At 35.8% G+C, this 124,578-nt stretch overlaps 1 protein-coding gene and 1 pseudogene across 1 annotated transcript; both read left to right on the top strand.

The window, feature by feature from the left end:
* Positions 1 to 6,962: 6,962 nt before the first annotated feature.
* CAAP1 (caspase activity and apoptosis inhibitor 1) lies at positions 6,963 to 105,808 on the top strand. The gene is made up of 7 exons (XM_063081095.1): positions 6,963 to 7,334; positions 11,894 to 12,094; positions 14,174 to 14,258; positions 15,276 to 15,351; positions 48,756 to 48,829; positions 75,220 to 75,566; positions 105,777 to 105,808. The coding sequence occupies exons 1-6, from the start codon at positions 7,029 to 7,031 to the stop codon at positions 75,564 to 75,566; spliced, it is 1,089 nt and encodes a 362-aa protein (XP_062937165.1). The 5' UTR covers positions 6,963 to 7,028; the 3' UTR covers positions 105,777 to 105,808.
* On the top strand, positions 27,001 to 27,789 carry LOC134365259 (deoxycytidine kinase-like; annotated as a pseudogene).
* Positions 105,809 to 124,578: the final 18,770 nt, after the last annotated feature.

The following is a 124,578-nucleotide window of genomic DNA, read 5'->3' as shown; positions in this document are numbered from 1 at the left end:
CCAAATTGCTGTCTAAAAAGAACAATTGTTCCCCAATAGGGGAAGAAAAGGTTCTGATTGTCTACATTAATTCAAGGAAAAAGTTTCAGAATATTAAAAGAGAATGGGTAAAATGTAAATGTAGGTGATGTGTACTTTGCTAGTATTAAATTGCAAACTTCCTGGTGTGTACCTGGACTTGAGATATTCTGTTTGCTGGTTCAGTTAGGTACCTGTGTTTTACTTTTTGTTGAATTGGGATTTAGGTGGTTACATCAAAGTTAAATGGCAAAACTTAGAGTTTAACAGGGGTCAGCCTGGGTCCATTACAGTATACGTCTTTATTGTTAATATGTCCAGTCTAGCATGCAGTTTATCCTCAATATTTTGAAAAACTAGGTAATTTTGAATAATGGTAGGACATAATCTTGGTTAAAAATGCGTTCACTCAGGGGCCAGCCCGTGGCTCACTCGGGAGAGTGCGGTGCTGATAACACCAAGGCCACGGGTTCGGATCCCATATAGGGATGGCCGGTTAGCTTACTGGGTGAGCGTGGTGCTGACAACACCAAGTCAAGGGTTAAGATCCCCTTACCGGTCATCTTTAAAAGAAAAAAAAATGCGTTCACTCTTTAAAATATAAGGGATGGAAAATTTAAACAGTTTGCTTCCTATTACTGTACAAGTCTTTTGATAATAGCTTTTATTATACCATTTCATGCTTTTTGAAGAAAAATTACAAAATACAAAGAAAAATATAATCCCACTTGAAGGATGTTTGTTAAATAGTGGTTTAATACTTTGAAAGATTTTCTTTTTTAGTTAAGCATTTCTATGATTTTTTTGGTATAGTTTGATTTTTAAAAATTATTTTATTATAGTGGTAAAATATGCATAACAAATTTTACCATTTTAACCATTTTTAAGTGTACAGTTCAGTGGCATTAAGTACATTTAAATTGTTATGCTACCATCACCATCTACCATTCTCTTAATACGCTTTTTTCTGACTATGAAAGTAATATTCATTGAGTAAAACACACATACACACCCCACATAAAAACAGCTCATTGCTGGCCAGTTGACTCAGTTGGTTAGAGCTCTGTATTGTAACACCAAGGTCAAAAGTTTGGATCCCTGCACCTGCCAGCTGCCAAAAAAAAAAAAAAAAACAACTTCCCATAATACCACCATCTAGAAGAACCATTCTTCACATCTTGTGGCATATAGATATGTATGTAAACATGTGTTTTACTTTTTTTTAAAAAGGATTATATGATACATACTGTTGGATAACCTGACTTTTAGACTTAGTATATATACTTCTCATCCACCTTAATAAATATAATAGTGTATAGATATACCCATTTCCTATTATCTGACACTGTTTTCAATTTTTGGTTATTAAGCAATGCTATGACAAATCTCACAAGAGTCTTACCAGTTTCCTAGGAATATCTTTTATACATGGAATTGATGGTTCAAGTTAATGCACAGTACTTAAACTGATACACACTTCCCCATCACCTTCAGTGGTACACCTCCTGGAATTAATGTACTTCATATTGTAGTTGAAACCCCATTGCCTGCAAAAGAGCTAAGTTATCGTTGTCTCCATTTCATAACTATTGTCTTCCCTCTGGCATTACATTTTCTAGATGAGTATGTAACTATTGTGATCTTTTAATATGACTAGCTGAGTTTATAAACAGCAATGCAATGAAATTTTTTTATCTACCTCAAAATAGTCTTAAATGATGGAAGAAGTATAACTAAAAACATTCTTTATAAAATAAAATTCTGAGAATGTGTTGATTTAACATCATTTTTCCATGAGTTTCCCTTCAACTTCTTGATGAAAATGTTCACACATAAAGAAAAGTTGAAATAGAAGTACAGTGAACATTCATGGATTTGCCAACTACATGCTACAGTTTTTAACATTTTGCCATATTTGCTTTATCTGTCCCTCTGGTTTATACTTCCTTTTGAAATTATTTAAAAATAAGTTGAAGATATCACATTTAACAAATAGATACTTCAATATACATTTTCTAAGAATAAAGGCATTTTTAAGAATATTCTTTATAACCACAATATCATTTATCACACTAAAGAAAATCAATAATTTCATACTATCTAATATCTGGTTCATATTTCAAATTTCCTCATTGCCCGAAGAATGCTTTTTTTATAGCTTTTGTTTTAAAAGGATCTACTCTAAATCAAGGTTTATGTATTCTATTTAGTTATTTGGTTGTATATCTCTTTGGTCTCTTAATCTAGAACAGTCCATCTTTTTAAAATATCATTGATGTTTTAAAGTGTCTAGGCCACTCCAGAATATGAAACACCACACATTTTGAGTTTTTTTGTTTTCTTTTTTAAAGATGACTGTTAAGGGGATCTTCACCCTTGACTTGGTGTTGTCAGCACCACGTTCTCTCAAGTGAGCTAACTGGCCATCCCTATATAGGGATCCAAACCCGTGGCCTTGGTGTTATCAGCACCACAGTCTCCCAAGTGAGCCACGGGCCAGCCCCACATTTTGTATTTCTAAGACATATTCTTATAACCCTACTGTATTATCTATTGCTGATTAATAAATTACCCCAAAACTTAGTGGCTTAAAACAACACACATTTATCATCTCAAATTTTCCGTGGGTCAGGAATCCTGGCACCACTTAGCTGGGTTCTCCTCTTCTTTGTTTCATGTGAGGCTGCAATCAAAATATCAGCCAAGGCTGGCGTCTCAACCAAAGACTCCACTGGGAAAGTATCTATTTTCAAATTCACGTAGTTGGTGTTCGGTTCTTTGGGGTTGTTGGACTAACTAGCTAGCTATTGGCCAGAGGCTGCCCTAGCTTTTGGCCGTATGGGCCTCCCCAATCTGTCAACTTGCTTCATCAAAGCCAGGAAGGGAAAGAGTATGCTAGCAGGACCAAAGTTGGTATCTTTATCGTCTAATCACAGAAATGACAACTCCTCAACATGAAGTCATTCTATTGGTTAGAAGCAAGTTACTTCAGGGGAGTGGATTACACAAGGCTGTGAATACCAGGAGGAGGGATCATCTGGGGCCATCTTAGAGCGTGCCTATGAACTTCTATTTCCTATAAACTGAAAGCTAGGTCCAGAGGCCTTGTTAGGTTGAGATTAAACTATTTGGCAAGAATACTTTACAGGTCGTGTGTGCTTATTATTTTGACTTGATTATATCATATCTGAGCTTACTTGAGTAAAATAGTCTTCAGAGTAAGGTGGGTAGTGGAAGGTTTAAAGAAGAAAAAACTAAGGCCATTATGTAAAATCAACAACCTGATACTGGTCCTAGTCCTAAAAGGAGGTGTTGGGGCTTAAAACTTGACCTTGGGATTCCTAGATATATTGTTATAAATGAAAAAGAAAATGTTCAAATGGGAACGATCACCAGATTTAAAGGTATATAGCAATGTTTACCACAATGGTTTGCAACTTCATTTAAATCAAACCAAGTAAGTAACAATGCAAAGAACAGATTTAAATTTAGGTAAACTAGCGAGCATGTATTAAGCAATTACTTTATACTAGCTATATATGCATACTTTTGTCTGTCCTCATTTTTCCCTAAGAGGTATTTGTAATCTTTTAAGAAGATGAAGAAATTGAAAAAGATCAAGTAAATCTTTAGATTTTACTCAAGTCAATAGAGACTAAACCGTGAAGAGAACAATATTTAATAAATGATGTTGTCAAAACTAAGTATCAATATGGAGAAAAATATCAATTTGTGGTAGCCACTTTACTTTATCATAATAGCTGCTATGGTGGTTGGTAGTGCCATATAAGACTGAGAAACAGGAAGTGGCCTTAGTCATTAAGCCACATTTTTTCCTGTGTCCATAGAAGAACTAATAAATTCAAAAAATGTTCACTTATTTCTATATCATTAAATATTTCAGTAGTAAAAGCAACCAAGCAGTATAATATATCAAAAGAGTACTGGCTTTGGAGTTATAAAGGCATATTTTTCAATAATATTTCCACAACTTACTAATGAATTAAGGCAAGTTGCTTATCTTTAGCCTCAGTTTAATCATCTGTACAGTGGGACTTCATAAGATAGTCATGTAAAAGCCTAGCAAAATGACTACCACGTTACAGGTGCTTAGCAAGCATTCCTTCCAAAGACAATACAAGGCTACTATCTTCTTTAATAATGAGTTTCTGCTGTGTACAGAAAAAACATCCAAAAGGAAAAAAGTAACGAGGTTTTATTTCTACTGGGTAAAAAATGACCATGGGGATGTAATCCTGATGAATTTTTTTTTTTTTTTTTAAGACGACCGGTAAGGTGATCTCAACCCTTGGCTTGGTGTTGTCAGCACCACGCTCAGCCAGTGAGCCAACTGGCCATCCCTATACAAGATCAGAACCTGTGGCCTTGGTGTTATCAGCACTGCACTCTCCTGAGTGAGCCACAGGCTGGCCCATCCTCATGAATTTTTATAAAATTCCTTGGAAGTCTAAACACAACATCCATAGTGAGTATTGACGGAACTTCCTATGCCGTGTTTTCTTATTGTTTCCCCTCACTAGAATATAAGCCTACAAAGGCATGGATTTTGGCTATTTTGCCCCCTTCTCTATCACTAATGGTAGTGATGTTTGAGGAAAGGTCCGGGGGGAAGCGCAATAGCTGGTCTTAACTCACCTTGCCCTCTTAGCAGGTTCTTGACTCCATCGGCCACAGGAAAGAATTCAACAGCAGAGTCACAATAGAAATTGAGAACAAGTTTAATATAATGAATGAGATACAGATTCCACAGAGAGTGTGGCATAGCTCCAGAGGCTGGGCAGGGCCCACACCAACTTTAATACAGTAGTAAGAAATACACACTTAAAATTTAGTACACAGTGCAGACTGGCTCAAGTGAGCAGCTGCTTGCTGAAAGTAAGTTTGGTAGGAAAAGAACGAAATACACAGTCCACAGGCAGAGTGCCAGTGGGCTTCAAGAGAATGAGCAACAACCCTGCCTTCTGCTGGCATTTGCCTTTTACAGTTTCACTATCTAATGCATATTTTATTAAGAGGGTGTTTCCCAGTTATGTAACGTAGTCTTGCTCATGCTCAGTTGGTCTCTTGGAGCATGTTCATTGGTCAAATCCTATCACAAGCACCAGGCATATCCAAGAATATTCTGTGCTCTCTAGCATCTCTAGTGCAAGGTCATTCAGAGGATAAACTCCATTTTACTGAGCATGCCTGGCTACCAGTGTTATGTAACCCTTCTCCAATGATCCTGCCCCTTATGGTCTCATTTTCCCCTTGCTGCTGAAAATAGGTCTAACTAGCAACAGTAACTTTCCTCTGCGGGACGACACAGCAGAGGGGCTTGAGACTTTAGAGAATGGCTTGTAACCCAGAGGTGGTCCTGAAACCGAAGCCCAGGAAAACTGAGCACCTGCTATGTGAGTAGAAGAATGCCTTTGTGTCCTCCCTCACACATTGCTGCTTTTCTTTTGCATTTTTTACCTCAAACCTTTCTAAAATGGACTTTCGTCTCCTTATCAGTCTCAGTCACTCTCAAACTCTAAAAAATCATGAACAGTTTTTGAGGGAGGAAGGCAGAGTAAAAAGATAGGAATACTAACATGCCAAGAACCTTTTATTTCCTGCCCCCCCATCCCACCAACGTGAAGAATTAATGCACATTTATGAGGGTAAGACACTGATTTCAGTAGATAAATGGTTAAACTTATTACCAGACCATTTGATGATGAGGAAATAGTGTTTGTAAGAAAATAAGCTAAGTGATTCATTTTCAGAAATGACTTAACTGAGGGTGTTTAACTGGTTCAGAGAGGTATTTAGCAGGCCCAACCCCAAAACTGACTGGTTCAGATAGAGCTCTCCTTGAGATAGTAATTAGTTACTAGCCCCTTTTGTTTTCTTCATTCCCTGGTGTTTCTCCCTTCACAGGGCTTTAGCGGATCTTTTTTGATGGATTGTCCTGAGCCCTCAGACAAAGGAATTCCTTTCCAAGGGGTAATAAATTTCAGGTGACATTCGGGAAGATTGTCCATCCAGGAATACTCAACCAATGAGGAACGGGGGGGGGGGGGGGGGGAGGACTTGCGCACTAGGGAATAAATTGCTGGCTGTGACTGTTTCAGGCATGCCTGTTCCTATTTACAGACACTCGAACTTGCAAGGTTATTATTAAAGTCTCACTTCAATGTGCCTTGTATTTCTGTGTCCATCATTTGCCATTGGATGGGTGAGGGAATTTCTCACAGTGTTCTAATCAGTGGAAAAGTATTCAACACTGTAAATAGAGAATGCAAGTTAAGCCTAATATTATCATATATTGGAACAAATTTTAAACAAAGATTTCAGTGTATGAGTGACATTTTAAATTGACCCAGCCCTTCTTTTTCAAAGGAATACAATAAAACAGGACAAGAAAAAGAAGATTCTGATGTCATTTGATCATTTGGGGGGGTGGGGGTGGCACAAAATACCATGAGGGAAATGATGTAACTTATTTAACATGCCTAGAAATTAGTGGGGAAAAACAAGGAAGCATAAAAACCGCATTCCTGTACAATTCCCTAAAACACATTTTTTAAAAATAATTTTCCCACTTGACGATGATAATGAAATGAAACTACTCCCCCCTAAAATCTTTGTTGTTGTAACATTACCATAAATACAATTTGGAGATAAAAGGAAATGCAGAGTCGGGAAGTATACGTTTGTATATTGACAAAGATTGAAAAGAAGTGTCAGTAAGTCAAAGATCTGCTGTAAAGCTCCACCTTTCGTCCTTTCCAGACATTAAAACAACCGAAAAAACCCTCCATTAGACTACCTACCCACCTGCGCACAAACGCAAGACGACCTTCGGACTCACAAAAGCTCCGCCTCCAGAAAAACCTCCCACGTTCTGTTCCCAGGCCGGAAATGACGCAAAGCCTGCGCCGCCCGTGTCGCCGCACGCTGCCGGAGGAGCCGGGATTAAGACGCACGGCGGACTTTCCCCGGATGGTTGCCGCAGAGGGATCATGACGGGGAAGAAATCTTCCCGAGAGAAGCGGCGCAAACGCAGCAGTCAGGAGGCGGCCGCGGTACTCGCGGCTCCGGATCTCGTGCCGACCCTCGCCAGCTGCGGCAGTGGAAGCACCAGCGGCTGCGGGAGCACCGGCGGCTGCGGGAGCGTCAGCTGCTGTGGGAATACCAGCTTCAGTGGAAGTGTCACGGGCGGTGGGAGCGGCGGGAGCTGCTGGGGCGGGAGCCTCGTGGAGCGCAGCGAGCGCCGGAAGCGGAGAAGCACCGACTCATCCTCCAGCGTCTCGGGGTCTCTGCAGCAGGTGCGTGTGCGCCTGTCTCGCCGCTTCCCGCCTTCGGAAGGCGGGCTACGAACGGAATGTGGCGGCGGATGGGGCGCCGGCTGGGGCTCACTGTTAGTACGGCCACCCCAAGAGTTCACCTGTGCTTGAGGCTCGTGTTCCTAAGTCCCGGCGAACGCCACACTCCATGTCTTGAACTTCGAGTTTCTGGATTTATTGATCAGCTCACCTTTTTTTTTTTTTTTTTTTTAACTTTTGACCTCTTCCGCTCCTCTGGTCTCCTCAGTCTCCCTGAAGAGTATGGGTCGGGAGCTAGACTTTAGTGCACTTGCAAGCCAGACGCTTTACTTCTCTCTTCGTTTTCACTTTTTATTAGATTATGATTAACTCCATGTAACTTTAGAAAGTTGAGTCCCACAGTGGTTAAGGAACTTTACCCATGGTCACAGAGTTTGGTAGCTTCTACGTTTGAATTCAAATTTGACCGTATAAAAGCCATGTTCTTTATGCGCCATCAACCTGCCAAGGTACCTCCGTTTAAAAAAAAAGTTTATAACTCGGGCTGGCCGCTTAGCTTAGTTGAATAGAGCACAGCCTTATAACAACGAGGTCACGGGTTCGGATCCCCGTACCCGCCAGCTGCCAAAAATAAATAAATAAGAAGTTTGTAAGTTGTTATAAAACAGATTAATGAATACGTACTTAAATTTCATTCAACACAGAAATAAAGAGAAAAGCGTGGAAGTTCCTCTTCATGTCTGCCCATTAAGTTTATAAGCAGCCGCTTTTCATTACCCCTTGTCAGATATGTGTTTAAGTTCCTATACGTGGGCTGTATTGTGATATTTTTCCCTATCGAATCGGATAATATCCTTATATTGTTGGGGTAGATTCCTTTCTATTTGTGGTGCCTTATTTTTTTAGTGATTACCCGGTATTCCATTATAGCTTTATTGATGAATATTACGGTTTCCAGTTTTTCGTTATTACGGAAAATACGAAAACGAACACTCTTTTACATATATCTTGTGCAGGATTTACGTTAGGTTACTCTAAAAAGTGAAGTGGGTGGGTCAAACTTTATGCATTTAAAAAAACTTGATAAGTACCACCAAATGTTTTGCAAGTAAGACTACTGATTTATAGTCCAAACAGTATATGAGAATACCCATTTCTGCAAATATTCAGTAACGTTTGATATCCGTTTTAAAAAGTTTGTCTAATGGGTCATATTAATATTGTGTTTGTTTTAATTTACATTTTCCTGATTAGTAGTGAGATTGAACTTTTATATTTTTGTTTGCTGTTTGATTCCTTCTTATGTAATTGTACATATCCTCTGCCAATTTCTCTCTTTGATTGTTTTCAACTTTTCACTAAGTTCCAAATATCTTTATATAAAGTCTTGGATTCTTACCCTTTTTGTAGATATATTGCAAATGTTATAACTTTGTAAAGGTTGTACGGAGGCCTTTGGGTTTTTTGTATTTTCCTCTGCCTTCTGGATTTTTAGAAAGGTCTTTCCTAATCCAAGAATATAAAACTATTCTGTGTTTTCTTCTAATACTTTTAAACATTACATCCTTAAATTGGAAATTGTGAAAGCATGGAAGTCTATTTTTAATTATCTTGTGCCTAGTCACACTATTTATTATTAGTTTAAAATTGATTCTCAGAAAAACTTTGGTAACAGTTTTTGTGTCTTCTTTTTCAGCATAAATATTTCTTATTTTTAGTTCTTTTTGCATTATCAAGGACTTCCAGTGTAGTGTTGAACAGTAGCTTTGGTAATAGGCATTCTTTTCCCAGTCCTTCTTTAGTGGGAACATTTGTAATATTCCACAAATAAGTATATTTGTCATGGGTTTTGAAAGATATCTTTGATCAGATTAGGGAAATTTTTCTTCAGTTTTTCTTCACTGCGGGTTGTAGAGTTTTATTGATGGTTTTCTGTCATTCTGTTTATGATCAGTTTTTCACCTTTAATCAGATATTATTGATAAGTTAGTTGCTGTTGAACTGTCCTTGCAGTCTTGGGATAAGTCCTGTTTGGTTTGTTGGGTTGGTTTGTTGTACTCGGCTGGAATTCAGTATTTTTACTTTTGTGTAAATGTTTCTAAGTTAAATCAACCAATGATTTTTATTTTTGTTATGGATTGAGTTGGAAAACTTTGCATTTTTTTGGTGTCTTCAAGAATAGTTTACATCCTTTTCTCAAATATTTGTTAGGACTTGACCATTGGACAATACAGCTCTCTGGATCTGGTGGGGTTTTTTAGGTATAGTTTTTTGGGCTTTTTTTTTAACTCTTTAAAAAAATTATTTAATAGTTATAGATTTATTCAGTTTTTCTACCCCTTCCAGATTCAATTATGAATCTGATATCACCATTCTTATCTTAAATAGTTTCTATATGTCTAGTACTCCTTATGGTTGAGAGACCAATAATGTTAAGTATTGTAAACATTTGCATACAAAACTAAACTCAATTTCGAATGAGAAATAAGTGTATTTGAGAAGAAGAAAAAGTCGTTGCATGTAGATACATTTTATCTGTTGTATATTGAATTCCCTATTTTGGGGGATGAGCTTTATTGAAATATAGTTGACACACCATATAATTCTCTCATTTCAAGTGTACAGTTTAGTGCTTTTGAGTATATTCAGAGTTGTGCAGACATCACTACAGTCAATTTAAAAATATTCTCATTACTCCAAAAAGAAACTTTCTTTGTACTATATTGTACCCTAATACCCCCACCCTGACCATCCCTAGGTAACCACTAATTTACTTCCCTTCTCCATAGATTTAGAGATTTCTCTGTTCTTGACACATCATGTGAAGAATGGAATCATATAATATGTGGTATATTGTGCCTGGCTTTCACTTAGCATAATGCTTTCAATGTTCATTTGTGTTGTAGCACATAGGTTCATTCCTTTGCAGCACAAAATTTCATTCCTTTTTTGTGGCTGAATAATATTTCATTGTATCGCTATACCACATTTTTTTTTTTTCATTTATCTCTTAATGGACATTTGTTTTTTTTTTCTGTCTTTTGGCCATGATGAATAATGCTGCTAAGAACATTTGTGTACAAATTTTTGTGTGGACATTCGGTTACATTTCTCTTGGATATGTATCTAGGAATGGAAATTCTGGATAATGTAACTTTTTGAGGAACCACTGAGCTGTTTTCCTTTCCAAAGCCAGTGCACCATTTTATATTCCTTTTAGCAGTGTAGGAGGATTTCAGTTTCTCTACATTATTACATTGTGAGCCATTAGAACAATACCTGACCTTCATTTTTTCTGTTTAATTATATAGTATTCTTTAAAATTTGCCTGATTTAAAACTGCTTTTTAAACAATTCCATTAGAAGATATAACCGAGAAACATACCTGACTTATGTGGTCAGGGAAGATTTTCCTGAGGAATGACTTTTGAATTGATATCTGAAGTATTGGATTTTGTTAATCTTGTGAGTATAGTATGGTAAAGAAAGTGGGGAGGAAAGGGTGTTGCAGTGAGAAGAACAATATGTACAAAAACTGCAGTATGAGGAAGGGAGGACAACAGGTTATATCTGAGTAATTCAAAGAAGGTTGTTCTGTTCAGAACACAAAGAATGAGCATGAGAGGTATAAGAACAATGGGAAATCATTGACAGGTTTTAAACAAGAAGCTTTGAGTACATGCACATTTTATTTTTTTATTTATTTATTTTATTTTTTTTAAAAGATGACCAGTAAGGGGATCTTAACCCTTGACTTGGTGTTGTCAGCACCACGCTCAGCCAGTGAGCGAACCGGCCATCCCTATACAGGATCCGAACCCGGGGCCTTGGTGTTATCAGCACCGCACTCTCCTGAGTGAGCCACGGGCTGCCCTACATGCACATTTTATATGCATTCAGGTAACAGTATACAAAACAGACCTCAGATTAGAATGCAGGGAGTCTACTTAAATGGCTATTAATGTAATCTAAGCAAAATATCACAGTAGTTTGGACCAGGCAGATTTGGAGATAGTAGGTAAAATGGACAGAAATGCCTTAAATTACTGAAATTACTTGGTTACTTTGAATATGATTAAATTATATAACAGTTTTTAAAATGATTATAGCTTCGGGTAAGCATAGTACTTTACTGTATGATGTTTGTGGTTTGTAACATTTTTGCTGCTATTCCATTTCTTTATATGAATTTAAATAGAATGTCAATGCATATATAAAACTTTTAGGTGAATGGCCACCTGGAGGAATATCTTAATTCTTCAGAAGTCTAAAATTGTAGGAAATTATTCAGTATTGAGTATATTGTCATTTGTATGTCCTAAGTGTTATGTCTTCCCTCTGTATTAACTCCTTGAGTTAACTGCGGTATGGAGAGTAAAATCAAAGAATACCGAACAATTAAATATTCTTTCCTATGGTTTTAGATAAATAATTGTGCAAATAAAGAATTTGGAAATGTTTAATGAAGTAGAATTTATTAAATGAAAATGTATGATGTCATATACATATTCTGTATATTTTAAGTAGTAGTATTTAATGGTTCTTTATTTTTTTAATTTTAGGAAACCAAGTATCTTTTGCCAACTTTGGAAAAAGAGTTATTCTTAGCAGAGCACAGTGACCTTGAAGAAGGTGGACTGGACCTGACTGTATCATTAAAACCAGTTAGTTTCTATATATCAGACAAAAAGGAAATGCTTCAGCAGTGCTTCTGTATTATAGGAGAGAAAAAGTTACAGAAGATGCTTCCTGATGTGTTAAAGGTACTTGATTACAAACATTATCAGACTTTTCACATATATAGAAACAGAACCTTCTCTGTACCAATGATTTTACTTAATGCAGTTTATCATTGGATGTTTTCATGTAAAACAAGCTACTTGAAAGGGGGTTTTGGAAAACCATAAATGGCTGCATATATTTTAAAATTTGCCAGGAAAAAATGTTTAGGCAAGAAATTTATTGACTCTGTTAAAATAATTATATTAATTACAGGCATGGTAGTAACAAAATTGAAGGTATAATGAATCTTCCGGCTGCTTTAAGAAATAATAATATACTGCTGTGTAACAGTATGCAACAATGGTTGGCAATAGCTTATACAAAGAGACTTCAAAAAGTTCGTGGAAAATGGAATTAAAAGAAAAAAATAAAAAATATAAACTTTATTTCTCAACATAAGCTCCATCAAGCTCAAGAAACTTTTGTAAGTGATGATACCAGCCATTTAGTTCATCCGTAGAGAACAGCAGGTCCTGGGAATTTAACCATGTCCATGCAATCTTTTTTACATTATTAGCTGAAGGAAAATGGCTGCCCTTTAAAGATTTTTTTTAAGATTAGGAAACATGGCAGAAGGATCCAAATCGGGACTGTAAGGTGGATGTCTAATGATTTCCTATCCAAACTCTCACAAAATTGCCCTTGCTTGATGAGAGGAATGAGCAGGAGCATTGTTGTGGTGGAGAAGACTCTCTGGTCAAGCTTTTCCGGGCATTTTTCTGCTGAAGCTTTGGCTAACTTTCTTTTCTTTTTTTCTGCAGCTGGCTGTTAGGGGGATGTGATCCCTTACCTGGGTGTTACAACACCATATTCTAATCAACTGGGCTAACCGGCCAGCCCCCTCTGGCTAACTTTATCAAAACACTCACATAATGAGCAGATGTTATTTTTCTTTGGCCCTCCAGAAAGTCAACAAGCAGAATTCCCTGAGCATCCCAAACAACTGTTGCCATGACCTTTGCTTTTGTCCGGTCTGCTTTTGCTTTGACTGGACCACTTCCACCTCTTGGTAGCCATTGCTTTGATTGTGCTTAGTCTTCAAGAGCATACTGGTAGAGCCATGTTTCATTTCCTGTTAAGTTCTTCAAAGAAATGTTTTAGGATCTCAATCCCACTTGTTTAAATTTCTGTTGAAAGCTCTGCTTTTGTCTGCAGCTGATCTGGGCGTCTGCAGTCTTGGTACCAATAGGGCATGAAGAAGATTAATTTTTTCCTCACAAATTGATGTGAATGGTCTGCCCTTGCAGGTCTCATCTTCAGTATCATCTAGTCCCTTCTTAAAATGAGTTATACATTTGCAAATTGCTGATTTCTTTGGGGCATATTCCTCATAAACTTTTTGTAAACTGTCAGTGTTTTCAACATTCTTCCATTGATCTTCACCATCAATTTGATGTTCTTGTTTCCATTTTTGCAGAATTCATGTTGCTCTGATAAGGGCTCTTTTCAAACTGTCTTATCCTTAGTGCCTCAAACTAGATCCTGTGTAGACATGTTATATATAACAAGTTAGTATGAGTTTATTTTGGTGCAAAAAATTTTTGCAACTCATACATAATTTTTTAATAATACACATTTTCCATGAACTTTTTGAAGACCCCTCATATTTCATTAAATTCATGAGTGTTTTCATATATTTATTTCTGAAAATTATTTAGGGAAATATATGTTATTCTAATTTTATAGTTGCGGAAATAGGCCTTGGACAAGTTAAGCCCAAAATCATATATCTAAAATGTATAGAGCCAGGACTTGAATATTTAAACCTTTAGGTATAAATAGGCTGCTATTAAGGATATCTGAGAAACTGACTTACTCTTTAGTTTGTTCTTTCATAATAAACATGACATTATGTATTCCCATCAAATCTCAAATTGTTCGCATATTAACTGGCAGTTTTTCAGATATCCTCCCATGAAAAGATTTATGTGAATCTACTTGAGGCTTTAATTTGTTTTATTGTAAGATTTTGCTAACCAGAGTTTTGTTTGTGATTGCAGTTTTCCCGTTTATGAGCTATATTACATAAATGCATTTTTTTAAAATGTCATTTCCTTTAGAACTGTTCAGTAGAAGAAATTAAAAAACTATGCCAGGAACAGTTAGAGCTCCTGTCTGAAAAAAAAATCTTGAAGATTCTTGAGGGTAAGAATCCATATTTGTACGTTCTGGTAACTTATTAGTTAATACTATAATAATACTCTAATCAGTGTAAATCTGAGGTGTTCTTTCTCCTACTTGGATGCTACTTTAATTTTATTATTGTGTAATCATTGAAGAGTATTTTTACTTCTGTTTGTACAGAGAAATATAGTTTATGTGTTAGAATAACATCTCAAGAATAGACCTGATGTATAGTTTTTCCAAATCAAATGTATTAGGTGACAACATAAGTTTATACACCATAATAAAATGAAATAAAAAATATTTACCAAAAATGCTGAAAAAATTAATTATTCAAAAGGCAAAGATTTTTCTTAACATATTTTTTAAAAATTTTCTGCTTTATATTCTTTCTAGCTTTTAGTTACCTGTTGCACACTGTTTCTGCTCTATTAAGACCCAGTCGCAGAGTTAGAAGGATTTTTGCAATTTGTCAACATTTATAAGTCCACCTGAGGTATACACTGCTCATGTGATACTGATACCTTTAGAATTTTGGATTTGCAAAGCACTTTTTTTCTTTTGGAACTTTGCAAGGATTTTAGCATCACAGAAGAAGAAACAAACAATGGAAACTTTCAGTTTCCAGAAATAACTTTTCTTTTAAATGTAAAATGGTTTAATGTAATTTTGTAACTCTGGAAATAGATGTATATGTATTTGTGTAGTCTGTAAGTATATACTTACATATTCTTGTTTTTCAATGCCTTATTAGTAGTGGATAAAGGAAAGGCAATGATAGATACTTAATAAGGCATTGAACAACTCATTATTTTAAATACAAGCAATTAAAGATTTAATCTTTTAACAGTTTTAAAGTCCTTTGATTTTTTGATTTTATTTTGTGCAGCTGACTGGTTCGGGGATCTGAACCCTTGATCTTGGTGTTTATAAAGTTCTTTAATGTGCATTGCTTTTAAAGATGACACTTTTTATGTAATGATTGGATCATTTCAACATTTTATAAGGATGCTTTCAATAGTTTATTTCATTTATAAGGTGACAATGGTATGGACTCTGATATGGAAGAGGAGGCAGATGATGGCTCTAAGATGGGATCTGATTTAGTCAGTCAGTAAGTTAAAAATTTTTCATTTTCATTTAAAAATTTCTTCCTTATTCCTTTTGTGATTTCTTATGTCAAGGATGTGATTGTTTTTCTGTGTTTTATTTATATAAAATAATTCAACAGTGTAGAAGGATTTATTTGTTTACTTATAATAATTGGTTTTTTGGGTACATGAGAGGATGGAGTTAATTGCTTTCAGGGTCAAGATGATTTTCTTAAACTACTACACATAGATACAGAACAACAGCAATGCCAAACTGAAGCACAATCACATCTCTCATTTGGATTTTGAATATACTCATTGTGATACCCGCTGTTTATTAAGTACTTACTCTACCAGGTATTATGTTAGTACCTTAGAATATTTTATCTCATTGAATTCTTCTACATATCTATTAATGTTAGATGATAATAGCCTCATTTCATAGATGAGATTGTAAAGTTTGTTTTATATAGGCATATATATTTTACATATAGGTATATATAATTTGATTATTGAGGTGATAAAAATGCCTAAAGTTTTGGGATGCTGACTAATCAAGAAGCAAGATGCTAATAATTTTTTTCTAGATTATTCTGCGCTAGCACTGCATGCCAAACTTTTCATCTAGTAATTTTAGCATCTGTTGATGATTTTTGCCTAAAAGACTTATATTTTTTGATAGTTGCCAAAGACCGACTTACATCTCTTTTTGCAAAGCTTGGCATTTTCCCCAAAGGATAAGGAAAGATTTGTGCTACAGGCAGTAGAATGTATAAGAAGGGATTACTGGAAGCAGTAGCATAAATAAGTAATATATAAATAAATAGTACATTTGTTTTCATTTCCAGTAGAATGCTATTGGATAAGTATCACTAAAAAAGGCTAATTTTATTTTATAACTATAGAGAACATCAAATTATCTACTTCTACTGAAGCATTGAAAAGCTAGCACCATATTGCTTGGCTGCCTCATTGTCATCAGACTTTTGGTTATCACATACATCTTGCTTAGGAGTGTCATATAGTGATTTATACTTAACCTGAGTAGAAAATCTACACTTTCCTTTTTTTTTGGCTAGCTGGTATGGGGATCCAAATCCTTGACCTTGGTATTATAACACTACTCTCAAACCAACTGAGCTAACTGGCCAGCCTTGAAAATGTACACATTTTTAATAAGTCTTACTATTGGCTTTCCTTCAGAATACTTAGCTTTAAATCATTTATACAGAGTAGTAATCTAGTCCAGATAGTTGAAGCATTTACAAAGCAAAAAAAGGTGAATAGATTCAAAGTGATAGTTGTGAAGAACTGACTTTTACAATGTGGGTTCTAACTAACTCTTAAATGCAGCAGTGAGCAAGTTGAACAGTCACAAATATTACCAGAAATTATCATAACAGCCACTTGTGGAACTGGTAAGTGCCAGATCATTAGATTCTTTGAATTACTTGAGAATAAAAGCTCCTTTTTTTTTTTTTTAAGTTAAATTTCTAAGCTACAAGATGCCAAATAAGCAATAATACTAATAGTTAACACTTACTGAGCATTTTTGTGCCAGACACTGTTCTGATCACTTTTCTATACATTCATTGGGTTTCTATAATACTTTTATGAGGTAGGTATTAACATCATTATTTTATAAATGGAAAAATGAAGCCCAGGAAGATTTGTATGCTTGAGGTCACACAAATGCTTACGAAAGTTGGAGGCAGTGATTGTTATGAAGAGATAATAGGCTCTCATGCAAATGGATCTGGCTTTCAAACCTTTAAAATACTTCATCTTCCCTAACATCATTTTATTCATTTGCAAAATGAAGATAATCCTTGCTTTATAGGATTATAGGGATTAAATGAGCTAACATGACTAGTTTGTTATTATTAATAATAATGTTAATTATGAATGGGGGAGATATACTGCAATGTGAAGTAATGAAGATGGGAAAAGGGAGATAATGTGGGAATATATTGGCTTTACCCATGTTTCTGTCTTTTCTTCCCCCTGCTTTTTGGAGCAATAAAATAACCTCTTTGAGCAAACTGGTGGAGCCAAGATAGAGGATCTGGGGTAAAACTGAAAACTGCATTCCCATAGAGAATGCAGGTAGGGAACTTCATGCTCAGGTTTTGAGCAAAGTCTGAGTGATCTGCCTTTTCTCAAAGTCTTAGGAGGCTGTTTCAGATGGCTTAGCTGGCAGAATCCTTTGAATCCTATTGGAATATGTGACATCTTTCTTCTTAATTTGTGCTTGGAGGGACAATTCAGTTCTGATAATCTGTATAGAGGGGAACTGAACTAGTGGGTAGGTTCTTAGAAAGCTCCTTCCTATGATTTAGCAGAGGAGTAAGTTTGGTAACATGTTTGGTGCTTGGTGCTGAAAATTCCCATGTTTTTCATAATCTGCTGGTATTTCACTCTCTAGTATAAGCCAATAGTCTTACCTATCTGGATGCTGAAGGAACAGTCTGTCATGAATATGCAAAGAAATTCAATAACTTGAGAGTAGAAAACGAAGCTGAGTAACTGGAACAGGCAGATTCTCTTGAGCACAGAATTAATAGAATATAGCAAGAAAGTTTAACAAAGTAATGAAAAATCTCAAGGAAATACAATTAGAGTACAAATATAATTTCAGGAACTGAAAAAATTTGAAATTTTCTAAATTCAACAGACAGACTGATAAAGAAATTAGCTGTGACTGGGAACTGAATCTTTGTCCTGAAAAATCAAGTTGGGTAAATAAATATAGAGCAATATGGAGAAAAACCTTACATTTATAGATGTAAATCCTTATATATAACTCATGGGAGCTTGGGAGACAGTTTTAGGAGACTTATCTTGCACATCCTGGGAATTCTAGAAAGAGAATCAAATAGCTAGAAAAGTGGTAAAGAAATGATAGAAGTAAGTTTTTTGAGTTAAAAGATTATCTTAAAACTATAAGGTCAGGAATAATGAGAAAAGATGTTATGGGTAGAATTGTGTCCTTCAGAGATATATGTTGAAGTTGACCTTATTTGGAGATAAGGTCTTTAAGGAAATAATGAAATGAAAATGAGATCTTTGGTGTGGGTCTTAATTCAGTCTGTTTGGTGTCCTTATAAAAGAAAATTTGAAAACACTAAGAGACACTGGGAACTAATACATATAGACCTATATTTATCTGTCTCCTATCTGTCTATTTAAATTTTTTGGTGGAATTTTCTCTCCAAACTTTTTATTTTGAAAAACTTCAAACTTAATGTAAAAGTTGAAAGAGAGATGTAATCCTCTACCCAGGCTCAGCAATGTTAACATTTTGTCGTATTTGCTTTCTCTCTCTATTGGTATTTATCCTTTTTTCTCCAGAGCCATTTGTGGTAGTTTGCTGGGGCTGCCATAACAAAGTATCACAAACTAGGTGGCTTAAACAACAGAAATTTATTCTCTCACAGTTTTGGAGGCTGAACGTCCAATGTCAAGGTTCTTGCAGAGTTAGTTTCCTCTGAGGCCTTTGTCTTTGACTTGCAGATGGCCACCCTCTTGCTCCCTTTTCACAAGATCATCCCTCTGTGTCCCACCCCATGGTATCTCTGTGTCCTAATCTCCTTTAATGAAAACACCAGTCAGATTGGATTAGGGCCCACTCTAATGACCTCATTGTAACTTAATTAACTCTTTAAAGGCCCTGTCCTAGAATATAGTCACATTCTGAAGTACTAGGGGTTAGGGATTCAACATACAGATTTTGAGGGGGACACAATTCATCTAACAACACCACTTAAAAATAAATTGTTGATGCCGTTTCATGCTTAAACAATTCATTATGAAACTCTCCCAAATTAGGGCAGAATCCCACACAGTCAGATTATCATCACCACTTTTAAGAAAGTAAACAGTAATTCAAATAATGGTATCTAATATATCACCCACAGCAAGTTTCCACAGTTAGTCAAATATCTTTTATAGTATATTTATATTTATTTATTTTAATTAATTAACTGATTGATTCCCATCCAGGATCCAGTCAAAGTTCATGTGTTCTGTTTGTTATGTTTCCTTAGACTCTTATCAATCTAAAACACTTCTCTCTGCTTTTTTTGTTTATTATGACCTTGACTTTTTTGAAAAGTTTAGACCAGTTTTGGGAATGTTTCATATTTGGGATATGGCTCATTGATTCCTCCTGGTATTATTTAACTGATTTATTATCTCCTATATTTCCTATAAACTGGAAGTTTGGTCTAGAGCTAGATTAGGTTCAGTTTAAACATTTCTTGGCAAGAATACTTAATAGATTGGGTGACCATATAATTTGTTTTTCCAAATCAAAAGCAAGGATAATAGACATAAACTGTGTGATCAGTCTGTTCATAACTGATACATGATACAATTGACGTCAAGTTTTTCACTATTTATACTGCAAAATTTGAGTACTTGGTTAAGGTGTTCTAAAATTTTGGATTCTTAAGGATAAAGAGAAAATGTAACAGGCCATTTGACTAAAAAACATGTTATAAAGGAGTTGCATTTAATGTTGGGTTTGTTTCTAAAGTAATGGAGTAGGACTTAACAGTTTAAAAATGATAGAGAATAAACAGCATTTTTGCTCTTTTCTCAGAATCCAATGCAAGCAACAAGGAGAACAAGAAACAAACAAATTATCTTGGATGAAATTAGGAGGTGTTCTTAACCTCAAATCACAGTATTTGATGAGAGGCTGTTAAATGTAGAGATTATATTAAATAATGTGGGAAAGTACCTGTGGAAGACTTCTTTATGTACAAATTTCGAAGATGCAGTGTACATTTTTCCAAAGTCAGAGGAAGGGATTCAGGGTAGATGGAAACTTGAATGTTGTTCCTTTTTTCCCTTCACTGCTAACTACAGTATATCTGTTTCTCCCAAGTCACATGGGTGTGGGTATCGTATGTCAAGTAAGATTTGGGGTTTTCGGAAATCCTGGCAAAGATAACGTGTACAAGGTGTTTGCCTCATGGCTGAACAGGTACCTGTTGATCTGCATTGGAGAGGCTGATGGGATGATCATAAGGTGATAGATCTTGAGGAAAACTTGGTCTACAAAAATCTGGGAACTCGCCTGGGGGAGAGGAGAAAGCTGAGGAATGGGAAGGGGGAAGTCAATATAGATCTTTGTGAATATATATAGTCTCTTTCACTGTTAAGAATTGAAGATAGAACTGAATGGGCCTAGTATTTCCTATCTCTGAACCTGGGAGAGCCTGAAAAAATTGGGGAGTAGATGTCTCAAAAAATAGTGGTCTTTTTTTTTACACTGTGGACCTATGGAGGGAGACACTCCTTTGCTTTATGCCAGTTTGGGGACAGTTACTAAACCTGAGCCCCAAGCATGTGACCATAAATGTATACATATACACATTCATGCATACATATATAACATCTCTAAAGGACCCTAACATCTAGGGAGAGGAATACTTGAAACAAAGCACAGGCCAAGGTAAATTAAGCTACTGGAGGAATAAGATGAACTCTTCCAGAAAAAAAAAAAAAAGAAATGAGTTTTTATGGAAAACCCAGTGTTGCACAAAAAAAGACATTCGTGGACTAAAAACCATGATTTTCTAACTAAATTCTGTAGTTTAGTCAGAGTAAAGGGATTGTCACCATTGAGATCCAAATTAGTTGCCTGTAGGAACAAGTGCAAAAACCAAAAATTTTAAAAGGTGGAAATCATAAGAGAAAACAATCAGATAAGCTAGATAGCTTCACCATCCTTATGTATGATAAGTAGTAAACCTAGAAAGAGAAAAACATGGAAGAGAGGTAATGATTAGATAAATATAGGAAAATTTTCCTGACCTGAAAAAAAGATTTGAGTCTTAAAAGTGAAAGTGCTCACTGAGTTCTAGACAGGTTGTAGGGAAAAATAGATTGAAGCAAATCTTTTTTATAAAAAGAAAATCTAACAACCTTCCAGACTGAATACCTCATGTAAGAAGGAAAAAGTGTCAGAGTTTTCAACTGCAACATCAAAAACTATCAAACAGTAGAGTAACATCTTTACATAACTGAAATTGCAACCCAAGGATTCTGTACTTGGTCAAGATACCATTCATCTGTTGGGTGAGTGAAAAAAAGATGCAAACAGGTGAGAATCCAGAGATTATATTACTGAGGAAAAAATACTCTTGCAGGACTCAAGTCAGCAACAAATGAACCATAATAGAAATCCTAAGATGGAAGGAGATGTAGAATATAGGAACATTTATATTATATTTGTTATGTATTATAATAAATTTCTTACATAAATAAGTAATATGTAAATGGATATGTCAGACCAGTGCTGTACAATAGAACTTTTTCAATGATGGAAATCTTCTATGTTTATGCTGACTAATAAGGTAGCCACTGACCACATGTGGCTATTGAACATGTGAAATGTGGCTAGCAAGCAAGGAACTGAATTTTTAATTTAAATCTAAATAGCCACATGTGACTAGTAGCTTCTATGTTGTACATTATAATGTTAGACTATCTGAAATGTGTAGCATAAGTGTTAAAACAAACATACTGAAAGGGAAATGCTAATACTAGTCAAATTTTATATTAAACTGTATTCACAGAATTTAGGGGGTGGAGAAGGTTGTGGGTGAGAGGAAGACGGAAAACACTCCAAAAGCTTCATCCTTGGTGGGAATCACAATGGTAGAACAGGTGGAAGGAGAGGAAGCAGAGGGGAAAAAGAATGCCTTTATTAAAGAAATAGTATGTCTCATTAAGGGAAATAGTGCTGTCTTATTTTCAAATTATGCTATAAAAATACATGTCTGAATATAAATTTCAAGAAAGGAAAGATGATTATAGGTGGAGTGTAAAACTGTTCTAAAAAAACAGATTTATAGAAATAGTGGCCAAAGCTATAAAAGCAAAGAAAAGGATAAAGGAGGAAACAACAAAGTAAAATCAGTAGGAGATATGAAAAGATGAGAGGAAGAAAATAAAATTTAACAATGATTTCACTACATAGTATTGGGGGAAATCTAAAAAACAGACCATCAGTTAGGAGTCTTGTTTTATGCTGTTAGGAATACAGCAAGCGAGCAATACAAGAACGTAGGATTATAGGAATATAGCAAAGAAAACTGAAAATAAACAAAGAGGTAATAAACTTTACAACCTGTAAAATAGGGAGTGTATAAAAGAAATTTAAACAAGTTATAATAAAAAGGAGAGCTCTTTAATCTGAAATACGTGAGACAAAAAGGACGTAGGAAAACAAAATTTGTAACCTTAAATGCCTTCATTGTTAAAGAAGAAAGATCAAAGATAAGGAACTGTATCAGTCACGGTATAATCAAGGGAACAAACCACAGTAAGTGTAACAGAACTTAGTTATCAAAATCTAGAAGTTTGGAGGAGGCTTCCCACAGAACTGGGACTCAGCTCTCAGGATGAGATTGCTGCCAGTATCTCAGGAGCTCTGAATAGGGAGAACTGCCTGGCTGGTGCCGGGACCTCTGAGAGGGCGTGATGAAACTGGGAGTGCCCCCAAAAAGCTGGAGACAACCAGCTATTGCTGCCAGGCTAAGTGGGTGTAGCTGAGACAGTGCTGACAAGAATAGTAAGCAAACAGAAAGGAGAAAGTCTCTTTTGCTTCGTAATCTTCCTCTAGTGCCTCCGAGTTGAAGAATTTAACAGCAAACAAGCTTGAAAGTAGTAATATATGCAGACTTCCATTCCTAGCATCACAGAGCTTAGTTTAAAGGGAAGATTTAGATATGAGAGATAAAAGCTTAATGACTAGTCCAGGAATTTAGTTCGTATCTTAAAGGAATTAGAAAAATAACAAATAAACCAGAAGAAAGTTGGAAAAACGAAATAACAAAGGTAAAAGTTAAAACTAAAGGATAGAAAACACAACAAAAATAAAAAGGATAAACAAATCCATATACTTTGTCTTTATAAAGACCAGAATATAGAGAAACTTCTCTTGTCTGATTAAGGAAATAAGAGCAATTATGATTAAGATTAGGTGGAAAGAAGGAGACATACCATAGATATGTGTGAGTTTAAAAGAATGAGGATCCACATGCGGCACTGTGTAAACAAACTTGAAAATAGCAAATGGATGACTTTGTAGCGTAATACAAATTAACCAAATTGACTCCTCCAAGAGGTGGAAAACTTGACGAGATTAACAAAGAAGAAATTAGAAATTTGAGTAAGGACCTACTGTTGAAAAAAACACCAAGGCAAGATGGATTCACAACTGAATTATGGATACGAGTCAATCTATGTAATGTATTTACAGCTGATAAAATGTTCATTAAAGGCCAGCTGTTATTATTTGTGAACAGATTACACCTATGTTATTTAAAATAGCCCAGGCCCTAGGTAAAGATCAATAGGTCTTCCATTTACTTATGGTTTCTGCATAGCTTTAATACCAAAATGGTGCCCCCCAAAAGTGTATGGGTGATTATAGACCATCTCACTGGTGAATAAGATTTATAGATGAAAAAGTTGTATGTGTAATATTAGCATATAAAATCCAGCAATGTGTCAAGTGAATAATTATACTACTGACCAAGTAGAATTTACTCCAGGAATTTACAAGGAGACTTAACTAGAAAAATCTATTAGCATAATTCATATCAGTAAATTAAAGAAAAACATACAAGTTTATAAGTAGATGCTAAAGAGGCCTCTGATAATATTCAGCATTTATTTATTTATTTATTTATTTATTATTATTTTTTTAAAGATGACCGGTAAGGGGATCTTAACCCTTGATTTGGTGTTGTGAGCACCACGCTCAGCCAGTGAGCGAACCGGCCATCCGTATATGGGATCCGAACCCGGGGACTTGGTGTTATCAGCACCACACTCTCCCGAGTGAGCCGCGGGCCGGCCCAGCATTAATTTTTTTTTTAATTGTATGTAAGCTATATAACATGGTGTTTTGATATACATAGTAAAATGATTGCTATAGTCAAACCAATTAACCTATCATCACCTCACATAGTTACCTTTTCTGTCTGTGTGTGTATGCATGGTAAGAACACCTAAAATCTACTGTTTTAGTAAATTTCTTGTATACAGTATCATTAATTATAGTGCTCATGATGTACATTAGATCTCTAGACTTATTCATCCTATGTAACTACAATTTTGTACCCTTTGACCTCCATCTCCCCACTGCCCTCCCCCACCACTACCATTCTACTCTCTTTCTATGTATTTGACTTTTAAATTCCACATATAATTGAGATCATGCAGTATTTTTTTTTCTGTCTGTCTGACTTATTTCAGTTTAGCATAATGCTCTCCAGATACATCTGTGTAGTTGCAAATGGCAGAATCTTCTTTTTAAAAGCTGAATAATATTCGTGTGTGTGTGTGTGTGTGTGTGTGTGTGTATGTGTGTGTCTATGAAAACATCCTATTTCTTTATCCATTCGTTGTGAATGATGCTGCGATGAACATGAGAGTGCAAGTATTTCTATAAGATTCTGATTTCATTTCCATTGGGTCTGTACCTAGAAGAGACATTGCTGAGTCATATGGTAGTTCTATTTTTAATTTTTTGAGGAACTTCCATACTGTTTTTCATAATGGCTGTACTAATTTACATTCCCATGAACAGTGTACAAGGGTTTCCTTTTCTCTGTATTCTCACCAACGCTTATTTCTTATCTTTTTGATAATAGCCATCCTAACAGGTATCACGTGATATCTCATTGCGGTTTTGGTTTGCATTTCCTTGGTGATTAATGATTTTGAGCACCTTTTCATATACCTGTTGGCCATTTTTACGTCTTCTTTGGAAAAGTGTCTGTTTAGGTCCTTTGCTGATTTTTCAATCAGATGGTATTTTTGCTACTGAGTTCTGTGAGTTTCTTATATATTTTTGATATTAACCCCTTATCAGATATATGGTTGCAAATATTTTCTCCCAATCTGTAGGCTACCTTTTTATTTGTTTATTGTTTCCTTTACTGTGTAGAAACCTGTTTGTTTGATGCAGTTTCACTTTAGTTTTCAGCAATTGTTTCTAATCAAACCTGTAGGTAGAAAAGATATAGTAGAAAACCACTTAGAAATGATAAAGACCGTGTGACCAAAACTTAACGACTCACGTGGTAAATTAAAATGAAGAACTAAACAGGAAGCCTGTTATGATCATTAATTTTCAACAGTTTCTTGGAGGTTCTAGCAAATGCAGTTAGACTGATATGATAAACTATGGAAAAGAAGAGATAAAAGTATCTCCAATTTATGAGATTATAACCCTTGGGCTGGCCGGTTAGCTGAGTTGGTTAGAGTGCGGCCTTGTAACACTTAGGTCATGGGTTTGGATCCGCATACCGGCCAGCTCCCTGCCCACCCCCAAAAGGTTATAACGCTAGAACACCTGAGAGACTCTAGTTTAAAAAGAAACTAGAATTTGATAGTATCAACTATACAAGATGTGCATTAAAAAAAATCAACTTTTCTATCTTCAAGCAGAAACATTTAGGGAATTGGGAAAAAAAATTCAATCCAAAATAGCTATAAAAACTATGATATACTTTCAAATGCATCTAACAGGTAACTTAAAAGAAAACTATAAACTTTACTAACAGACAAAAAACAGTGATCTGAAAAAATATACTTTATGATATAATCTATTGGGAGGGAAAGGATTCTTAAATAAGATTAAAAACCCAGAAATCACTAGTAAAAAGATATATTTATGTGAAAATTTTTTAAAAATTTGAATGCCAAAATATGTCATAAAGTCAGTAACCAAACAAAAGATCTGGAACAACTTGCAAGCAAGAGATAATCTGAACAATAAGATTATAAGATTGAGGTTGAATTCAAGGCAAAAAGCTTTATAAGAGACAAGGGCAATTTATAATAAAAAAATGTGAAATCCACCAAGATGATCTAATAGTTATGAATATATGCCTCAAATATACTTTATATATACATACATACACACACATATGTACATACACATGTGTACAAACTGTATATGTAGTGATATTTTGTTTTTTGGATTTTTTTTTTGCCAAAACCTTGACTTTGGGGTTATCAGCACCACATTCTAACTAACTGAACTAACCAGACATCTTTTATACAAACATATATATATATATATATATATATATATATAGTTTTTATAAGGCAAAAACTACAGGGATCTTGATGCGAAATGAAGAAATGCATTAGTAGTAGGAACTCAATTTCATCTCATTTGACTCATGACAGGTCAACTGGATAAAAAGTAAGTATATTGAAAATCTAAATGAATTAAGTGATATAGACTGTGCTGTATATTCTGAAAACAAAACATACCTTCTGTAGAATATGAGGGTACTTCAAAAAGTTCATGGAAAAATGAAACTGAAAGATAATACCAATATTTCCATCAACTTTTTGAAAGCCCCTCATATTCACACAAATTGATAATTTCGTTCGTAAAATGTCAACAAATTGACCTCCAGCTCCCGCGTGATCCAGCTTGCCGGAGGCGGCTGAGGGCCATGCGGCTTAGGAGGGATCACTGGTAGGCGGGGCCACACACCAGAGGGCCACCCCCATCAGTGGTTGTGCCAAAATCAAAACCGGCCCGCTGCCCACGGGTCAGGTTAAGTTCAGCAGCACTAACACCTGTGGCCACCTCCAGCCCTCCCTGCCTGATGCGCCATCACAAGGCTAGGATGGCCACCGAGCCCAAGAGAAGCTGCCAGTATCCAGCGACCAGCACTAATGGGACCAGCATCAAGAAAATCTTCAAAGGGAACATCAGGGAACATCGCTGCAGGGAAGTCAACATTTGTATATATCCTTAAAAAGTCTGTGAGGATTAGAAAGTAGTTCCTGAAACTGTTGCCAGGTGGTGCAGTGTTCAAAGTACTCAAGGTGAATTTGAGGAACTGACGATATCTCAGAAAAGTGGTGGGAAATGTTCTTCAGATGATGTCTGAGAAACCTGAATGATGGTCTTTTACCTTCCAGTCATATGCCTGTCTCAGCCAAATAGAGCTCAGCTTGCCTCTCTAAGCCGCAAGCTCAAAGATGCAGAGAAACCTGTATTATGTTTTGAACGATCTGTGTATAGTGACAGGTATATTTTTGCACCTGCTTTGTATGAATCTGACTGCATGAATGAAATAGAGGTGACAATTTATTAAGACTGGCATGACTGGATGAATAGCCAGTTTGGCCAAAGCCTTGAATTGGATGGAATCATTTATCTTTAAGCCAATCCACAGAAATGCTTAAATAGAATATATTTACGGGGAAGAAATGAAGAGAACGGCATTCCTCTTGAATATTTAGAGAAGCTTCACTACAGATATGAAAGCTGGCTCCTACACAGAACACTGAAAACCAACTTTGATTATCTACAAGAAGTGCCTGTCTTCATATTGGATGTTAATGGAGACTTTAAAGACAAATATGAAAGTCTAGTTGAAAAGGTCAAATAATTTTTGAGTACTCTGTGATCTTGTTGAAGACTGCAGGCAGCCAGATAGTTCCAGATACTTCAGCTTTGTGTATCTTCATAGTTCCATATTCGTACAAGTCTCTAGAAAACCCGTTTTTAACTGTTTTTGTTCCAAGAAATATTTTTTTTAAATGAATTCTATGTAAAACTTTATGATCAGTTTCTCTTTTCTGTTCTGTTCTTTTCCTTTCTTTTCTTTTTTCTTTTCTCTCTTTCTTATTTAAAAAACAAAGACATTTAATTATCTCTTACTATGGGAAGTCTGGAGATAGATGGTTCAAGAATCAGTATAGTGGCTAAACATTATACAAGACCCAGCCTCTTTCTATCTTTCCCCTCTGTTGTCTTCCTCGGCAAGTTGGCTTTTTTCCCTGGTACTTCTCACCTCACTGGTGACCAGTTTCTTAACTGGAATCTTTAATGTTACCTAGTAAATTGTAGTATGCCTGTGTAAGTTAGTGTTCTAATTGAAAGTTGAAAAGCAGAATTTAAAGAATCCCTAGAATAAGAATTCTGAAATTTTATTTTAAATGTTTTATCAAGTGCCTTCCCTTCCACCTTAATTTATGTTGAAGAGAAGACCAGGTTTAGTGTTGAATCACTTGACTGATATTTATTAATGTGTCTAGAACACATTTGTAGAGGAGCAGATTAGGCTTTGTTCCCACCTTGGCAATGGCTTAACCTATCTTTATAAATCATTTAGTATTTTCCCTACCTTTGTTTCTTCATTTGCAGTATGGGTGATGCTTCTTTCATCCTTTTACATGGGATTTTGGAAGATTAAAGAGGAAACAGCTGAAAGTTATTACATGAGTATAAAGATTTAGTTTACATGGAGCTTAAAATAGCTACCTGCTTTCTCCTCAGGCCATTCTTTTGGAATGGAAAATTATTATTACAGTTAAAAAGGTTTGTTTAAACTATGATTGTCCTTAAATTATTTGAGGTGGAAGTACAGTTTTCCGTAAATTTCTTCCCATTTTTATAGGTAATGTTAGTGGAGCAAAAGGAGGGATGTTTTTCTATTTTATCCTTTATTGTTCCTGCACTGAGAATGAGCAGTCTTTCTTCCCCTTTATACTAAGTGAGAAGTCAAAAGAGAAACAAGGCTAAGGTGGATTATCTTAGTTAAGTTGTCTAGTTCTACCTCTTGTTTCTTGCATCATTCTGCTTTTCCTATTGCCTGGATTAATTAGGTAGCTTGCTATTTTAAAGTTTAAATAAAAGTCCCACATTTCTACTTTGAAAAGAAAAAAAAAAGGTCAATAAATTCCTCAAAGAAAAGGTTCAGGAATCATTCTGATTTTACAGCAGTAAGCTAAAATGAACAATGAAAAAGGTTGGGGAACCTCACTACATATTTTAAAACTCAACAGCTTTTGGATTAAACAGGAATTATAAACTCTAAAAACTAACAATAAAACACTGTAGAACCGCTTTGAAGGGATACAGCTAAAGTGGTGCTAAGAGGGAAAATTTAGCTTTAAATACAAATTACTAATCCACAAATAATTAAAATAAGTGAACTGAGTACCTAATTCAAGAAGTTAGAGGGAAAAAACAATAAAATAAATTTTAAAAAATAAAAGCATACAGATAATGTCATACTTACTTGTAAGTTAAGGTTTTTTTTTTTTTTTTGTCTTTTTTGTGACTGGTAAGGGGATTGCAACCCTTGGCTTGGTGTTGCCCGCACCACGCTCAGCCAGTGAGTGCACCAGCCATCCCTATATAGGATCCGAACCCACGGCGGGAGAGCTGCTGCGCTCCCAGCGCTGCACTCTCCCGAGTGCGCCATGGGGCCAGCCCGTAAATTAAGGATTTTGAGATGGGAAGATTACCCTGGAGTATCAAGGTAGAACCAGAATAATCATGAGGATCCTTAAAGAGGGAGGTAAGAAGGTCAAAGGCAGCAGAAAGAGGTGGGATGATGGAAGCAGAAGTTGGAGTGATGTACTTTGAAGGTGGAGGAAGGAGCCACAAGCCAAGAAATGTAGGCTGCTTTTAGAAGTTGGAAAAGACAAGGAAATAGATTTTCCCTGGAACTTCCAGAAGGAATGCAGCACTACCTACACCTTGATTCTGGTTCTCTAAGACTTGTTTCAGGCCTATGACCTCCACAATTGTGTGAGAATAAATTTATGTTGTTTTTAGCTACTAAATTTTGTGGTAATTCATTATAGTGGCCATAGAAAACTAATACAATGTACTTGAATAAAACCTGGACAATAAGCCAGAGTTACAGATTGGTTGTCTAGAGCAATGTAGGTGTTTTGTTTGAACTAAAGAACATTACAGTTTTTTTTGAAATGGTTTCCAGCATGTAATAACCAACCAGTATCACACCAAAATCTGGTTTTCTAAGTTGCTTGAAAAATCAAATCAAGCAACTTTTCCTGGGAGGGCAAGAGATTAGTTGAAGCTGGGTGCTGTTAGTCTTTGTATGACATGTATATTTCAGTGTGCTGCATAGTACTTCACTTACCCAAATGTTTAATGTATAAAATGTTTATAAAATGAGACAATGGTTGAAGGGAAAATATACAAAGGTCAAAGGCTGGCCTTGGAAACAATTATTATCAGTTTGTCTTCTTATCAGTTGAGACATACTCTTTTAATTTTTTTATCCTAATTTTCATGAACAAAAATAACTTCAAATATGTTTAGATAAAATAATCAGTGTTATTAGAAGTACTCAAAAAATTTAATTTTTTTGAGTGGATGATCTGCTTTATTATAGTTTTAATTGGATAGGACATATATATTAATAGGATTGTCTAGGAAGCTGTAAAGTGACATCTTTCAATACATATATGTATACATGTGTATATGTGTATGGTATTTAATATACCCTGTATATATTAGTTTTCTTTGGACTCATCAGAGATTTTAAGATTCAGAAGAATGTGTTTGTGTACAAGTTTAAAAAAATTATAAAATTATGTTTATAGTTCTTCTTTATCTCCTTACATTGCCAGCTTTATATGTTCAAATTATATTTCTTCTCTAAGGTCAGCTTTCAAATTCATGTTTTTCTTCGCAAACTTCTCTGATCTCTACTGCTGTTTAAAAGATTATTTGCCTACTCTTATCTTTTTTCATTTTTTACTACCAAAAATAACAAGAAAGCAGTAGTTATAAGAAATTTTTGACTGTGTGCAACTTTGAAACATGAAATTAATATATTAATCTATAACAATTTTAATGGGAATGAGATTTAGAAACAAGATATAACATAACATCCATAGTTTCTAAATGTCTTCATTTAAAAAAAGTGGGATTGTTACCATAAGGAAGTAAATTTACTTGTATATTGTATAGCAGATAGTCTAAAAACTTTAATATCTGTAATTTTGCAGTGTTTAAAAACTATTAGGAATTGTGACAAGTTTGTAGAAGTTACAGATGAAAACAAATTGTTTAACAAGAATAACAATTTTAAGTGAGTAAGGTAATATGGGGCCCTGGAATTAGAGTGCTATTTCCATTTGGAGATGGGTTGAGAAGAAGCTTTATTGTTGTTAAAATAGCATTGAAAATGAGAACAGGTATTAGTTTGGCCTATAGTGTTAGATGATTATATTTTAAAGGATGTCATTATAATGAACTTTAAATCTTGAATAGTACAATAAAATAATCAGGATTGAGGTTCTCTAAATAAAAACTAAAAGTAGAAAAACATTAGGGAAATCTTAGCAATGTTTTAGAATTGTTCTCTCTAAATATCTTTTTATGACATTTAAAAGAATGTGCTTTTATTGAGTGATATTGAGAGATGTCAGTGGAAATGAAACTCTTATTTCCCTATAGATAGTAGGCAGTGTTGAGATGTCACAGTTCTAGAAGATAAAGAAATTCAAAAGTCCAGGTTCTCAAAATAAGTTATAATACAAAGTAAGATCTATATGAAAGTGTTGGAACTATTTTTCCTAGCCACACCTACTTACCTAGTAGAGGATGGGCATGTTCTCAATTAGTTATTGAATTCTGATTTTGAATGATTAACTTAAAAGAAAAGGATACTTCTATAAGGCCTTAGATTTAGGCAGTATGTAAATTGAACAATCTTATTTTCAGAATATTTAAATATCTAATAAAATTTACAAGGAATTTTTTTGTAAAGTGAATAATTCTTTGATAAGAATCATTTTTAAATCTCCATTTACCGTTGTCTCTTTTGTAAATCTGAAATGTGAATGCTTTTGTTTAAAAAAGAAGATATGGTTGTTCTTAAAATACAAAATGGTTAAAAACAGCAAGCTGGTGTTATCTACTGATTAATTACTGCTTACTGTGTGTTGGTTACTAGTTACACTGGGTTTTAGTACATTGTAATAGTTAGGTTTTTAAAGTAGTCCACAAGTTATTCCACCCTTCAAAACAGGAGTACTTTCCTGTATACTACTATTTATGGTCAGAGTAGGCACTTTAGAGAAGATAGGAAGAAGAACATAGTGCATAAATGTAGGGGTTTTAGATGTTATTCTTGAAAATTACTGCACTGTTACTCTGGTTTGATCAATTATCTTAATGAGAGCAGCAAATAGAAGTGTATGTGTGATCACTCTTCTATTGCTGAACCCTAGCAATTATATGTTGCTGTTTGTTAGTTTAATAAACTTTCATATATAGCATTACATAGCCTATCTAGTTATATTGCCCAATTGAAAGCCAGAGATTAATGGCTGTATTAGTTTTCCTATTTAGCTATCATAACACAGCTCCTCACCAGCTTTTGTTTTTAAGGGAAAAACAAGTGCATCCTTTTTGATGAGTTGGAGCTGTCCAGTGGGTTCAGTTCAGCTGTCATTAGAATACTAAGAGTTGGTGTCAATTCAAGTAACATTTATTCCTTGGGTATGTATGTATAAGTAACTTTCAGAGGGGCAGTGGTATTCAGAGAAATGCTAAACTTTCTTAATAAGTGTCAACAGAACTGAACCTTGTTGTAACACTGAGGTCAAGGGTTTGCATCCCCATACCGGCCAGCCACAAAATACCGCCACTGCCACTGCCACCCCCCCACCCCTGTTGGAAATAAGAGTCCTCCATAAACTGCTGTTATTATACTTGAATGGAATAAATTATTTGTGTAAAATTTACAGTACTCTGGAGAACTTGACTAATGGGCAGCATAAATCAACAGTACATGCCTAAGTAAATATTGTTATCTATGGATAAAGAAACAGGCCTCTGATAGACTTGAGACCTGGATTTATTGAAAATTATATACTTGGGAAACTGACCTGTGATTCAGCTAACTCATATAACCACCCTGGAATATATGGGGTTCTTATGTGCCAGTTACTTATTTGTTTAACTCTGTTATGGAGAAATTTTAATGTACAAAAAGACAGAAATACAACGAACCCTTGTGTATCTATCACCTATTATGTCCCCTTCTATATTAATTTAAAACCTCTCCTACCAATTTTTCCCAATCTGATTATTTTGAAGCAAATCTTGACTTAGTTACTTTTAAATAGGAAGCAGATAGGCACACTTTCCCAGAATCTCTAGAACATTCCTTAGAATGGGAAGGGAGTGAGCTTCTCAGAGGCCCCAGAAGGGATCTTTATTTCTTTTTTTGCTTTAATTTTTTTTTTATTTATTGAAACATAATGGATTGTACATATCAGTGGGGTACAGAGTTGAATATCAGTACCTGTGTGCAGTATGTGATGCTCAAACCAGGATAATTAGTATATTCAACATTATACAATATAATCGTTTTTTTGTGGCCCTTTATCAGTTCCTCACTAATCCCCTCATCTCCTCCTTTCTTACCTCTGGTAACCTCAGTTCTGTTCTTTCCTTTTGAAAGTTGAATGTATTATGGAATCTTCATTTCAATCAAACTATATGATCAGCAACTGTTTCCCCATGGAGAACTTTGAGGGATTTGAGAAGCATTGTTTTCTGTTTTTGTAGCTGTCTCTACACAAAAAATTTTGTATTTTTATTTCAGAAACATTTAAGTATATTTTAGAAATTTTTAGTAAATATCATTCTCCTATTGATTTACTGCTTCATCCTGTTGTTCAAGCACTGAGTTATATGATTAGCAGACATTTTTCCTTTTTTCTACTCTTTCCCTATGACTTTTTAAAAAAATTATTTATCTATTTATTTATCTATTTATTTATTTATTTTTTAATTTTTAATTTTTATTTATTCTTAATTTTATTTTGTCAATATACAATGTGGTTGATTATTGTGGCCCATTACTGAAACCTCCCTCCCTCCTCCCTCTCCCCCCTCCCTCCCAACAATGTCCTTTCTGTTTGCTTGTCGTCTCAACTTCAAGGCATTATAGTTGTTATGTCCCCCCCCCCGGTTTGTGTGTGTGTGTGTGTGTGTGTGTGTGTGTGTGTGTGTGTGTGAATTTATTTATTTATTATTAGCTCCCACCAATAAGTGAGAACATGTAGTATTTCTCTTTCTGTGCCTGACTTGTTTCACTTAATATAATTCTCTCAAGGTCCATCCATGTTGTTGCAAATGGCAGTATTTCATTCGTTTTTATAGCTGAGTAGTATTCCATTGTGTAGATGTACCACATTTTCAGGATCCACTCATCTGATGATGGACATTTGGGCTGGTTCCAACTCTTGGCTATTGTAAAGAGTGCTGCGATGATCATTGAGGAACAGGTATTCCTTCGACTTGATGATTTCCATTCCTCTGGGTATATTCCCAGTAGTGGGATAGCTGGGTCATATGGTAGATCTATCTGCAATTGTTTGAGGAACCTCCATACCATTTTCCATAGAGGCTACACCATTTTGCAGTCCCACCAACAATGTATGAGAGTTCCTTTTTCTCTGCAACCTCGCCAGCATTTATCGTTCAGAGTCTTTTGGATTTTAGCCATCCTAACTGGGGTTAGATGGTATCTCAGTGTGGTTTTGATTTGCATTTCCCGGATGCTGAGTGATGTTGAGCATTTTTTCATATGTTTGTTGGCCATTTGTATATCTTCCTTAGAGAAATGCCTACTTAGCTCTTTTGCCCATTTTTTAATTGGGTTGCTTGTTTTTTTCTTGTAAAGTTGTTTGAGTTCCTTGTATATTCTGGATATTAATCCTTTGTCAGATGTATATTTTGCAAATATTTTCTCCCACTCTGTTGGTTGTCTTTTAACTCTGTTGTTTCTTTTGCTGTGCAGAAGCTTTTTAGTTTGATATAATCCCATTTGTTTATTTTTCCTTTGGTTGCCCGTGCTTTTGGGGTCGTATTCATGAAGTCTGTGTCCAGTCCTATTTCCTGAAGTGTTTCTCCTATGTTTTCTTTAAGAAGTTTTATTGTTTCAGGGTGTATATTTAAATCCTTAATCCATTTTGAGTTGGTTTTAGTGTATGGTGAAAGGTGTGGGTCTAGTTTCATTCTCCTGCATATTGATATCCAGTTATCCCAGCACCATTTGCTAAACAGGCAGTCTCTTCCCCAGTGTATAGGCTTGGTGCCTTTGTCAAAGATCAGATGGCTGTAGGTGTGTGGGTTGATTTCTGGATTCTCTATCCTATTCCATTGATCAGTGTGTCTGTTTTTATGCCAGTACCACACTGTTTTGGTTATTATAGCTTTGTAGTATAGTTTAAAGTCAGGTAGTGTTATGCCTCCAGCTTTATTTTTTTTGCTCAGCGTTGCTTTGGCTATGCGTGGTCTTTTATTATTCCATATAAATGTCTGGATAGTTCTTTCCATTTCTTAGAAAAATGTCATTGGAATTTTGATAGGGATTGCATTAAATTTGTATATCACTTTGGGTAGTATGGACATTTTCACTATGTTGATTCTTCCAATCCAAGAGCATGGGATATCTTTCCATCTTCTTGTATCCTCTCTAATTTCTCTCAGCAGTGGTTTGTAGTTCTCATTATAGATATTTTTCACCTCCTTGGTTAACTCAATTCCTAAGTATTTTATTTTTTTGGTGGCTGTTGTAAATGGGCAGGCTTTCTTGATTTCTCTTTCTGCATGTTCACTATTGGAGAATAGAAATGCTACTGATTTTTGTGTGTTGATTTTGTATCCTGCTACTGTGCTGAAGTCATTTATCACCTCCAAGAGGTTTTTGTAGAGGTTTTAGGCTGTTCGATATATAGGATCATGTTATCTGCAAACAGGGACAGTTTGACTTCATCTTTTCCAATCTGGATGCCCTTTATTTCCTTCTCTTCTCTGACTGCTCTGGCTAGTACTTCCAACACTATGTTGAATAGGAGTGGTGAGAGTGGGCATCCTTGCCTATGAGTTTTTTTAAAATGGAAGTTTCTCCTAACCACTTAGCTGATTCATTGTATTAATTGTCCTTTCTTTTTCATTTGGAAAATAAATTCACTGATATTCACAGTTTGCTAAATTGGTTGTTAATGATTATTCTCTAATATGCCTGTGCACTTCTCCCACCATTTGAACTGTTTGCTTACCAAGAGTCATTCATGTTTGTTTCCAATGCAATTTTTGTAATTGTGTAAATTAGTTAAGTATATAAACAGATGAAATGTTAATATGAAAAACGTAGTTTATTAAGTTGAATGCTTTGGAAAAATTCAAAGTTAAGTTTCTGAAAAGTTGAGGTCAGTTAGCTGTGGGGAAACAATACAAGATCGGGGGACATTGTATAAATATAAATGGGGTTTTTGTTTGCACACAGATTTTTTCATTTTAAATAACCCAAAGTTAGAAATGTGGACCATGGTTTATGTGAATAGGAGAAATCCATCAATTTATAGTAAAGGTAAGGCCATGGCTCCATATTCAAAGATTGGTGAGTTGAAGGTGTATTTATATGTTTTATGTTATCCTAAAATGCTTAAAATTTATATGTGGAACTTTTCAAGTGTTTTCCTATGTTTTTTTTGTTTGTTTTCCTATGTTAATAAAAATTTTTTTTTTCAGGTAAATGGCACTTGTCTAAGTTAGATAAAAGGGATTTTACTGGAATAATTGCTTTAAAAATTTTTTTATTGTGAAAAGTATCAAGCATATAGAAAAGTAGAAAGACTAGTATAATGAACTCCCATGTACTTGTTGCCTAGATCTAACAATTATTATAATTTTTCATATTTGCTTTATCTATTTTCTTGTAATATTTTCAATACCTTACAGATATCTTGATTCTAAATTTTTTTTGAGGTTTTAGAGAATAAGGACATTTTTCTGCATAACCATAGTATCTCTGTAGCACTTAACAAAATTAGCAGTAGTTGTCTAATATTGTGTGATATCCATTTCTTATTCAGATTTTCCCAGATGTCCCCAAAAGCTCTTTTACATGTGGATTCTCCAAAGCAGAGTACAGGCAACGTCTACATATTACATTGGGTTGTTTTGTCTCTTAAGTTTCTTTTAATCTAGAACTGCTGCCCCACCTTCCTCGTTTTTTTTTTTTTTTTTTTTAATGTCTACTAATAATTTAACTTGTTGAGGAAGCTAGGTATGTTGTCCTGTAGACTGTCTCACCTGTTGGCTTTATATGATTGCTTCTCTCTTGTAGTGTTTGCCTTGTTCCTGTATCACCTGAATTTTCCTATAAGCTGGAAATTATTTATTAACGTTATTTTAAAATTAATAATTATTAGTTTTCTATTGCTGCTGGACCAAATTACCAGAAACTAAGGGCCTTAAAAAACCTCGAACTTATTGTCTTTTAGTTCTGGAAGTGAGACATTAAAATCAGTTTTACTGGGCTAAAGTCAAGGCGTCAGCATGGCTGGTTACTATCAGAAGCTCTAAGGGGAGTATCCATTTCTTTGTCTTTTTTAGCTTCTAGTTGCCGCTTATATTCTTTGGCCTGTGGCCCCTTAAAGCAGATCACTCCAGTCTCTGCTTCCAGTATGACACAGCCTTCTCTGACTCTCTTGTGTCCCTCTTATAATGACTGCTGTCATCACAGTGGGCTCACCAGGATAATGCAAAATAATCTCTCCATCTCATGATTTTTAACTTAATCACACCCACAAAGTCACTTTTGCCATATAACTAATGTTCACAGGTTCTGGGAATTAGAATGTGGGCATATTTGGGGGGTTATTATTCAAACTAGCACAATAAAGAAGAGAATGAAGTTGAAGATAACATCTTTGTTGACCATAAATGAATGAATAAGTGAAGCAAAGATGTGTATATTTATGTATATATAAATGTGTGTGTGTGTGTGTGTGTGTGTGTGTGTGTGTGTGTGTGTGTGTGTGTATAAAGGTACTTCAAAAAGTTTGCGGAAAAATTGAATAAAAGATTATATAAATCCATGAACTGTTTGAAGACCCATTGTACGTAAAATATATTCAAACATTACACAAAGATTTAAAGTGGAAAATAAAAACCTTTCTTCTTCACCTCTTTATCTTACCTCCTCTTCCTCCTATTCTTGTCCTTTCTCCAAAACAGTACTTCTAACCTTTTCTGTGCCACCAACCCTTTTTGGAAGCCGATGGATCCTTTCACAAAATAAAAGATAAAATAAAAAATGATGAATTAAAATAGAATCACAAAGAAAATCAGTTGTATTGGGATGGTTAATAATGTTAAAATATTTTGCTACGTAGTAATATATATTCATGTATTAAAAAGGTCTTCTTATTCATGTATTAAAAAGGTCTAGCAGCAGTTTTAGTAACTTCCATATATATGCATATTATATATATATATTTTTTTGGCAGCTGTCCAGCGTAATTTTAAAATAGAGATAAGGGACTGTCTGGTTAGCTCAGTTTCTTAGAGCACAGCCTGATAACAGCGAGTTCATGCGTTCGGGTGTCCGTACCTGCGAGCTGCCAAAAAAAATAAAGATTAAAGAATAAAATAGAAATAAGTATAAATATTTTGGATGTCTGCAACAACTATATTGTCTCTGGGTGACAGAATCACAGATATTTCCAATACCTATAGAAAATGCTTAATTTCAGTTAGATTTTAGTGAAAATATGTTTGTAATTTTTCCCCATCTGGGATAGGCTGAATAAGGTCCCCAAAAGATATTCACATCCTAGTCCCTGCAATCCATGAATGTTAGTTTATATGGGAAAAGGGACTTTGCAGATGTGATTAAGTGGGAGGTTGAGATGGGGAGATTTTCCTGGATTATTTGGGTGAGCCTTAAAAGCAATCACATGTATCCTTATATGAGGGAGGCAGAAAGAGATTTGACACAGAAGAGAAGACTGTATGATAAAAGCATAGGGAAGCAAAATCAGAGAGAGATGTTATACTGTTGGCTTTATAGATGGAAAAGGGGTCATGAGCTTGGGAAGAAAAGGAATATAGCTGTAAGTGTTGGAAAAGGCAAGGAAATGGAGTCTTCCCTAGAGCATCTGGAGGGAGTGTGACCCTGTTGATTTATTGATTTTGGCACTTTGATACTGGTTTTGGACTTCTGGTCTCTAGTTGGGAGAGAATAAATTTTTGTTCTTTTAAGCCACCACATTTATGGTCATTTGTTACAGCAGCCATAGGAACAAATATATGGTGCAAGTTCACAGACCACTTAACTTCAGTCCACTGCTGGGTTAGGAGTGAGGGGTGGGGGGGTGGTCCATGGACACCTGCTTCAAAGATAACACTGTTAAGATTTTCTTGTGTATCCTTTCATTCACAAATGTTACACCTGTACCGTGGTAAGTGCTTGTCTTCATGTATCTACTGTCTGTTGCTTAATAGCTTATTTGTTTGAATTGCAAATATATAAACATACTACAAAATTTTTAAAAGGATGTGGTGAGAATAAGTCCCTCTTTTTGCCATTCCCTATTCTCTCTTCCTGTAGGTACCCAGTTTTTGTGTATCCTCCCAGAAATATCTGATACATTTACAAATATGTATGTATGTATTCTTACATTTTCTTTTTACACTAATGATAGCATACTGTGCAAACTGTTTCATACATTTATCCACATAATGATATGCTTTTTTCTTAGATTTTGTCCTTCACAATACCTTTGAGGCTTCCTGTGTACTATTTCTTCCTGTATTACTCTATTTTTTATTAGATTTTGTTCTGTCCAGTACCTGTATGCCTGTATACTATTCCATTGTTTGATGCAGCAGAGTAAGCAATGTATCAATGGACTTTTAAGCTATTTACTCTCTTTTGTTTCTATAAATGATATGAATATCTTTGTATGTAAGTAATCGTGTTCTTCTGTGATTAAATGGTAGGGTGAATACCTAGAAGTTAATTGTTGGATCAGATATTTCGGGCGTTTGTAATTTTGATAGATACCACCATAAATGACAGAGTTTAAAACAATTTGCCCCCACCCCCACCCCTCAGCCGTGTGGACTGTTTTCGTATACTTTAGTCAATATAGTGTTATCTAACATTTTGATCTTTGTTTATCATGAAAAAAAAAGATATCTCATTGTAATTTTAATTTTTATTCTCTTATAATGAGTGAAATTGACCCTGTTTCTGATCACAGAGCTATTTGAATTTTCTTTTCTGTGATTCTTTGTTATTTATTTGTCCTTTGTGTGTGTGTAGGTGGAGGACTTTAGTCTTTTTAATTCACTGTTGGTGATATAGATTGCAATTTTTTTTTGTTCCTTGCTTGTTTTGACTTTGCTTGTGGCTTTTTTTATGCATAAATATTTCCTGTATACATAGTCTAATTTTATCAATCTTTTATGGTTTATGGGTTTTATGTTTAGAAAAGATCTTCTCCGTCCTGAAATTATAAAAAAATATTGTGCATACTTTCTTTTATTTTTTATAGGTTTTTTAAATGTTTAATTCTTTCATCCATTTGTAATTTATTTTAGTTTAAGTTTTAAGATAGGACTCTAAGGTCCCCTTTTAATTTTCATTCTGCCATATCTCCCTTTATAGTATCAAGGGTAACTTAGAATATTATTTTTTACAGTTCTTGATTAGACTGCTATTATTCAGTAAATTGGTTCTGTATATTTATCTTCTATCAACTACTTTTATCTTTTATTCCCTTCTTTGTTTTCTGTTTTTAATTTGTATTAACCTGTACTTTCATTAACTATTTTTTTAAAGTGAAAAGGCAAATACATGGACCTAGTTAAAAATATTCCCACAGTACAAAATAGAACAAAAAGGTATACAGTTAGAAAAAGGTCTTTTCCACCTTTTCATCCCTCAGCTCTCTCGTCAGGATTGTTGGCCTTTTATTGTTTTTGATCATGTCTGTCTTTTTACTGAAATTTTCCACTTATAAAATAATAATTCTCTTTTGATGATTTTGTAGCACATATAAGCTTTTTTAGTAAGAAAGAAGTATTTTCCTCTGGGTCCTTAGTTCAAATTCTGAATGAAAACTAACTTTGAGATATATATAGCTCTGTATGTATAGCTACACATAATTTTTAGGTATTACGACTTAGAGGACTATTTCTGCAAGTAGAAGAAAGTCTACATAAACGTAAGTAGTCAAGATTCCAGAGTTAAATTGCCTGTCTTTTTAACAGAATACTGAAGCTTACTATCTGACCTTTGGTAAGTTATTTAATCTTCTTCCTGGGCCTCAATTTCTCATCTGGAGAATAGAATTCTACCTCAAAGGATTGATATGGTGATTAAATGAGAAAATGATTAAGAGTGCTTAGAATTAGTTTTTGCCAAATGTTAGCATTGAAAAAAATGTTATTGTATTTGCTTTGGAATTTTTACTCTGAATCTGTAACTATGACTATTCTTAAAATTCGACTTTACACTGGTAAGTATTGGGGATTTTCTTCTCATTCCTTTTATGGTACAAAAACCTAAAGAAAGCAGTGAAATAATTTGTTGTGATTTTTAATGATTTTTTACTATTGCTTTTTTAAAAAAGAATTCATTCATGTGTCTAATTTTTTCATTTATTATAAACTACAAAAAATAGTTTAAGTTAAAACTGTTATATATACATTTTAATGCATAAATGGAGTTTTTTTCCTCACAAAAGAGACCAGTTTGTTACATTGACATTATTCTATGTAAGCTCAATTCCCTCAGACATTTATGTATTATAAAAAGCTTACTGTGTGCTTTTAGGCTAATAAAGGGTAATAAATTGGTTATCTGGACACCACATATTCTTGTTTCCTTTATAAATTACTTTTAGGCTATAATAGGTAGAATATTCTACATAAGAGTCTAAATTTATCCAGAATAACAGCGTAAGTTTTTGAGAAAACCTTCACAGAAAGTATTACTGATCATTGACAACATCATGACATATAATGCTTAGACATTTCACATTTAAAGTAGTAGAACCTGCATTTTTGCACCTTTAAATGCCCTTACAAAGTGATCTTATGCTAATTTTTGAAACTGGAAAAGATCTGAGACATAGGAATATAGAGAGAGAGAGCAAAGAGGAGACATTCATCTCTTTGATTCCCATTAGTCACTTTTAAATAGAACAGAGCTCTCTATTAAGGGAATTGCCTATTCAGAAAAAGTTGGAGTTGCAGTGGGACAGTTTGTAGAGTGAATCCCAAGAGAATCATGGATCAAAGAAAGAACTGGGATGTGGTAACTGTGATTTTTGAATTATATTGTTTGGGAGAATGAAATGGAGGTAAGGTTTGCTTCAGCAGGGTAGGGTTAAATTTTGCTATCTTTTGCAGAAGGGGGTTGATGAAGGACACAGTAGAAAATTGAATTGGTTTATTTGCCATTTGGAAAGTCCCTTTGAGAAAAATCGAGATTGTTTTGCTTCATAATGTTTGAAGGTTACAATTTACTCCTCTATATATTTTGTTCTGCACCTTTTCTCAGGCTTTTGTGGTACTCCAATAAAAAATTTTTTTAAAAAAATGTGTAATATACGTATAGTAAAAGTCATGTTTTTTTACTCTGCAGTTCTGCAAGTTTGGACAAATGGATGGTCTTGTATCTACCACCACACTCACAGTATAGAGTACCAGAATTTTCTCCCATGACTCTTTGTAGTTAATTCCTTTTTCCATCCCCAATCCCTGACAACCACTGATCTGATTTCTGTCCCTATGCTTTTTCTTTTTCCAGAATGTCATATGGATGGAATAATACAGTATATAGTCTTTTGGGTCTGGTTTCTTTCATGTAGCATAATGTATCTGGGATTCATTCACCTTGTATGTATCAGTAGTTTCTTCCTTTTTATTACTGAGTAGTTAGTATTCCATTGTGTGGATATACTATAGTTTATTTATCCATTCCCCAGTTAAGGTACTCTCTAGGCAGAATAATGGCACCTCAAAGATATCTCCAGAACCTGAGAATATCTTACTTTACATGACAGAAGGGATTTTGCAGATTTGATTGAGGTTAAGGACCTTAAAATGGGGAGATTATACTGGATTATCCTGTTTGGGCCAATCTAATCACATGAGTTCTTAAAAGTGGAAGAGCGAAAGAGAAAAGTGGATCAGAGATCTGTGACATGTGAAGGACTTGACTAGAAGCTAGGAACAGTTCTCAGCTTACAGCCAACAATAAAATAGGGACCTTGGTCCTATAAATAGCAAGGAACTGAATTCTGCCAAAAACCCCAAAAAAGCAGGAAATAAATTTTCCCCTAGAGCCTCCAGAAAGGAGTGTAGTCTGTGTATGCTTTGATTTTTAGTCTGGTGAGAACTGTACTAGATTTCTGACTGTAATATAATAAGTTTAAACCCCCAAGTTTGTGGTAATTTGTTACAGCAGCAATAGAAAACTAATACAGGGACATTTGAGTTGTTTTTCTTTTTTGGTGATTTCAAATAAAGCCACTATAAATATTAACATACAAGGTTTTGTGTGAACATACAAGTTCTTCATTTTAGTTGGGCAAGAACCTAGGGGTGAGATTGCTGGGTCGTATTTGCTGATAACAAGTACGAGAGTTCCATTTGTCAGTTGTTTCGATTTTAGACATTCTAATATACAATTGACCCTTGAACAATGTCGGGGTTAGGGGTACCGACCCCACCCAGTCAGAAATCTGTATATTTCTTTTGACTCCCCCAAAAGTTAACTACTTAACTACTTAAGTATGAGGAATGCTTTCCCCTGGGTCTTGGCCATGCCTCATCAGAGCCTCCCAGGGGTGGGGCTGCACTAGATAGTAAAATTCTTAACTACTTACCTGCTAGTAGCCTACTATAGCCTACTGTTAGGTAGGCTAATTAACTGTTTCATGTATTCATGACATACCAGACCCAACATTTTCCAACATATTAATTTGAAAAATTTGCATATAAATGGTCCTGAGCAGCTCAAACCCTGTTCAAGAGTTTGCTGTGTATGTAGTGGTATCACACTGTGGTTTTAATTTGCATTTCTTTAATAACTAATGAGGCTTAATATCTATTATTGTGTTTATTTGCCATCTGTATATCTTCCTTGGTGAAGTGACTTAATTTTTTTTATCGTGTTTATTTGCTATGTATATCTTCTTGGTGAAGTGTTGTTAATTTTTAACCTACTTTTTAAATTAGGTTTTTTCTATTTTTGTAATTTGAGAGTTCTTTTTATATTCTGGATACAGTTCTTTATCCAATATGTAGCTTACAAATATTTTCTCCCAGTCTATGTATGGCTTGTCTTTCTATTCTCTTAACAGTCCCTTTGGAAGACAGAAATTTTTAATTTTGGTGAATACAGTTTACCAATATCTTTATTTACAGGTCATGGTTTTGGTGACATCTTTGCTTAATCTAGGATCACAAAGGTTTCTTTCCTGGGTCTTGTAGAAATTTTATTGGTTTACATGTTTAGGTCTCTGATCCATTTTGAGTTAATATTTGTACAATTGATCCTTCATCAAGGGTTTGACCTGCATGGGTTCACTTATACATGGATTTTTTTTTCAGTGAATAAATAAATACAGTACTGTAAATGTATTTTCTCTTATGATTTTCTTAACATTTTTTCCTCTAGCTTTCTTTATTGTGAGAATACAATATAGAATACTGTAGTAGATTGAATTATGTCCCCCAAAACTCATTGAAGCTTGAATTGTGTCCCCCAAGTTTTATGTATTAGAAACTTAGCCCCCACTGTGACTGTTAGAGGGTGGGAAATCCTACTGTGGTAAGTGAAAGGTGAAGCCTTAAAGAGGTGATTGGACTGTAGGACCCTGCAGTAGTGAGTAGATTAAAAATGGTGGTCAGGGGCATAGTTCTGAGGGCTTTAAAAGAAGAGAGTCTGTCTTTCTCTCTGCTCTCTCTGCTTCCACCATCTTGCAATGTGAGACCCCCTGGGTCACTGTCGCCACCACCAGATGGACTTTGGTCTTCCCAGCCTCAGAAACTGTAAGCAATACATTTTGTTTTTCTTTATAAATCACCCAGTTTCAGGTATTTTGTTATAAGCAGTGGAAATGGACTAGTACATATAACATACAAAATAAGTGTTAATCAACTGTTTATGTTAAGGCTTCTAGGTCAGCAGTAGGCTATTAGTAGTTAAGTTTTGGGGGAGTCAAAAATTATACACCCCTAATCCTCTGCATTGTTCAAGGGTGAACTGTATGTGGTGCAATGTATGGACTGAAAATCATATCCATGTAGTTATCCAATTGGACTAGCACTTATTCAAAGACTGTTCTACATTAAATTGCCTTTACCCCTTTGTTGAAATCAGTTGACCATATTTTTGTGGGTCTGTCTCTGGAATCTTATTCTGTTCCATTAATCTGTATGTTTATCCTTTCTCAAATACCATATTGTCTTGATTATTGTAATTTTGTAGTCTTTAAATCTGGTAGTGTGCATTCTCCAGCTTTCTTCTTTTTCAAAATTGTTTTGGCTATATGTGTTTTTTGCTTTTTGTTTTTTGGCCTGTCTCTTATTTTTGATAGTAGAAAGCTCACAGGAAGGTAAGCTGGTAAGGTCTCTATTTTTACTTCTAGGAGTATGAAGAGAATCCAGCGTTATACTTTTTGTTGTGCCAGTTTACCTGACTCTTTGTCAGCTGACTTTTATTAAATAAGAGGAATCAGACAGGCTTAGTCCTGTTTATTCTTCTATTGAGGTACCTTCCCAGTATTTTTCATTTTGACAAGAAATTTACACACTCCCCCCCCCTTTAAGCTTTAGTAATTCACATGTGTGGTTGTTCTTGATTAAGTGCCATAGATCTCCCCAGGGTATTACTCTGATTAAAAAATAAAAATAAAAATCATTGAGTTGTAAGAAAGGATCGAGAGTGGATAATTGTATTTGGGGTAAAATAAAGTTGGACTGATTGGGTTAAGAAGTTAAATCCCAGGGATAGGTATAGGGATCTCTTGTAATTCAAGACCAAGTTTATAAATTAAGCTGCTTTGAAGAAGGAGCATTGCTGATGGGAGAAGGGAATTAGGAAAATAAAAAACATTTTTTTCTTTAATGGAAAGGTACACAAAGATCATTGCAAAATTTTTAACCCAAACTGGCTTTGGCAGTGTTTCCTCCCTCTCCCTCTCTCTCCAGTTGTTATAAAATTCTTACATAGTGGGATAGAAATATTAACATTATATTAATATCAAACATAGTGTTTGATAAAAATATTTAAATGCCATTTAAATATAAATTGGAATTGCTTTAGTCTTCCTAATTCTGGCACCTAGGATGACTTATCATCTGATAGTAGAGGTTTTTTATTTTCACGAAACTAGAAATAAAAAGACACGTTTTCTTAAAATTAAAGGCATTGCCTTTTCTCTAAATATCTTGTCTTTTATGCTATTTAGATAATTTTTGTTGTAAAGTCCACATCTTGGAAAAATTAGCTAGTTATAGTTTAAAAAATTCCAAACTCTTGAAAGCTATTTCTGGCAGTTTTTTTTTTTTTAAACTTCAGATAATACTGATATAAAACTACGTAGCTTTCTACTTTTCTGCCACAAGGTGGTGTACTGTACCCACTGTCTGAAATTCTGTTTGGTGACCTCAACAGCCTGATCAAACCCAACTTAAGATAAAATAGAATGTTATAAAAGTTCACTTTGGGCACTAAAATAAATTGTTTGTGACAGCACATAGTCTTTATAGAAGGGTCCAATTTTATTTGAAGGAGATTTAAGGGAATTTCACAGGGAGGCCAGTTTTTATTGCATTATTATTAATTAAAAAAAATTTTTGGAAATAATTTCAGACTTATTAAAATGTTGTAAGAGCAAGAATAGTACAAGAAACCTTTATATGCCCTTTGCCTAGTTTTACCTATTGTTAACATTTTATCCTATTTGCACACCTCTTTATGTGTGTATGTGTATGTGTATGTGTATTATATTATTATTTTTTTCTTTTACCATTTGAGTCTGAGTTACATACATCATGATAATTTTCTTCTAAGTACTACATTGTTTTTCCAATGGATAAAGATATCCTATTATTTAACCACAACACAGTAGACACTTCAGTAAACTTATCATTGATACAATATTTTTACCCAATCTACCATCAATATTTCAGTTTGTCTTTTGACTCACTAATGTCCTTATAACATTTTCCCCACAGTTCAGGAGGCTCAGGTCAGTGATAACACTTAATTGTCATGGCTTTTTAGCCTCCTTTAGCTTGGTATATCTCCATAGTCTTTTGTCTTTTATAACATTGACATAGAACTCCCTTTAATATAACATTACTCATTTCCATTTGGGTTTGTCTGATGATTCCTCATAAATGTTATACATTCTCAGGTAGAATATTTTACAGGTGAGCTTTTATCTTTCTCAGGATATTACATATGCCCATCTTCATTTTATTGGTAATGTTACATTATATTTTTTTGAAGTAATTCCTTAGAATTAAGTGCCATCCAAAGATGTGTAAAAGCAAACAAGGAATATACTTAGAAATAGCTTAATACTTCCAATAGATAAAGTCTAATTTGACTGGAAGGCTTGAGGTAGCACATTTTAACTTTATTCCTTGCAAAGCTTTTAATGTAATATATTGACATTTAATCTGTCCCTGGATTGCCAAGAAGAATTGTTGGTATCTTCCTTGGGATTTGCCAGTAATTCTGGTGAAAGAATAAAATCTAAGTAGGTAGCATTAGACACAAGTATAAAAAACTGAGACATCTCAATTATAAATCTCTCAGATGTTAAAGTTAATATCAAAGCCAAATAATTTTGTAGTCTTTGAGTTTATGCTTATTTTAGTGAAGTTTTAATGCAAAACAAATGTATAAGTGCCAGATATGTTGACTGGAAAGAGTATTATAAACATCTTAAAGAAATTATCACAGCTCTTTTTTTATCCTTTGGTTATTTGAGGGATCTATTACTGTTACCTGGATAGAAATAATTTTGTGAGTACGAAAATTTCCTAAATATTTTTCTAGTATGTTAACCTTAGGGTTTGTTTAAAAATTCTCAGATGACAGTAGATACCTATTTTGAAGAATATTGTCACTTAACTCATTTAAATGTTTACAATTAATTTCTTGACTTTTTTGCTGAAAAGTATTTATTGTTAAGATGGTATAATGCTGTTTAAGAAAGAGCATTAGTTTAGTTTGCCGCTCTATTGCAGAACATAGGGAATTGAAACTTTTTTGCATGATCTTTTAATCCATTTACTTTGCATATGTATATTACATATAAAATATGTATTTTCTGCATACTGTAGATATCAAAGCATTTGAGGTATGAAATTAGATGAATATAAAGTAATTTGAATGCCAAATTGCCCATTAAATTTAACAGTTGAACTTGCAGAGTTATTGGGTACTGCTGTGAGTTGTGATTTCTCCCATCAGCTAGCCTTCAGAGTATCAGAAGGTTGAAAAAATTACCTCAATGTTCCTTTCAGGTTTGCCCCTTGATTTTACAAAGAAGTATAATGCTTAAATTGGTAGAAGTTTATAGCTGCAGCTTTTGACACTTGTATACGTGTTTCTGACTTTCCAGAGTGCACTAAATGGTACCCTGGGGACTTAAAAGAATTCATTGTCTCTTCTCAAGTGCCTGACAATTCTAGGAACCTGGGCAGTAAATTTTATTTGATTGAATATAGTTTTTAAAACTGTTTTTCTTTATTTTCATTCCTTAGGCAAGACATCTGTGTAGATTCTACTTCATCCCTGAAAGAAAACAAGCAACCTGAAGGTTTGGAATTAAAACAAGGTATGAATCAAGCACTTAAGTTTTGTATAACATTTATCTCAAGATTAGAAGTTTTTATCAATAATGCATTTTCAGTGTTCCATCTCGCTCCATTTTACAGATAGGGGAACAGAGTAATTTACTTGGTCTAAGATCAAAAGAGTAAAGAACACGTCCTTTATTTCATGATACCGTTAGCTACTGGAGTGGTTATACCGTAATCATGTATAGTTAATTACAGGTGCCAGCAGAAAGTTTTTATTAGTTTTAATTTAGTAATTTCTATTATATATCATCCTCAGCTGCAAGACATTAGAGATATGTTAACCGGGTAGCTTTGTGTTGTATGTGGAAGAAATGGTAAGTTTTGTAGTATTTTTTTTTTCCTGAGATATTTTGTCCTTGTTTACTTTCTTCCTTATTTATTGCTTTCTTTAAATCAAGTTTTTGACATTAGCAGAAATAAAGTGGTAATTTTAATTTATTCAAGCCAAGTAAATTAATAGGGCTATTTTTTAAGTGTCTTTGATTTTTCTCATCTCTAGTAGGAAAAAGTGAAATTAAAATAAGTTTTTATTAGTTACTCAAATGACACCTCATATTTTTCCTTTTATCTGATAAAACTAACGCAGAGCAGTAAGAATTGGTTGCAACCAAGAGGGTTGAGTTATCTAACCTAATCTTTGATGGCCTAGAATAATTTCTCTAAAACTTATCATGTGAACTTATTTGGTAGAGAGAAGCTATTCATCAGTTTATTTAGGTAGAATTTTTTTTTAACTGTGGTCTGTTAGTAATGTTTAACAAAGTAAAAAAAGTTGGATAATTAATTTTGTGATTGTTGAATTTATATGTAGAGAGAACAAAATCTAGATTTTTTGTAATTCTAATTTATGAACTGTGGGGTTTATGAATATTTCTGATGGTTTTGAGAATTCCCAGTGCTTTTCAGAAGTCCTGTTAGGTTAGCTTCATAAATAGGCCAAACAAAATTGTCTTTGTGCTCTGACGACTTCTGAGCACCTCCATAGCGATAAACTCAGATTCATAGTTTTCTTGGCATTTATTTGTCACATATGTTTACATGCTAAACACACGTTGTTTTCATATAATCATAGTCATATAACCCTTTTATACATCATGGGCAATTAGACTACACTGCTATTGTTCTCTTTTTTCTACTCTTTGTATCAAATGAGCAGATAGTATAGAAGGTATGCTATTAGATCATCTGGGGAGAGAAGAATGTTATATATAAGGGATAGAAGAAGCTAGAATGGGAGGGTTGATTCCAGTTTTTAGGGAAAAAGGAATGGATTCCACATTGTACAAGTTAGCCAATACTGCCTTCTAAGAGAAAATGTTTTTCTACTCCCATATTACAACACCCAGAGTTCTTTAGAACTCACTTTTTAGTGTCAACAGCCTGTTTTGCTGTGATTTTCTCATGGTAAACTTTAATCATTTGAAAATCAGAGTAGCCAGATGTCACAAAGTCCAGGCCTTTTATGCTCAGGAGCCTATACGCTATACTCAGGTTCTCACCTTGGTATCAGAAATATCAAGAACACAGTGATGGCAACAAACAGAGGTAAGAAAACATGAGATCAAGTGTAGCATTGCTACTGTACAATACAATTCCTACTCCTGTTGTGACTAAATCTATAGGAAGTGATTAAATTAAGTTTCTACTTTTTTTTTTTTTTTTAAAGAAAACGGGGAAATAAGTAAAGTCTTTTAGAAAAATATCTTTAAAAATGAGTAAAATATAAAATATTTGGTTGCATAATGGGATCGATATAAATTATCCAGAAGATTCATTTATGCAGAACAAATTTCCAGATAAATAGTATAGTTGAAATTTGGACCAGATAGAAAGTAACTTGCTTGGAAGTTAAGCTAAGAAGCTGAGGTACACCGGGAAATAGAAATCTTGTTAGGTTCAATAATTATTCCCTTTTTTCTAAATGAACCAATATTGTCTATTTATACTGTGCAAAAGTTTCAAACTCTGTTATCTCTAACCTTTCTTGCATAGCTAGCTATTCTTACACAGTGAGCTCAGTAAAATCAGAATGCTTCTTGTGAATGCCTTGTCATTTTAATGGCTTGACCATTTAAGAAAATTCATTGAAGCTTATTTAGTACTAAAGTAACCCTTTGTTCAGTGGACAGTAATATAAAGCAGCACTGAATTTTCTCTTTGCTCTTTCAGAATAAAATAAACCTTATTATTTGACCAATTATTGGTATATGATACTAACAAATTCTTTACATTTTCAGTTTTTTCAACTTCTAAAATACTCAAGTATTGCTTGAGTAATACTCAAACATTAACTATGAATTAGTTAAATTTAAATTGGCATTTCTTTGTCTAGTATTGGTTGCATTCATCTTGTCGATAGGAAATATCACTTATGAAACTGGCAGTGCTGAAGATGAGTATCAGATTGTACACTAACGTCCACCACACTTTGATAATGGACTAATATCTAAAGAACTACCTTCACTTTGCAAATATTATTTAAATGTAAATATAATCTATTGGTTGATTGGTGCTGTAGTAAAATAGAAGCTCTTCTGTTAGAAAGCTTCTTAAATCATTCATTTTCAGCAAGAAAGCAGTTATATAAGAAACATTAGTTATGGTTTTGCTCTTTGGCACAGCTGTGTCTATGGAGGTACACGTACGCATGCACATGTACCTGTGTAAACTCGTGTGCAAGCTTGATATCTTATGTTAGTTTCCTGAAGGAGTTCAGGGATTGTATTATTGAAAAGATTTAGCTCTGCTTTTAAAATAGTGATGGTTTATATACATTTTCTAAATTGGTTATTTTGTCTTTAGCTAAAAAAGTGAAAACTGCTATTTGCCGAAGGTATTTAATGTGTAGAAAATGTTTTTAAAATATCAAATCTCTACTAATGTTAATGAATTATCTTCTTACAGATTTATTTATACGTAGGTAAGTTTGCTCAAGACATTCAGCAATATTAAAATTTGGTTTGTATTTAAATTGTTTAACATTTGCAACTGGGGATATATGTAGTTTTTCAAATTATTCTCCCTTGTAACTTCAAGAATTAAGTTCTTATGTTTGCATTCCTTCTTGGAAGTTGTCAAGAGAAAAAATTTAAAACTATCAATACATGGGAAATAGCTGAGTTAAGTTTGGATATTTAGGTTGAAGAAAAGAATTGAGGTTCATAGTAGTTATTTCAAAATACTTGAAGAGCTGTCAAATGGAAGAGTGATTAGGTTTATTCTCTATGACCTTCGAGAATAAAATAGGGCCAGTAGATAAAGTTATCATTAGACAAAAATTTGGGGTTCAATTTATTTATTTCAAATAACAGAGGTGTCAGACAATGCAGTGGACTGCCTTCTAAGATATATTCCTATTCCTGAAGGTGTTCAAACGCAGGTTTCATAAACTGCCACTTGATGGCGCTGTTGTAGAGCAGATTTAAGCAATGGTTGGATGTTTGGCCTTGATCTTCTAGTTCTTTTCTAGCGGTAAGTTTTTGGAAAGACCAGTACCTAGTGCTTAGTTGTATTTGGGAAGAAGGCTTAATAACTGTTTTCTTAAATTCTTTAATAGAAACAGAGTAAAATATACAAATTTTTTTGTTATCTCTTCTTTTTTATTGTATTAAAGGAAAAGATGCTAGATTTAGTCTTTAGGCTGTTTAAGGGCTCCTTGAAATATGTTTATTTGAATAGTCATTAAAATAAATAATGTAACCATATATTGTGTAAAATGATCAAAATCAATTAAGACATTTACTACATCTTACTCTGAATCTTGTGCATTAGCTTTCTCATGTGAAAATGATTTTTCCATTTATTATTATTCAGACACACACAAAATGTGCACACAGTTTTGCTTTGGTCAGGCTCAAATCTTGCCCCCCACCTCCTTTTAAAAAATAATTTAGTTGCCTTCTGAACTATATTTTGGCCTCCTAGTTCACAAGTTAATGAATATTAGACAGCTTTTAAGAATTATCTTGTTAACAAGAGCTTCAGGAAGTTGAAAAGTGAACTGTATGTAATAGGGGAAAAAATGTTTGATTGTCAGTGGTTAAACTCTGTGATGAAAGCTCAGAATAGATATTTCCTATTGCTTCTTTCAGTCTTTCAGACCAGAGGTCACCAAAGTGTGATTATCACAATCCCAGGAAGTGAAGAAAAAAAATACCAGGGCTTCTAAAATAAATAAACTAATAAATTAAAGTCTCTCCCTTTTAAAATTTCTGATTTCATATATATTATTGTAATAGTACATATCAATCTGTAAGTAAATAAAAATATATATTGGGCAGGTGCTTAAAAATGTTTTCACTGATTGATTTACATAGGCTGAAGTTGAGAGACAACTAACTAGTTTGAAACCATGATAAAGAATTACAGGGAGTGGCGAATGGGATATTGGATAAAGAGGGTAAAGTCTCAGTTAGAATCTTAAAGTTCTGGAGATCTATTGTACAGCATGGTGCCTATACAAAAATTATTGTATATTTGAAAATTGCTAAGAGAGTAGATCTTAAATGTTTTAACCACAATAAATAAGTATGTGAGGTGATAGATATGGTAGTTAGCTTGATTTAATCATTTCTGGATGTGTACATATATCAAAACATCACATTGTACACCATAAATATACACAATTTTTATTTGTCAATTATACCTTAATAAAGCTAGGGGAAAAATAAAGATGATGGCCATAGCTTATTGGTTTATTATTTCTAAAAATTTAAACATTATTTAAGAGATTTTGCCATCATTTAGCAAAGGTATTAAATATAAAACTATATGAGACCATTTGAACCCTTAAGGTGAGAGAGAAATAGAAAAACCCAACTAATTTTTGTTCTTGTGTTGCTATTGTTACTGCTGTTGTTCTAATGTGGTACTGCACTAGGAGGAAGCAAAGGTGGGTAAATAGAGAGTAGAGTTGAAAAAAGAGTGAAGAAATGAATTTGCAGTTAAAAAGGATTGGAGTTTTGCTGAAAAGAACTTCACAACAATAGTTGAAGGAATAAATACAGTTATGAAAAATAGAAAGGTAGTGAGAAAAATGCCATCTGAGACTATTACTGCTTTGTAAAGGATTAGAATGATCTTCAGCTAATTAAGCAGCGTTTGTAGGCCAACTGTTTTATTTCTATTTTTTATTTTTTGGTTGCTAGCCAGTATGGGGATTCAAACCCTTGACCTTGGTGTTATAAACCATGCTCTAACCATAAGAGTTTTCAGTGTCTACCATGTGTGTAGAAATCTCTGGATTGGGAAATGAACTCTGTGATGCCTCTTCCTTTGAAGACCTAGGTTGAAGGTGTAGGTGTTAGCTATGGGAGACTGAAAAGAAAGTGTTACAAAGCTGTCTGGAGTTGGAAGCAGAGAAGCATGTGTACCACTGATTTGTTTTAAAAGTTTGTGTCTAATTCCTTTCCTTTTAGCCCTTGATTATCTCCTTGACTGGCTTTAACAAATAAGTATTCACAGAATGCAGCTTCTGAACACGAACTTAATAACTTCTTTAAAGGATTTTTAAAAACTCGTTCTGGGGAAATGATGTCTAGTTTAGCAACTGGTGAAGTAAAAAGAGATTGTGGTGTAGCCATAATCGAGACTTTAAGAATTTGCATTTCTTTTTCATTCCTTTGAGCTTTTCCACAATTTATTACCAGCAATGACACCGAACAGGATCCTCCCCACTTTTAAATTTGTCTCTTTCTATGGGTAGTGTTGAATGAAAGAGTGAAAATTACATTTTGTGTGGTGGATGACAGATTAGCCCACACTGTTTTTGTACCTTTCGAAGGCTCCTCTTTTACTTTTGTGTTAAGACTTTTCTGTATTTAAAAGAAAAGGAAAAGAGATTGGCAAGGTTTTTGGATGAATAATACCCTGTTTTATTGAGAATGAAATTATAAAGGATTTGATTCAGTATTGTGAGATAAATGTTTATTTACATGGTTTTAAAAATTATACTCATTTTAAACATTTTATCCTGTGATGTATTTCACAGGATGCTAGACATACTCTTAGGGCAGCTCCTTCTGAGGTTACATAGTCCAAACCTTCAATAGATGTTTGGATCCTTTTTGGGACACTGCATGCTTTTCAGTCATTACATTCTTGTCCAGTTCATTAGGGAAAATGCCTCCCTACCAAAGGAAAGATGATAAATACTAGGCTTGAATTTATTATTATTTTTTTTATCAGTTCCTGAACTCTTTACATATACTATAGTCTTTGATTTAATTAGCAGTTTCTGCTGACACGTTATATAGTTGATACATGTTGAGCTTACAGATTACTAAAACTTTATTTTTTTAATTAAAAGACCTTTTGAACAGCTTTAGGATTACAGAAAAATTGAGCAGAAAGTATAGAGAGTTCCTATACCTACTCACCACCTCTCCCCGAGTGAACCAATTAATACATTATTATTAACTAAAGTTCATAGTTTACATTAGGGTTTACTCTTTGTGTTGTACATTCTATGGGTTTTGACAGTTGTATAAGGACATCTGTCCACTATTACGGTATCACTCAGAATAGTTTCACTGTCTTAAAAATCTCCTGTGTTCCACCTATTCATCTCTCCCTCCCTCTCTCCCCTGAGCTGCTGGCAACCAGTGATCTTTTTACTGTCTCTATAGTTTTGCCTTTTCTGGAATGTCATACAGCTGGAATCATACACTATTGTAGCCTTTTCAGATTTGCTTCTTTTACTTAACAATATGCATTTAAAGTTCCTCCGTTTTTTGTGTGCGTGTGTGATTTGCTAGCCCATTTCTTTTTATTGCTGAATAATCTTCCAGTATATGGATGTACAGTAGTTTCTTTGTCCACTCACTTGTTGAAGGACTACAGATTGCTTCTAAGTTTTGGAAATTATGAATAGAGTATTAGTGTGCAAGTTTTTGTGTGGATATGTTTGCAACTCATTTGTGTAAATACCAAGTTTTATTCTGTAAGAAACTGCCAAACTGAATTCCAGAGAGTGAGAGTTCTTGTTGCTTCACGTTCTCATCAGCGTTTGTGGTGGTGTCAGTGTTTTGGATTTTGGCAATTCTAATAAGTATATAGTGGTCTCTTGTTTTCCTTTGCTATTCTCTAATGACGTGATGTTGAGCATCTATCTCTTCATATACTTATTTGTCATTTACATATCTTTGGTGGGTTGTCTTTTCAGATCTTTTGCCGGTTTTTTAATTGGGTTGTTTTCTTATTTTTGAGTTTTAAGAGTTCTTCATATATTTTGGATACAAGTCCTTTATCAAATGTGTTTTGTAAATGTTTTCTCCCAGTCTGTGGCTTGTCTCTTCATTCTCTTAATATTTATTAATATTTAATACATACTTTCTAGATCTACATTTCCTACATATTAAATTTATTTAGGTGAGACCTTGTATTTATTTAAGGGACCTACAAGAAGTGCATTCAGCCTGACCGAGCATTCTAATCGGTGAAACTTTTGTGGTCATCCTGAATCTGTTAAGAACTGGGAAAAAGCATAGAATGTGTAAATGCATACATTTTGGAAGTTTACTTGGATTTGAATTCTGGTTCAGCTACGTTAGTTGTATGAACCTAGTATGAACCTAGGGCAAAGTTACTTAAACTCTCTGCTCCTTGGCTTCTTCATTTATAAAATGGGGATAATAAACATGAATGCCTGTTTCATTATGTTAGTTTAAGGACCGAATGAGTTAATACATGTAAAGTGCTTTAGAGAAGTGCTTAGTACATATAAAGTGCTCAGTAAATGTTAGCTCTTGTTGTAATTATTTCTGTCATCATTATTGTTGTCATTACTATTTTATGCCTCATCTGCTCAATATCATCCTGGCTCTTTCAAACTGGTAAAAGGATCTCTTTATATTGAATCATTTATACTCATTGGTCTCCTTCCATGCCCTTTGATTATAGAAAATGAGTTTAATATCTCTTTTAAGTGGTATATCAGTTTTTTTTCTTTTTAAAAAGCAATAAATACTTTATCTAAAACTATTGACTGTACAAACAGAATCAGTCCCAGCCTCTCCTGCATATGTGTGCTGATTCATAGTAGAGCTCTGAGTCCTTCTGGCCTTTCTTTGACCCCTTTGTCCAACAAACTGTTTTGTGCTAGGCACTAGACAAAGAAAGATAAATAAAATGTGCCCTGGCCTGGGAAGAACTTGTCTTAGTAAAGGAAAACAGATGTTAAATAAATGTTTTCATATCCACCTTTATCTGAACCTGTGTACTCTCCTTCCCTCCTGTTAAAGTGGATGAACTCTCCATGCTGCCAAGACCAGCCCCTCTATTTGTATACTGATCCCATCTCCTTTTGGTGCCTGTAGTTGTTTCATCTTTGTACCTAGTCCATGTTCCCCTTTCTAGTGAACTATTGCTAGCAGCTATTTCATTGGTCATTGCTTAGTCCTCACCTTGACCTACCAGCCGCATTTGACACCACTGATAGTTCCCCCTTTGTTGAAACTGTCTTCCCTGGCTCCTCCTCATTCTGCTTTGCATCATACCCCTTTCTTACTGACTTCTGAAGGGTGAGTTCCTCAGGACTTACTCTTTGGACTTTTTTCTATATTCCCTAAGTGGAGGTTTTATGCAGTTCCAGGATTGGCAACTATTAATTAATTTCTACAGTTCAGACTTCTTTCTAACATTTGTAGATCCAGCTTGCTTATTAGATGTGTAATAAGCGTCTTAAAGTTAACATTTTTACAGAATAAATTCTAGATCTCTCCCTGACCCTCTCATCCCCCTCCCCCCAAGCAACAAACAAAACAACAAAAGCTTGCTGCTTCTACAGTCTTCCCCATCTCAATAAATAGCAGTTGCATTCTTCTGAGTGTTCAGGCCAAGAACCTTGGAATCATTCTTGAGTTGTTTCTTTCATTTCCATCAACAAATCCTATTAGCTCTGCTTCCAAAATATTCACAGCCCAACCACTTCACACCCCTTAACCATATTGTTCTGGCCTTCTGTGAGCCAGGCTAATGTCTGAAATCCTGTCAACATCGCCAATTGCAGAGCTACTTGACCACGGCTACACCAGTTGTGGTGCTCTGGCTAGGCGAAGGCCTGGAATCCTACTCATAGCACCAATTGTCTAGCTCTTAGTCCTGTTCGTGATGCCAGTTGTAAAGTTAGGCAACCACGCTAGTTGTCGAGCTCTTTTACCTGCTGGTAATCCTGTACCGACTGGGCCAATTGTTGAGCTAGGGCTGGATCTGGAGCCCCCAGACCCCTCAAGCCCATTTACAGACTGGGTCACAAACCCTTCATATGCTAGGCTGGGTCACCAGACCCCTTACACGCAGATCTATGAGCTAGGTAACCAGCCAAAAAGGTCCTTGGAAGCCATAGGTTGGAAAGCATGGCTGCACCGGTCGGAGGCTCAAGGCCAACGCCTGCCCACCTGCTTCAGTAAATTAACTAACTCTCTCTCTCTCTCTCCCCCTCTCTCTACCCCCTCTCTGCCTCCCTCTCTTCCTCCCTCCCTCCTTCCCTCTCTCTCTTTCTCTCCCCCCCCCCCTCAAGAACACAAGAATAGCAACAAAACTAAAAAGATACACTGGTGCACATGCGCACTAACTACATACACACACACACACACACACACACACACACACACACACACACACACACACACACACACACACACACACACACACACACACACACACACACACACACACACACACACACACACACACACACACACACACACACACACACACACACACAATTTGCTTATAATGGATGTGGTAAACCACACCCAACGGGACCCAAGGCAAGGGCCCTGACCAAACTATTCCAATCACCCTGTTTTTATCCATGCTCCCTGTTGTCTCTTTTCCACAAAACAGTATGAATGATTATTTTAAAATGTAAGATTGGTCAGGTCACTGTTTTTATCAAAGCCTTCTAATAGCTTCCCATCTCAAAACAAAATCTGAAGCCCTTTCTTCCTATGGCCAGTACAGTCTTAATTAAGTTGTTGTGACCTATTACTCTCCACCTTGCTCACTATGCTCCTGCCTCCTTGCTTTTCTCTAGCACTCTTAAGCATTTTTCTGTCAGGAGCATCACTTTTGCTGTTCCCTTGCCTGCTTTGTGCTCTTTCCCAGGTAACCATATGGGTCTTCCACTCATCCTTTAGATCCCTGATCAAATATTTAGACAGATCCTTGATTTGTCTAAACTAGTTAGCACTACCTTCTCCTGCCCCGCCCCTGCCAGAGCTCATAAACTTCCTAATAAACCTCAAATTTTATTGGGAATTGATGTCAAGTTTACTGTACTGTAGTCTCGTAGGTCACTTTTTGAAAACCAGAACTATGTTGCTCTGTCACATGCCTAGGTAACAGCATATTTCAGAATACAAATGGATATCTATCATTCATGAATGTAAGTTTTAGTACCTGTGATTTAATATGTTCAATTCTGAGATTTAAACTCATTTGCACCAGTAGCGTGCTCTTATTTAGATCAAACTACTTGTTTGCTTTTTTTTTCTTTAAAGATTAAACATCTTCAAATCTGTGAAGCCTTCTCTAACCTGCTTCTCTGACTTCACCTCGTCTATTTATACTCTTACTGTGAAGTTGGTTATCACCCAGTTCATAGTACTGTTGCCTGTTTATTTACTTCCGTTTTAACACTGCCCATTTATTAACAATTGCTTTCAATTCAGCAAACATTTAGGAGTATGTAAGATTAATTTGTCGCAGTCCTTACCCCTAAGTAGCTTCCCATTCTGTGCTATTTCTATTTGTTTATGTGTGACTATCCCCTTTAAATGGAGAGGTTTTTCAGGGCAAAGGATTATGTCTTAGGTTCCTTTAAGTTTTCATTGCTAGTTCATAATAGGTAATACATTATTTTGAATGAGTAAGGAGATGGATGAATGCATGAAAGAATTCCTTCTTTATGTTTTACCTTGTCCAGTATGTACATTATTCTTAGTAGAGATGATGGAAGCAAAATAGAATATTAGTTTCTTTTACTTGTTATTATTCAAATGCCTACCCCAAAGAGCATGTTGCTTTTGAGCTTGTTTTTCTTTCCGGTTCTAACAAAACTGAGTCATTTGTTTTTTGTTTCCCTTAGCCTTTAGCTTTGTTTTTATTACTTGTATAGATTTGTACCAGTGTTTTATATTAATCATTGATTGTGTGCTCTTTTTAAAATATGTGGTCATCTTAGAGATTCCACTGTGGCTTATGTTTCTTTGGATATTTCCTCATTTGGAATAATGTGCAGATAGAATTTTATATTTGAGCATCTTTCTACACTCCTAAACTGTCCTTCTCTGCAAGAGTATACCTTTTCTCTGACCAGTGTGACAACATACAGGAAACTTTTTACTGTGATTTCCATCTTCACTATCATAAATTCTGAGGTGACACAGTTATTTTTTTCCAAAGGCTCCCACTATTTCCTTTTCACATATTTTGTCCTGTGGGGAGAATTAGGGTGAAACTAACAATTTTCATTATTTTTTGCACTTTGATCAAAGTGTTCCTAGTTTTAGGGTAGGGTTTTTATGTATTTAATGAAATACACTGCCACTTTCTTGCATACTGATGATGACTGGCTCTTACTACATGAGTATTTACAAGGTACCTTTACTTTATCTAAAATTAGAATCAGGTCTTTAGTATCTCTTTCTGAGCTTATATTTATATTTAAATAAGCAAAAGCAATGCTACAGGAAACATGACAGTTAGTGAAGCAGACAATGAGTTTGAGCATCCTTTCCTTAGATGGGTCGAGTTACTAGCAGAAATATTTGAGTGTGATGCTCTTCAGTAAGTTCTAAGAGATCTTTGGGGAAAAACATTGCCTGATTCTAAACTCCAGAGCTTGGAAATATGGATACTGAGACAGTTATTCTGCCTTCATTTTTTCCCCTGTGGGTGTTTTCATATTCTTCCTAGATTTTGATATCAAACTTCTATTCTGTTAGAAGCCTGTTTAATGAAATGGTAGGAGAAATAATAAATGACATTTAAAAAGTTTTTTTCCTGTTTACTTTCAGATTATGACAGGAAAGATGATATTGGGGATCCCTTTCATATGTCAGCCTTTACTGTGCCCCACTGCAAGGCCAGAAATATTTACTTATTTGGTCCATCGTAAGAGACTGGCAGGAGGTCCCTATTGTGCTTTTTAGTCCCAGAATGGTGATATCTTCGGAGACAGTAATTTTGGATGCTACCCTTTTATTTTTATGTTCTCACCTGAGCATTTTATTCTGTTAGGCTCACATATTTCTGTATTGAGTTTACATGTAGTACTTCGTTTTGTCCATTCTCTCCCTCACACTTGGAATTTCCTCCACTGTTAATATTACCTTTTAAATTTTACCCATTTTTAAAGATCTATGTCATATCACATGTCTGTGAAGATCTTAACTTTTCCCTATTGCCTTGTATACTCTGAAATTCTGTTATACTTTGTACTGCATGATTTGGCACTTTGAAGTATGTGATGTCCATACTTTATTTTTTAAACTTTTTAAAAAGATAATTTATTATTCATATTTGTGGGGTACAAAGTTGACTTTCAGTAATTGTGCGTAATGTATGGTGGTCAAATCAGAATAGTTAGCTTATTCATCATTATAATATGTAATCATTCTTTGTGTTCATTAACCAATTTCACATTAACCCCTCTCTCTCTTCCCCTCTCCTCTACTTTCCCCTTTTCTCTCTTACCCCTCCCCTCTTTCACCTCTAGTAACCACAGTTCTTTTCTCTCCCAAAAGTTCAGCATGTTATTGTGATTGTTGTTTCTTTCTCTCTCTCTCTCTATTGTTTGTTTATTTATGGGTTCAGCTCCTACTTATGATATGAGTGAGGACATGTGGTATTTCTTTTTCTGCACCTGGGTTGTTTCACTTAGCATAATTTTCTTTTCTTTTTTTTTTTTTTTTTTTTGTCTTTTTCGTGACCGGCACTCAGCCAGTGAGTGCACCGGCCATTCCTATATAGGATCCGAACCCACGGCGGGAGCGTCGCAGCGCTCCTAGCGCCGCACTCTACCAAGTGCGCCACGGGCTCGGCCCACTTAGCATAATTTTCTCCAGGCTCATCCATGTCACTGCAAATGACACTTTTAAGTATGATGTCTATACTTTAAACCATAAGCACCATGAAGGCAAAAACTATGTCTTAATCATGTTACACATATTTTGTCACCCTACATGTGGCATTTTGCAAGTACCTCTTCTGTGGCCTTTACAGCACCATTGTGGCATATGTAATAGAAACTGAGTGAATATTTATTGATTTGTGGAGTAATCTCTGAAAGGGATAGTTAATGGATTTGTGATTCTTAAAATTAGGTTTACAGGCTAGTGGGATACTCATGTTATTTGGGAGTTCACTGAAATACTAGAGAGGTTTTCTCTACTGAATGGTTTGCATTTTCTTCTTTGCCAGTAGCAATCAGTTATGCCATGCTTAAATTTTGAAAATGATAGTCAACTTGATGCACTTAAATCTAAATCAATAGTTTAATATTCTACATGGAAAAAAAAAAAAAAGCCAAGTCCTGTTGTTTTGCTGAGAGGAAGATTGAAGGCTTCTACAGAAAAGATTATTCTTACACATTCAAGGAACAATTGTTTCTTTTTCAGAAAATAAACTATTGGTTTCTTGGAAAGGTGGAACTCACTAAAACCATTAGGAGTCATAAAGCTGGCTTTGTACAGTTAGTATACATTAGAAGTATGTTCTTTATAAGTTAAAATTCAGTACACACAAAATTACCTGTTGTCTAAGAAAAGAAATTTGTCGAAGCATAGCATTACTGTCCAGTGTGTCACAAACTACTACTACTGAGACATTCCTGCAGCTCGTTAACATGGAGGCCTTGGAGAGTTGAGATTCAGAATTAGAGGGAAAGATGGTGAAATGTGTCATTCTAAGTGGCATAGCCACTGAAGGTGAATAACTTAAAATCAGGTGGGAAAAACTAATTGAAGAGAAATTGAAATAACATAGTTGAACTCCTTTAATAAGCAGCTCTGTGATTGACTGATAGGAATATTTGATTTTTTTTTCTTTTTTTCCCTCAGGGTGTGTGTGTGTGTGCATGTGTGTTCATAAACATAGATAAATATAAAAATAGAGATAGATATGTATTTCCAAAAATGTTTCAGGCTTCTGGGTGGAAATCAACTTTTTTTAAGAAAAATCGTTTTATTATAAAAAATTTCAAACATAAAAATAGGAAAGAAAGTAAGAACATTAACTCGTATGTACTCATCTCCATCTTCAATAATTATACATATATGGTTAATCTTTTTTTATGTATATCTTTTCCCTTTCCATATCACTGTATTATTTTAAAGTAAATCTCAGACATCTTCAGTTTATTTGTAAATATTTCAGTAGTTTGTATCTCTTTCTTTTTAAAAATATGATCATAATACTTTAAAAAGTAACAGTAGTTTCTTTTTATTTCATTTATTTATTTTTTAAAATTGATTATACACATTCATGAGGCAAGAGCTGACTGTCAGCACCTGTGCCTAAGATCTGGTGAGCAAATCAATGCTATCAGCATGCCCACCACCTGAAATTGCAATTATTCCCTGTTTCTCCCACCCAACCTCTCCCCAATACCCCTTTCCCTTCCCACCCTGGCAACCCTAGGTCTGTTTTCTCTCTCTGCAAGTTCAACACACCACTGTGGTCTTTCTTTCCTTCCTTCTTTCTCTCTTTTGAGTGAGGACATGTGGTATTTTCCCCTCTGTGCCAGGCTTATTTTACTTAACATAATTTTCCCCAAACTCATCCATGTTGCTACAAATGGCAGAATTTCATTCTGTTATGTATATATACCACATTTTTCTTATCCAGACATCTGTTGATTGACGTTTAGATTGGCTATTGTAAATAGAGCTGCAGTGAACATGGGAGTGCATGTATCCCTTTGACATGATGATTTCCATTCCTTTGGGTATATACCCAGTAGTAAGATTGCTGGATCGTATGGTAGATCTATCTGTAGTTGTGTGAGAAAACTTCATACTGTTTTCCATAGTAGCTGTCCCAATTTACAGTCCTACCAACAATGTAGAAGAGTTCTCCTTTCTCCACATCCTTGCCAGCATTTGCTATTCTCTGTCTTTTGGATAATAACCAATCTAATCAGGGTGAGATGATATCTCAATGTGGTTTTGATTTGCATTTCACTGATGAGTAGTGGTGTTGAGCATCTTTTCAAGTACCCATTGGCCATCTACATGTCTTCCTTTGAAAAATACCTGTTTAGCTCATTTGCCCTTTTTTAAATTGGGTTACTTGTTTTTGTACTGTGTAGTTGTTTGAGTTCCTTATATATTCTGGAAACTAATTCCTTCTCAGATGTATAGTTTGCAGATATTATCTCCTGTTCTGTAGGTTGTCTTTTCACTCTGTTGATTGTTTCCTTTGCTGTGCAGAAACTTTTTGGTTTGACATAATCCCATTTATTTATTTTTTCTTTTGTTGTTTGTGCTTTTGGGGTCTTATTCATAAAGTCTTTGCCCAGTCCTATTTCCTGACGTGTTTCCCCTGTGGTTTCCTTTAGGTGATGTATAGTTTCAGGTCTTATATTTCAGTCTTTAATCCATTTTGAGTTGATTTTTGGTATATGGTGAGAGGTTCGGGTCTAGTTTCATCCTTCTGCATATGGATGTCTGATTTTCCCAGCACTGTTTAATTAAGAAGCAGTCTTTCCCCCAATGTATGTATGTCCTTGTTGCCTTTGAAAAGATTAGTTGGCTATAAATCTGTGGGTTGATTTCTGGGTTCTCTATTCTGTTTCATTGTTCTGCGTGTCTGTTTTTATGCCAGTACCATGCTGTTTTGTTACTATAACTTTGTAGTATAATTTGAAGCCAGGTAGTGTTATGCCCCTGGCTTTTTTTTTTTTTTTTTGCTCAGGATTGCTTTGGCTATTCGTGGTTTTTTGTTGTTGCATTTGAATGGTAGAATTGTTTTTTGTATTTTTGTGAATAATGTCATTGGTGTTTTGATGGGGATTGGATTGAATCTGTAGATTGCTTCAGGTAGTATGGACATTTTCACAATGTTGGTTCTTCAATCCAGGAGCATGGAATATCTTCCTTCCTTTCTCTGTCCTCTTTCATTTCATTCAGTAATGATTTGTTGTTCTCATTGTAGAGATCTTTCACCTCCTTGGTTAAATAGGTTCCTAGGTATTTTATTTTTTTGGTGACTATTGTAAATGGGGTTACTTTCTTGATTTCTTTTATTGCTAGTTTGTTATTGGAGATTAAAAATGCTACTCATTTTTGTGTTTTGATTTTGTATCCTGCAGCATTACTGAAATTGTTAATCAGCTATAAGAATTTTTTGGTAGAGTCTTTAGATTTTATGAATGTAGGATCATGTCATCTGCAAACAGGGACAGTTTGACTTTGTCTTTTCCAATCTGGATGTCCTTTATTTCTTTCTCTTGTCTAATTACTCTTGCTGGCACTCGTAACACTAAGTAGGAGTGGTGATAGTGGGTATCCTTGTCTTGTTCCTGTTCTTTCATTCAGGATATTAGAGGTGGGTTTGTTGTATATGGCTTTTATTGTGTTGAGATGCTTTCCTTCTATAACTAATTTGCTGAGAGCCTTTTATCATGATGAAGTGATGCTGAATTTTGTCAAATTTTTTTCTGCATCTATTGAGATAACCATATGGTTTTTGTCTTTGATTTTGTTGATGTGGTGTATCACATTTATTGACTTGCATATGTTGAATGATTCTTGTCTCCCTGGGATGAATCCCACTTGATCATGGTGTATAATTTTTTGATGTGTTGCTTTATTCTGATTGCTAGTATTTTGTTGAGGATTTTTGCGTCTGTATTCATTAAAGATATTGGCCTGTAGTTTTCTTTTTTTGTCGTATCTTTGTCTGGTTTTGGTATCGGTGGTGCTGGCCTCATAGAATGAGTTTGGCAGAATGGCCTCTGTTTCAAATTTTTTGAATAGTTTGAAGGGAATTGGTATTGATTCCTCTTTAAATGTCTGGTAGAATACAGCACTAAAACCATCTTGTTCTGGGCTTTTCTTTGTTGGGAGACTGCTGACTACTGGTTTGGTCTCGTTGCTTGTTATTTGTCTGTTCAGGTTTTCTGTTTCTTCTTGGTTTAGTCTTGGTAGTTTGTATGTGTCCAGAAATTTATTCATTTCCTCTAGGTTTTCAAATTTGTTGGTGTATAGTTTTTTGTGATAGTCTTTATGATTCTTTGTATTTGTGTGCTATTGGTTGTAAGGTTTACTTTTTCATTTCTGATTTTTGTCATTTGGGACTTCTCTCTTCTTTTTCTTGTTCACCTAACTAATGGTTAGGCTAATTAGTTTACCCTCTTGACCAAACCAACTTTTTGTTCAGTTATCTTATGAATCACTTTCTGGGTCTCTATTTCACATAGTTCTGCACTGATCTTGATTATTTCTTTCCATCTACTAACTTTGGGATTGGATTGTTCTTGTTTTTCTAGTTCTTTGAGGTGTAGAGTTAGGTTGTTTATTTGAGATCTTTTTTTTTTTGATGTAAGTGTTAATTGCAATAAACTTTCCTCTTAGCACCGCTTTTGCAATATGCCACAGGTTTTGTTATGATGTGTCTTTATTTTTGTTGGTTTCAGGAAATTTTTTGATTTGCTGTTTAATTTCTTAGTAGATCCGTAGTCATTCAGGAACCTATTGTTTAATTTCCAAGTGTTTGTATAGTGTTCTGATTTTGCTTGTTATTAATTTCTAGTTTTAATCTGTTGTGGTCTGAAAGAATGCTTGGTATGATTTTGATTTTTTTTATATTTGTTGAGGCTTGACTCATGACCTAATATATGGTGTATCCTGGAGAATGTTCCATGTACTGATGAGAAAAATGTGTATTCTGTAGTTGTTGGATGAAATGTTCTGTAGATATATGCCACTTCCTGTTGGTCTAAAGTGTAGTATAAATCCTGTGTTTTTCTGTTGATTTGTTGCGTGGATGATCTGTCCAGTGCAGAGAGAGGGGTGTTCAGGTCCCCCACTGTTACCATACTGCGGTCTGTATCTTTCTTTAGGTCTGATAGTTTTTACTTTATATATCTGGGTGCTCCGGTGTTGGGTACATATATATTCATGATTGTTATGTTTTCTTGCTGTATAGATCTCTTTATCATTATAAAGTGGCCTTCTTTGTCTCTATTTATGGTTTTTGGTTTAAAGTATATTTTATCCAATGTAAGAGTAGCCACTCCACTTGTTTTTGGTTTCCATTTGTGTGGTATATCTTTTTCCATCCCTACACGATTAGTCTGTGTGTTTCTTCACAGGTGAGGTAGGTCTCTTGTGGACAGCATATAGTTGAGTCTAACTTTTTAATCCAAGCTGTCAGTCTGGGTTTTTGAGTGGGGAGTTTAACCCATTTACATTTAGGGTTGTTATTGAGTGATAGTGTCTTACTCCTGCCATTTTATTGCTTTTTGTTTAGATGATTTAGATATCTTTTATTCCTTTTTGTCCCTTTTATTATTTGTCTTTGATGTTTGTTGGTTTTTTGAGGTGATAATTTTTTTTTTCTCATTTGCATTTGTGTTTTACCAGTGGGTTTTTTCTTTCTTGTGTGTTTGTGGTAATGATTATTGTTTTTTGGATGCTAGATACAGGACTTCCTTGAGAGTTTCTTGCAGGGCTTGGCTGTGTGTTGATGAATTCCTGTAGTTTTTGTTTGTCTGAGAAGTGCACCATTTCTCCCTCATTTTTGAAGGATAGCCTTGCTAGGTATAAACCATTCCTGGTGTGCAGGGTTTTTTTCCAGTATTTTAAATGTATCAATTCATTTTCTTCTTGCATGTAGAATTTCAGTTGAGAAGTTTGCTGTTAGTCTGAAGTGGGCTCCCTTATAGGTGACCTAATGCTTTTCTCTTGTGGCTTTTAGGCTCCATCTTTGTCTTTGAGCTTTGCCAGTTTGACTATAATGATTCTTGGAGAGGATCTTTTTGGATTGAATCTGTTTGGGGATCTTTGAACTTCCTGGATCTGAATGTTTCTCCCTATATCTGAGAAGTTTTATGTTGCTATTTCATTGAATAGATTTGAATGCCTTTAGCTTTCTTCTCCCCTTCTGGAAGACCCATGATTCAGATGTTTATGTGCTTAAGGTTGTCTGCTAGCTCTCTTAGAGTTTCTTCATTTTTAAGAAATGTTTTTCCTTTTTTTGTCTGCCTGGGTTATTTTGTCAAAGATCTCTTGAAGATCAGAGATTCTTTCTTCTGCTTGTTCTAATCTGTTGCTTAAGCTCTCAGTTGTGTTTTTTATTTCATTGAATGAATCCTTCATTTCTTCTACATTCGCTTTTAATGTTTTAATCTCTTTGTAAATTTCCTCCTTCGTATCCTGGATATTTTTTCTCATTTCATTGTGTGGTCTAACTGAGTCTTCTCTTATCCCATTGAGTTTCCCTTGGATAATTACTTGGAATTTCTTTTCAGTCATTTCAAGGGGTTCCTGTTCTGTAAGATCTGGTACTTGAGAATTACTGTACTCCTTTGGAGGTGTCATATTTTCTTCTTTTTTTTGTACTTCTATTATCTCTACATTGATTTCTGGTCATCTGGTAGATCAGTTGCTTCTATTACTGTGGAGCTGACTTTGAGGAGAAAGACTTCTTCCTTTTTTTCCAGGCTCCTGTGGTGACTCTGTTTGTGTCAGTGCAGTTCAGTATGTGGCAGGCCACCGGCATGGTGGTCTTGGCTGCTACTGTGGTGACTAGCCATTCTTGCAGCAGTAGAAGCTGTGGTGGTGGCTGTTGTGGACCACCTCCTTGGAAAGAGTGTGGTACCTCCTGGTCCTGGCAAGCGGGTGGTACTATGTCCTGCCTTGTTGGAAGGCAGTGGGCAGGCTTCCCGGGGCAGGGCGAGACTTTTCCCTGCCTGTAGGGCACCAGTTCCTGCAGGCTGGGTCCTGCATTATTGGCAGGTGGTGGATGGGCTTCTAATAATAGTTTCTTAATATCACCAGATATTCAGAAAGTGATCATACTTAACATAGCTGTATTCATAGGTGATATTTTGAGTTAAGATTGATTGGTTCAGGCATTGTCAGCCTTGTACCTAATGGTTTCAGAAGCTATTGATTTTGGTCTAGATCCATTGTTTCACTAGGGGGTTGCAGAATAGTGATATATTTTTTAATCCTCAGATATCCAGTGTTCATATTTCTCTGATTGTCTTATAATTTTTAAAAAGCTGTTTGTATGATGGGATCCAGATAAAGTCTCTACTTTGCAATTAGTTTCTACTAAGTATCATTTTAATCTATATTTTTCTCCTTCTCCTGTCTGCTCCCTTTTCAGTTTTTTTCTTGGAGAGACTGGGTTGTTTGTCCTCTAAGATTTTTCAGTTTGAATTTTGCTGATTGAATCCCAGTGTTTCATTTAATAGTCCTTTGTATTCTATATTTTCTTTAAATTGGTAGTAGATTTACAGGCTTGATCAGATTTGGGTTCAACTATTTTTGGCAAGAATATTTAGAAGCGATGTTGTGTCCTTCCATGAGGAAGTACATAACGTATCATTGCTTCACTGTTTGTGATCATTTTAGTAGCCACTAGGATTTTGTATTGTGTATAGTGTCTGGCGAGAGTAGTCTTGATTCCCTGAAGCTAGTTATTGTCATGCTTTTTTGGTTTTTTTGGTAATCTTTTATTTTGTAATGTTTTTTTCCAGTAGAAACTTTTAGGAATTTTTTTTTTTTTTACACTTGAATTCTAATATTTCACAGGATGTTTTATAGATGTGATGTTCGATATTTGGTAAGCCCTTTCAGGGTGAAGGCCTTCTTCACCTCTCATCAGTTTTCTTCTAAACGACTGTTCTTATTTCTTTATTTTCCCTTTCCATTCTCTCTTTTATTGCTTTCTGACTTATTCTGTTACTTTATTCGAGTCTCTCTTTCATTAATTTTTTTTCCTTTGTGGAATCTCCGTTTTGTGTTTTACTTAGGAAGAACTGATGTCTATTAGTTTTATCCTCGGTTAATTTACAGTTTTTATGTTTTTTTTTTTTTTTCTGAAAAGAGGTAACTAATTATTTATTTATTTATTTTATGTTGTTATTTTTAAGTATCTCTCTTCTGTCACTTCAGTGGGTTCTTGGTAGGGAAAGGAAGTAGATGTGTATGCTTGATTTGTCATCTTTAGCAGGAATTGAGACAAGTATTTAAATACTTCATGTTCCAGGGTTGTCTCTTAGCTTAATTTAATAATTCACTATCAAGAAGTTTCACAAGCATGCAGAAACTAATAACATTAGATATGCTTTCATTTTATGCATAAGAGCAATTTCTAGTAAATGAAGTATTAGCAACTAGAATATTATAAGCCCTATCAAGGTTTAAGCATACTAGCATAACTGTATAACTCAAAATGTTTGTGATGTGATTAATAATTCTTATATGTTTGTTTACTTTCACTGGGTATTCTATTTAAAACTTTTATTTTAACAGAAAGCAAACCTATGGCATACAGAGTTTTCCCTCTATCTAGCTTAGGGAATCCCTTTATCTCTCAGGCATTGAGATTTGTTATAAATGATAATAAAAATATAGGCATGCATTTTAATTTTTTCTATTATGTAGTAAACTCCCTTTTATTTATACTAGAAGTATATTACTTTTAAAGTGGTTGGGTTATATGTAGTTTATTTTTTCTCCTTGTCAGTAAAATGTTTAAAGAGTGTTGGGTGTTCTGTTTAGTTGCTAAATATTATGCCCTTATGGTTTTATCCCATATTCATAACTATGGCTCCTTGAATAATATAAACAAATATTACTCTAATAAATTATTCTATTTATTCATCTGTGTCAGTGATGAATTTGAATAGTGATTGATTTGCTTGCTATCTAGATTCTGAGTCTAGATGGATTGATTTGTTATTTTAAAAAAATCTTCAGTACTTGGGTACAGAGTTTGACTGGGCTATGAATCAAGTTGGTAGGACAGAAGATAGCAGGAAAGCAAAAGAAAAGACGAATAGTGGAAGTATACAGACCAGAGGACAGTGTAATAAAATGTACATTGATGAGTAGTTGGCCATGGGATCAACCATAAGAGATGAATGCTCAATAAATCTTGGACCCTTTATTACTTTTTCTTTGAAAAATCTTTTAACTCTTTGTCGTCCTATAACTATTGCCTACCCTTTGCTCTTAAAGTCCTTTAGTAAGTCCCTTCCCATAAGTTAGTTGCTACATTTCTTCATTTATATTGCTCTTCTCATAAGTGCCCTAATTCTGTGTAGTATTTTAGGGTCACCCATCTTGCTGGAGAAGCAGAATTAATGTAAGGAATATATCATATCCTCTTATTTCTTTGTGTATTGCTTAGTACTTTGCAGTTCTGTGACATCAGTAACTTGGGTCTAATTTTTTGCTTACTCTCCTCCCTGTGCCACTTTTGATTATGTCTTTTATACATAATAGTTTGGATTTTTGTTCTAATTATTCTTAATTGCATTTTTAATATTTTACCTCACACCCATCCATCTTTTATTTTTCTTGGTAGATTTCAGTAACCCTAGCTTAATATCATACATACTTCAGAACTGTTTGTATTTCTTTAGGTTTTTTCTTTATTTTTTAAAAAATATTTTATTTTTTTTCTTTAGGTTTTTAAAATAGCTTAAAATATTAAGTGGGTTTAAGTACTACTGGCTTTGTAAAGCCCAAACATTTCTTTAGTTCACAAACTGATTTTTACCATACATTGTGTTATATGATTACTTCTAATTACTGAAACAATTTTTGAACATAACTTTGTGAAAACTGATTCTAAAGCTTTATTAAAATAGATATCACATTACCTATTATATCTCTATTTATTAGATTTTATTTAAAGGAGTAGACATAATTTACCTTTTAAATTGATTTGTTACTCTTATTCACACTCTTAAGACTGTCATAGGGATCAAACCCTGGACCTTGGAGTTATCAGCACCACTCTCTAAGCAACTGAGCTAACCAGCCCACCCAGGATGTAGAAGTTTTACCTCTTCCACTTTGAGGATCATAACTGATAGGGAAAACCTTACAATTTCCTAATCCCAATACTGAGAGTAAATTACCTTTGGAAATGTATTCATATGTTTGCAAATGGTGCTTTAAAAAATGAGTTACTGACTCTAATTCTATTGGAATGATGAAAATTAAGAAATAGTGAAAAGACTTTGAAGTATGATCCTAAGATCATCAAATTGTTTTTTGTGTCCTGTTGTACAAGTCACTTAACTTGTTTTTGCATTTGTGAAATAAAGTATTCATGCTAAATTATTTCAGGTGTATAATTCTACAAAGCTTTGGCATCTATGGTACAGTTATAATGTATTAGTGGAGCCTATGATTGCGTTTAGCCAAGACTATTACAGAGAACTCAGTCATCTGGATTTTGGATAACTTTAAATATAAACAGAACACCAAATTTACATTTCTTCAGTGATAAAATATATATATTGTTTCTGATATAAAAACAAAGAAATAAAGCAAAGCCTATCTTCTGCCCACTAAAAAGTTTGAAACACACTCAGAAAAACATAAATTAAAATTTTTTCTTGTCCAGATTTTTCTCCTTTCAAATATTGGGACTGTGTATGTAAACATTTCTATCCTGAGTCTCTGGTGCTGATAACTTTGATAACTTTATAAAATAAAGATTTTATTGTGAAAAGCTCAGGATATGCACAGTCAACTGTGTTACAGTAAATAAAAAGAAAAGCTCAGGGCAGAGTAGCTGTTTAGCTGTGGTTACGTGTGTGTGTGTGTACGTGTGTGTACGTGTGTGTGTGTGTTTGTTTTCAGCACCACGCTCTACCGAGTGAGCCACGGGCTGGGTGTGTGTGTGTGTGTGCGTGCGTGTGCGTGTGTGTGTGTGTTTTCAGCACCACGCTCTACCGAGTGAGCCATGGGCTGGCCCCAAGCTGTGGTTACCTCTTAAGTAAGCTTATAGGAATAGGCTTAAAAAATGGTCCAAGTTAAGTGAGAGTATATAGCTAGGTGCTTGTTAGCCATTTGAAAAGTGTTTGAAAGCTGTGGCCCTCCTCTCCAGAAAAAAATAAAATGAAAATAATATACATTCCCATTTTTAAAAATACCTATACACACTCATAAGGGTATAAGACTATATAAGTGGATATAGGGGTATATAGTCTTTTGATGGGAAATACAGGCATGTGGTGCTTGACAGTGACTTTCAGTTAGAAGATTTGCCAGTTAGAAGATATGTCATCAGGATCTACTAATGTAGATTATTCACATCTTTAATGGAAAATATTTCTAAGTTTTGCTGTTATTTTTAAATTTACCTTCATATTGATTCAAAGCAAATTAATTTTGTAGAAGTGCAGCTACTTCAAATTTTGTGATTTAGTATATAAGGGATTGCATAGTTGTGTCATTAGACACTGATCCCTGGACTCAAGATAATAAGTGAACTTCAGTTGTAATGTCTGGATGTTATAAATACATTTCTTTTTGTTGCCAAAAGGTTGTTTGGTGAAAAATATATGGTAGAATATGATATACTCACTTGTAATTTATCTTTCATTGACAACTGCTGCCAATAGGAAATTCTTTTGGAATTATTATGCAGGCGATGAATGTATTAAGCAAAAGATAACCATATCTTAGGGAGAAAAAAGAAAATAGTTTAAAATATTGCCAGTTTACATGTTTTTAGGTAGGCTTAACTTACTGTAATATTAGATCTTGAACTTTAGAGGTATTCTAGGACAATTGTCCTTCATTTTCGTAGGAGAGGCACTCTGAAAGGGTAAGGGATTTGCCCCAAATCACATCCTTCACAGTAGAGTAAGGATTAGGACTCGATATCCAAACTTTCAGACTTTCTCTCTCTCCCACCTTGCCCATTATATTCTTCTTCTCGTCATTTATTTTCTGGCAACAACCGCTGGTCCAGAAAACATATCTCATTTTCCAAATATTTATGTTTTAAAATCTTTTAAACAGCCTGTAGATTTTCATTCAGAATCAGTGACTATAGATTTAGAATTTTAGGTTGTGGTATTATAACACTGCGCTGTAATGAACTGAACTAACTGGCCAGCCCTAAACCATTCTTTTCTTAAGATGAAAGGCTATGTTTGTTTTTCTGTATTTTTCTTTTGCTATTTGGAAATACTTGTTGCTTTGGAGAGAGAGATATAAAATGTTGTTTGGCATTAAATAATTAAAATTGCAACCTTGTTTTTAATAAGTTTTATTTATGGACTCAAAAATAATTTATCGATTCATTTTCCACTTTTAATTTTGGAATAGGGAGTGGTTTTTTCATTATAAGCATGTAGGAGTATCAGCCAAGTTCAGCAAATTGTCTGTCACAAAACCAGTGGAGTAGAATTATGTTCTTCGTGTACATTCTCTTATCAGGATTTTTTATCTGTCAGTTTGTGTTTTACAAATAAGTTTTCCCTGCTATGAGAAAGCTATCAAAGCTAACATTTTAGGGATCATTACTTTTAAATCCCTAATATGTTTTAAAAAGTTTTTAAAGAAGAATAAATTGGAGGTATAAGTGAGTACTCAAAGTTGCAAATGATACCTGGAATTGAGTAATTTCCAACTGCAAGGCCACAGAAGTTGAGAGCCATAATCCGTGTTTATATTCAAATTCTTAATGTCAGTTATAGAAGTTTTATAAGAAATGTGCTTAAAAAAATTATGGTGTACTGACTTTATTAATTAAAATCTTCTTCATGAAAGCTTATTTTATCTTAGAAAATGGCCTTAGGCATTCTCCTTTAATTTACTGATTTAGAATAAAGTGTTTGAAAAAGTATATGAAAAGATTTGAGACAATTTCAGTGCACATGGTATCCAGCTTGCTGATATTTTTCCTTTTTTGTAGTTTATAAAACAAAGTATTTTAAATACCTTCTAGAATGAAAGTTTACTTCAATAATAAGCAATACTCTATCCAAATGGTTTCTAGTGTCAGCTTTCATTTTGTAATGCAAAAGCTTCACTATGATATAAAACATTATGACATTTTAATTAGGAAAATAGATCATGGGGATTCCATATGATGGAATAAATTTTCTAATGCTTCCATGTTTTACAAATTGGAATGACAAATACATTAGAATTTATATTAATTTATATTTATATAAATCTATTAAATTTGTACAGTAGATCTGTTTTGAAAGGTGAGGAGTTAGGGAAAAAGAGGTGGGATTGGGATTATGGAATGTGTTTGGAACTCCTTGGCGGGAGGCGGGGTCAGAGCAATCCTTTAATCATAAATAGTGAAAAAATTTTGACCCAGGGCATTTAGGTTACATGGTTCTTTCCCCTTTTTTTGTTTGTTACAGGCAAAGGGGAAGATAGTGATGTACTCAGTATAAATGCAGATGCTTATGACAGCGACATAGAAGGCCCATGCAACGAAGAAGCAGCTGCTCCTGAGGCCCCAGAAAATACAGTTCAAAGCGAAGTTGGTCAGATAGATGACCTGGAGAAAGACATTGAGAAAAGTGTGAATGAGATTCTAGGACTGGCAGAGTCTAGCCCAAAGGAACCCAAGGCAGCCACCCTGACTGTTCCTCCACCAGAAGATGTTCAACCTTCTGCACAGCAGCTGGAGCTGCTAGAACTTGAGATGAGGGCAAGAGCAATTAAGGCCCTGATGAAAGCTGGTGATATAAAAAAGCCAGCCTAGGTATTTACTTGAGTCTGAATTTTAGGTGTGTTTGAACAAAGCCATGTCATATAATTTCGTATCTGAAGTTTATTTTGGTCATATATTTCTAATGTAACCCTTATAAGGTAAAATCATCTTAGGCCTAAAGTACCTTTGGGTGTTTTTGATTGCTTTGATATTATAGATGTGTGTTATTGTCTTATGAATTCATGGCAAATATAGTTGGATAGCCTGGATAATTAGTTTAATGAGTATTTAGCTATATCTGCAAAGTAATGTCTTAAAAGCCATTAGCAAAGAATCATGGGTTTTTTTTCTTTATTTTTAAATGTTTTGGCACCAAACTTAAAAGCTTAAGAAAGATTGACCAAGCATGTTTCTCTTAAGGCTACCTGTATTTTGTGATAGAAATATTAAATTGTTGCTCCTAGATTTGTTAACAATTTAAGATATTTAATTTTGCTTATGTGCACTTTTAAAATATGTACTGTTTTGAAGATGCCTTGTATGGGTGTACTTCCTAGTTAAAACTGAGTAACAGTTTTTGTTGTAAGACGTAGAGATCTGAAATGGCTGAGAAAAACTTTTTTTTTAATAAAAGAAGAAAAGGACTTAATTTAAGGCAATTTTTAACAACGTAGAACTAATTGCCTGTGTTTATTAATTCAAGCAGACAAGCCATTCTAACAGGTATTTGATACTATTGGACATTTTAAGTTTTTTTTTTTGGTAATAAACAAATTTTCATTTACATTCCAAGCTATCAGAAAAAGGAGAGTATTTTATTGTATAGGATTTTGTCCGGTGTTGTTGCTTAAAGATCTCATGTGCTATAATTCCATGAATCACAAATAATAAAAGACCATATCATTCTGGATCTGAAGACTTTTGATACTTTTCCAAAAACCAAATTAATTTCAAGAAACTTTGATAAGTTGATGTTATAATTAATCTAATTTTTTATAGTTTTTGTAAATAAAGTAACATCCTATTACAATTACAGATGGTTTTTGTCCCCATCACTAATTGCAGTTGTTTGATACCAAAATAAATTTAGGTAGGGACCCTTAACTTAAAATAAATTAATTTTTTTCTAAAATTTAAATCTGAAACTGTTGTTTTTATATTTGACAACACATATTTTATTTATAAACCATGCTCTACTGATGTCATATGAGGATTTTCCTTATACATAAAATTTGCAGGGATTATGTTTTTTTAACTTGCTTAATTATGTGCTAATTTTAGGGGGTTTTTTGAATGGAAGTAGAGGACATTTATGAAACATTGAAGTTGCAGTTACGAATTATTTTTGTTTGTTTCTGGGCATACCTTTAAGTAATTCTGCCATTTTTTCCTTCTCCCTGAATCCTTTTTTTTTCTTTTTTAAATTTGTTTTTATTTTTTTTTATTGAATCAAAATTGATTATACATATTTTGGGGGTTCAACATTGAGATATGTTGATCAAATCAATATTACTAGCATATGTATTGTTACAAATCATAATTATTCTTTATACCCCTTGTCCAATTTCTTCCCCTCCTCCTCCTTCTTCCCCTCTCCCCTCTAATTACCCTAGATTTCTTCTCTCCTTCTGAAAGAATAATGGTTTACTCTGTTGTGTTGCCTAGATGATATGCCCAATGTTGAGAGGTGTGATCATGTCCCCCAATATTATCATAAAGCACATGCTTCTTCTCTCACTCTGAAATGGGCTTTGTGGAGATAGACATCCTCTTCTTTTCTTTATCTCTGCTGGTGACTCCTTGTGTCAGTGCACTCCATTGGCTGGCGGACCATCTGTGTGGTGGTTGTGACGTCTAGCCACTTTCACGGCAGCCATGGTCATTGTGGTAGCTGTGGTGGGCCACCCACATGGAGGTGATGTTTTTGGCATGCTCCTTGGTGCTGGCGGTGTGCCAGGTTGTAGGAGGAGGGTCTGGTCCCTGGCTCCAAGCCTTGGGACCCTGGGCGGGACCTGAGGCACTTGTGTAGTGTGCCTGGTTGCGAGAAGGCAGTCCGATCCCCTTCTCCATGCCTTGCGTCCCTGGGTGGTCCATGAAGTGCAGGCACAGTGTGCCTGGTTTGGGGAGGGGGGTTCTCGTCCCTGGCTCTATGCCTCAGGTCCCCTGGCAGGCCCCAAGGCATTGGTGGTGAGCCTGGGCCAGAACTAATTTTTTGTCCTTTGCTTACTTCTAAAACAGGGAAACTTCCTGTGGGGACCAGTTCTTGAGCTGCGTGGTTTAGCTAAATTGCTGCTTTGCTGCCATTTCCCTAGGGAAGGCTTTTTGTGCAGCCTAGGGTTTAATGGTTGACCTTATAGGTACTTCCAGGTCTCCCAAGACTCCGTGCACCTGGGTTGTGTAGCAACTCTGATCTGGGCCTTAGTTTTTTCATCAAACTGCACCCATGCAATTCTGCATTCCTGACCAGTCTCCTCTGAGTGGTCCTGCAGTGATTGAGGGGTGGATTGGCTGGCCTTGTTGTGCCCTAGTGTTCTCTGGGTGGGCCTATCTCCCCCATTGCCTGTGCTCCAAACATTTCCCATGGGATGGGCCCTGTGCCGGTCCCTTGCGATGACTCACCGGCCTCTGAATGACTCCTTTTTTTCAGTTGTTCTGGCTCCTCACTCCTGTGTGGGTCCATGGGAACCCTATTAGTGGTCTTGTTGTCCTGGGGGCCACCAAGGCCCTCTTCTCCCCTGCCACATCCAAGCAACTCCATCTGTAGGGCACAGCTGTGGCTTCTGCTGGCTCTTGTTGCATGCACTCAGCAGTTCCAGCCTTAAAGTGGCCGCGGGCCAAAATGCTCAGACCAGTTTTTTCTTTCTCTCATCGTGGTTTCTCCCACCTTCATGAACTCCATAGGTCTTTCCTCTTACCCTTAGTTCCAGTGTCCCCAGCTTGGCTGATGTTACATATTTATAGTTGTGAATTGGTTGACTTGTGGGAGAGAGTGATGCTGGGGACCGTCTATTCCTCCATCTTGACTGGAACTTTCTCTTTCTTCCTAATTTTAATGCTGATGCAGTTTTTCTTTTAAAAGATTATACTCACTGATGAACTCCTTGTTTCTCTCTTCTAGTTATAAGACTTGGTCTTTCACTCTTAACTTGAAGTGTTCTTACAATATCATGACACTGGTGTTAGATATTAATTACTATCTTTGCTTTATGATCAGCTTTGTTGTGAGCATCATCCAGTTGCTGTTGAAGAAAACTATTTTCATGTTGTAGTTGAATCTCTCCTCTACAGATTCCTGCTTTCCAACGCATTTATTCACTTTGCCTTGTTCATTTTTATACAAGTGTTCAATTTCCTTCATTTGACACTGCGTTTGGCTTCAGTCTTTTGTACATGTTCTAAGACTGAATGAAGTCTTTTCTCTGAGAGCATCTCTTGTGTGATGGAGCTCAATATTTAGGCTATCAGATTTAATTTCAGCTTTAGACAATTGTTGAGAAAGAAATTCACTCTTTTAGATAGACAAATTATAATTCTTTTCCTGTAAATGAAATCACTCATCATTTGCTCTCTGGGAAGCAAGTTCTAGATCCTTTTTAGATGTCCGACTTTGAACACAATCTTGTATAGCAGCAGCCAGTCTGTAACGGTATGATTCAACTTCTGTTTCCAGTCTTTCATTGTTTTGTTTTTCATCCTCCAGTTTAGAATTTAGCATGGTATGCTTAGCTGTCAGAACATTAAGCTGTCTACTGTACTGGAATATTGTTTTTGTGGATGTTTCCTCATTCAATTTTATTGTCTTTTGAAGGTCATCATTCTTCTTTTTACATTTTCAAAGTCTTTGAAATATTTCTTTTCCTTCTCCTGATATTGATTTTTCATTGTGTCTATTTCCAGTCTTAGTATGGCAATTTCATTCTGCAACATGTGATTTTAATGCAATAGATCTTTTTGATGACTATCAGAAACCTCAGAATATCCCAAGGTGATTCTACCTCTTCCTCTTCTCCTAACCCTAATGCAGACTTCATATCATTTTCCTTTGTTCCAGTTGCTGGCTTTGTTGCTTCTTCCGGCAGCAGAGACATGGGAGCAAAATAGTCCCAGTGGCCTACATCAGTTATTTAAAAAAATAACTTTAAAAGTTGTGTTGTGATTAGAAAAAGCAGTAAGATATTGATTCCTTAACAGTTATTGAGAATTTCCTTGTGGACTAGTACATAGTGAATTTTTATGTGTGCTGCAAATGAATGCGTTATCTTTAGTTATTGGGTGTAGAGTTCTATTTATCATTCTTAGAGCAATCTTGTTACTTACATTTTTAAAAATGCTCTATATGATATATCAGTTCTGCATATTATATCACTTTCTACAGTAGATACATTAAAATCCACTTTGCAATTTTTCTTGTAATTTTGTCATTTACTGTACTATATATTTAGCAATATACTATTATTTCATAATTTTACATCTTCATTGTGAACTTTTTATGTACATATTAATGATTTTCCTTTTTAAATTTATTTAATATTATTTCCCATCTCATTTGTTCTTATTATGAAATAAAATTCAAGTGTCTCTGGTTTTAACTGGTGAGTTTAATTTGTTCCATTTATTTTTGGTATTACTGATATATTTAGAGTTGTTTTTATTGTCTTCTTGTAGTCTTTCAAATCAGTCTATTTATACATTGTTTTATCCTGCTTTCCTGCCTTGTTTGCATCAGCAATAAATATTTATTTTCTTTTTGGTTTCCTTTGCTGGGTAGGAAGCTATTGATTTTATTATATATGTATCAAATATATATACTAAATACATAATACATTTATAGTTATTAAATATGTTTGTATTTTAATTTTATTTTTAATTATCATATTCATTGTTACAAATCATGCTTATTCTTTATGTCCCTTATTCAATCTCTCCCCGTCTTCCCTCCTCTCCCCCTCTAGTAACCATAGGTTTGTTCTCTCCATTTGATAGATTAACTGTTCGTCTGTTCGTCTGTTGCCTAGCTCATCTGTCCAGTACTGAGACAGGTGTGATCAACTCCTTCCCTATTATTGTAAATCAGATGCTTTTTCTGTTACTCTGGAGTGTGGTTTGTAAAGAGGACTTCTTTTCTTTTCTTTTTTTTTCTTGTTTCTGCTGGTGCCTCTCGTTGTGTCAGTGACGTTGAGAGTCTGGCATGCTGTCTGCAAGGTGGCTGCAACCGCTGCTATAGAGACTAGCTGCTTTTACGGAATCCATGGCAATTGCGGTGCCTATAGTGGGCTTCTGTGTGAAAATGGTGTTTTTTTTTAATTAAATTTTTAAATTTATTATTAGCATATTCATGCTTACAAATCGTGATATTTCTTTATGCCCTTTATCTGACCTATCACTTCCCAAATCCTCTTCCTCCCCACCCCCCATCTCTAGCATCCTTAGATTTGTTCTCTCCTTCTGAAAGTTCAACATATTGTTGTGGTCTTTTCTTTCTTTCCTTCCTTTATTCCTTTCTTCTGCCCTCCTTCCCTCCCTCCCTCCCTCCATTAGCAGCCAGTTATTAGTCAGAACATGTGGTATTTCTGTTTCTTTGTCTGGCTTATTTCACTTAACAAAATTTTCTCCAGACTCATCCATGGTGTTGCAAATGGTGGAAATTCATTCTTTTTTATGGCTGAGTAGTATTCCATTGTTTATATATACCACATTTTCTTTATCCAGTCATCCATCAATGGATACTTAGGTTGGTTCCATATTTTGGCTATTGTTAAATAGAGCTACAATGAATACAGGAGTGCAGGTATCCCTTTGACATGATTTCCATTCCTTTGGGTATATACATAGCAGTGGGAGACAAAAGGTTTTTAAAATTTTATTTTCTATATTCTCAACCTATAAACTTAAAAATGTCATAAAACTTTGTTTAAAAGCCTATTTTAAAAATTTTAAGTAGATAATTGGGATTTTTAAAATCATAGAACCAGATAAACAATTTTGTTCTTGTTTTGGCAGCTGGCCACTACAGGGCTTGAACCCTTGTCCTTGGTGTTGTCAGCATCACACACTAACCAACTGAGCTAACTGGCCAGGCTGAAACAGAATTTTTGATTGGATAAGATATTAAAGATCTAGTTCCAAATAGCAACAAATTCAATATTTATTTATTGCATATGGTTTTCCAAAAAGTTCATTTTGAATTAGTGTTTTCCCATTAGAAGAAAAGATTAAGGATTTTGGTCATGCTACTTCCTTCCCTCATTCCCCACAATCATTTCAGTGCATGTAGCTACTCAAATATTGTCTTCCTCTTACCTTTCTTTCACAACTTGACTTTGAATTATTAAAAGTACATGAGTGGTTTGTGACTGTGAGTTCACTCTTTTTTTAAAAAGCTTTGTTTCTTATTTCCTAATTTATTTCCTCATTTTTTACTTGTAACATTGTAGGTTTATTGCAAATAAGTTGAACAAAAGAGAAGAATATATAGAGAGGAATCCCACTATCTAGGTGTAATGTTAGCTGTTTTGCCTTGTTTTCTAGTATTTAAAATCATTATCTATTGATCAAATTATCTCTATACAAACTTTTTCGCTAATCAAATTATATGTGTGTGTTCATATATATGCCCATACATACATGAATGATAATATTGGCAAGAACATAAGTAAAATTAGAAAAGGCAAACAATCTGGAGTAAAAGCACTTGCACAAAAATGAAGGCCATAGGGTTGATATCCTTAAGGTGGCAAGATTTCATACATATAAGGAGAAAATTACAGTCTCACTACACTAGTATGTTAACTGTGGTTGCTGATTCTTCAACCTCAAAGAATGTTGGAGGTGTGAGAGAGAGTGCTCTGGTGTATGCTGAGGAAGCACGCACAACAGGGAACTGACATCTGGCAATGAGATAAGTGACAGAGCTTGGTTCTATTTAGTGCAGGGGCAAATATTATCATACATTCAGGAGTTTTTATTTGCTCTAAGTATCACACTATGATATGATAATTGATGTTTCTAATGGTGAATCAGTCTGTAAGAAATAGGTTTCATGTGCAAATAAGTCTTGTAAAAAATATTTTGGTGTAAGAAGACTTTACATGGGCAGCTTCTTGATTTACTGGATAAAAGGCATCCTCTTTAAGCAACTATTTGAAAACAAACCATATTTGCTTTGAGTCCAGGTTGTATAGTCAAACTCATAAGTTTGCTGGAGTTGCTGGAAATGATGTAATTTGTGTTCACTGAAACAGTAAAATAAAGAAAATGGACTTGCGTACTCTGTGGTAAATGGTTACTTAATGTCACTTGAAGCATAAGATATGTTTATCACTGAAAACTGAAATCAGCCCCAGAACTAGAGGGCTGTGTTTGACACTTTAAAGGTATAAACTCGATAAGGAACATAATTAGGGATACAGGCTTTTATGTTTGGCAGGGGTAGGCGGCATATTTAGTTAACATATGTCACTTAATATTACTCTCTTGACAGATTCCCCAAATAGCATTTTTTTTCCCCATGGCAATATGTGCCATTATATGGTACTGAATACGAACAAGGTTTTTTTTGTTTGTTTGTTTGCTTATTTTTTTGTTTTAACATGGTTTATTGCAGGTAAATGATGAAAACCCTGTGGTACGGTCAAAGTGAAATATTGTATGCTTTGTGTATAACAATTATGAATATTGTAACTTTTCTGAAAGAGTTCAATTACACTCGTTAAGAAATCGAACTTTTTACTAGCCCTGAGTTTGCTGTCTCAGGCTTCCTCGGAATTCAGTGCAGAATTGCAACTCTGAGTACCTTGTTTGAAATTTTTGTGTTTTCTATTATCCTGAAAGGAGAAGTCCCAAGTTATATTTTCACAGTGGTCCCTGTAAACATTTAAATTTAACTAGTCAAAACCAAATAAATTTAACTAGTCAAAGCAATGAATAATCCTTCCTTTGTTGCAGAACATTTAATAAACAACACCCCAATAAACTAATAGGAACACAATAGACTTTAAATGTTCTTTTAATGTTTCATATTTGTATAAATATAAAGCATTATCTCTCTTTTTTTTAAAGGATGGAGGTGGGGGAGAGGAGAGAACTTCAGATTTTTATATTTAATTGAACTAACAGCATGTGCTGACAAGTAATAAATAACAGTGATCCAGACTGACAAATAAATTGGTTTCCACAAGCAATGATTCATCTTCTGTCTTTCATTGCCATCAGGCTGAGAGACAGCTTTTTCTTGTCAGCTTATAGGAAAAACTCTTTGTAGTGTAACAATCCTGTTTCCATTCCTGCAATAGCAGCTCTATTACCTTCTATAGTAGCTGCATTTAAAAATATTTAAATACAATAATTAAATCTATGTTTGGTTGTTCATTTACTTAAAACTTTGTGAAGTTATAAGTACTCAGTCTTTGTGGTGTTTTACAATATTCTATAGGGTTGTTCCCTCTTAATTTTTTCTTTGATCTGTGGATTAATTAGAAGCGTGTTACTTAGTTTCCTAATATTTGGAGATTTTAAAAAAATCTGTTACTGATTTTCAATTTAATTCTATTATGTTCATAGGAAATATTTTGTTTGACTTGAATCTTTTAAAATTTATTGAGATTTGTATATGGCCTAAAATATGGTTTCTATTGTTAAGTGTTCTGTGCACACTTAAAAACAATGTACATTCTACTGTTGTCAGGTCAAGTATTATGTGTTAAGTCAAGGTAGTTCATAGTGTTGTTCAGATATTCTTTATTCTTACTGATTTTGTCTACTGTACTTCTTGAAAGATGGCATATTTTCTATTGCCGCATACGAAATTAACACAAATTGGGCTTAAAACAGCACATATTTACTAATATTATCTCACAGTTTCCATGAATCAGGAATCTGGGATAGCTTAGCTGGGTCCTCTGCTCAGGGTCTCAGAAGAAGCAATCGAGGTGTCAGCTTGGGCTGTGGTCTCATCTGAGGTTTGGAGGTCTCTTCCAGGCTCATATCGTTGCTGGCAAAATTCACTTCTTTGCAAATATAGAACTCACGATAGCCTGCTTTTTCAAAGGCTGAGTAGGACAAAGAGACTTCTTTCATCTCTAACTTCTATACCCTAATTCAAAAGGGTCCGCCTGATTAGATCAGGCCCACCAGGATAATCTCTTTTAATTAAGTCAAAGTCAACTGAGGGTGATCTTAATTACATCTGCAGAGTCCCTTCACTTTTGCCATTTAACAGAACTTAATCATGGGAGTAAAATTCCTTCATATTTAAAAGTCCTAGCCAGGATTATATAGTGCATGTATACTGGGGGTGAGAATTTTGAGGGTGCTTTTAGAATTCTGCCCATCACAGAGGGGTATTAAATTCTGCAACAGTAATTGTGGATTTACTGATTTCTCTTTGCAATTCTATCAATTTTTAATTCAAGTATTTTGAAGCTCTGTTATTAGGTGTATAAATGTTTGGAATTATTATATCCTCTTGAAAAATTAAACCCTTTATCACTACAAAATAATATTTTTATCCTTAGTAATGCTTTTTGCTCCGAAATCTATTTTTTTCCAATACTAATGTACCCACTTCTCCCTTTTTGTGTTTTGTTTAGTTATATATATATTTTGATTTTATTTATTTACTTTGAGAAATTATTTGAGCTTGATTTCAGTCTCCCGTAACAAAGTTTGTCAAAGAAAATGAATGAGTTACATATTTAACAAGTTACAAATTCATATAAAGGTTATTATACTCTAAAAGAATAATGTAAAGTTAATGTTTAATTAAAATATTTACATCAGTGGTGCTTTGTAGACTGCTTAATAGTCTTTTTTAAAATTATTCTTTAAAAGATAACAAAATTTGCAAACCTTTGTCTAGACTGACCAAGAGAAAAAAACAAGACAAATTACTAAAATCAGAAATAAAGCAGGTGCATGGTGGAATCGTTGCTTCTTCTGTTATGCTGGAGTGGGCTCTGAGGAGAGAGACGTACTCTTCTTTTTCCAGTCTCTGCTGGTAACTCTTCATGTGTCACTGCAGTCAGGTGCCTAGCGGGCTGCCTGCATGGTAGCTGCGGCTACTGCTGTGGTATGGAGCCACTTTTGCAGCAGCTGTGGCTGTGGTGGTGGTTGTGATGGGCCACCCAGGAAGAAGTGGTGTTTTTGGCACACTCTTGCCTGTTTCCTGGCGGAAGGGACTGGCTCTTAGCTCCTGCCTAAGGACTCTGGGCATACTCTGTTTCTTGACTATTTCCGGGCAGAGGGGTCTGGCCCTTGGCTCCTGCCTAAGGATCCCAGATGTGCTCTGTCCTGCCTTTTTTTGATTAGTGTTAGCATGGTATATCTTTTCCATCCATTTACTTTAACTGTATTTGTGTTTTTATATTTAAATTAATTTCTTGTAGTAGGCATATGATTGAGCCTTCTTCTGCCTTTTAAGTAGGTTATTTTGATCATTTACATTTTTAAAAATTATTATGGTTTATTTTTCTATGCACAGTATTTGTGCATAGTATATTATTTGTAGCACTATCTTTCACTTTTTTAGGTATCTTCCACGGTGTATTTCTATCATTTATTTTGACAGCTTTGCTGATACAACATTCACATACCATAAAGATCATCCTTTAAAAGTGTTCAGTGCTTTTGCACTGAACAGAGCTGTGCATCTATCAACGCTATCTAATTCCAGAACATTTTTATCACCCCACAAAGATACTTCATACCCATTAGCAGACACTCTCCATGCCCACCTTCCCCCAGCCCTGGAACCACTAATATACTTTTTGTCTGTATGAATTTGCCTATTTTGGACATTTCACCTAAACGGAATTATACAATTGTTGGCCTCTTATGTCTGGCTTCTTTGTTTTCAGGGTTTGTTCAGATTGTCACATGTATCAGTAGTTTATTCCTTTTTGTGGCCAAATAATGTTCCATTGTATAGATATGTTTTATCTATCCATTCATCAGTTGGTTGACTATTGTGCTATTTCCACCTTTTGGCTATTAAGAATAATGCTGCTATGAACATTCACATACAGGTTTCCGTATGTGACACATTTTTCATTTCTCTTTGATATTACCTAGGAGTGGAATTACTGGATCACATGGTAACTCTATGTTTAACTTTTTGAGGAAACTGTTTTCTGAATGACTGCATCATTTGACATTCCCACTAGCAATTTATCAGGGTTCCGATTTCCTTGTCAACATTTGTTATTATCTTTTGTTATTCACTACTTTAAAGATGTTACTTCACTGTTTTTTCCATTGAGATATCTCCTATTATCATTGATTCTCTGTACATAACATATCTTTCTCTGACTGCTTGTAGGATTTTTCTTTATCACTAGTTTTGAGCAATTTGATTGCAAGGTGGTTTATTTTTTTTTATGTTACTTGTGCTTGGGGTTCATTGGGATTCTTGGATTTGTGAGTTTATCATTTTTATAGAATTTGGAAAATTTTGGCCATCATTTTTCCAAATATTTTTTATTGTTGCATTCTTCCTTTAAAGACTCCAATTACACATGCATAATGTACTTAAAGTTTTTACCGTAACTCAGTGATGATCTGTTCATTTTCTTAAATGATCTTTTTCTCTGTCTTTTAAATTTACCGATCTTTTATTCTGCAATATCTGACCTGCTGTTAATCTCTTTCAATATGTTTCTCATAATACACATTGTAATTTTCATTTTAAGAAGTTTGATATGCATCTTTTTTATGTTTTCCATGTCTTAACTTTTTAAGCATGTAGAAAACAGTTATGATAACTGTTTCTTAAAGTTCTTATCTTATTCTACCAGCTGTGTCATTTCTGGATTGGTTTCAATTGATTAGTTTGTCTCCTCATGATGGGTCATATTTTCCAGGTTCTTTACAGGACTGGCAATTTTTGATTGAATGCCACACATTGTGAATTTTACTTTGTTGTGTGCTGGATATTTTTATTCATGTAAGTAATCATGAGCCTTTTTGCTGAGTCACAGTTAAATTTGCTTGTAAAGAGTTTGATTCTTTCCATTCTTGCTTTGAAGATTTGTTAGGCAGGACTTGGATGTGCTCATTCTAGGGCTAATTATTCTCCATTACTGATAAAACACCCATCTGTGTACTTAACCCAATGCCCTGTGAATCATGAGGCTTTCCAGTCTGTTTTTAATAGGTACTATTCCCAGTGCTGGACACTATTACCTTCTTCCTTTGTGTTGTTTCTTTATCTGGCCTCAGGTAGCTTCCTCACATGTGTGCCTTGTTTCATACTCAGCTGAATACTTGAGGGGGCCTTCAGCATATTTCCAGAGTTCTCTTTCTGTGTTTTCTCTTATTTCTGCTACACTGTCCTGAGTATTCTAGCTACTCTAGTCTCTTTGAATGCTTCATTTTCTAAACTCAGGGAGTGACCTGTGCTCTGCCTGAGTTTCCCTTTCCCTGTTCTATGGCCTGGAACTCTCTCAAAACAGCATTTATAGGACTTGTTTGTTTCCTACCTGACAGGGATCATTGTGTTTGTTGTGCAGTGTCCAGTATGCTTCTCATATTTTGACTGTTCTTTAGTTGTTTCAGGTGGAAGGGTAAATCCAATCCCTGTTACTCTTCTTAACCAGAAGTGGAAGCAGCCTTCATTCTTCATGTGTATTTTCACTTGATACAGAATTCTGGGTTGCCTTTTTTCCCCCTTTCAGAACTCACAAAAATGTTCCACTGTTTTTGTACTTCATGATTTCTAATAAGAAGTCTGTTGTATTTGAATTGTTGTTCCCTTGTATGTAATGTGTCATTTTTCTTTGGCTACTTTCAAAATTTTTGCTGTGTTTTTAGTTTTAACTACTTTCACCTTGATGTGCTATCGTTTTCTTTATATATATCTTGTTTAAGGTTTGCCAAGTTTCTTGCATCTGTAAATTTATGTCTTGCATTAAATTTGATAGTTTTCAGCCTATCTTTCTTCAAATACACACACACACACACACACACACACACATGCACATATACATACTCATAGTAGTCTTCCCTTATCCACAGTTTCACTTTCCACATTCAGTTACAGTCTGAAAATAGGTGACTATAGCACAGTAAGATATTTTGAGAGCAAGAGAGAGACCACATTCATATAACATTTATTACAGTATATTGTTATATTTGTTCTATTTTAATATTAGTTGTTATTCTCTTACTGTGCTTAATTTATAAATTAAAAATTATCATAGTTATGTATTTATGTATAGGAAAAAGCATAATATATATAAGGTTTGGTACTATCTGTAGTTTCAGGCATCTCTGGGGGCTTTGGAATGTATCCTGTGGATAAGAGGGGGTGTGTGTGTGTGTGTGTGTGTAGTTCATTCTCTTTCCTCTTCTTCTGGGACCTGAGTTACTTATAAATTAGGTCTTTTGATAATGTCACACAAGTCCCTGAAGCTGTTGTTTAAATAATTTTTATCTCTTGTTCAGATTGGATAATTTCCATTGCACTGTCTTCAAGTTCAGTGATTCATTCCTCTTTTATCTCAATTCTGCTGATAAGCCCTTACAGTGATTTTTTAAATTTGATATTGTGTTTTTCAATTCTAAAATCTCCATTTGGTTCTTTTTTATATTTTCTGTGTCTGTACTCAGATACCTTTTCATTCATCTGGACATTATTTTTCTTTAATTCATTGAGCATAGTCATAATAGGTGCTTTAATCTCTTTGATAATTCCAATATATAGGTTACCTCGGTTTGCCCTTTGGAGATTGTCTTTTCTCTTGAGAATAAGTCAAATTTTACATTTTCTTGAGTTTTCATTTTTTGGGTATTTTTGGACTGTTTTGACTGGATATTATGATTATTAAGTTGTAGAGACTTTGAATTCTATTATATCCCTTTGAAGAGTTTTGGTGTTTTGTTGTTGTCGTTTTTAAAGGCAGTTACCTTGGTTAGACTCAAATTTCAAATGGTAGTGGGTGGCAGCTCAAATCTCAGTTCAGTTCTTCTAGCCTTAAAACCAAGTTGCTTTGATTCTGCCTACCATATTTTAGTCACGGTTTAGGTCAATCAGAGACTTGGGAAGAGTTTACACACAGAACATGTGAGCCCATTCCCTACATTTCTTCATTCTGCAATTACTCTTCTGTTTCCAGAGTCTGGCTCCCCCTGGCTCTGCCCTCTTGTTCATCAGCCAGAAGGTTGGCATGTTTTCTGTGGGAGCTCAGCTGTCCTGAATCACATCACATCCAGAGACCATTTGTCAGGCCAAAGCCACAAAGATGTGGAACTCACACTGTGCCATTTCCCTTGTCTAAGTTTTTACTCTGCTTTAAAATTTGCCTGTATTGGCTTACTCTCCAGAGCCTTCAAGTTCTTATTTCTTGTATTTTATTCAGAGTTCATGTATTTTTTTTTTATCCATGAGGGAATCAGTCTGTTCGTAGTTTACTCCATCATACCAGAGGTAGAACTCTCTAATTGTTAAAAAAGTTTAATTTAAAAAATCTAATACATAAATGCATAAAACTATAAACAGCTTAAAGAATTCATGTAAATTGAACAGATATATAACTACCATCTCAATTAAGAAATAGAATATTGTCAGTACTCCAGAAACTTTGGGAGTTTTTTGTTTGTTTTTGTTTCTTTGTACTGCTTATTTGATTTGTTTTCAAGAATGGGAAAATTTTGATTATGTTTACAGGATGAGGGAGATAACTTATGAATCAAATTCCTGAAAGAGTGAAGAAATACTAAGGTGTTTGACCTTATTAGTTATCAGGGCTCTGTAACTTATAACCATGATGAAGTACCACTAAACTGCCAACAGAATGGCTAAAGTTTAAAACATGAGCAACTCAGCACTGCTGGTGAGAGTATAATCAGTACAATTATTTGGGAAAATTATTTAGCAATATATTCTAAAGCTGAACAAACATATAACCTATGGCCTCATAGCTTCACTCCTAAATATGTACCTGTTGGAAATGTATATATATTACACTAGAAGAGACATGTAAAAATGTTCATAGTAAAAGTATTCTTAAAGTCAAAATTTGGAAATACCCCAAATGTCTATCACTAGTAGAAGGAACAATTAATTTGTGGTCTATTCATATAATGGAATGTGATGTAGCAATGAGTATGAACAAACTACTGCTACATGCAATGTTGAAGAATCTCACAAATGTAATGTTGAATGAGAAAAGCCAGACATGGAAGGGGGCATGAGGAAGACTTCAGGTGCTGGGAATGTTCTATTTCTTTATCTGAGTGATGGTTACGCTGGTATGTTCTCTTTGCAAAAATCCATTGAATATTATGATTTGTGGAGTTTTTGCCAAAAAAAAAAAAAAAAAGAAAAAAAAGAAAAATCTTCCCCACTGTGTGTTTTTCTTACTCTTTTAGCAACCTCTAGCTATTTAGCTATATTCTCAGCTTACCAAAATACATTTCTTTTTCCTATGTGTCTACATTTAGGGGGCTATCAGATTTCTTATCTGATAAGAATGCTAAGTTTTCTTGAATGCTAAGTTTAGTTTCCATGGGCATATTCTATAGCTGTCCTAGAGGCACTATATATATCTCTGCTGAATTAATTTTCTACACTGGAGGTATTTAAAGATAGAATTTGTGTATTACTAGGCAGATTTCTTTCAGAATCTTTTATATACAGATAGTTTTGAGACTTTGCAGAGGGAGGTTGAGGATTACCATGATATTATATATCATTTCAAAGAAATAATGCTCTTTAAAGCCCGTAGAGAATTTAAAAGTGAAATCGCTGTACAAGATTTAGGGGACATTTGAACCACATCATAGAAAATACTTTTATTCTATAACTTCAAGAAATAAGCTTTATGAGTTATCTATTTCTATGTAATTATCCAAAAACTTTGTAGCTTAGAACAACGAACATTAATCTCACAGTTTCTGTGGGTCAGGAATTCTGGTGCAGCTTAACTGGGCTCTCTGGCTCAGGATCTCTCATAAGGATGCAATTGAGATGTCAGCTGGCGCTGCAGTCTCCCCTCTGATAACTAGACTTGAGGGAGGATCCACTTCTAAGCTCACTCACGTGATCTCTGGCAGGATTCAGTATCTTGTGGTTTGTTAGACTGAAGCCCTCAGTTCCTCACTGGCCACTGGCTAAATGTCTTCCTTAGTTCCTTGCCATGTAGGCCTTTTATGTAGGGAGTTTACAATGTGGCACCTGCCTTCTGTTAGAGTGAGCAAGTGAGAGAGCAAGAAAGGTAAGCAAGATGGGAGCAAAGTATTTTTGTGACATCCCATTATTTTTATTGTATCATATACATTAGAAGTGAGTTACTAGGTCCAGCCCATACTCAAAGGAGAGGGTTACACAAGGACATGAATATCAAGAGGTGGAAGTCATTAGAAACCATCTTAGAAGCTTAGCTATCCCACCGGCTATTAGTAGCTAAGATGGTAATATGTATAACTTTAGAGTGCACATTAGAGTTTGCCTTCAATGAAGATTTTCTTTTGGTGGTTTATTGTGACTTCTGTTCCTTAGGGTGTTTCTCTAATACTAATAAATTTGGGTCAAAGTGAACTCTCTTCGGGAGATCTTAAGCCTTGTCTTTCTACCTCTGTTTACCTTTTTTTTTCTATCCCCTGCCCTACATAGCAAAGAACTGTCTTTCCATTTTTTTTTTTTATGGTATATGGTTTGATTCTAGAGGTATACTTATTTCTGGGTTTCAAAGAAGTAGAGAAGTGGAGTGTTAATTCATTTATCCATATTCTCTCTTTATGAAGTAGGACACCTGCCTGTGTAAGAGCCTTAGTTAGTGGAACTGCCGACTGGTGGCTGGTTAGCCACCCTCCTTTCTGTTAGCAGTGTGAGCTATGATTTAGGTTGTCATTTTTTCCTCTTAACTATTTTCTCAAAAGGAGATAATTGATGCTGCTAGTAAATAAAAAATAATTTTAAGGCCTTCTTCATTTGCAATAAAAAACTGTGTTATCTGTTTTTCTTAGTATTGTAGGTAATGAATTTTAAAAAGAATTGAAATGATGGTAGCTTTAGGCCCTTACTAAATGGCAAAGAAGAATTATTGGGGAATAAATGTACGATTCTATGAATTACTGTTTTCTGGTTGTAAAATAATGTTTATTTGTATACTGTTTAAATAATACGAAGGCAGATGGTTAATAACTTCTATCTGGAACCGTAAAAGTAAAATAAGTTTATTTTAAAATTTTTTAATCAAATGGACGTGTGGGTAAGTAATCTCTTGCTATCTTTCCTTTGGGAACAAATTTACAATAGTATAAAAAATATTTAGAAACAATTTCTTAGCCATGAAATGTAGTTTCTTAATTTACTTCTCATTGGTGTCTCTCTGTTCTTATTGGAAACTCTGGAGTATTGAAATACTTCTTTTCTGTTAGGGTGGTCCTCCCTTTTAGCCAGGAATAGATTTAGTGGCAAATCATTGAGTCAGCAGTTATATGGACTTTAACTGAAAGAGATGAAGTTCCTAAGAATTTATTATGTATGTTTCTTGCGACTGAGCAAGAAAAATACACACCTATCAGTGCTGACCGGTAGGTAATTTCTGAACATGATGCCACAGCTCCTCATAAATAATAGAATAACAGAATCATGGAGAATTTGGCAGAGATCAATCTCTAGATGGATGAGTTAGTCTATAAACAAATAGCTACTCAACTTTTTTTTAACTTTTAAAAATGCTCTATTTTTATTTATTTATTTTTCTAATCCAGACCCTTGGATTTCAGTGAGACTCTAGAGATTAGGAAATTTTTACAGACTAAGAAAGATTAATAGGTCAGCAACTGAGCACTGGGGTATAGGTGTACATTGTATTTTTACTGGGAAATAGAGACTCCCCTATACCACTTCTAGAAACTCTGTTCCTTAACTTACTGTCATGGAAATTTGCCATGACTGTTTAGTGAGTTGAATTTAACCCTGATGTCATGGGATGAGAAAAAATATAGCTTTTATCATTGATCTGCAAAACTCTGCCAATAAAATATTTGTGTGACCTAGTTGTATTTGAGGCATATTTGTGAGGCTGTGTTATGCAATGTCTTTGCTATATATTTATCAATTAACTAGTATAAGAGCATAATCTTGGTAGCCAAAGGCATTCCCAATCCTTGCTATGTTTCTCTAGTAAATGTGCTACAGGGTCTACAGATTTATAGTTATTTGATAGGTATATTGCTTAATACTTCTTGTTTCCCTCTTTGGAAACTGCCAACATCCCAACTCTATAAATGAACAAGGAAGTTCTAAAAGTCAGTGAATATGATTTGAATTTTCAAGTGAGATATAAACTCAAACAGTCTTTTCTCCTTCTCCGCAGACTAGGAATGAGGTGGTAGGAGATGTCTAGAAATGGTCTATAAGATGCCATCAGTGTTTTGGCAGATGTAGGCAGGGCTGGGTGATTAGAAGCTTGAAAACAGTTTAGAAAATTGTCACATTTTTAATAGTCTTCATTTAGCACTTGCCTCATTGCAGTGCTTTTTATAGATTTTTACATTTGGACAAACAGGTATTTTTTAAAAAGAATTTTTGTTTCAGTATGTCACTTGGCAGGGGCAAAACTACTGTATAGGGAATGTTAACTAGTTTGGTTACCTTACTCCTCATGTTCCCAGCTGTTCGCAGACCTGTTCTCTTTGGTCTCACACCTTCACAGCTGACAGTCAGAAGATGACTCTGGCCACAGTCCTTCAGGCAAAGATTGTAACTTATGTTCCTTTACAGGACTTGGATCCCAGCTGTTACACCGGTAGAGGAATCTGACATGCTGATAAATGAACAGGACATCAGATATTCTATGCAACAAAGGGCAGTGGCTCATTTAAACTCTCGTATGACATTTGCTCTGAAAATGGATTTTCTGAAACTTTCCACTTAAATAACTGTGGATTAACCCGTAGTTAGGCCAACATAGTGGAAGCTAAGTGGGGCGTATAAACCCAGTCAGGCAGCCGCACATTATCACAGTTCTGCCTTAATTCACTACATATTGCTTCCTTTGAAATTTGCAACGAGATTCTAAATTATTTACCTTTTAACATCTGGAAAATGCTGAAAGCATTCGGCTGTTTGTTCACCTTGTTTCAGTAGGACACCCAGATAAGGTAAGAATGTATTTGCCAAAGCAAAGCATATTCTCAAAAGATTAGACTAATAGGTTCAAAATGTTCTCCTAACTTAGAGAAGCCATAGAATGTTAGTGATTGTGTTTTTATGTAATCCTATTAGTGATACCATTCCATGTTATGATGCTTCCCCCAAAATATTTTTTTATGAACTTAAAGAAGTTTCTAATATAAAGTTTATATTATCAACAAATGCTAGTTCAAAAGAACCAAATAGGATTTTGAAGATTACCCTTCTTTAACAATGCCTTAAATTTTTATCTCCTTATCCATTCCTCATTGCTTTCTTTCTCAAGACATTATGGTTTATTGTGTCTCCACTAGGTAACTTGCATGTGATTTACACAGTGAATGGCCCTGCTTTTGGAGCAAGTTAATGATATAATATCCCCATTTATATTCAGAACAGTCAACACTTTCTAGCTCTCAGAATAATAAAAGCACCTGCATTTAATATACATGGAAGAATGGGAAGGCAAATAGCAGATAAGGCACAATCAGGTAAGTGTAATCAGATAAAATATCACAATATTATAGTAGATCAGCATCTGGTAATGACTTGAATTTTCAAAGACTGACAAACAGCATGGCCTAAAGCAGCCAGGCATACCTCATTCAGAGCAACTCTTCCTCCAGCCGATTGCTCCTCTCATGTGTTTTCTGGCAGATTAAGCAGGTAGCATTTCTTATTTTAACTCTTCTAGAACTGCATTGTGCCACTGGATAAACACTGGCAATGTTGCTTTTGAGCTCATATCAGAAAGACAATGTATCTGAAACTAAAACCTTGCATCTCCCAGCAGTTATCCCAAATTGGTCCAAATCAATTTTATTAAAAAACAACTACATTTTGCAGTACAAGGCTGAGCTTTCATTTCTCTCTCTTTACTTGCTTGCATGTCGATATTTTATGCTTATTTTTTTAATAGCAGGGGAAAACTGATTTCTCTCTGAGAGCATCTTCACTTTTGACCATTGGCCGCTGATAAACCTAGCTGTGTGTCTTAGCCTTGCTTGAGCCCTAATATAACAGAACCATATGGAACCAATAGAAAGCTTCAAATTTGCAAAAGTCAGAACTTAACAAACCTGATTTGTAGAGTGGAATTTAGCAGTTTTCTAAGTTACTCTTTGTTGGAGACAGTGATCTGTTCAATTAACTTGCCTCAGCTTACCAGATGCTACGAAGCCATGGGGAGTGCAAAGTGTGAGGCCTGAGGAGGGCCCAGGTGCAGAAGGGCTGCTGCTGAAGTATGTCCAGCTCTCAGTGATGGCTTCTCCAGTGGCAGGGCCCTAGCTCCTTCATGGAGTGATCAGGAAGTGCTTTTGCTCTTTGCTGCAATTGAAGTAGTACATCAGGTGCAAAGAATTGAACTGACTCCATCCTCTGAGAAAGGCTGTGTTCACTCTCTTGTTCCTCAAATCATGAATTTTTGTTTGCTTTTCTTAGGGTGGCAGGCCTTAGCACTGGCCAAGCAGTGTTAAACGAAACTTTCATCAGTATAAGTATGAAGGAGATGAAATAACTGTTCATTGCATTTAGAATGACTCTATTTCTGTAGAAGTGACACTTCTCAAATTTCTCTGTCTGTCCAGCTGTCTTAGCTAGGGCTTCCATAACAAAATACCATTGACTGGGTGGTTTAAACAACAGAAATTGATTTTCTTGCAGTTCTGGAGGCTGGAAGTCTGAGATCTCAGGGTCCCAGCATGGTCTGGTTCTGGTGAGGGCTCTCTTCCTGGTTTGCAGATAGCTTTGTGCTCACATGACCTCTTGTTTGTATGGGTAAGTGCAGGGACAGAGATAGCAAGCAAACTCTTTGGTTTCTCTTCTTACGATACTGATCTCATCATGAGGGCACACACTCATGACCTCATCTGTATTAGTCCGTTTCTGTTGTTTATATCAAAATACCTGGAACTGGGTAATTTATAAAGAAAACGAAATTTATTGCTTACAGTTTCTGAGGCTGGGAAGTCCAAGTCCTTCTGTTGGTGACAGTGACCCAGGGGTCTCACATTGCAAGCTGGTAGAAGCAGAAAGAGCAGAGAGAGACTAACCTCATTCACTCTTTTTAAAGCCCTCAAACCACGCCTATGACCACCATTTGTAATCCGTTCATGACTGCGTGGTCCTACAACCTAATCACCCCTTCAAGGCTCCACCTTTCAATTACCATGACAGAATTTCCCACCCTCAATAGTTGCAATGGGGATTAAGCTTCTAATATATGAAATTTGGAGGACACAATTCAATCAATCCACAGCATCAAGTAAACCTGATTACCTCCCACAGACCCCATCTCCAAATACCATCACATTGGGGGTTAGGACTTCAACAAATGAATTTTGCAGGGACACAATTCAGTCTGTAGAATGGCCAATTGTATTATTGAGGCAAAGGTACTAAGTCTGAGACAAAGAGAGCCACTGTCTGTTCAAAAAGGTTGACATGAAGAGTATTAGTAGTTGAGTCCACAAGGAGCAAACGTCAATTGACTGGAAATCTTGACAGCCATATTCTTAATTCCTTCTTCTCACACATACCACACCCAGTTCACCTGTTCCCACCATACCCATTTTAGGCTTTTAGAGGAAGAGATCAATCACAAGAAAAAGTGTTTATGTCATGAATTAAATGAAAAAATAACAACTCTCAGGATGTTTATGGTGTCAGCAGTCTCTTGTATTTTCTATTACACTTTCTACCTTTTTAGTAACATGGACTCATCACTGATTTCAGAATGGTGAATTATCCTACAAGGGACCATCATTCACCCAAGAAGTTTCCAGTTATATTCTGAATACCAGGGTTGGGAAGAGAACTGATTTTCATAAGATTTCTAATAATAGGGGTAGCAAGCAAGAAGGAGTTTGTGGAGAATCATGGGTTAATTACAACACCCTGTTCCTGGAGTGTCCCATTTTGTATAATGTTTTCTTTCACAGAATTCATCACTGAATGCTTTTCAGAGGCTGAGATTAACATTTTACAGATGTAAAATTATGAGCTTCTTCAAAGTCATGAGATGAGATCAGAATTATCAGTTTAGGGCCAGCCCCATGGCTCACTCAGGAGAGTGCGGTGCTGGTAGCGCCAGGGCCGCGGGTTCGGATCCTATATAGGGATGGTGGTGCACTTGCAGGCTGAGTGTGGTGCAGACAACACTGTGCCGAGGGTCGCGATCCCCTTACCAGTCAAAAAAAAAAAAAAAAAAAGAATTATCAGTTTAAACGTGAAAGCACAATATTGGAAATTGAAAACGGCTCCCCCAACAGCTTTTTGTTTTGTTTTTTTGGGGGGCCTAAGAAGAACAATCAAAGCAGCCTGTTGTTATTACTTTAACTTGTCATTTTGTGAGTCTGAGCCATGAAGAGCAATGCTGGCCATGTTAAAAAAGAGATGCACCTCTTTTGATTTGTGGTAGGCAGCTTAGATAAAGCACGACAGAAGCTGTTCCAACTTTCAAATTGAAAAAGTTTCTGCTTCTGTTTGGAGCCACCTTAAGAGGTGTTTCATAAACAGTGATAGCGATAATGCGATCAGCCAAATTATTTTATGGATCCCCCTGCATTCCTCACTCTTTCATCAGAGCCCTCTTCTTGGAGGGCTAGGCTACTTCAGTAAGTGGTACATTTTTGCTTTGAAAAATAGCCAGTGTAGTTCTCTCTGATCTCTCGATAATATTCAAATCAGTGTTTCTTTTCTTTTCTTTTTTTTTTTTTTTGTGACCGGTAAGGGAATCGTAACCCTTGGCTTGGTGTCATCCGCACCGTGCTCAGCCAGTGAGCACACCAGGCCATCCCCATATAGGATCCGAACCCGCGGCGGGAGCGCCGCTGCGCTCCCAGGGCTGCACTCTCCCGAGTGAGCCATGGGGTCGCTCGGCCCTCAAATCAGTGTTTCTAATGGTCACTGCCAGCAGAAAATTGGTAATTTCCAAAAGCCTTGGAGTTAGGCTGCTGGTGCCCCCACACATATAGCTAGAAGGAAAACTCCTTTGAAGTCCCAAGTGCAAAATGCTACTTACAAATGGCAGGTGTCCCCAACCCAGAGGCCAATGGCCTGAGAAGTTGGCCTTGGGCCTTGATGGCTTTACCAGAGAACCAAAAAAATTAAAAATAAAAATAAAAACAAATAAAAATGTTTTTAAAAAGCAGAAACATTATTTTTATTCCAGCTTTAATAATCTACTCATTTCTTAGCTAAACTCTCTAGATATTTATCAGAAAATTTTGTCATTATGTAATGGGGCACAACAATTATTCAATAAGTTATTGTTATAAAAACAGTATAAAATACATAAGCAGATTTCTGAGGAACAAGTGTACTTAGTTGGAGATGAAAAATTGTTAAATATCAAAAATGATTAGTGGAGAAAAACCATCTTGAAAAAATAGTAACTTGGCTGAATAATGAGTGCTATAATTAACATATTCTACAAATCTATCAGTACTATGTCTCGGCATGTCCTTATTCCTCTCCAAAATGGATAATGACAGATACCAAGACCCTGTTAATATTTTAATAGTCTGATAGGCACAGGCAAGCATGCAGCTGAGAAGAATGTAAATTAGTGGTCAGGGCTGCTGGGCCATCTCAGGGGAGTCTGCCATGTGGGTGAACTAAGTCCTCATAACACTCCCTTAACTTCTTCCTGGGTTCATTCTCATACCAGCACCCAGTTACAGAAACTGTCCTAATTGTGAACTGAAGGGTGTGCTAGTAAAAGGCAAAACTCACAGAATACTTAGGATTCTTTATGACACTATGTATTTGAAGAACTACTAATTGTTCATGTCCATGTGTATCCTTAAATACCCTACTGTCTGAAAAATAGTAGGAACTTTTACAAAGAATATAGATCTGGCAGCTTGAAGAAATAGGTTTTCTCTGATTCTAGCATGGGCAGTCTCCTTGCTCCAATCACCCATCTCCAAATTTACCCCCAATAGAAATGATATAATGTGTGTAGACTACTGTGAGATACTTGAGAGAATCAAACTGTATGAAAGAAGGAAAGAAAAAGATTAACAGACATAAAGAACTTAGAGTGGTGCCCAGCACAAAGTAGGTCCCCAACAATGTTAGTTTCCTGCTCTTTTTTGCTTCTGAGAGTCCCATTTCCTCAGGGGACTTTGCTGGACTTGTCTGGTGACACACAACGTATTTTGCAGCTCTCATAAAATTTTCCTCAGAGTAGACTTCGGAGTTGAAGACATATTGATAATTCCCTCTCGTAATAATATGTCTGTATAATTGATACCAATAGAGGCCGTTCTTCAGAGAAAGAGTGTCTGCTTCTCGGGGGCTGTTAATCTGTGCCTCATCATTGGGGGCTTTGAAGGATCATTTGTTGGAGGCCACACAGGACCAGAGAGATCACATATTTTTCAGTTTGAATTTCAAATCTAAATACCACAATTGATCTCTAGAGCAAGAGTGTGGAGAGAACTAGTGGAAAAGAGACATGATTCCAGAAAAAAGGGGAAAAAAGGAATTTGTGGCAGGACATCAGAATCTGTATGCTCGCCTCAGGACTAACACCCTCAAATGCAGATTTGGTAGCAGCTGCCGGAATCTGCACAAGACTAGAATTTGTTCTGTTCTTGGAGGCTTCTTATACTTCAGCCAGTGAGGACTCATTTTTAATCATCTGATTATGGTTAGAGTTCACACAAGAAATAAATTTCTTCTTTCTCTCTCTTTAAAAATATTTCCTTACAACTTAAAAGTGGTTGGTTTTTACTTTATTTTTGAGTCTGCTGCCAGTTTGCCTGACGAGGATTTTTCTTTCTATAAACCCCACCCAACTCCCATCCTGATATGCTTGCTGTATTTTCTGGTAGTTTTCAGTTTCAGTCCTCACCAACTTTCCCTAAGCTATTGCACCAGGCACACGTTAACGGAACTGGCTTCCTTCTTGTCCCTGCCTGTTGATCAACTCCTCTTCCTCGGGCTCTTCTCCAGCATCTGCTCTCAGTGAAGCGTTCCCGTCCTCCTCTCCCTTCTCAAGTCCGGTGAGCTCTATTCTCTTAACATTATAAAGTGTATTTACGGGATTCTACTTACTGTATGATGCTTGTCTTCTGCACTGTATCATAGGCTCCTTGATGACAGGGCATGTGCCATTCGTTTTTATGTACCTCATGAAATATTTGCTGGACAATACATTCTCTTTTGATATATGCTTGATGTGGAAGATATTACCGAAAAGAATAAGTGCTTATATTTTATTGTATGCTTTAAGACACGGAAAGCTCCATATGTTTAATACAGATGAGTAACAAGGGCCGACCCCGTGGCTCACTCGGGAGAGTGCGGTGCTGGGAGCGCAGCGGTGCTCCCGCCGCGGGTTCGGATCCTATATAGGGATGGTCGGTGCACTCACTGGTTGAGTGCGGTGCAGGTTGCGATCCCCTTACCGGTCACGAAAAAGACAAAAAGAAAAACCAACCAACCAAACAAAAAAAAAACAGATGGGTAACAATAATTGACTTGGTGATGGTACTGGGACATCCATCTTGGAGGTGGCATAATGAGGTCTGACAAGAGCACTGGTCTAAGGGTAAGCCAGAGTTCAAGGCATAGTTCTAGACAGAGTTCTTGCCATAGCACCTGGGTCTACCCCTTTCTGGGCCTAATTTTCTCATCTTGTAGAGTGGAGAAAGAGGATGAGAAAATCTTACACGAATTTCAGGTCCTTCAAGCTCTGACATTCTATCATCTATCACAACAATCCCAGTTAGGGATTGTCTGTCACTGTCAAAAAGCCCCATCTCATGAGTCCCATATAAAGATACTTGAATTTTCCTTGTACTGTACACAGATTTGGGGTCCTCTAGGTACTTTTTCTTCGTTTCCTCCTTTTAGGCTCATCTTCCTTTTCTGCTCGTCCTGTAGGTTTGGCCTTGAAGCTGCAGAGTAGTTTGAACATAGTGTGTTAGGATCTTGCTCTCCCATTCTTCCCGCAGGGTGGCCTTACTCCTCTCTCCACTGCCTGTCTTTGCCCAGTGCACCGCCCTGCATGTGAGTCTCAGCCCCCTCCAGCCAATCTGTACCGCCAACTAATGAGATTGGAAGGCCTCATTGTATTTTGTTCTAGCTTCGTTTTTGTGCAAAAGCTATATTGCCATAATGGTCTGTGGCCATTTTACCATCAGCTCATCTCCCATTTTTTCTATTTTCTCAGAACCCCTGTTACTATGATAATAGTAATAAGTACCATTTTATCAAATGTTTACTGTGTGCCAATTATTGTGTTAGGCATTAACTTGTAGCTCTAATCATTTATATCTCTAATCCTTGTACCATTTCCAAAGGGTAGATATATTAATTATAAACATGAGGAAACTGATTCTCAGGTTGTTTAAATAACTTGCCTAGATTGTCCAACTCCAAAGCCAATCCTATTTCCACTGTATCGTATTGCCTTTCTGCATATGTAGATTCATATCAATTCTTTGTTGTTGTTTTGTTCACGTCAACTTTTTATTTGTTCCAGAAACAATATTATATCACTAATAAGAAAAATATTTTACCACCCTTTAAGACATATCAACTTTCTATTTTATTTTTTCTTATATACTTTTCTACTGTTTATATTCACACATATTTTAAAGAGTATGATCATACTGTGGATTTAGTCCTTACTCTAAAAGTAGTAATTCTGTAAGCATTTTCTTTGTTGCTGTCTTCCATGTTATTATTTTAATGCCTGCCTAATTTTCATCAGAATGGTTTATCAACAACTTTTTTATTATGGAAATATTAAAATGTTCTCAAGAGACTAGAAAGGACCCGCTGTACCTATTACTCGGTTTCAACAATAGTCAATATTTTGCCTATCTTGTTTCATCTACTCTCCCACTTTTTTCTTGAGAACATTAAAATTTCAAGTATCTTGCCATTTTACTTGTAAATACTTCAGGTTAAACATGTAATGGATGAGGACTTTTTCCTAAGGTCATCTAATACTCTATGACCTCCATCAAAGGTCTATGTTTAAATTTCCCAGATTATCATAGGAGTGACTTTTCACATTTGGTTTGTGCGGATTAGGACCCAAATATGGCCCACACATTGTAGTTGGTTATTATGTCAATAAAGTTTCATTCATTCTAAAGCATACACTACCACACATTTTTTAATGCCATCAATTTGTTGAAGAAACCAGGTCATAAGTCCTGTAGGATGTTCCACATTCTAAGGTTGATTGTTTCCTCAAGGAATTGTTTAACTTGTTTCTCTGTCTACTGTATTTGTTTTGATTGGTAGTTAGGTGTACAGGGCTTAATAAGATTGCAGATCAATTTTTAAACGAATACTTTGTAAGTAGGATCCTTTTCAATTTGAGATCAAATTTAGCATGCTTCTCAGAGCATTTTACCAGATCATAAGCTTCTTTTCTTTCTTATTCTGCTAGAAATCCTCTTACTAGGCAGTTTCCTCAAAATGAAAGCTCATTCATGTTAGATGCTTGTAACTGGATCCCTGCTGTTACCAGCTGCTTCTGCTCTTGGAGGCTGGGCCCGGTGTTCACATTAACTAATTACCTTCTAGCTCCTTCAAACTTGGTAGAAAGCTAAGAATTGCCTGAAATACTTTTTGAAAGCTGCTGGAAGCCCAAGAAAAACCTGGATTGGAAAGAGGAATAATTGAAAATTAAGGAGGGATGTATCAACCTTAGACGTGTTGAATATTCTGGCTCACAGGTTGAGTTCAAGTGGATCACACATGATCACTGTATTGCTGGCTTCAGAGGTCAGGGAAGGGCTGAGACTCTGGTTTTCTGCCTCTATCCTCTTTGAGCTCGAGGTTGTTTAAATGAGGTTTCGCTTTTTGGAGTGTTAATGTAGAAGGCCATCATAAGGCAATAAGCTCTAATGAGTCTGGTTCTATCCTAACGAACGGGCACAGTGAGGGAACCATGGCTAGAACAGGGGAACCAGGGACTTTCCTGTCTCCCTATAACACATTCCTCATTATATTTTAGATGTGATATTTGATGCATCTCTTCAAGGTCACATAATGTCAAGAGTCCCACAAAATAAGAGCAAAGGAATGTCCACAATGTGAGACTCTCAGAATTGTCTGGGAACTGGGAGAGGCAGAGCAATTCTTTTTTCTCTCTGGTTCCAGGAAAGTGTAAAGCACGTATGCCTTTTCCTTTAGGTCACTGGGCAACGTCAGATCTTCCACACCCTCGTTTGCATGACCATTGCAACCCACAGCATCTTCATGCTCTACTGGTAGAATCCTAGCATCACTGGGCAAGAAGACACAAGGTCCTACTGCAACCTTCTCTACCACCTTTGTAACTGAAATGCTAGATAGAGGTGCTATTACATTTTTCAGATATATGCCAGAGGCAGTTATGGTATTGTATTAATAGGAACATAGATGGAGAGGGCTCATGACAAAAGCTTCAGAGCAAGGAGCTGTGAAGCACTTTATTGAACAGGATGGCTTTTCTTTTGGGACTAAATTCAAGTATCTGAATTTTTCTCTTTTATCTTATTGAACAGGCTACAGAATGGAGACTTTGAATTTTAACTTTGAGCTGTAGGAATACAGAGACTTTTCTTATTCTTTTCACTTCTGATTGCTCATTTGTTTTATTCATTACTATCAGGTGGTAGAGGCAGCATCACTGGAAGGTCAGCCACAAAAACAGAATCTGAAAATGGAAAAAAAGACTCAACATTAGGTTGTCTAATTCTATACTGTTTTTAGCACCTTGATCTTTGTCCAGTTTAAGCTTATGTGTTAACCATTTTTCTTCTTTACTTCTCTTGAGAAGTGGTTCTGCCATGTTTTCACTATTACTGAGAATCCCTGTTACTCTTCTGTATTTTCCTAGTCGTCCCCAGGTATGCCTCTTTGGACATAGTAAGCAGTTCTTTCTCTTTCCTATTTAACCTTTAAAATAGTCATAGGTTTTTAAATTGACACTCTGGCAAACCACTCTATTTGCAGCATTCATTCTTTGACCATATGATTCTTGTTACTTTTTTGATGGTTCTATAAAGTGTGTGTAGTGAATGTAGGGAAAGTGTATACAGGAGCAGTGTGGGTACAGTGTATAATGTGTGTGCAGTAGAGTATTGGTGACTACCATAAGCAAGAGCAGACAACAGCATCTTCTTTCTTTTGGGGAAAAGAGTGAATTTGGGGTCATGTGAAAGTGAAAAGTGAATATAAGAGGAAAAAAAAGTGAAATTGAAAGGAGGATGTTGCTTTAGGTTTGAGTTTATACAAAGAGCTAGTTTTAAAGATCCCTTTAAATGTTCCTGTTTGGTATTTCTTAGGGGTAGCAAGACCTAGGCTACAAAATGTAGTGTTTTATTAGACCAGCCAGTAATTTGTCATTAAGCATACTTGAAAGTCTGAAACTAATATATAAGAGTCTGTACTCAGTAGATGGCAACAGTATCATGGCTCTTAGAGTCAATCATAGCACTTTAGGGCTAAAACATAACTAGGAAATTAAACTGTATAATACTTTTACCTTGTACATAACAGGACTGAAGCTCCTGAGTTTTCTAGGTCACATGCTCACGTATTTGCTGAGTCCGGTTAAGTTTTTTCCCTCAATCTCTATGCTTTCTTAAATTTAGTCAACATGACAAACATTCACCTTACGAACTATTTAACTAATTTCATTTTACATTTCTTAAATCATCCTATTCATGGATTATTTGTCATTTGATAATAAATTTTAGTTTTATCTTCAACATAGTAACTTAATAATATTATTGGGTAAATACTAAAAAGCGACATGTTACGGCCCAACAGTACGACGCCAGACTATGAATCTTTTTACTGTCCATTCAGAAATGCACAGCAAAAGGTGACTGGCCCTATTATGTTATTTTACCTGAGTTTTCATCAGCATCTCAAATATATATATATATAATTTCGCTATGGCAGGGTGGACAAAAATGATTCAAGTGAAGAATGGGTGGTTATTTCCAAGATCAATGACAAACCTTTTGTCCCTCAGACTCTCCAGATAAAAAATATAAATAAGCCGGTACCTTAAACTGGGAATCAGTTTCTGACTTGAGACCTAATATGGACATAGAGGAAAGTGTTTTCTGTGTGTTTATTCAGACTTTGTCTTTTCTTTTCAGTGTCTTCAATGTCTTGAATTCTTATCTTCTCCTGGTGCTCTACTTTTGGAAAGAAACTTGGTGTAGTCCATGGATACCGTTTTCTCTTTGTCTCACGCTAATTTGCTGTATCCTAGTCTTTCCCTGTTAATTGTGTACAATTTGTGAGCTGGGTAATTGGTATGTTCTACCTAGCAGTGTTCAATCCATATTCACTTCCTTCTATTGCATAGGCAGTTCTGGCTTTTAAGCAAACAGGGGAGTAAATTTCTCTATGTATGGATGAAATTAAAATAAAAAAGCTTGGCTATAAGTCATGAATCAAATGTGCTATACAGACTAATCCATTATTTGAGTATACCTGGGACTGCATTAATTAATCTTGTTTATTCTTTTAAAAAATATCTTAGTTAAAATTGTATATCTCATTATTAAAAAAATGGTTTTGGAGCTAAGATGTAATCTCCTAAACGAAGGAATGAAAATAAGAGCAGATGAGCCAGCTAACCATTTTTCTTCCTTAAAAACTTAAAATAAATGGAGAACAAGAATGTTAGACATTGTTAAATAAATCAGAGGTCTTAGGACATTTCTAACATTTATTAACAAAATTTTGATTTGATTTTTCTCTTTAAAATAACTAGCAAGGTATTCTCTAAGTGTTGAAGCATAAATTACAAACACGAAACCTTGATTTATGTTAATGGTGGATAATATCAGGGACGTGGCAAGTGATCACAGATTTTACTATGTTCCCTGATGGGGGGATGGAATCACAGAAAAGTACTGAAGAAAAGTGCTGCCTTAGGCTCCATTTGTTGATATATAGACAATGGCTGTCCTCTAAGAAATGATATAATCTTGATGAGATGAACTTTCACTTCTATTCCAGGCACCTCCAGATTTTAGTGAAATCTCGACAGTTCTGAGTGCCTCTGTGTCTCCATGATGAATCAGAAACACTCAGATTTCTAGAAGGGACAGCACAGGAGGAGAAAAAAAGAAGTGTCTGCATAGGTAAATATTGGGTCTCCTGATCTCTTGCATTAATATTTACATTTTGATATTTCTCAAAGCACCTTCATCTCCCCCTACTTCCTAGACCCTGAATGACACCTACTGCCAATTCCCAGTTCTGTGTCAATCCAGCCTTCTCTGTTCTTTACCTTGGCTGCTGGGCATTAGCAGAGAGAAGTTGCATGGTTATGTAGATTGTTGCCACTCCACATTTTCATTTCCCAGCCTCAGGAACTCTGCTTGGTTTGCCTCAAGCACCCATCTCCCTGCTCTTTGCAGGGCTGTCCACCTCTGATCCTTTAGGTTTCACCCTAAATGGAACTGCCTCAGAGAACCCTTTTCTGATCTTCCCCTCACCCAGTGTCCTGTTTATTTATTTCATGACACTTTGCACTCTTATAATTCTTTATTTAGTGTTTGTCTGACTTCTTGTTTGTCTCCATAACTAAGTTCTTATGCATAGGGACAGAATTTGTTTTATTAGTTTTTATAGTACTGCATTTCCTGGCACACAGTAAGCACTCAGAAACATTTTTTAATATAAATGAATAAATTATAAGATTGCATTTGGGGGGGAAAAAAAAGCATTCCCTAATTTTTGTTGCTTTGCCCCCCATGGATGTGTTACCCCACTTCCCCTGGGTGATGGAGCCGCAAAGGATTACTCAAAGCCCATCTCTTCTGAGCAGTGAGAAGCCCCGAAGTGGTTAACTTCCCCGGAACCCTCAAGCGAGAGGCATTCCTTCCTTGGGAAATTAACCACGAATTGGGGTTCTCTTCCTGCATTTATTCTCAAGACCAAGAAGTTACAGGAAGAGACATAGGTGGTGTTTTTGCAAAGTACCGTTTAACAAGTTTAACAATAGAAGCTGGTAACATTCAGTAAAAACAAGTCAGATGACATTCCCTTAGACAATTAAGTGATCCATCAACAAAAGCTTGATCTAACAAACATGGCTTCTCCCTCCAGCAGCTTTCCAGTAACTTTACATATCAATCAGTAACCAGTCTGTCTTTGAGCCAGCAACCTTGCTGTGTTACAAATCTTTATTTTACACTAGAGACTTTATAGCCTGAGGAAAATTTCTTGTCCTTTGCAAGGTCAATATTTGAAACTGTAAGGCTTTGGAAAACCAGGCCCTGTGAAGTACATTTGCTTTATGAATCCTCTACTAATGTTCAAAAAGAGTTAAAAGCACTGCTTTAAATGAACATGGCCATAAAGGATCCTTACAGATGTTAGGTTACGTTACCTTTCAAATAAACTTCTAATGTGTGGTTAAATAGTTAAACCGACTCTTGTACTCTGAATTAGAAATTCATAGCAGTTGCCAATACTTTATAACAGTGGTTCTCAACCTCCCTTTTTCTACAGTGTACATAGGCCGATGCTCTGTTGGCATGTGCCCCTTGTACACACTGAGGCTTGTGCATAGTTCCTGGAACCCTGGTTGTTCTCCATCTTCTTCCCCACTCAAGAAGTCATATTGAGATGCGAGTGAGTGAGTGTGTGTAAAGCTATTAGAGGGATTACTGTGCATCTATTCTAACTTATATTAAAAAGCAAAAGAACCAGAGGCTGGGAGGGGAAGGGTTTGGGAGGGAGGGGAAGTGGTGGAGTAATGGGCACAAAACTGTGCTCTCTACCCTAAGTGAATCATTGTGCAGTATGTGCATGTATCAAAAAAACACACTGTACCCCAAATAAAAATTTATCAAGTTAAAAAAGAAAAGGCAACAGATAAACCAGTTTTAAACTTTAGGGTATTTTTTTTTTTTTAGCAGTAATGAATTATTTGTTACACGTCTCACAACTGATCAAGTCACATCAGTGTGTCATGACATGTGATTTTTGAATTGATGTTTTAGAAATCAGTTCCAAACCTCTGGGGAGAATTTTATTGTTAATGTAAAAATGCATGTAGGTGAGAGTACAGAATGGCAACCCTACGGGAGAGGAACTCATGCAAATAATCACTGCGGAGAAGCCTGTACTGCTTCTTGTAAGGTATTGCCTGTGAAGTTCTCCCTTGATAATTAACATAAAATGATTATTATTTAAGGTAATTGTTGATTTTGTATCCTGCTACTGTGCTGAAATCATTTATCAATTCCAAGAGTTTTTTTGTAGAGGCTTTAGGCTGTTCGATATATAGGATCATGTCATCTGCAAACAGGGACAGTTTATTGAATGCTTGTTTCCATTTTTTTCCTTTTACAAATGATACTGTGATGATTTTCAGTGCACATGAACTTTGGGCAGTGTTCATATTTCTACAGGTCTATCACAAGGGAGAATATATATAATATGAAGATCTGCAGATATCCCCCTTTTATTATTTTTTAAATTCAATGGGAACACATTTAAACTACTCTGAAATGATTAAAATTTTAAAATGAAATCTCCCTCTGCTCCAGTAGACTCACTTCCCTGAGGAAAAGAAAGTGTAGTGAGGTCTCTGGCTTTAACCCTAGCCTGTGCAACTGAAATTATTAGGGGTGCTTCCAGCAACCATGTAAAAATGCAGCTTCAGCCCTGAGCTTTTCATAAGTGTTCAAGTTCCAGTGAGTCCGCAGGAATAGTACAGCCCTGTTACCTTTTGGTTTGTGGCCAGGGGTGTCATTGCTTGGGTATTTCCTGTGGTGGTGTTTTTATTTTCAGGATTTTGCTGCTCCTTTGTCACTTAGGAGTCAGTTTCATTACAACGTAACAGATATCAACAGCAGGGAAAAAGGTCCCTTGATTGTCCCTGCTTTCCTGAGTAAGATGCTTCATCTATTCCCAGGACACTGAGTCCTGTCGGGCCAAGCCTTTGAGCTGCAATCAGCTGACACTGTTGTTAGCCAGGAGTCAGCATCCAGGAAACATCATGGGACTTCTGGCTCACAGAGCTACAAACCACAGTGGCTGGACATTGCAAGCTTACTGCCGATGTAAGGGCTGACTACTACCAGGGAACGGAGTGTGGATGTTGGAAAAAGTGTGGCCTCTGGAGTTAGACAGGCCTGGGCTCAAATCCTGGATCTGGTACCCCTAGGAACTCTTTGACTTTAGGCAAATAACTGAGCCCCTGAGCTTTCTCAACTGTGAACACAAGATTGTTATACAGGCTGTTGTATAATTTGAGCGAGATGTGAAACTGTCCAGCCCAGTGCCCGGCACGTAGTGTACCACTGGATAAAAGTTTGTTCAATGAAGGGATGGAGGTGTGACCCACCTGGCTGGTTGAACTTCTCTTTTTAAAAGTAGGGCTGTGGCTATTTGTAATAGAAAGCATAATAAGTATCAATGAAATGAATTCAATGTCAATTTTATTTCTTCCCCAGGTTTGCAGACAACATAAACCAACTCCTGCTAGCTAACATAAAAGGAATATATTGACAGGACACTCAGATTTTGAAATCTAAGAGATTTTTGAAACAACCAGTCTTTGGATTGCCAACCCAGGGCAACTTCAGCAACCTCAGAAACAGAATGTTATGGACCTTTTCTCTAGAACATTGACGTCTTCATTCTCTTCTTTAGTAATCTGCCATCAGATGGATCAGTTCTGGCCAGGAAGGCAGGGTCATGTAACACAAGCATAGCTGCTGGGGCTTCCTCTGTATCAGGGATAATTCACAGGGCAAAGAGGGAGCTAATAAATTATTAATGCTTTTTTGAGGTGTAATTGACATACAATAAACTACACCTATTTAAAGTGTGCACTCTGATGCATCCTGGCATATATATACACACCCAGGAAACCATCACCATGATGAAGATAATATATCCATTATCTCTGACCACTTCTTTGTGTCCTCTTTGTATTCCTCCCTCTCAACCCTCCATGCCCCTCTACCTGTCCCTGGACATCCACTGACCTGCCTCTGTCACTGTAGATTAGTTTGCATTTTTTAGAATTTTATATAAATGGTATCATACAATAGGTACTCTTTTTGGTCTGACTTTTTCATTCAGCATACTTATTTGAGATTCATCCATATTGTAGTATGTACCAGTACTTCGTTCCTTTTTATGAAGGAATAATATTCCATTGTATGGATATAACTCAGTTTGTTTATCCATTCACTTGTTGATGGACATTTGGGTCGTTTCTAGTTTGGTTCTGTTACCAATAAAGCTGCTGTGAAAATTCATGCATAAGTGTTTCTTGGGGGGGGCCTTATGTTTTTCATTTCTCTTGGGTAAAAGCCAGGGGTAGAATGGCTGGGTCATATTATAGATTTATGTCTAACTTTTTCATAAACTGTCAAGCAGTGTTCCAAAGTGGTTGTACCATTTTATATTCCAACTAGCAATGTATGAGAGTTCCAGTTGTTCTTTATCCCTACCAACACTTGCTATATATATCCAGAATTTATTTTAAAAACTCTCAAAACTCAATACTAAGAAGACCAACAATCCAGTTTAAAAAATAGGTAAAATATTTATGCTGATAATTTGCCAAAGAAGATATACCAATGGCAAGTAAGCACATGAAAAGATGGGCAACATCATTAGCCACCAAAGAAATGAAAATTAAAACCACAATGACATGCCTATTCAAACAGCTAAGATTAAAAGGGAACTAATAATTTTACATTATTATAATGCCCATTTTATAGATGAGACAACTGAGGCTCAGGGAGTTAATTAACTTGACCAAGGTAGAATTTGAATTTGAACTCAGATCTGGTAACCTACTTAACCTCCATGTTGTGCAAGTGACAGTTCTTTGATGGAGGTTTTGAAAGCCAAGGTTGGAAACATGGGAAGTCACTTATTACTCAGGAACACAATTTCCATTTCCTCTTCTGATGAGACAGGCCACCACCAGCCACAATGGATATTATGGAACATATGTATTTGTGTGTCATTGTGGTGTTTGACCCTATCTCTTTTGCAGCAGAAAAGTAATAATTGCTCTTTCATAGTTTAACTTAAAAACAAGTGTGTAAAAGTAAAGATACTTGAGAGTAAAGATACCTAAATCAAACTCCAAGGCCTGTAAGGTATGCCCAGAACTCATCTACTCATTCATTTTTTAAATTGTGGTAAAATACATACAACATAAAATTTATTACCTTTACCATTTTTAAGTGGACAGTTCAGTAGTATTAGTATCTTCGTATTGTGCAACCATCACCAACATCCATATCCAGAATTCTTATCTTGCAAAAGTGAAACTCGGTACCCATTAAACAATGGCTTCCCATTTCTGCCCTGCCCACAGCTCCTGAAAATCACCATTCTACTTTCTGTCTCTATAAATTTGGCTACTCTAGGTACTTCATGTAAGTATTTGTCCTTTTTGTTCTTTTGTTCTTAAGGTACATTGATAGAATTAGAAGTTAGCTAGTGGACTTTCTAGTACCTTTGGCATGGAAATCCATGTAGAGTTGGGTGAGTCCTGCTATTATTTTGATACCGTTAGACATTTGTATATCTGGCTTTCTTTTTTCTATGTTCACAAAGCAACCCTCTAATTATGGTATAGCTTCCTACAGTAGATACAATTAGTTGCCTCTGGTCTTAGTCTGTTTTATGCTGCTATAACAGAATGTCATAGACTGAGTAATTTACTATGATCGGAAATTTATCTGGCTTCCAGTTCTGGAGGCTGGGAAGTTCAAGATCAAGTTGCTGGGTCTGGTGAGGGTGTTCTTGCTGTGTCATACCATGGTGGAAGGCATGACACAGGTGAGAGAGAGAAAGAGAACTACCCCGCAGCCTTAAGCCCTTTTCTAATCAGCATTAATCCATTCATGAGGGTGGAGCACTCATGACCTAAACACCTCTCACTGGGCTGCACCTCCCGACACTGTTGCACTTGGGATTAAGTTTCCAACATACACTTTTTCAGAGACATCTTCAAACCATAGCACCTCCCAAGCACCTATCCCATCCCCTTTGCACTATATAGCATTATATTGCAGTTGGGTGATATTGCCTCCGTAACTACAGAGAAAGGCCGTAAGCCAATTTTTATAAATCCATACTCTTTGTCACAGTGATTGATTCATGGATGGACAGTGACCCAGGCCTAAAACAACCCTCTGACTATTGTCATTAATTCATGCACAGGTACTTATTTAAGTTGGTCCAATCAAGGTGAAATTTATGACCTTTATTTTATAGTTGGGCAGAAAGAAGCTTTTCTCATTTTACTGAAGTTGAATTAAAAAAATGCATACCATCTTATTGTTGCTGACAGCCATTCTGCAGCCATTAGATGAAGAGTCCTAAGATGGTGCCAATATGATAGAAAATAGGACCAATATGTAGAAAGAAATTTAATCCTCGGTGATAGCCTTAAGTTGCTGGATCAAGTCTTACCTGATGTACTCCCTACTGCAGAACTTTTATATGAGTCAACAAATGCTCTTTATTGCTTATCCAAGTTTGAGTAGGATTTTATATTATTTGTTTTTAAGTTGATTATAACTGATAATCTATGAAAATGTGTACACAATGTCAAAAAACAATGATTAATTGGACTTTACATATTCTAGTCCCTTTGATATTAATTTCTCACTGTGAAAAAATGTTTTGGTATTCGGGTCTTACACATTAGTTTCTTTAGCTTGTTTAATGTGAGATATGGATTTATTCTCAGGATCCTGACAAAATTCAGTTTCTGAGTTTGTCCTACTGGGGACCATGGTTTACTTTCAAGGTAATAAATATCACCCTGTGGAGGCATCTTGGGAAAAGACCTTGGTGAACATACTGATTGCCTTGAAAGGTCTCCTAGAACTTGGGTTTCCTTTCCTTCCCTCGGAATTTCTGTAGCCACTGGAAATTCTTTTGAACATCAGTGATTGCTCTAAAATAGCAGCTGTGCTCATCACACTATTGGCTACCAGGACTCTGACACTTGGCTTCACAGTCCGGGAGCCTCCTCCTTAGGTCCTGTCACATTCTCTGACTAGCGGAAGGTGGCCAAGTCTTCTTCCTTCAAAGGTCTGAGCTTTTTGCATGTGGCCATAATGCAAGTGATGTCATCTGGCACAGTGCCCAACACAATGTGTTGACGGAATCTGAAGGGTTCCTCTAGTTCTGTCATTGGCAGCCTGGAGAAGATTAAAAGATACCAAGTTCAGTGAAAGCTCAAACTTTTCCTGGTCTTGTTTAGCCATTCTTCCAACTTACCCAGAGGCCCTGGCTGAGACATTTCTACTGGTGTAGTTGTGTGTTCTCAGTGTTTTCCTCTCCCTACTCCCCTTAAAAAAAAATCTATGCATCATTCCTCTTTCCTCTGTTGGCCCTGGGTAAATATATCATACACAAAATAGAAACAACACATTAACAGTAGGGTTGTTTCCACATAGTGTGCTCAAGAAGCATTTCTTTTGAAGGCACTCAAGATGAAAAAAAAAAAAAAAAGAAAAAGAAAGAAAGAAAAAACTAATGAAAGATTGCAATGATACAGTAAACCTGAGTGTTTATTGTGTTTAAAATTTTACCCTAGAAGTGGTGAGTTCCTCAAGTGCAGGGAAAGTTGTAGATGAAATTATGTTCAGCCATCCCTTGGGAAATGTCCATGGACATACATTCCATCAATTGTGGCTAAATGCAAAGCTATTTGCCTTGTCAGCACTAAGATGTACTTGGGATTCTAGTCCATAAACATTTAAATGCAGTTACTTTAAACCTATCGTGGCCCTGACTTGTATTTTCTCATTTTCAGTGACTGGGCCATTTTTTAAGAAAGCATTCCGTCTGTGTGAGCTGGTTGAATGGAGTGCCCTAAAAGTCTTTAATAAATTATAGGTGGATTTATGGGCTCTGCTCAGGGCCATGGTAGGTTGGCTGATTTGAAATGAAACGGAAGGTCCAGTGGGCCTTAGGTGCTAGGGACAACATGTTCACAAATGGAAGCTACTTTTTCCCCACCTCTTATAGACTGCTTGCTGTACGTGGACAACTGTCTCTAGAATTCAATAATCCCATTACATTAAAATGACATGTTGACTCCTGGTAACTTAGGAAAGCTTCCTCAGTGTAACCCAGTTTACCTTCTGTGAAATCATAGCAGTGAGAGATCTCAAAGTCAACCCTACACTTAAAACAGGAAAGCATCAGAACAATCCCAGATGGGTATATGCTTAGCACCTCTAAGAACAGATATCTCACAGTGTCTCTTGTGGATGGTGTTTCCCAGTGTGTATTACATTCTACCTCCAGTGCTCTCATTAGGAGGAGGAGATGACTAGATGAAATGTCAGAGCTTCAGCTGAGCTTGGCCACTTCTAGGGATGCCATTGGTTTTATCAATCCATTGTGACTTTCCGTACTTGCATATCAATAAACCTCTTCTGGGCTGTGTTCATAAGAAATATTTGAAGATGTGTGAGACTTAGGTTCTAAATTAAAGAGCAGCGTTTCCTTAAATTAGAGCCAAAGTGTCAGCAGACGCAATGGTGTTTGGAATGGTTGTTGAATAACCAAGATTCTTAATGGAAAGTTCAGAAACCCAAGAGGTTATGTATATTGAATATGCATATCAAAGGGAAAGAACTGTTCCATTTCCTGCTAAGAGCAGTTACAAGGACCTAATTCCTGACTGAGTGATGATGAGTGCATGGTGTATCTCTTTCCCTTGGCATGGAATTTCACTCCTGCCTCTCTCTTTGCTATGGTTGATTCCTACCATGGGTGTAAGATGTCCGTCTTCACTGAACTTGTGTGTTCAGTTTACACTGTTCAAGCCAGGGATATAAAACCAGTCATACCATTTGGCTAGTGACTAATGTTTCTGAAGCAAAACAAGGACAATTTTATCAAAAAGACAATAATTTTCTTCCCTTATTTTCCTCTTCCAAAAGGTCACTGAGATGTATGAACTTTATATGTTGTTTGTGCACTAGACAGACTTCTGGTAGACACTGCAAAGGACAGGAAAGATAGTAAAGAAGAAAAGATAATGAGCCAATTCCTCTTTGTTGGCAAAAACAATATTGCTGCTTTGCTGCTTCAAAAGGTTTGTGTGATGTTTCCATTTACCTAGAAGCCGGTGTGCTTTTTGGTGAATTTCTGTGAAGGCCCTACTCTGTGTGGATTTAAAGGCCAAAAAGAGCAATCTCCAATGCATAGGATGGAATTGTTTCTCTTTCCTATGCAAGTGAGTTATATAATGAATCTGGACATTAGTCAGGGAGTGTCTTAACATTGGAAGAAATTTCATGCAAGTGTGCAGCACTGCTTTTAAGGGACTCCTAAGAATATATCACACAGGGAGCTGTTTCCTTATAGAAGTGCTAGGAAAGTCATTTTCAAAGAGATGAGAATGAATGCTGCCCCTCCACCTTGAATGTCCTTCCTTTACTTGACTACCTGAAAAATCCTAATCATCTTTCAAGCAAAGCTCAAGTATCTCTGACCTCCTTTTCTTATGGAGAAATGTCCTTTCTTTGCACTTAGTATTTAGTTTTTAGTTTATTTAGTTCTTGCTCCTATTGCAACACCTTTCACAGTGGAACAAATGTCAGTTGACTTATTATAAGTTAGAGAGTATGCTTAACTGCTTCAGGCATGAACCTTTATAACTACCCTAATATCATCTCCATTTTACAGATGAGGAAATGGGGAAAGTGTGAAAAATTGTTAGTATCTAGCATAGAGTAAAACTGCAAAATAAATGAGTAGAAGTAATTAACATGATGTGTTTATATAGGGCCCAATGTCCCTTTGAATTAAGGACAGAGCCCTATCTATCTTTATAGCTCTAGCACTAACAGAGTGCTTAGGGCCCAGTAGGTGCTTAATAACTCTTGGTGAAAGGAGAGAGTGATTGACCAGTTCATCTGAATCTCCCTAAGAGTTTAGAGTAAAGCAAAAGTGATTCGGGTTAGATAGAAAGCAGAGCTTAATATATTTTATAAAGTGTTTTTCTAATTACAAAAATAATAGAATTCCATTGGAGAAAATGAGCACAATACAGAAGAATATATACTTTTCATATTTCCTCCCAGTCTTTTCTGTATGCATTTTTACTCTGAAATCATACTCTGTGTGTGTGTGTGTGTGTGTATGCAGCTTTGTATTTTGCTTTTGTACCATACTAATATGATAAATATTTAATCATGTCATCAAAAAATTTTTTGTAGGGCTGGCCCCGTGGCTCATTCGGGAGAGTGTGGCACTGGGGGTGCCGAGGCCACGGGTTCGGATCCTATATAGGGATGGCCAGTGCGCTTGCTGGTTGAGCGTGGTGTGGACCACACTGTGCTGAGGGTTGTGATCCCCTTACTGGTTAAAAAAAAAAAATTGTAAACTTTACTTTTAATTTGTATATAGGTAAATATGTTTATTGTATAAATTTACTTATCTATTCCCTCCATGTTGAGTATTTAGGGTGATTATAATTTTTCGCAATGGTAAGTGACACTATGGTGAATATCTTTGGGCATCAATACATGCCTGCCTTTGTGCCCATCTTTGATAATAACAGTTGTTATAGGAATTCTTAGAAATGGAATTAGTGGTCAATTGGATCAGTGTTCTTAGGCTCTTGATACATGTTGTTAGTTTGCACACAGAGAGGTTATACCAGTTTACACACACATTAGCTGTGCCTAAGCACATTCACCAGTGTTATTATTACCCTTTACATCTTTATGAATTTGAGGGACCAAAGAAGACATTGGGCCAGACTGAAAAGGATACTATATGATTGTATTTATATGACATTCTGGAAAAGGAAAAATTGTAGGGAAAAAATTAGATCAGGGTCTGGGCATGAGGCAAGGGACGGACAGCACAGGGGTCCAAAGGAACTTTTTGTGGATGATGGAAATGTTATATATCTTGATTTTGATGGTGGGTTCACATCTGTATATATTTGTCAAAACTCATTGAATCATACACTTGAATTTTACTGTATATAAGTTTTATCTCAAGACACTCAATTTTTAAAAAATGACATTATATTGTGGTTTTAAGTCACATTTCTTTTGCTTTCCAGTGAAATTGCACAAGTTTTTATTTTATTAATCATTAATATTTCTTCTTTGGAGAACTTTTATTCCATTGCATACTTGTCTACTAAGTCTGTGAATTTTTCTTAAAAATTTGAGTTGATCTTTTAATATTGTCTGTCATACTTGACAAATATATTTTTCCAAATTTCTTTTAACTTTATTTGTGAATATTTTATGTATTTACTTGATCTAGCCATATTTATGGACATTTACTTTAGGGGTTTATTTAATTTTTTAAGCAGGCCTTCATGATAGTAACCTTTGACATACTGAGATGTTTCAGTAAATTCTACTTCATTTTCTCTTGGGAATCCACCAGGTATGGTCTGGAAAGACTTTGTAAGTTAAAAAAAGAAAACAGTCCCTCTATGCATGAGTGTAGTTGTTGACCTTCTTGAAATATGCTCACTGGGCACATCCTCTCATCTTATTATTACTGGCACCCCCGGCCTGAGTGGAACCAGGGCCATACCTGTGGCCCAACAGTCACTTTTCTTTTCCCACAGTGGCAGTGGCAGTGACAGTTAAGCACAGTGCCCTGCAAACTGATTTATATCAATAGAAATGGAATACAACCTCAGTCAATGGAAAGCCTCATTTAATAGTTCCCTCTGCTGTTTGGTTTTTGGAAGTTCCATTTTGTCTTGATTTGCTCATTGTGGGATTGAGGAGAAAAAATATTACTTCACTTGTACATTTCAGTAAATATTTTTTGAATGCTTACTATGTCTCCTGTGCTTTCTAGATTCTAAACACACAGTGGTGAATAAGATAGACTTAGTTCCTGCCCTCATAGAACTTACAAGCTAGTTATACTGATAGACAATGAATAGTATCAAACAATGGCATAAAATAATTGGAAATTATGATAATTGCTATGGTAGGAGCAAAGAGAGTCTTGTCCCCCTGCTGCACGTGAGGATGGGAGGAGTAGCAGGGCTCCTCCTCTCACTTCAGTCTGAGAAGTTTTGTTTGGCCTTAACTTCCAACAGATTTTTACTTCCAGGAAGACTTCAACAGAAGAAAATAGTTTGCACACCAGTTTCTATAGAATTATACATACATGTGAGAAGCTGAATGAGCTAGGGTAAGACCAAGTTTTCTCACCCATAGTGTGTAAATAATGTTATTCATCCTAGGGGTTGCTGTGAGAATTAGCAAAAGTAAACGCAAGAGGCAGAAGAGCTACTGGACAAAGGCTCTGGAGGCCAACAGCCAGGGTTCAGATCCTGGCTCCTCTACTTATTAGCTGCTGCTGTCTCAGATAAGTTATGCATCCTCTGTGTGCCTCAGTTTCCTCATGTACAGAATGGGGATAATGATAGGGTTGGTTTGAGAATTAAATGAGAATATACACACATACACAGCTTTTAAAATAGTGCTTGGTGCATGGCAAGTGTTCAATCAAGGTCAGCTTCTGTCATTGTCATCATATTATCATCATTATATTCATTGTCATCATCATCACTATCATCATTGGTACAGGTCCTAACATAAGCATAAGCAGGCCCTCTCATGTATTGTAACCATGTAATCAGATTACCATGGAACAGCCAGAGCCCTGGCCGTGGGAATATGGGCAATACCTACATGGCATAAAGAGAGAAATGTGAGCAGTACAGTGGCAGTAGACTTTCTGTGTAAAAAGGGCCAAGGATCTCATCTCAATTTCCTTTTCCAGCTTTACTGGGGAGAATGACCTTGAAGGAGGGAGAACTGCACTCTGTGTAGATAGAACAGCCTTGGATGCAGCCCAGCTCCACCACCCACGCACAGAAGAGAGCCCTCTGATGACTCTTGAATGATTTAGCTTTATTGTCTATTGTTTCTCTCTCCAAATTGCCTTCAGGATGAATGTCCCAGCCAGAATCCTTATAGAGGACACCAGCTTCCCACGTACCTTACGAGATGCGGATGCTCTTTCCATTTCTGAAACATCCTTCAAATTGGCCATTAATGGAGGCTGTATTTTACACCTTATGAAGAGGAAATTACACTGCATTAGAAGTTCTGCACTCTGGCTTAGGCAGTGAATTAGATGAGGGATACAGGCCGAAGTGCTTTCCTACTGGGCATAATACCCAATTTATTTTCATTTACATTAATTTCTCTATATCACTGACTGCATGAGCATTAAACTGTTAAATGCAAGCAATTCCCAATTGCTTGACACAAATAGAAATGTTTAATGAATAATGATAAAAAAGGAGCCTATGGATGAAACCGATATGCAGAATTGTGTAAGCATGTTAATCAATCTTTCCCATTGCATAGGGCTTAACAAAGTTTCTTTTCTTCCTCCCGCCCTCCATCCCTCCTTCCTTCCCTCCCTTCCATCCTTCCTTCCTTTCTTCCTTTCTTCTGAAAAGACAAGGCAAACACATTTAAATGGAACAAAATAGAGTAGTGTAGTACTGGTAGCACAATTAATAAAATGCATAGATATCAAAACCTTTATCTGGAGTATTCCATGAAGGTACAACAACAACAACAAAATCCCACCTCCCTTTGGCTCTAGCAATGGAGCAGTTTGGCTGCTGGTATGAAAGGGGATTTTAGTTTATGTATCTCAATTCCATCTGCCTAATGTCTTCCTGGCCTCACTGACCTGTTAGGAGAGGAGTCAACTTAGGAGAAAGATGGCTCCTTCTCATTATTACTTCATTCTTAAGCTTCTGGTTCCTCAAGATACCTCTAGCAGAATAGAATCTTAAAGCCTCTATCAAAATTGATGCCTCTTCCATCCACAGTTTTATTCTCACCCACTAACTTCACAGTGTGTTGTGGTAAAAAGAGGTTTGTTGTTTAGAGAGACACAGATTGGAGTCCTAGGTTCTTTGTTCACGAGCAGTATGACTGGACAACATTACTTTAATGTCTCTGATCCTCAAATTCCTTATCTACAAAACGGGCAACAAATACCTGTTTCCCATGGTTCTTCCCAACATCTTGGCAGTAAATGGTCAAGCATATACAAATATAAATGGAAAAGAGACTAAAGAAAAAATAATTGAATGTCAACAATAGCTGTTTATTTTTCCTTTTTTTCTGTTCTGCACTTTTCAACTTTCTATAATAAGCAAGCATTATCTTCAATATTAAGTTATGATTTACAAAAGCACATTGTTTCTTTGCTCAAATTCACATAGATTAAAATGATATCTATTGGCTTTTTGTTCCCTTTTCTCTGCCCATACAATCTATCCTTTTCTTTTCTTTTGAAAAGAAAGAAGATATAAGGTGCATTAGTTTCCAGTTGCTGCTATAATAAATTAATACAAATTTAGTTGCTTAAAACAACACAGATTTATTCTCTGACAGTTCTGGAGGATAGGAGTCTGAAATGAATCTTATGGAACTAAAATCAAGATTGGGCAGGTCTGGTTCTTTCTGGAGGCCTTAAAGAGAAAATGTTTCTTTGCCTTTTTTAGCTTCTAGTGGCTGCCTGTAATCCTTGGCTTGTGACTCCTTCCTCCATCATCAAAAGCACATCACTCCAGTCTCTTCATCTATCATATCGCCTTCTCCCCTTATAAGGACCCTTGTAATTTCATCACACACACCCAGATAGCCACCATAATTTCCCCATTTCAAGGTCCTTAATAACATCTGCAAAGTCCATTTTACCATATTAAGGTACTACATGGAGAATATGGGGAAGGGGAATCATTTAGACTACTGCATGGGTCACAAATAAGAGGTGAAAGATTAAACAAAATCGAGCAAGGAAAAGCAGCAACAAAGCTCCTGACAATGTGAAATAACAAGCCAAGTACTTTATATAGAATATCTGTTCAATTCTTACAGATTGTAACTGTAGGAGACCAACTGCACTGTCAGGGAATACAAGGCATTTGGGTCTGGTATGAAGGCAGAAGCTGTTGTATTTGATTAAAAAACCAAAATCACTATATACAACAATGAAAAACTATCAAGTCCCTTCTCTCAAAATCTCTAAAAGGCCAGAAATTCAGTCTAAAATTATTATTATAATCATTTCTTTGAAATGTCAATTCTTACTGTTAAAAGGCACAAGAAAGGCTCATTTTGGGAACTGTTCCTTGATTCAAAAGCAGCCTATTTTCTTCAGCTTGGTACTAAGATGTGCCAAGAATGATATTTTTTAAAAGCAAAAAGGTTTAAATTATTATTTTTTGTTGCAAAAATGCCACAGGTTATTAAAGTAACGTCAGGAATGGATATAATCAGATCTCATCTATTATTAATGAGGTTCTGCCTTAATGTGATCATTATAGGTGTGTGTCTTACACCTAGAAGCTATCATCTAACATAATAACAACCTGAAATAATGAGTTGCCAGCGTGATATTTTTCTTCTGTGAAGGGTTATACCTATAGGGTTGCTTTTCTCTTTTCTTATAACAACAACAATAATAATAAGCTGTAACATTTTAGACAGAGACAGGTGTAAGTTTTATTTGTAATATAACGGTTACTGCTTAACATCTTTACAGTTAAGATTTGCTACAGAGCCAACACAAAAATGTTTTGAAAACCCTATTATTACTACTCATGATGATGATCCCAGAGCTGGTAAAACTCGTATGACTTTCTAAAACATCTGTTCCGTGTGTGTGTGTGTGTGTGTGTGTGTGTGTGTGTATGTTTGAGAGAGAGAGAGAGAGAGAAAATAAGAGAGAAAATGAGAGAGAGAAAAAATAAGAGAGAGACAGGGTGAGAGTTCCCAGATATGATTATGTTTATAGGTTGATTTACTAAGAAATTAAAAATATTTTTTTTCTCAAATAAAAGCCTTTTAACTGCAATCCTTTTCTTTCTCTAAGGCATTGGTTCAAAAAAAAGACATAAATTAAGCCTTTGTGAAGAGAGGCAAAAAGAGAACACATCCTGACTAGTTTATCTTCCAATAGCATCCTTTACAGCAGGTTATCACAAATAGTTGTGCTGAGGCTTGCTCACAAAATCCTATTTAATCCTTAATGCAGTTGGATTCTGCAGGATACAGTTACCTGGAGACCAGATTAGGCAAACTAAAGTGTCAGGAATGAGTGCATGCAGAAATGAGGGAAGGAGGCCCAAGTATCTGAGAACCTGACAACAGCAAAAATCAGTCAAGAAAATCTCAGGGTTGGCCAGTTATAACCCTCAAATGGTTATTTGACTATTCCACCTCTCCCTGCCTTCACTGCTGGCCTCCACTGCCTCACGATCAACTCACTTCCAGCAGCGCAATATGACTTTTTGCTCCCTGGCCTGGTTTTGGGCAGTGTCCAGTGATCTCTCCCCTCACTCACCAGTCGGTTCTCTCTGCAGCATTTAGTGCTGGTGGCCAGCTATTGCTCCCAGGGCTCCACTCTGGTCTGGCTTCAGCACTATGCTTTCCTGGTTCTGCTCTTGTCCTTCGTCCTGCTTTGCTGTGTTGGCCTCTGTGCCTCTACCCACCCCCAAAACATTGTCATTTCCCAGGATCCTTCTCTTATCCACCTTGCATGGTGAGGTCTTTATTGATAACACTCGTTTCTATCTCTAGCCCTGTCGCTGCTAAGATGAAGACTAGAATTTCGACCCATTCATTGGATAGCTGCACATGAATGTTCCAGCAGCTCTCAAACTGTACAAGTTTTGTTCATGGGCTTCTCTGCTCTCCCCATCTTCTGTCCTTTCCTGTGCTTCCTGCCCTCTTGGTTAAAGGCCTCTTCTTCCAATGACTCCTTCAGAAACTTCTTTGTTTTCCTTTGCAATTCCTAGGTTCTGTGCTTTCTTGTTTGACCAGGTGGCACGTCTCTCCCGTCATTTCTATTCCTGCTATCATTGCCTGGGCCATTGCGGGAACCTCTTAACTGATCTCTCTACCTCCAAACAAGCCTTTGTTCTGCTGCTAGGACTAACTTCTTGAAATTCCAGTGGGATCATGATACTGCTGGTAGTACTAGTTCACATAGTATTTGCTCAGCAAGCGTTACATCCTTACTTTCTTAGCTTCAGTGGCTGTATCTGGTAAGTTGAAAGATTTAGACTAGATAGCTCTAACATCCAGCCTTCGTCTGATATTTTGTATGTCTCTAAAAAATGAAGAATGGAGTTTTTATTTGACTTCTGCCCGAAAATCTTATCACTGATGAATTTGGGCCCAGGTCTAAACAGTGATACCAACATTTGAGGCTTATTTTTTCACTCTAAAGCTCATTCTCTCTGCCCCATGGATTTAGTCATTGTTAGGGCATTTCAAACTCTAAAATCAGTGATGCTCTGAAAAAAATCATAGACTCTGCTGGGAGATAGAACACTAGACCATTTTGTATAGGTTGGACTACTTGAAATACTTTCTTCTTATCTATAAAATGAAGAGGTTGAAATAGTGAGGTCTATGGTTCATTCTGCTTCCCAAAAGTCTGTGTCTTCTTGGAACCTCATTTATATGCTGAATTGGGCATCTAAAATGATTGATTGCCAAAAAATCACATACTTGTGTGTATATATGTTCTTTATGGCTTTTCTTTGAGGTGGCTATAAATATACATCTCTCAGATCTCTGACTGCAGAGTGTATAATTGTCCAAGGTCCAAGCTGCTGGCCTAGGCCATGATTCCCAAAGGCTGCTTCCAGTCAGTGACTGAGTGTAGTAGGGACATAAAGCCGGCTCAGCAGTGGGAGATGTAAGACACCAGTGAGGGTGACTTTGGCTCAAGAACTCCCCATCAGCTTTGATGAATTTTCTTAGAGCTGAACTGCATTGTCAAACACTTCCACCCAATCTTCCTGCCTTCTCTTTCTCTCTCACTCAGGGCTGTCTCCCCTGCCCCCCCCCCTCATTTTCTCATACAGGGATTTTGCGCTGTGAAATACCTTCTTATTTATAG

The sequence above is a fragment of the Cynocephalus volans genome, chromosome 16 (genome assembly GCF_027409185.1).
Source record: "Cynocephalus volans isolate mCynVol1 chromosome 16, mCynVol1.pri, whole genome shotgun sequence".
Classification (NCBI taxonomy): domain Eukaryota; kingdom Metazoa; phylum Chordata; class Mammalia; order Dermoptera; family Cynocephalidae; genus Cynocephalus; species Cynocephalus volans.
Note: the sequence above shows the minus strand (reverse complement) of the source record. Positions and strands in the feature narration are given on the sequence as shown.

What these genes read in the sequence shown, in the direction of transcription:
- CAAP1 (XM_063081095.1), top strand. Translation starts at nt 7,029, where the DNA reads ATGACGGGGAAGAAATCTTCCCGAGAGAAGCGGCGCAAACGCAGCAGT. An exon ending in TCTCGGGGTCTCTGCAGCAG is followed by an intron (nt 7,335 to 11,893) that starts GTGCGTGTGCGC and finishes TTTTAATTTTAG; the next exon opens with GAAACCAAGTATCTTTTGCC. An exon ending in AATCTTGAAGATTCTTGAGG is followed by an intron (nt 14,259 to 15,275) that starts GTAAGAATCCAT and finishes TTCATTTATAAG; the next exon opens with GTGACAATGGTATGGACTCT.